Below are 121,896 nucleotides of genomic sequence, written 5' to 3'. Positions count from 1 at the left end.
TCTCAAGACCATTCGACATCAACAACGGTCTAAGACAAGGGGATGCCCTATCATGCGTCCTCTTTAACCTGGCCCTGATGCTAAGGTAAATGCAAGAGGTACGATCCTCTTTAAGTCCCCCCAATTACTGGCCTATGCTGACGATATCGATATCATGGGAAGAACCACCCGAGACGTACAAACTGCCTTCATCCAGATCGAGCAGGCGGCGCGAGATCTTGGGCTGCACATCAATGAAGGCAAGACAAAGTATATGGTGGCAACGTCAGCACCGAAAACCAACCAACCAATAACATCAAACCGCACTGGTTAAACAGGAAGAATAAAGATAGGAGAACACAACTTTGAGACCGTTGATAATTTCTCCTATCTAGGGTCGAAAATCACAACTGATAACAACTACGATGCGTGCACGGTTGTTGTTAGCCAACAGAGCCTATTTCAGCTTACAAAAACTGTTCCGCTCAAAACGTCTCACCATAAGGTCAAAGCTCTTACTGTACAAGACAATGATCTTGCCAGTCCTCATTTATTCCTCGGAAACTTGGGTTCTTAGCAAAAAAAATTGCGAACTCTTGGCCGCGTTCGAGAGAAGAATCTACCGAAGTAGCCTACACAATGACGAAATTTTTGAGCGATACCATGACCGTTCGGTTGTAGATAGAATCCTGCTCAATAGGTTACGGTGGGCGGGTCACTTAATCCGTTTGGATGAGGATGATCCAGCCCGGAAAGTATATAAGGGCAATATCTATGGTAGAAAAAGAAGACGAGGCAGACCCTGCCTGAGATGGAGCGATGGCGTAGGTCAGGACGCCAGACAGCTTTTAGGGATATCGAATTGGTGGACCTCGGTGTAAAACCGGGATGTCTGGAGTTGCTTATTAAGGCAGGTCTAGACCGGATACCGGTTGTTGCGCCTTTGATGATGATGATGTTTCAAGACCCTTCGATTAACTTGCGTATATTTACTTTTCCTATATTTCTCCAAGTTTATATCCTCTGCTAAGCTACCCTATTTATATTTTCAGTTTATTTATTTAAGGACAATGGTCAGAGATACTCCAATATATTGTCCTCAGCAGGAGGAGAAAGAAAGAAGCTTAACATGCACTTAAAACTAGAGAACGCATAGGAGTCTAGCGAACCAAGCTGTAAAGGATTAGAGCATCGATATAGCTTCGGAATAGGACATAAATAAAGCTCCTGCTTTGCGAACTTCGAATGGTTTTGCGTTGCGCGTCCAATATGAGATGGTACGGTGTGTGCTACCAGTAGAAGTGGAGCAGTCCTTAAGCCAAAGCGAAAGTGCAAAGAGGGAACATACAATGGGGAAGGTTCTACGTAGTTTTAAGTAAGGGAGACTAAGAGAGTGGAGTCGGGTGGGATAATCCACACCAGGCAGGTTTTTCTAAAAAACAAAGATCAAGTGAAATTGAGTTAGACTTTTTCTATAGCAAAACAGTCAAGGATGGTGCGTAACAGTTGAAAAGTGCTAAGGAAAATTGGACCGAATTAAAGTACCTCACACAATATGAACTCTGACTTTCCAGAACTGTGATTGCAGAGATCCACGCAATGTCTTCGGAAGAGGACTTGCCGTCGAAAGCAATATCGATGTTTTGGATAAAGTTCCGATATGGTAAAGGTTGGCCTCTAAGAAAATAAGAAAGCGGAGTGGGATTTAAGAGAGCAGCACATTGAATGAGTGCTGTGTGTCTAAAAGAGTCAAGAGCTTTAACAAAACCTATGTAGATGACGTTCACTTCCAGTGAGATTTTAGATATTTGACTACGAAGTTGTTAAGTCTAGTTAGGAGCGATGGGCGAATGGTCCACAAAGCCGTTTTGCTCTTTTGCTATGATTTGGCGAACGTGTGCCGTCAACCTGTCGTTAACATAGCATTCAAGGATTTTGAAATAGGAGTAGAGAAGGAAAATAGACAGTAATTCTCAGTGAGTAGTCTAGGCCGCAGATGCGCCAAAGAAAGGAACAACGCAATGAAAACTCAGCGCCACGCTTTGAAATTGGAGTCAACTGGAGGCTGGAATCCAATCTAATCCAAAGAGGCTCTGAAAGTTCAGAAAAGGAGCACTATTTAAATGGTAATCATGAAGACGATTTTGAGAAGAGGCCAGCTAGTTTGAAATAAGAGCAAGCTTACTTTACCCATTTTCGAGGGAGTATGTAAAACCAAAATCCTTGGCAGTATTCATCCACAGGTCTCAACTCAAATACTAGTCTTTGGCCTACCGAATTTGGGTATTTATTTAAGTTGCCCAGATGATATCATTCTTACCCTAGTGATACCATAGAGAATGAACATTCTTCCAGAGAATTTACTGCTCATGCTTGGCATATACTTATATTCCAATAACATGACAGGACATGAGGTTATATTCACTCCTAAATTTGTAAAGTCCACATGCACGGGAAAAACTTCTCATCAGTCGGCTTGTCTCATTTTCTCCGGCAATATTAGCAAACTGGTTTATGAAGGATGCGTTTATTCCCACGTGCTCCTTTTACTGCAAATGGGGTAGATGATGTTCAGATAGTATAGAGGGTATCCATAAATGTTAAGATGGTTGACCGCCAGCCTCTCGATCTCGTTACTTTGAGTTCGAATCCCGATCGTCATAGATGTTTGTGTTTCTCTATGTGTCATCCCACTGCTGCAGGCTTATCACATGAACAGTATTAATAGTGATGGTAGTAAAGCTGACGCTAAGTCTCGTTGAAAATTAAGACTGTGTGGATGCCCTATACTCCTCAGAGGAGGGAATAGGCAACATCATACAAGTAGAAGTAATTCCAACTAAGCATCGTTTGAACATATGTATTTGCGACGGGGCAAGATGACATGGAAATGATTCGATTTCGGTAATCCGAGAAAGAATTTCACTCGGCCAAAATGTCTTCAGACGTTTCCATAGCAACGAATTTCCCCTCCTATTCGCTATGGCTCCTAGTAATGGATACCTTGTTATGTCTTTTGGAGGATGCTCTAACATCGGCAGGTTTGCAGATATACTATGTGACGGCTTATGTGCAATTTTACGGGAGGTCGACAGTCGGTGCCTCTGAAAGAAATTCACTGTGTACGATAGGAAAAAACACCATCTCTGTGATTTGCTTTTAAAAAGGCACCATCAAGAGAGAAGGATAATTGTTAGTGGTCAAAAGTCCTTTGTGATTATGGATATATAATCTTCACTGACTGATTAGTTATGAAAGGGAGATTGGACTCAGCGGCGATTTCAGATTACTTGATTATGGGATCAGGCCAGGCTCTCTGGAAAATGACAACCGTATTCTAATGGGAGATGTATACCGTATTAACTAACATCTGTTCCGAATTTTATATTGAATAGCAACGCTATATCCAGTCAGTTGGTTGAGCTGCTACCAGTTGCTGGTTCCACTAGCTCGGTTGACAGATTCATCCCCGGGCAGTCGAGCTTGTTGAAGGAAAACGCTCACAGATTAGTGGGCCAAGGGTTTGTCTCGACAGCGGCGCGACCAGAGCCGGCTTTTGGCTTTAGCGCATCCTATCGTATCAACAAAGCCTCATGTATGAAACCTGGGTGCTTAAAGCTACGGTTTCCGTTATTTAGTCAACTTAAGACCTTTATGATATGGTAGTAAAAAAGGCGGAAGTTTTTAGGAGGTGATCAATTTATTAAAGGAAAGCGGCTTGTAGAAATTACGGAAATTCCAATAGCGACATTTTCAGAAGTCAGTTTTCTAAGGAGAAATCGATGAGGTGATCAGGTGCGTTATTAATAAATTCTGTTTGTATCTTCAAAAAAATAAAAATTAAATTTTAATAAGCTAGTTTGTGTTATAGAATCTTGCTAGATATATAGAATTCCGTAAATATATAATATAATCGTCAAAGATCAGATCAGAAAAGGAAGATAAAATGTGATGTGAAAAACTTTTACTTTTATGTTCTTCATCCACTCATGAATATAAACATTTCAGGGGAGAAAACGTGATTAAAGCCCCGATTCTGTTGGTTTTCAAACTTAATCCATTCCTCCTCTTATAGTAATGTGCGAACGCATATGTTGTCCACTGTTACGCTATTCGCTATCAAGTCTGCAAAACCTTCAAAATTGTATCTCAAGCTCCAGTTTGAAACTCAACCAGCTGCTCAACACCGAATATACCGAGCTAATATTGCTCTCCAACTTAACGTTCGTATGTAACCATTCTTCGCCTTAAGATCTTCGAAGGTGTCGTCTATAAAGGTATGCAACATTGATTTGAGCAAAACAGTTGGTACGTGAGTTTGGAGTTGTGAGTAAGAGTTACGTATCTTGGTCGGATTATCGCGTGTGAGGCGGATTAACTCTAGATATATTTCGCGCACTGCAATTCGCAACTGAAAGATATCATTGACCATATATATTCTCAGTGTTTAATTTATTTCCACTAAGGAACTCAAGTGCGTTGAGCTCGAAAGTGCAGTTAATGAAATAGTGCATTCAAAAAGGATAAATATCATTCGGAAAGGAATAGTGGTGCCTAAAAGGTATAGTGCAAAACATAATGCTAATATTATTTACAATACTGGATATATCACAGTCAGTAATGACATCAACAAAACCAAAAGGTCTAGTGAAAGTAATAAAGGAACATAGATAAGATTGCACCGAATTTACATGAAATTGCATTTTAGTCGGCTTACGGCTGTGCCTGTCTGCTCATGGGTACGAATTCGATTACTCACTTGATTACGACTCAATAAATGCCAAAACATTTTCCCCATAACTTCCACCGTGGATATGTTTCGCAAGTAGATACATTGTTTCCATGGCTTTCTACACACTACCGTTCTAATAAGTTATCGCAAAATCATAATTCCTCAATTTAAGTAACCTTGCACCTCAGCGTATTATGTATCAACGAGAATAGCAATTGTAATTTAGTGTTTGAATTTTTTGTACGTTGTCTTTTGAATCTAAAATTTGGCTACCTTTAGAATAATGACTGTTTTACAATCTTTTGCACACTCTTTGTTAAATTACGGTTGACTTTTCTCACCAGATCAAGGCCATGTATATCTTTTGAAGTCATATTAAAAGTGGTATTGCAACTAACATAACAAAGTGTCGTAGGATACGAGCAGACACAATGAGCAAAGGTGAAAGCTGTTTGATCGTGTGACTTTATCCAACTGGAAACTAAGTATTTAAAGCGTATTATAATGATATCAGTTATTTGGTGTGCAAATATTGGAAGGCGACCTTGAGTTTGACTGAACTTTTTTGTTTTGAAAGTGGTATTGTATGTTATTAAATTATGCATTCTAATTTCTGGGCGTTGCAAACATATACGGTCAGCATTTTTCAATCGAATTCAAATTAAGTGCATAGGTCATTCGATGTCAGATATCTAGAGATAACGTACTTATTTTGAATGCTATTTCAAGGAAAAGTTACAACTACTGTACAAAAACTTACAAAAGAATTTGAACAATGAACTGTTATAATGAAAAGGTGTTCACCTAGTTCGGAAGTATCAGTTCTGATGTATGTATGTATGTATGTATGCATAAAACGAAGTCCATATTTGCACTCAATGCCATGAATATGCATATACATACCTCCTCCAGCCTAACCGGAGCGTGGGACGATCAATCTTAGGATTTGCCAAAGATAATATGATGCTCTTACTTCCTTACTTACTTGTTCTTATCTTCTTAACGCAGACGATTTTAAACTATTTTCTATTGTTGACGGGCCTGCAGAACTCAATCACCTGCAATCAAATCTCGATACTCTCTTAATGCTAATAAATGTTTCACGTTAGTTTTTTCCCTGTGGCTTCCAGTTACTACGCCTGTTTATTACTTGGATGACCAGCTTCTTGCGGTTATTTCCTTTTATAAGGATCTTGGTGTAACATTCGACAGCAAGCTTCTTTTGAATTGTCAATATGCTGACATCCTCAACTGAGTTTCCAGAATGTCTGCTTTCGCTCTTCGCTTCTCTTACCAGTTCAAAGGTGTCCATTCTTCAGTCATTCTGTATAACTCTTTCGCCCGCAATATTCTAGAGTACGCTTCGCCATTATTTCGCTATGCGTGATGTGCCCTTATCATTACTGCTTATGTTATAGAACCAGTTCGGGGGAAATTATTCGCGTTTTGTGTTTTTAAAATCGGTTCAATGTGTGTATGTCCGTCTGTCTGTCTGTTACATCCGATTTATCCGGAAATTTTTTTTTAAAGAGTCTGGGCATGTGGGGTATCAAATAAAAGGGCCCGATTAATACTTTCTGAAACTGATCTTATTTCTGATATAACTGAAATATAGGGGGGTAAGGGTTCAAAATTTGAGCCCGAAAAACTGAAACACGTCTCGTTCTCACAGCCTACCCAACCAAAAATGTTCAACCAAAAAATCGGAAAAAAGCGAAAACGAGGTACAAAATTGGCTACAGTGGCAACAAATTGTATCACAGCAATGTTACATTAAAGCGTGTCTAACGTGCAACCAAAAATACAGCGATACTACTCTGCTCAACCAATTTGTTTTTAAATAGTGTTCCTGGCCGACGGGGTGGGTACATCGATTAAGAAACATACTTGTTTTTCCTTATTAGGAGCGAAGCATCCCGAATTTAAATAAGGAATAGTGAATTTTTGTAAAGTAGTACACCGTTGGTGGACTATTTTTGATGTGCTCTTCTTCCCATAATGTCGAACTGTTGGACTAAAGTTGCATTCGATATGGGATTCTCTGCTCTTCAAATTCAATGGAGGCAACTTTTTATTTACTATGGCGTTAGCCAGATGTACATATTTAGAGAATGAATGCACTTGACTATGGTACAATGTTTTCATGTCAAGCACAACCTTTTCTTCTTGGTGACATGGAATAGTGATTTATAACTTTTGAGTAGTTCTATCGTGGATGTTGTTGCTTTCAAGAAACATCATTACCAATTGGTTGGCACTGTATCACACCACAAGTGCATCGGAAGATAGAAATGATAAAATGCTGATTATCAAGATTGTCAAGTCAGACTGTTTTGTGATGTTCGCAAAGAGAAGTGTTTAAGAACGTTTCATGCTGTGGAAAGGCAAGTAATATTGAAGAGCAAGAAGCATCTTCTTCCTTGCGAGGATGAGGTACATAGATATCTTATCTTCTTGATAAAAATTGAGGGAACTAAGTCAGAATCAGCAATCATTAAATTGATAATTTGTCTATAGGCTTGAACCATTTTGGACAACAATTGAATACTGTAGGCCTTTTCAGAGGTTACTTCACTGTAATTTTCAGAAATATCACTCCGCACCTCGGATGAAAGCCCAAATAGCAAAGTTACGCGACATTCGTTCGCTGATATTTGTAAGTAGAGTTGTAATAATTGATAGCTTTGGAGCTGCCCAAAAAATTATTTCAATTTTCACCATTTTGTTTTCCTAATTATGTAGAAAATTATGGCATAATTCCATATGCTTGATAATCCCGTAATGATCAGTTGATTACTTTTTGAGTTATATTACTTCGAGTCTGAGCCTGAACCCGATATTTGCTCGCTTCTTGCCTAAATCGACCAGCTCATACGCGGTTGGGTGCTTTAGCTTATCGCGGGACGCGGTTAAAATGGCTGACGTTTGTGCAACCTCGTAATAGGGTGGTTAGATCGCTTCACAAATCCCAATCGATTCACAGATCATATATGCATCGTTGCCATATGAGAAATGCTTACTGTTAAAGAACAGGTAAAAGACCTGTGCTATATTGTTTAGTGATATACAAGGATATTAAGCTCCCTCTTCCCATTTTAAACGTCATCTCTTTTTAAGGGGCTGATCACCAAGATTTACCAACGGAGCCTGAAAGGGTCAATTTGCCGCTTCTTCTAAACCCAACCGTTTTGACATGAAAATACTCCAGTGTCAGTCCAGTGTGATGATTTTTTGAGGGGGAGGGAGACCACTGCCTGACCACTCTTCAAAAGTATGAGAAATGGAGGATCTTCTTCTTTCTTCTTCATACCGTCCTCATTCTCTCTTCTTTCCGGGGTAGAGTTGAAAATTCACACTTCATTATGACGATTTCAAAAAAATCCCACCTTGAAAAGCCATTAATTTTTAAGGGTTGGGTGCCGTGGGAAGTCGCAAGTCTAAATGACTGGCGGTTGTTCAATAGCGCAAATAAAGTGTAGGTTGTCCAACAGTGCAAATCAAGGTATAGTGCGTACGTTTGAAGCGCCTTCTGGGATAGATTAGATAACGATCTATCCAATAAAAAATAATTCGATTCTAAAAACTTCCTTATGTGGTCCCCTCCCCCCTTTTAATGACAATGTTAGCCCCTTTTGTTGAACTGGTGGGTATAGAATTGGAAAGCGTTACTACATATACTCTCTGTCGCTCGATGTTGATTGTGGAGATGAATAACTACCACAGTCACAACGTAAGGCAGGTTGTGAACGTCTAAAACAGTAACCCGATGAGCATCTTAGCATACTCATTGAATGACACTTGGAATGCGGACATTCGGGGCATTCCCCGTAAAGCTTCCTCTAATTGCTGAATTAATAAAGTATTTGAGTGGTTCTTTTGATTGGTTCGACTCAATACCTACACCTGGACAAGCTAAACATCTTGGTAAATTCGCTCCCGTTTTGCACGTTTTTCATTCGGGATTAGTTCATAGTATTCTATGCGGGAACATGACTTAATTTCGGAAAACGGGTTATGAACGTGTCATGGATTTCATGCTTGTACTGTGTGAGATTGCGTTTTACATCAGAGACATGACAATTGAAGCCGATGACAAATTCGTTGAACTGGTTTGTCTAAACCATATAGCGGTGACGCCATTTCTATCAGAACGTCCCCGTTTGCCAGTTGGACCAATATCGGTTCTCCGTCCTCTAATTCGCTTGCTAATTCTAGGTGTACTTCATGCGCTATTGGTGTTCTTGCCCTGAGCCTTGAGTGTAGTATAGTATAGCATCGAGAGGAAAATGGAAGGACATATGGTCAAACCTCTAGGTTACGCTATGTGAATGACATTCTGGCTATTGCGAAAGAAGGAAGATTCAGAAGCTGTCAAGTTGATTTCTTGAGTTTTCCAAACTCTCGGTTCCACCCGGAGATCGGTTTACCGCGTTTCCCTCGACTAATTCGACACTCCGCTTTAATGAATTCTAAAAGTGTATAATCAGACCTGGTACCCGAAAGGTAGAACGTAACGCAAATTCAAGCTGGATAGCTCCCCTTATTTCATATATTTTTTTACATAGGTTTTTTAGCTATATCAGTACATCAGTTGCTAGTTATACATAGCTTTGCCACTTTTGACAAATCGAGATCTATACATTTTAAAGGGAATAAACAATCCAAAAGATGATAAAAGTAAGCTAAATAATCCTAAAGGAGGCAATCTTTTTGAAGATGCTTAATGTAAAAACAGTGAGATTCTGCTGTTGCCATCCAAAGGTTTCAAAGATATGATTCTGATGTTATCCATCTTAACTTTGCCATTAGTATATTTCCAAAATGTTAAAAAGATACAGAGATATTTAATAGGGAAAAACGATAATAGTAACAGTTTTCCTTAAAACTAAAAAAACCAAAAATATTTGAAAACCAAAAACAGAAAATATTTAGATATCAATAAAAATAGTTTAGCGACAATTAACCTTCAAGTGGGTTGAGAGATTCCAAAGAACAGAGTTCTCAGGTCGAAGAAAGGTAGGTATACCGAGGATCTAAGAATGTCTACTACTGCATGTGTGCCTAAATCCATTGCAATATGAAATTACCAATATCCTTTAAAGTCCATCGTGGCTAAATTTTCCAAATGAAATGTTCGACGCTGTCATTCAATAACATTATCTTCTCCGATTCAAGTTCATTTTCCTGTTGAAGGTTTTGTGTATTAGACTGCAAACAATGTATGTAAACAGCAAAACCCACTTTCACTCACCAACGGTTACGGTTTGGGCTGAAATCGAAAGCTAGAGTTTCGTTGAGCCGTTTTTCTTTGAAATGCAGCCAAACAGTAACTGTCAAACTGCAAGAGTCTGCAACAGCAGCACTTAAGCTTAGTAATATAGAACCACGTGTCATACCTCGAATGAGAGCAAGGGCGCCATAATGGATATGTTTAGTCTGGAAATGATTTCATGGACACGTAATATGTCTTGGTCTCTGAGGAGCCCCGATTTAGGTCCAGCAGTCTTTTAGGGACCTCTTAAAAGCAAGGTAGCCTGAAATAACCCAATAAAGTTGTACAGTTGCAGCTGAATTTTCAGTAAGAAATGGAATCCATTTCAAGAGAAACTTCTTCGAAAGTTTTACACAATTTTTCTGCCTGATTAGAAGATCGTTGTAATCGAGAAGGACGTTATCTCGTTAATCTGATTTTGAAAGCAAACAATTACATTTAATCAACTTTACATTTTGCAAAATTAAATATCTTTAAATCTTATAATGTTTTCACTTTCAATTCAAAAGTGTATTTCTTTCTGGGCCACTCCATACTTTGGTTTCAAGAAATATTCCATTTTCTTTGAGGGTAGTGTGGGTTAAGTCCTAATATAACTTAAAAAAACTCGTTAACGGGAGTAGTAGTATACATATACTACACGACTTTCTTTTGGACATACTGCTATGCACTTTGAACCTTATGACTAGTTACATATGTTAATAAAAATACCTTGTAAATTATTGTACATTTTCGTATCTATTTTTACTTTGCATCTTCAGTCTACATTAATGAGATTACATTTTGTCATTATCTGTACGAGAACGGTCTTTCGTTTTACGGAGGTCAGTATCAAGAGCACTAACGTAACCACTTGTTTTCATGTTATTGAATTTACTTTCTTTCCTCCCCAATAACGTAATGAAATATCAGAAAGATTGAAACGGTTCGATTTAGTATATTTTTGCAACAAAAAAGCAATGTGAAGGTTGCTTTTCTTCTAAAAGTGCGACTCTGTTCTTTGCCAATTAAGTTAGGCAGATTAGCTTGATCAGCGCAATTTCGTCCTATCTCATCTGTTTTGTCAAAAGTTTGCGATACAACTATTATATATAAGCATGAATATCAAGTTGAGGCATCGTTTCATCAAGCAGCGTTTCATCAATCCGTATATATTATACAACGTGTCATCGGGACACTCTGACGTTGGCATAGGGGCCAGGCATTCACTGATGTGTTTATTAGAAGGAAGTGGTCGAGAGCAGCTCATACTTTGAGAAAGAGCGACAATTTCACTTCAGCTCCATAATTGACTACTTCAAGACGATAATTTATTTTATGTAATGGGATCCATTATCCTAAGGGGAGATGGGTGATTACCTCAGCAATATGCGCTACAGAATAGTTAAGGAGGATCGTCAATTTCTCAAAAAACATACGCCTACGTTTCAGGCGCGGTTGATGCACTATGTAGGAGAGTGTTTGACGTGGCGGCACAACATCATCGACAAGTCGACTCGCTGCGCGCTTATTTTTACAGCAAAGAGCAGCCGAGTCCCTTGCATGCGGCTGTTTGTAAAGCAGACTGTGGGCTGACTCCACTTAACTTGAAGGATCGATCTTTCAATCCTCTGAGTGGGGTGAAGTCGAACCATGAGCGGATCGATGAATAGAAGTCGAAGGCAATGCACGGTAACACGTGAATTGTCTTTGTCAGCCATTTGTCGAACAAATGGCTGTGTGCTGGGGAGCTCTTTGCTGGGACGGGGGGGTTGGACCATCTTATTTCTGGCTGCACTGTTATGGCACCGGTGCAATATATCAGGCATATTGATGTATGTAAGTTGATCTATCAAAATCTTGCATACAAGCATGGGCTGATCACGGGAACATGCCCGGTTTACTGATATTAGCCGCAAGCAGTACTTAGTAGTTCTGCTTACAACATATATTGGGATCGGCGAGTTCTGACTGATCGCCATATTCCACATAACAAGACTGACGTACTGTTAGTTGACAAGACGGGCTGTTCAGCGTATATTATTGATTTTGTTATCCCCCATAATAGCAACATTGAACTTAAATACGCGGAGAAAAAGGTGAGCTATGGGCCACTGACTCGGGAAAACAATCAAATCAGTCAAAGAAATTTGGCGTCTCGAGCGGGTGGTTGTAGTTCCCTTAATATTGTCAGCTGCAGGCATTGTACCTGAATCCTCACGGCTTCCCTTGATGTGCTGGGACTTTCGCACAGTCTGGTTTAAACCATGCAGAAGTACACCATTCTGCATACGTGCTCGATGTTGTGGCGGGTTCTTGACGGATTCTCCCATTGACCTAGCACCGGCCACTACCACCAGCGCCCCTTATTTTTTAAGTAGGTAGGATCGTCCGAGCCTAAATGCTTGGTACTTAGGAAATAATAATCTAACAAGATTTAAAGAAAATTTGTTGAATATTCTTCTCATTTTATTCCTGAACAGTATTGGTTTTCATTGGAATTTGCAAATCAGTGAGTGCTGCTGGTGATGGAGGACCTGTATATTTTTGGGGAAATGGGTCTGTATTTGTCGTTTCCTATCGGATTAGACTTAAAGATCGTTAGATTTGGTATTTTGTATTGACTTTGCTGATTCAAATACTATAGGGATGTTGTGTTTGCTGGAGGAGTTATAATCTAATTTCAACTTAAACTATTTTTACCAAAAGGCTGTTTATGCAGCTCTTCGTAAAGGATTTGATCCACGCCTAGACCACGCAAAAATCACAATTTCAAATTTCAGTTGGTCAAAATCTATCTTCATTGCTCTTAGTTAGTTAGTTTCATTAGTTGTGTAATAAAACTTTTATTTATAATATTGCACAAAAATTATATCACAAATGAGAACGGATTATTACAAAAAACTGTATCAAAATTTAGAAAAAATATCACTTGCATAAAACATGTCCTGTTGGGTCAGAAGTGATATTGGAATTTGAAATGAAAAAAAAAACGCAAAATGGTGCTCAGTTGTGCGCAGTAGTCATGGGTCAATGGAGCTCAGAATACATATTTATGAGGCCAAAAATTGAAGATTTGAAGAATTGTGCCGCAGATATCGCTGCTTTATTGGGGCTATCGCAGTTGATGGTGATCATCTAGTCCAAATGTTTTTTTCTTCAGACGATTGAAATGCATTTTTATAAAATGTTAATGATATGCAAACTTTCTTAGAAGAGAGGAGCAGATGTGTTGCAGTTAATTATTGGAAGATGGTCTTCCTGAATTTCCGTGGACTATAGCGCACCTAAGCACTATCTCGAAGGCATGCATATATTACTCCACAATTTTTTGTCCGCTAGCTTGAAGAAATGCGAAGATTATTTGTGTATATCCTGTTTAGTGCTCTCTCTCTTTGATTCATAATGAGACTGTGTTTTAGTTTTATTATTATCATATTTAATGTCGTGCAAGCGATAAGCCAATATCAGCGAGGTAGCACAAAGGGGATCAAAACATACATGGCTAACAGGGATTCTAATGCTGCAAACAACCAGCTTAGATGAGCTGGAATTTTAGAGATGTGGCTCCACCGAGATGTGTTGGCAATAAGAATTCTTGCCAGCTTAGAGAATTATAGGTAACAGAAGTTGAAATACCCCCACTCCTCCCCACTTGATCTGCCTATTTTTTTAAGATGCATGAGTTTGAAATATAGTCTTTGATTTCATTTGATTATATTGACTTGGTCTTTATTCAAAATTAAAAAGAAAATGGTTGGAATTAATAAGAAATATATTTAAATTTTGTTATTTCTACGCCTGAGAAAACTGAAAGTTATTAATAATTCTATCATATATGAATATGACCTTATCGGCAACGGCGAAAAATTAAATAAGGCCATATTTTCAAGATTCAAATATCTCTATTGAATTTCACGCCAATAGACCGAAAGATTTGGGAAAAAATATATATGATGGAAAGACAGAAACACAATTTTAATGCGGGTATTAAATAGCGCACTTAAATGAAGAGCCCCTTCCTTGAAATTATCCAACCAAAATATCTGAAAAGAAAATCAAGATAATCTTGGCCCTAAAATGTACCCCCGAATGTTTGCTTAGATAAAGCTGATAATAGTATCTTACTAAATTTTGGAACTTTACTGACAACTTCCCTTAAATTCATCAGCAGCCAATTCTTGGTTAGACCATACATATATTTACAAATCTCAATAAACTGCCGCTCCTGTTTAAAAATTGGGAAACTAACTGAAATATAACCGATCATAGAACGATTTCTTTTGCCATACTGTGTACTAAAATAAGTCATTATACCAATGGGGCAGGAAGTAAAGCTAGAAAAGTTAATAGTAAACATTTTTTTTAGTAAAACATGTTGGCTAGACATTACCTTGTAGTAATAATGTAATGTAAAGTAATAATGACCCCAATCATTCCACCAATAAATCTATCAACGTTTTCTGCGATAATACTGACCTTGCAATATTCTCAAATGTTGGCAAAATTAATTAGGGAATTATGTAATTTAAAATTATTAAAAATACTGCATTGCTCATAGTAGTAACTGTAGGCAACTAATCTGGACAGTTGTAAATACTTAGTTCAGTTCCAAAATATAAATAAAATATATAAAAGTAATTTTGCGGATAATAAATAATGTTTTGGGTGGAAAAGATAAAAAATTTAGCACAGAAAAAGATGACCCTGATGATTTATTTGAGAAGATACTGATCTGGGGAATTATATGGACGCTTTTAATTAACGTTTCGTAAGTGTGTGGCCTGCTGATATATTTCTATAAATTCAGCAGGATTTATGTCTTATTGTACCTGAGTGCAACTTTAATTTTGGGAATATGAGTAAGGGGCAAGTCTTCGAGACGATAACTAAGTTGATTAGCAGAGCGTCAGTGTAAGGGCTACAATTCAAATTATGAGCGTAATACAATCCTATACTTTGTTATCATTGACCTACTTAATCTCATTTTTGAAAATAATAAATGTTAAATGTAGTGTAAATTACAGAGTGTAGGCGTGCCTACAGTGTATAGTGTAGATAATACGGATGAATACATTCAGGGACTTACGGCTGGACTCACGCAACTGGGCTATAGTGAACTAGCCTGGAACCATTTGATCTCTTACTGAAGATGGAACCCTCGATATTGACAATCACAGGTTGTTTTGATTTGTTCGAAAAGACTTAGCTTCGAGTAGAGCTTGAATACAATATATTTTACCTTTGCGTTTGACTTTATAGCTCCACCGCCACGAGACGCAGGGCGTCTACATATATGCATCAATCCATCCACCAATTCATCGCATAAATATATCAAGTTTGTTTCGTACTCTTTTAACAGTCCAGCAGCCAGTATCGCGCTGATTTACATATCTTACCAGTCGTGACGTTACTGGCATATTGAGTTCAACCATAGGACCAACTCTTGCGCTATCCCAGCATGATCTGTCTCAATATGGATAAGAGGTAGCCATTGCAAACGCGACACATTTTTGCGGTGTCAAGCATATCTGTCATTTAACAGAATTGAAAATATCGAACGTTAAAAGTATTGCCCTTCGAAGGGGCCTATACGCTTCAGCTTGTTAAAATGCATTCACGACCTCCAGGATAATGTCTGCTCTGAATCACTGTGCTTTCAAACCGTATTGCCTTGGAAGTAACTCCCCGGCAGCAGGTACCACCTCTACTAATCTGCTCCTTATGAGCTTTTCGAACACCTTCCCAGCTGTGTCAAAAGTACAGAGCGGTCAGTAAATAGATGACAGTTCAGTGTCTCTTCTGGCTTTTGTGATCAATACGGGTGCTGCTACTTTCCAGCGATAAGGAATAATACTCTTCCAGCAGTATGTATGCTGATAATAAATCACCAGTTTGTGTTCTTCTGGCGGGTCCTGGCGCTTTCTTATTTCTGATCGAGAGGGTGGTTTTATAGGTCGAAAGTGGGCACTCCTCGGGAACCTTTGTTAAAATTAATTTGAACAGGATGCGCAGGAAATAATACCTTGAAGATACGTTTCATCTGTTCGGCAATAATTGAATAGGATTTCCGTAGAAAGAAGTTTTTTGGGCAGACAGTTTTCAACTCAGCGCCATCAATCTATTCAATTATCCGCTGCTAGCTGTGAAATTTATTCTTATTTCCGCTGCAGGTCGCCTTTTAACTGGTTTGTACTTTGCCTGTTTGGTGTGTACCATTTCTCAGCCTATGACACGCCTTTTACAGTTCGCAAATTTCCGCCTTCCACCAATAAATAGAAAGTTTGTCACGGCTGGCTACCGTCTAGGCTATGGAAGCCCATAGGTTGACGTTATCAGGTTCATAAATGAACTTACGACAGTAAAATCAGCAGCTCTTCCAATCCCGATGGTGCCTCTGGCACGGCTTCTCCAATATTCCAATCAAAATTTCGGATTACCAGTGAACACATATAGTTTAGACTAGAAAGCAGAGCCTCCTCTTCCATAACGCCTTGACTATCACACGTAAACGTCAGTTGTCTTCGGACCTTATTTAGCTTGGACTCGACCACCCGTATTTTTCGGGATCCAAGACGTTTCTGTCTTGCCTTCGAGACTGTTCTTATAGCAAATTTTTTCCGTCGATTTATTGCTTAGGGCCTTGGCTTTGGGTAGGTTGTTTTTTACGTGTCCTTTCTTACCGTATTTTTTGTACCTTTGTTTTTCTCAAGTTGAATGTACAATGAACTACTTGGGGCTCATTTGAAACTTACAGTGTTCTCAGCAGGAATTGCTTTGGCTTTTCGTATAACTTCTGCTTTTGTCTATGTTGGCCTACTAAGGAAAATTCGGTCCAGCAGCTATTTCAGCTCCAACAGTCCATAGAGCACGCTTTGCTGATATTTTTCTAAGTAAGGTTGCCGACTGCCGGCATTGCACAGATTCCTAAACAACGCTTTCTTTCAGTTGTTGTGAGGGCAATCGCCTATGAATTCATTCGACTTAATTCCAAAGCTATCTAGTCAGTTTCAACGATATTTTTCTGGTTTTTTTCCGAACAGGAGAACTGCAGACTACTTTAGTTTTAATCTTCGCGTAGGCATCCTGGAGACTTGTTGGATGTTTCAGTCATTGACAACTCATTCGCTGGTCAGTTTGATAACACCGTCTATATGTCACCGATTTTTCACCGAGAAATATTATACTACTGGACCTACCTACCGGTCCGGGGACCTTGGTGACGCCTAAGTTCGCATCGTGAACGGCGACTTATGAGAGTATTGACATTGTATAGTGCTAAATAACTAGAAGTACATAAAATAATACCATCTTGTCAGTATGGTTTCTGTTCTGGATTCCAAAGATGCAGTTTCCGTTAGTACTGCATGTTGTTCTGAACTTTCGACTGACTTTCTAGATCTGGGTGGCATTGCCTGTTCGTGGAGAAATTAGTCACTTGTCCGTGGCGGTAAGGAAAGGTGGTAAAGAAATGAATCGTATGGTCAACTGAGATAGCAGTGATCTTAATCAGCTGGTTATCAAGGCTTTGACTTCCTCTCTGGTGACACGGAATATCTTAGTGACAGCATTGCCGAAACCTTATTGAGTATTTTGGGCTACCAAATTACAGAAGTTTCTCACTATTTTTACCGCGGTTATGTTTTTAATCACAATACTTGAGCGCAGATATCAATTCCCCTCTTCTAAAGATTTCCTATCAACAGCGAGGGTACCAATATTTAGGGTTCCCTCGGACCAACTTGTTTACGTTCTGACGCATCCATGCGTGAAATACCCTCATTTATTGCTCGATTGAACCCTAGCTTGCCCTGCCACATCTACTAAGATGGATGCTTTAGTAGCCATTTCAAACAACTTGCTACTTGGTATGATCTTTTTTGTAACGACATCCGACGTTTTCTTGGTTGGAATGTTGCGTGGCTTGTTGCCAAGAGAGGTCAACTAGGATTTGGCATAGTGGAATAATTCCAACTATACTTTATTTATGTCTTTCGCCGATGTCAGCGTTTTATTTTTATTTTACTGTAAGAGTGCCAAGTATATTGACTCAAAAACCATTCATCCATCTTTGCTTTCGACCATCGAAATAAGAGGACAGAGTTTATATTATATTTAAAACTGCCCCCCAAAATTAAAATTTGCATTACGTTTGGTTCAACAATTGTTGCACTTCTCAGTATCACCTCTCCATCCCATTTGCAGAGTTCAAATTCAAAAACTCATTAACTATGACCACTTTTCAACCTCTTTCAAGCAGATGATGCATGCCAAAAGCGGCCGCGAGGAAGTTCAAACTTTCTATAATAACATTTATGATTTCCAACCTCTTTTTTGTTGTTTCGTCGTGTCTTTGAACTTGGTTTTGCGTTATACGGCGTAGTGAATAAACAATTGTTTCTTAGACCACATCAATCCATAAGACTGCATTCGTATCTTTCCTGAAAATGAGCAAAATCATTGTAGATGCAAAATTGCGTTCGGTGCTGAAAAATAATAATCTTGGTCATCTTTATATTTTTTTGTTCGTGGCTGCTTATGACCTTCAGATTGGCCAACTGTTGTTTGTTGTTTCAGCCTGTATATTATACAATTTTATTTTATTGGCTCGGAATATGGTGTGGAGTAGGATGTTTGCACATCTTGTTTTTATTTAGAAGCTTAAATGGTTGAAATGTCTCCCAGCAAATACCCGGTTGTATGAATTTCACCGCGTCTGTTTCAGGAAAAATGCCCATTATATTTATTTTTTATGAATTTTTAAGCTTTACTTCATGGGGTTTCAAGCAGACTGCGGGTTGGCCATATTGTAATTTAACATGCAACCATTACGCCTAAAAACGTTGAAATTTGAATGCAGAACGCAATATCGTTTCAACGGATTTTGAAAGTATTTCATCCAAATAATGAGGTTGAAAAAAAACGAATCACTTGAGATAATGAAAATGAGGGAAATTAAAGCAAATCTTATTGATATTTTTTTTTATTTAGCCCAATCAGATGATGAGCGAATTTCAGAAAACATTGTCTTACTTTGAATATAACATATTTTGAACGTTGGATTCAGATTAGAATTTCAAATCAAACATTTCGAATAGTAAACTTATCGGATTGTATGTTATTTCCTGTAGCTAGCTTATTTGGAAATAACATACCAGATGTTTTCAAGGAGCAATTTTAAACATAGCATCAATTCAGTGTTAAACAATTTGTAGCATAGAACGAACATGACTCCTGCATACGTTCTTTTAACAAATGAAAACCCTGAGTGATATTTAGGGTTCAAAGTTAATGTTCACTTCTCTACACAAAACGTTGCCATTGCGCAATAAATAATTAAAATCAAATTAACATTGTTCAGAATAATAAATGTATTTACTTCTATTCAACCACTTGAAGGAGTTTGGGACACCTTACGAGTCATAAGTGTGGTATATGAACATAAAAGTAATTAATATAAATACATGACAACTTTCTCAATGTTGAAAACTAGTGTCAAAAGCTTTTAAGTTCCCAGATATACCACTTAATGCGTGTGTTACAACACTACATACTTCAGGCTGCAAATTCATTCCAGTTTTATTTTAATGCGAAATCTGCGAATCCTCGTTTTCCGAAAAGTCAATTATGCAACATCTGCGCTATACTCTTTCAAAATATCACACTTCATTAGGCTCTTACCTCGGAATTTCGACCATGGACAGTTCATCCCATCTTAATATTTTATTTATTTAGATTGAACTGTGAAAGTTAGCCGTTCTCTCACTTAATTTGTCCAAATTTACGGATGTAAGTTAGTCTAAGTTCAAAGCTGGAAAAACATGAACACTTTTTTTTGCCTAACGAATAGTAACTTATGATTTCGTTTATAATTGCTTCCGCAACATGCGAACCACAATGATACTTGTTCCACGTGAACCAAGTGATACTTTTTGCTTGGTTTTGCAAGGTCGAATTGAATATTGTGAATAAATTTGTTGGAAATTATTCAAATTTCTTGAAAGATAAATAATTTTACATAATGAAAACAACTAAGATGCTCTTCTACTTAGGATTTTTTACTTCTGGTTCGTTTCATTTCCTACTCAAAGCTACTTCTTTTTGCCATTTTAATGTCATTCTCACTCCTCCAAGCCAAAACACATTTAAAATTTCGATAATTTTTTTCAATGACTGACTAGCCGATTACTATCAAATGCAGAAACGCAATCGTCTTTTCCGAATTCATTAAAGATTTGGGAAAGATGATGATTATACATGGTTTTGATTGACTGGTACAGATATTGTGATGCAAATAAAAACCTTGGCAGTCTATGTCTAAATGTTGCTTTAATTTGCTTCGGTTGGTTAATTGAAAAGATGATCTAATACGTAACCACGCGTTTTGGATAACTTACTTTATTCTAAGTTTATATTTCAACTTTGAAAGCTTTACGGGATGTATTTTCTGAGTCAAATCAGGGTAATAATCTCGGGCGAGCGCAATGCTGACCACATTGCCTCCCACAGTGTACTGTGGTGTACCGTTACGGTCTTGAATGAAGTGCTCTAACACACTTCAAGGCCCTGATCCAATATGGATTGTTGCGCCAACGATTATTATTATTATTTTCTGCAAACAAATAATCTATGTTATGTTGTAGTGAATCAATCACTTAAAGAGTAACTCTTTGTTTTGGCATTGCACATATTGAGGTTAATTACCTTAAATAATTTAATGCGTGTTAGGCGCCTATTAAGTTTATGGTTTGAATTCATTTCATTGTATGGTTAAAATTATGAAGCCATTAAAGCGAACCATTCGTTATTGATGGGGGGTTGAAATATATGGTTGCCATTTACCCCTTAGTGGCATACAGCTTATCATTGTTCGCGGTTAGCTGAAATGCTCTTCAGCCTCCCCCCCTCGGCTTCTCGAGACGCTCGCACTCTTCCGCTACTGTTCTGCGCCAGGTGCCCTTGGGGTGACCCAATTGTCGCCCACGTTGGAAGAGCGAATCCCACTGCATGGATGGATTTACCGCTGTTAATTCGTAGGGCAACATCCAGTTCGGAATCACGCCTTCTAGATTTAAAAGTTGATTAAGGCCTTTGATGTTCTGCTTATCAGTGCAGATAGGAGGAGTGCGATGATCCGTCAGACAGAGAACCTTGGTTTTCTTGCTGTTTATCTTCAGTCCAACTCTACGTGCTTCTCTTTCCAAATCCAGAGGCATTTGGCTAAGGTCCATTACCCGGTGAGAGAGCAAACAGATTCTCCAAACTACGAGAAGTGGCGGACGCAATACAGAAGTAAACGTAAGCGACCATCAGATTGTGATCTCTTTCGAGGCCGATGTTAGCCCCTCTCTTGTTACGCACATCCAGGAGACAACTTTTAAATCTGCTGCTGATCGCAAAGTGGTCGATCTGATTGCCCGTGCCACATCGTTTAGTTGAAACCTAACTGGCTTTATGGCAGGCTCTCTGCTCGGACAATGTGCCAGCAGCCGTGGAGACTCTATGTTTCTCATCAAATTTCCGAGCAGAGCGTCGCCTGAGCCCACCTTGCTATTCTGATCATCCATCACGATCACAATATTACCTTAAGTAGCATCCTTCTCCACTATATTGGAACTCCCCGTTCGTACATAGCATTATCCAATTGTGATGCTCCTTAACCAGGAACGCAATTTTGTAGTTAGAAATCTGTCAGAAACTGGCTCCCAGGTCAAGAGAGCGCGCCTTGCGGTAGCCGTCAGGGGTAATTCGACACCAGATTCGCGTCTGCTACCACTTGGCTTTCCAGAGTACAAAAGCACATTGCCGCAAGAGGAGGAGGAGTAATTTCTATAGTTCCACTATTTTACTTCGTTTAGGCCCGGAATGTCCGGGTTATATTGTTGGAATAGCTGCTTAAGTTGGAGAAGGCGAGCATTTTGAGGATCCTTGCTTCCGATTTCAGAAACCAAAACCATTCATAGTCCGTTTTCGATAGCCAAATGTCGTAGCCGTGAGGTCAGTCCCCATCCGAGGCGTTGTCGATGTTTCGGTAGATTGCTTACCCACGAATTTCCATTCCTTTTAGTCGCCTCTTATGACAAGCAGGGAAGACTTGAGGGTATTCCTAGGTTCACATTTACTTGATTTTGGACCGGACCAAATGTAGCACAGTTTACTTTCGCTCATAACATCTGATACCAAAAAAAAAAAATCACTGCTTCTCCTCTGATTGGTTTTTTCTTGGTTCCCTCAATTTTTAATCCAATCGAACAAGCAGTCCAGATAAGAAGAAAATATTTGCTGCTTATAAAATAAAATATAAAAAAAATATAAATTAATGAATTGAGGCAGAAGTTTCACTTTTTTGTAAAATCAGTTGGAAAATCAGAATAAAAAGTCTTGAAAGAAATTGTACCCTTTTTGAAACCTGACGAATTGAGGAGGAGACCAGCTCCAATCCTTATAATATGTATATGTGTGTTACAACAAACTTCTATTTTATTGTTTTAATTGTTATGATTGTTAACCTCCATAAACTTTTATTAAATTGTCACAAATGTTAGATTTGACCTCCCGACTGACTTTGACTGCGAAAATTGTTTTTCGAAGTCGTCTCGAATACATTCGTGTGCGTTCGTCAGGCAAGTTGCACGCTCCTTCACAAGGCTACGTCCCCTAGCTGAGTCCATCGCGTGCGTCTTTTCCTGACTGCGCTTTATTCCGGCAAGAAAGGCTTCAGCCGGGCAAGGGCACCTCTGAATTGTGCCTCCGATGTTGACGCTAAAATGGTTTGGGCCTCGCTCAAGAACTCTCGTAAGGTGGCTACAGCGGCTCTCCGGAGGCGCCCGCCCTAATTGGGATATGCGTGCAGGTGTCGAGATCCCTAGACACATCGGCCAGATTTTCGCATGGTTAATGGATAGAGGCGATTTCAGCTTTCGCAATGTGTGTTTGAACAGAAGTAGCAATTCAGTGGTGTTAGGGGTGTTGATTACAGGGTCGTTGGGATGCCTCAGGTTCTCCTCGTATACAAGTTTTGAAGGGATTCAAGTAAATTCTTTGCGTTTTGCTGTTCGGATGCCAAGCAAAATGAGCTTCAGGATTAGTGACCAAGAAGGGTTGCTATGGGCCATGATCGCGACCTTTAACATCCTGTGCCATTTTTCAAGCATCCTATTGTAACGCATTTGAAGCTGAGGGGTTTGCCCAGCCTCGTTGATAGGGTATGCAGAAATTAGACATCTGCACAGTTCATTGAGTGAGCCGTGATTATATGGAGATGTTTGGTGGAACGAGGGAAAGCGCTTACCTCTTTTCTCATATAGTTCGTAGTATTGCATTTCTTGCATGTGATGCACTGTCTGGCCCAGGAATTAATGTCCTTGTTCATAGACGGCCAGAAATAATTTGCGGTCACTAACGGATTTGTTGTCCCGATGTTCGAAATATACGGCTTTGTTCCCTTGTTTGAGGTCTCACGGTATTTACCATTGAGCCGAAAATAGGATACCCCCTAAATATGTATTTGAAACTGGTCTTGAGTTTCTGAAAAACTGTAGGCGACTTTGGGTAGGAAACGTTGGTAGAAGTTTAACATACCCAAGAACTTTCTCAGATCCTTAACTCTCTTCGAAAGAGTGTTGGACATGCATGGTGATATATTCCCTGACGATTTAAAGGAAGTTGAAGAGAAAGTGCAGCGGCTGGCATACTTTGTGATCTTTTCGACGAATCTGCGGTGGAACTATTATAGCATGCCCATGCCCTTGTCACCCTGTCACCACTCAACTTCCACATTTCACGCAGTAGTTGGCTTGGCGCATGGCCACCAATTATAAGCTCCGTCAGTAAGTGATAGTAACGAAGGAAAGAATGATGGAAACGAGTTCTGAACTGTCTGCTATTTGGGTGGTGAACTGGGGAAAAATTCGTGAAATGAAGCAGTTACAGAAATTTACCTTACTCTTATTTATCATACTTCGGGGCACGATGGGAGAATTCTGAGAGAGAATTTTTTTTTTGATAAAAAATGACCGTTTCATAGCCCAAAAACGACTGTTTTTTAGTGAAAATCAACCCATTAACTTTGATTGTTCGCGATTTTGTGAAAACTGCATATTTAAGGCTTTGTTTTACATCTTAATAAAATCGGTTTACTGCCTGTCTGTCTCTTTGCCTGTCTGTTTCTCACACGCATTTTGCTCGGAGACAGTTGCAGCGATTGAAACTAAATTCGGAGAAAGGTAGAAATTGTGAACACTCACGTATACAGTGAGTTACATCCTTCTACGTCGAATTTAAGGAGGGGGGAGTCATACAACGGGGGGTGTAAATTTTTTTATCATAAAATACAGTCGTGTGTATCAAATGGAAGTAATTTCCGAAGTCGTTCTTAGTTTTGAGATTTGAAAGGTGAGTGCGGGAGGTCGAAAGTGATGATTTCTTTAATGGAGCCATTCTCAGAAAGTACCCAACCAGAAAATCTGAAGAAAACCAAGAGTATATATAGTGCCTAGGCTCCGAAATACTCGCCATATCGACATCTGTTCAAATAAAGTTCATAATAGTCTACTACTATAATTTTTAGTAATTGGCTGCAAGACCCCCCTAAAGTTCATCTTAGAACCACGAAGTGTAGGCTATAATATAGAGCAAGGAGTTTGGGGGAAATCACACCATTACTGACAAAGTTATAGTAGGAAAAATTTGTCAAGGCTTTGAATGTCAATATCATGCGAAAGTGGATATTCTCACATAATATATGCATGTCATGCCATTTGTAACACAATTACATAATATTTTCCTATGAAAGTTGTTGTAAGTTACTCAAGATTTGTACTTTAAGATGATGTAATGGTGGCAGTGGCATTAGTATTATGTTTTGACGTCGGATACCAGCCGACTCAGCTGTGAATAAGTGCCTGAGTCAAATCAGGGTAATAATCTCGGGTGAGTGCAATGCTGCCCACATTACCTCCTATAGGTCTTGAATGAAGTGCTCTAACACTTCAAGACCCTGATTCAATATAGACTGTTCCGCCAACGATTATTATTATTAATGGAAGGTTCAAAAAAGTTTCGTAGTTTTATTTTTCGTTAAAATAACCTATTTTTCGCTACCAGTGGTCTCATTGCATCCTTAATATGAATAGCAATCCTTGTTGAAGGGACCAATGTAGATATGTGAAACTGGGTAATGTGGTAAATATCGTTTTTATGACCCCCCTATATAAATACCTAGATGTTAACTAAATGGCATGCTGTGAAGTTCCGCTTCTTGTGAATGAAATGATTAGTCACCGAAAAATCCAGATCATTTTGAAACAACGGAGTTTAGATTTCCGCTTCAACTGGTCTTCATGGATTTCGAGAAGGCTTTCGTCAGCGTGAAGTAGAAGTAAATCTGGCATGCCCTACGCGGAAGGGACATTCCGGCAAAACTTATAGTCATTTTTGAAGCGACTTATGATGCGGCAAATTTCTTATTCCTCTTGTTCTCAGAGGAAGGAGGGGTCCACGGCGGAGTTCATCATGATTGCCACCGACATTTTTTTTAATATCTATGTTAGCCTGCAGGCAACAGCTTTGCCCAGAGGATGTGAAGGGATTCAACTGATCATGATACTTTGAACACCTCCACTGTGCTGATGACATCTCTTTGTTCTCATACCGGATCGTGGACTTTGGTCAAATAGTCCAGGGGGGAGAAAAATATCATAAGTAGAGTCGGACTGAAGATAAAGACAAACAAAACAAAGGTTCTTAGTCTGAGCGGTCACCGCAGTCTCCCTACCTGTATTAACGGGGAGAGCATCGAATTCTTTAATAAATTTTTATATTTAGGAAGTGTAGTTTCTGTAGACGGTGGCACCGAACTGGATGTTACTCGATGTATTGACAGCGCTGCTTCGTCTAACATTTGGAAATACAGTTATTTAAATACCAACACCAAATTGAAACTATTTTCGACTAATATTCTTTCAAGGTTATTATATTGCAGTAACATATGGAAAGTTACCACCACTGTTATTCAACAGAACCAAACCTTCATCAACATTTGTCTGTGACGTGCCATCGGGGTACACAGGCTTGATAAAATTTTGACGCACAGGTCAGTTACCCGTGGACGAGTTGAAGAGAAGGCGGAAGTACCAGTAGATATATCATACACTAATAAATGTTCTAAAACCCCATTGCTGGTTACACCATGCAGTGGAATTTGCTTTCCCGACTAGTTGCCCTTGGAACACTTGGCATAAAATAATGGACGAGGAGTCCTAGCGTCTGAGGGGAATGGAAGCGCATTTTGGGAAACCGTGCACGATTGTGTGTAGGCGTAGGAAAGCTACTTAGATTCAGAAGTTGTTGACCTTTGTCTCATTTCTGAATTAAATTTAATCTTCACATTATATTTATAAAAATAAGATAAATGAATGGATCTTGATCACGAATTCAATCTATACTCCTAAGTAGATTTTGTAGGAAACAGAGTATATGTTAATTCAATTATGTAAATTTGAACATTGTTTATTAAATTAAACCCAACCTTCTTTAAAGTTTGCTACTTTTACTTTTTCTGCAAATTTTCAAGTAAATATTTATTTCATCACATCGTCCAATTAGTTTAAAAAGTTGTTGATAATTATAAACAATTAGTTTAAGAAAGTGCCTATAATTAACATGTATGGAAAGCATATGCACAATTTTCCTAGCATTTCCTTTCATTCAATAGCCTTCTACAAAGTAACGAAGTTACTTACGGCCATGCATTTATACGTGTGCATAATTGTACGCCTTTCTTTTGTAAGCGCCAAGTATCGAAGCTCATTAATTTGAATAATTATAGTATTCACAAGCAATCTATTCTTGCTATATACATATGTGTGGTTTCCGGGCATACAACTTTTCATTCTTGGTTGTTATTTCATAAAGTATCATTACTTGATTAAAGGGGCGATAGTCCATTAACAGTTTTTCTAAAATCCCGCTGGTGAGAAGAAATTCTCGCAAATTCTTCTCACATTATGCAAAGCAATTATGTGAACTGTTATTAACAATGCATTTACCTGGTTGTCATCATGGCATCAGTGCAGTTTTTGTTTTACCCGGTTTTGTGGATCTATGATGAAATTATGTATGAATGGTGTTACCATAGAAATACAGGTACGGGGAAAACTCTATGGTTTTCAGAAAGATTGAAATGCTTTACGATTAACAATCTAATTTCGTAATTTAAATTGTGGTGAAAATGGATGGTTGTATAGACTCAGCGTCTCTGCTAGTTGTCTGATATTAGTTACTAATTACAATATTAATCAACCTTCAGTAAAACACTACTTTATTATTTAATTTTGTCGTACCCAATAATAGCTAGGATTCAGTACGAATTATAGTCTCTCAGAGGCGTTTTATTCATCACAGAAGTGATAGGTAACCCCATTTTCTCTTCCGAATTAGAAAACGCTATATTGCTGGAGCTACATATGGTACATAGATTTCCATGCGGTTCAAAAACTGCACTATTGTCCTCACAATATAAAATGAAAATAACAGTTTTCGCGGATGTTGCTAAATATGACTGGGAAGGCTTTGTTGAATTCCGAACTCAATGACACATGGAAAATAGATTATCTCTTGCATGATTTCAAACAAAACCGCTTATATAGTCGCATTCATTACTACAACTAGTGTGACAATAAGCTACAGTTTGGATACGGCTAACCTTTAGAAGAGTCTTCAACTCATCAAATTTTCTTTGAACTGCGGTTTTACGAATTTACCAGAAAGATTTGTTACTTATCTTGTACGGTGGTGAGTAATCATCTTTGACTTAAAGATTTCTATCATAACTCATAAAGTGTGGTAAAATCGAAAAATCTTTGGCTCAAATAGTAGAGTTTAATTTTGCGGTTTTCTTTTATGACATTGCAACTTGATTAGTTCATTGTATAATGGATAGTCAGCAGCACTATCATTTACATAAATATGTAGGGGATATGTACGAGTATGTATATGTATAGTTTGCCGCATGGTCATTGGTTGGTTAACTTATATTTTACTTCGATGGCGAACCTTGTGGGGATAAAGGTCAATTAAGGTTAAAACCTCACCTATCTAACTCGTATAGTCGTATTTTAATTGGCGGTTAATGTTCACTAGAAAGGAATAATGTTGATACAAATAGAATATATAAAGCTAAAGGTTGAATTTTGAACCCTAGTTCCGAGAGGGTATAGGGGGAACAAGTAGGGGTAGAAAGGGAAGTCTCCCTCTTTAACCCTGAAAAGGTTGTGGCATCTGAAGGAGCGGTTTTTTGGATTTCATCATGGTATAATTTGAATTTTTAACCCTACCTCCGGAGGGGTTGGGATTTGTGTTGGAGGAAGAAGAAGTCCCTCCATCTCTAGCCTCGTTAGAAAATTTTAGCTGCCATCCTTTTCTCCATTCTCGTAATGATGTTTAATTTTCAATTCTACCTTCCGGAGGAAGCGAAGAGGGCACTGTGAACCCGGTGAAAAATCGCGATATTACTCCTTTAAATAAAAGTTATGATGCCTTCCGGAAGAGGAAGAAGAGAGACTATGCCGTAGCAAGAGGAAGTTCTCCCTTTTCTAACCCTAAACTGCGGTCACTCACCCGCATCCGCGAGGGTTATGGAGTGGAATAACTGTCCCATTCTCCAATGCGTCGGTAATTGTCTAACTATTAACCTGAATATAGTTGCAACGCCTTAAGTTTTTACGTGGGAGTTACCACCTAAAATGTGTAGGGGGTTAAAAAGGGGAACCTTCCTTTCCTCTTGCACATTCATCATCACAGCTAAATCCAACTTTACCATGACAATATCTAAATACTACTTCAGATGTGTCATAGCAGTTTAAGAAAGGGAATGAAGAGACCTCACACTTCTCTCTCCACACCTTCTCTGCCCCTAAAGGTGTGGAGTTAAAAACTAAACCATACCGTTATGGTACCAAGCCGAATTCAGAGGTAAAACAATTTTTGAAAGGGGTAGAGGTGACCACCGCAATTCTTCAATGAGATTAGGGATGAAGGACCTCCCTATTCTTCCTATATAGATGTCCATCCTTTTCGTCTCCACCGACATTAATCGACAAGGGCAAAATATGGTATTTTTTCCTGTGTACTTCCCTGATATGAACAAATAATATACATCAATATTTGTTGCCTACATCAGGGTGAATATAAATATTACAACATAACCTATTGCTACAACACCTGCCATCGCTTTCGTTGTTTCATAAATAGTCTACGACTTTGGTGGCCATTCAGCGCGTAGTTGAGGCTTTTTTACTGGTATCGCAGCAGATTGAGATACCCCTGCCGGTGGCATGGACTGTTTCTATTGCCACTACTGCTTGGTATTCAAAGTTGGCGAGCTGTCAGACGGGGCAGCAACCCTATCTGCTGAGTTAACACAAAAATAGCCATGGGAAACCTTTGCTGCATTAATTCAGACTTGCTGGCCGTGGTAGGTGGATCTCCTGACACCTAATACAGCCCGACACAAGGTTGTTGGAACTGTGGTGGTGTTAAATAAGAAAATTGTTAGGCGCCTAGCTGAGTCGTTAGAGAACAATGCTGTCATACGGAAGATCGCGGTTCAAATCTCACTGGTGGCAGTGGGATTTGTATCGTGATTTGACGTCGGATACCAGGAGTCGAGTGACGGTGGGGTTAAATAAGTCAATCTGCTAGAGTTTAACCCTAGGTGATGGTCTCGTAAGAGCGCACTCTTCGAAAAATCTCTCAGCTGGTCCGCTAGGAAAACGTCGTTTCTTCGGGGAAAGTTTGGTCGAAAGGCTTGTACATTCTTAAAGCACGTATATTAGACACAAGGAACCTGCTACTGCTGCTTCTGTTAATGACTTAGAAAACGTGAATTGCAACACTGGTGCAGTGTCTAAAATGCCACGATCAACTAAGCCGTCGGTAGCTTTGTGTTCCCTGCCGCACAGGGATTCATGCGCCTCCTGCTGTGCTTCAAAATATTGCCTCAACGTTTTCTAAGGAGTCTATACAATAGACTTTCATGCCTGTCATGCCGGAGCTATCATCAGGAATGCCTTCCTATATCAGCGATGCTTCAATTGGCTCTTTGTGCCTGAGGGCCTAACCACAATTACGATGTGTGCAGAATGCGGTTGAGAGAAGCTGCAGACCGCACGTAGCTTCAAGGTACAATGAAGATTTCAGGCCGGCAAAGTTCACTCCACGTCGGTAAGATTCGTTCCTATATGACAGCGCTTTTCGTTCGTGGCTATTACTTTTTAATGTGAATAATTTGATTGATTTTGGGAACTGTGGAAGGCATATTTGTGTTGCAAATGCTAATTATTAATGTCACTTGCATTAGTCCCGTAACTTCCATTCATAAAAATTGAATTCAAGCCGGAGGTATGCACTCTTAGAGGCATTAATTTTGTGATTTACATAACATAAAAAATGCTCGCAATTCGATTGTTCGTGTACAAAATCACGGCATTGCACATAATCTTCAAGTTTATGCAATTAGTTGATGCACCTTCTTGTATTTTATGTTATGAAATTTATTATATAATATAATTAATACCTCTAAGAGTGCACATACTTCCGGCTTAAATTTAATTTTTATGAATGGAAGCGACGGGACTAATGCAAGACATTAGTAAATAGTACTTGCATCGCAAATAGTGCCTTTCACAGTTCTCAAAACGAGTTCAAGAAAATTAATTACATTCAAAAGTAACAGCCCAAAATGAAAAGGGTCGCCATATTGCAAATGAGGCAGCAAACTATTATCTGTTACTGTCACTGTTCCAATGTTTTTCCTTCTACCTTCCCATTTTATGAATGTTCTGCCCTGCTATTCAACACCACCAAAAATTCTTTGGGCCGCATTTCTTTTCAATGTCTCAGAGCGGCTCTCTCCTTACTACCTTGCGCATTGTAATATGTCAAAATTGACCTTGCTCCAAAAACGCCGAAAGGTATATCAACGACTGCACACTTCGGTCAGATCATAGTGGGAGGGATAATTTCGTGAAACATCGATCTACTTTGTGAAACCTCCATGTATCATACCGTTCCTGAAGAGTTCCTTCCCTTCGTCATCTGGTGTTCCCCAAGGCTCTGAACTTAGCAGCTGCTACTCCTATTTTTTATTAATGGACTCATCTCCATTCTCATCTGCCCATGTTTGCTTTTCACAAATGATCTTAAATTACTTCTCCACTAGACTGTGCTCTCTTGCAGTTCAGTCTGGATACTCTGTCCGTTGGTGCTCGGTTATCAAGCTGATACTAAATGTTAGCAAATGCCACTAGGTGTACTATTCGCTTAAACCCCACCAAAATCCCTTTACTTTCTTTCTGAGTAGACAGTCACTATCACTACTGTTCTCCGCGAGCTCGACATCTACTTTCACTCCTTGATCTTAGGTCCTTTGGCTCTGTCTACTAATTTAGTTTTAAGCGTAAAATAAACCAATTACTTGCTCTTCCTTCTAAGGAGATTATGTAATTAGAAATTTACTTTTTTCTGGGTTATTCATAAAAATAAATAAATAAATAAATTAGGGTTTCATTCTGATTATTTTTAAGATATCACAGAATAGATGGGAAAATATGAATTAAAAATTGAAACGGTATTTTTTTACTCGTTTTTGCTATCACCATTTCGTTTTTTATCCATATATCAGCACAGTATATCTATATGGTATTTTGTAAATAACCAGATTGCCTTCTCTGTGGGTTTTCGACTTTGTACTGGAGATTGGTTACTGAAATTATTGAGGTTCATTGCCGAGCAAGGCACTCAAATGGGTCTACCTGATCGAAATTGTCTTCGCCCGTTGGGATGCGTCTTATGTTAGTTTTTCATGTTTGGGTTATTAAGGAGTATTTGATTGTCGTTCATGGGTTCTACTTCACCTACCACTAATTTTGAGGTTTAAATTTTACCTTAATGGTCTGCTTGATCAAGAATACCTCATAAACTAGAGTTTAACAAAGTTCATGTTAATACGAATGGAGCAGATTCATGTGTTGATTGAGACGTCACCATGTTTTCTGCTTCCTCAATCTTTGGAAGTTGCAGTTATAAATTTTGCTTCCAGGATTGGATATTACATCCTGGAATAGGTGCGGCAGCACACGTCTGCTAAAGGAACCGGACATTCTAAAAGCCAAGAAAATGGTTGCCGGAGAAGTTGTAGTCTGATTGGTTTGTTATATGTTTTGAACCTACTGCAGGAGTGGAGGTGGAGGCAGGTAGTAAAGCCAAACGAAATCTATGTACAAAGATCCAATTGCTTTCTTTGGTTCATCGTACTGTTCAGGCTTTGTGCGAAACAAAACTTTCTTTCAATGAGTTATTGTCCCTCTGGTCTGTTGTTGTGCCACCTTGACCTATTTAAATGCAATTTAAGAGGGGACATCCCATAAACGTAAAGTGAAGGGGGCGGGGTATCGAATGAATGGTATTGATTAAGTATTAGGTATTTGTTCGTTGTAAAGAAGTGTAATGCAGGAATAAAATGTGCACTTTTTCATAAGGGGTCCATTCGCAAAAACTTTTCAATCAAAAACTTTCAATCAAATCGTAAAAATACGCCTCTATGACGTCTGGTATCCCAATTAATCTATTGATACACGTTAATAATAGTAAATTACAATATTTTGTAGATTTGCTGGAAAGTCTCCTGAAACCACACTAAAAGTAAGTCAAGATAGGCTACATGAAAGAGCACAATATTAGAAATTTTGGCGGAAATCTGACAATTTTTAACAAAGCTACTATAATCTAAAATTGTCTCTCACGTATAATTTTAGAACAACTAAAGAAATCACAGATGGCTTTACTCAAGCAAATAGTTTTATATTTACGAACTACATGGTGTGTGCATATATTAAAGAAGTTATCCACAAAACATTCCATATCCGATACACAGAGCTTTCGTTGTTGTAGACTAAATTGGATTGCAAATGGGAATTGAAATAAACTAATCAAACCGTTCCATTATTATATTTAGTACTTCACTCCACTGAGTCTGAATAAAAGGATCTACCTCCCTTTCTTATGAACCCTTTTTCGAATAGTTCGCTTAATGCTATACGTCCTTGAACCAAATTTCGTGGTTAGCCTCAAGCCTTACATTACATACCATTTCAGTTTTAAAGTAGGTTATTTTCAAATCGTTTGCATAGCTAATTATTGTTTTTATATTATTCCTCATTACAGACCTACTTTGGAAATACAAAAGTGGAGTAACTCTTCATATTGAACGTAAGTTTTATACCAACTGTGCAGCTGTTTTCAATACTACTATTTAACTAATACAACGTGTTACCTTGTAAAGACAAGCCAGTATGAAAACAATTCAAATTTGCAGTAAGAATTTAAAATAGTGCGAATACATAGTTAGACCAGAACAAATATCGACAAATAATCAGCATACTTAATAAATTTATTAAAATCCCATTCATTGCGAGTACAAACTGACCTCCATAACAAATTATTGCAGAGGAAACTGATTCCTGTTTTAAATTAAATAAGTTCTTCGAGTAATTTAGCAAACAAAATATTTATATTATAAAAAATATCTATAACATCATAGAGTCCTTTCACTACGAAAGTGAATTCAAAAAGTTCAATTATACTTCGATAATATCGAAGTAGGAATCTAATCGTGTTTAATTTTTATTTACATATTTTGTAAATCGATTCAGGGATACTAATGACCGGTATCCAGTCTAGGATTGCCTTAAAAAGAAAATACCCTCACTTATGCATTTTTCTCGCCCATACGGATTAAGTAATCCGCCATTGCAACCTATTGAACCGTATTTTATTCACTACAGTCGCGGTAACGCTCATACATTTCGTCCTTATATAAGCTCCGGAATCGTCCATCCTTTCCGGAGGATTCTTCTCTCAAACTCCGAGAGTTCGCAATTTGTCTTCCTTAGAACCCAAGTCTCCGGCTCAATTTTACACTGTTTTGTTGCATCACAAATCAACGGGAAAGAGGCATAATTGTAGGTACCCTCGATAGCCATAGACGTGGGATTATGGCTATGGCGATCGACACCAAATTTGTTGAAAAGGTGGGAACTGGGAATGTTCAATAATCTAGAGAGGCACATCATTTTACGTCGAATTTAAAAGAAAGGGGGGGGGGGGTGTTGGGATCCCCATACATGCAAAAGGATAGTGTAAATTTTTTTTCAGAAAATATAGTCCTGTGGGTTATCAAATGAAAGGTTTTGATTAGTACTAGCCATTTTTAGTTATGACTTTTGTTGGAAAGGTTTGGAATGCCAGATACTAAAATAAATACAAATGTTCACGCAAATGTTTTTTTTAAAAGAAATTTACAAAAACTTCCATGGGTGAAGCATCCGGAAGGTTTAAATTGCTTCCATAAAAGTCATTGGTATCTCAACAGGAAAAATCCGCCTTAAGGAAAGATTAACGAATCTGACATGTTCTAATGCTTACCTGAATAAAATTCCACCATTTGGCTTTTAAAAGGTTACTGTCAACTTATTCACTCCCTGTATTACGACTAGTTGGCATGGGTGACCAAATTTTTGAAAAGACATAGAGCACTCAAAGCGGGGTGGGGGGGGGGGAGACCTTCGCATATATTGTAAATTATAGTTTTTTTTCCCTCCAAATGTAACCAGCAAAATACTCCCGATAGATCAAGGAGCAAAACAAACAACAAACTGTAGCCTTTCCTTATTTGAAAATATCTTGGAACATGTAGAAAATATGCGCTTGAAAAAATTCAATTTAGACATATAAATGAAAATGAAGTTCTCATTATCCGTGTTTTCGATTATTTGAGTTAGGTATTTTCGAAGTTATCTCGAATAGTCAGGTTTCTACGGTATATTACTATATTTTGAGAACTAATTGGTAACCCTCCTTAAGTTCATTCTGCACTAAACGATTACGTGAAACATGATACTGGAAAGTTTGGTGGAAATTCTATTTTTTTTAACAAAATCTGCCTTTTCTCTGTAAATTTACTGCACTTAAGACATCATATGTAGAATGTGAGAGTCACATTGAAGCAAATAGTGGAACATTTATCATGCACAATCACTAAACACAAATAAAATACTTTAAATATTCTAAAAATAAGAAATCGTCAAAACCCTGCAAAAACCTGAAGAACCGATCTTCTAGTTTTTTACTTGTTTATAGGTTTTTTTTTCTGCCTTTAGTGACTAATTTTTTCATAACGAATCATTCCGAAAATTTAACGCCTGGTTCGCCTGATGATCGCTACATGCCTATGTCTGTCATCACTCTTCAATTAATTATCAAACTCAAATTACATGGTTCTCAAATAACATCTTAAGATTCTACTTAAATCTTACAATATTTTTATTGTGTAATTCTGAATTTTAAGATACTGTTTTTAATTTGCAATAAAATTTATGGAGGGTATTCAGTAGCAGTATCGTTTTTTATAAGGGTGTAGTTTTTGCGTATTTTTCAGTGAAAGGTAATAAATGTGAAACAAACTGTAACGGATCCAATGAAATTTTCGCAATGCCAATTTTGAAAACAGTTGCATTGCGTATCTGTATTTTTTTAAGGTTTTAGTGCTTGCAATTTTCTGGTTATTTTCCAATGCTCTGAAACGTAAATTAACGATGCCAGTAATGCCCCATTAAATCAATGCCATTATATCAAATCAACTTTAAGCACTACAACTATAAACGTATACTTATTTTTGAAGTTATCTTATTAAGTCAAAGTTACCTTGATAACGATTTAGAGACAAATGTCGCCATTAGTTCTCTTTTTTGAATTGAGCTTAAATTATGAGAGGTAACCATCTATGGTAAATTACTTCATCATCTTGTTACTGCTGCTATTATTACTTGTCTTAAACAAAATTTTGATTATAATCAAAATGCAAAGAATTGAAAACAGTGTAATAAGTCATTTTATTTTCATTATATTATATTTATAATAAATTAAAGAGGGTCAGCAATGTAGATATGCTCACTATTGTTGATTTTTTATTGAATACGACAAAAGAAAAGTAAACAATTGGACAGTTTAATCACATGAATTTTAGTTTGCGCAAACCAGATTGTATAATAATAATTTTCTCTTCTATTAACTGTTGGCAAACATTTCAAATTCGTTCATGTGTTCTGCTTAGTAAATGGGTTTATTTATTATTTCTTTAAGAATTCCTTCATTATTATGTAAAATCACTCTACCAGTTAGGAATTATGTCAGAAGAAACTACAGATGGCGTGCGAATGTACAACAGAATGTAGAGCGTTTTATCGGCATATTTATTTGTAACAACTATGTTGCCATACAAAATTATTGATTAGATATATCTAAAATGCTTTCTTTAAAGTGCATGATTGATTTCATGCGAACCATGCAGGCGATATCTACGTAATTGAAAATTGCTTAATTGGAGTGGATTTGATTTAGTGACTCAATGAAGAAACTGTTAATTAATTGTAATTTAATTAGGAATCAACTCAATTAATATGTGAGCGTATTTTCATCATAGTTATGTTATTTTTAAAGCTTTCACCTGGGATGCGCCACCAAATAACGAAGCCTCTAACCATAAAACGGTTATTGCGATCGAAATACAGATATAATTCGTAATCAGTGACGAAAAAGAATTTTTACCGTAAGCATTTTACTTGTTGGATTCTATAACAAAATAATACCTTTTCCAATATTGCCGGTCATTGGTTATTTCACATTAACTGTTTTAAAGTTATATATAGTATAAATACGTATCTGACAGGTCATTCCTACGTAATGTTATAGCTAAATCTTGCTTGGGCATATAATTCGAAGTAAGGCTTCATAAAGGGGGAATCAACTTCTATATTTATCAGGCTACATATATTATAGCATACTACTCTTGACCATATATATTCCGATTACCTCTTTTTTCAATCGCATTCAACGCGTGAACAAGTAGGAATAACTATATTACTTTCCTTCCAAACCACCTTCTGCATAAAGTTTTGTGTTAATCCATCAGCCTTTGCCAGTTTTTCTTCAAAATTTGTTTGTGCATTTTTGCATTTTTTCGGTAAGCATAAAATTTTATCCAAATCTTTAGTTTACGACATCGTAGCTATTAAGATTGTATCTTTTGATTGAGAACTTCTGGTTTTAGGGTTGTTTAATTGTAAGAATTTGAAATAGTATACTTTGCTCTCGGATTTCTTTCTACCAGGGTATTGTCAGGTGTTAGGTTTATTTTATAACAGCGTTCTCGTGTATTGTTTTGAGTTTGTTTTAGATTGAATTAGTTTTTATTACATTTTTTTGTTTCGTTTTTTCAAATCCCAAAATTTGTCTTTTATATAGTATTAAACATAAATTGAAATTAGTTATTCCATTTCAATTGTTGTAATAGCTAACAAAGTTAATGTTTTATTTGATCCTTACTCTAAACCTGCGATAATTTTACAATATCAGGGAGCATCATAGTTGCTTCTGTGTCCCTAGCCTATGATTTTCTGTATCCTTCACCGACGAGAGAGCTACGGGAACTAATAGCACATGCGGGGTTAATAAATGTTCAACTCTTGATAGGTTGTGATGTGAAAAGTGGTCAAGTAACAAATGCAATCCTAGGGAAGAAGGTGGTTGATTTCATCACCTCAGCTGGTCTCATGATTGCAAGCGGGCGTTTGTTGGGCCAAGACGAAGTGAAGTAATTGACAAAACAAGTAGACCCCGGCCTTGCAGGTATTATATGAAGTCTCACTGTTAGGCTATCGTTATTTAGAATTTAGTCTGATTATTGCAGGTCTAGATAGCCCAAGTGGTTAGAGCGCTGAACTTTCGCAGCGGAAGGCCGCGGTTCAAATTTCAAAATTCAACTGTGAATGAGCACCTGAGTCAAATCAGAGTAATAATCTCGGGCGAGCATAAGGCTGGACACATTGCCTCTTACAGGCGAACAGACTGTAGGTCAAACACGGGATCCTATGAAAACGGATAGGATAAAGTTCGTTGAACTTTTTGGCAATAAACTGCATGTTTTTAGGTGACTAGCGACTATTTCGGTGACAGAGGCTTAATTCTTTGAAGTTATTTGAAAGGACTTGTCCGATTACCAAAGGTAACAGCGGTAAAAAATTTTGTGGTGGAATCGAGAACTCAGAAAGTTAACCATACAAATTCTGAATCGTTCTTTGCAGAAGCAATAAAAATCAAGACTGGTTAAATTACAGCAACTTGCAGCGTGAATATTAGAGGCTCATATGAAGCTCGTAGAACATACTGTGAGTAACTGGAAGATGAGTGAAAGACTTCAAGGCTTTGTAGAGTTCGTAAACGGGATAAGTCGGTCGAGTTAACTCTCTTTGAAAATGGGATGGAGCCTTCATGGACCCCAGTGAGTCAGTGCAAGTACTCCATCTTGGAGAACAACAAAAGCGGAAGAGAAAGAACTAACGATACTAGTCAGAAAGCAAATGTTGTTATGCTGTGTTTTTGAGCACTTCAAAGCACCTGGCATGGAGTACATCAATCCAGACTTACAAAAGTAGGGTATAGGATACCAAGAGTGGTCTCTAAAAAATGTTTTTCTAGCATGTCAAAACAAGCTAGGGTCCCCTTTGCGGAGAGTTAAGTTAGTCTTTATACCGAAGTCTGAGAAAGAAGACTACTCAAACCAAAAGAATTCAAGACAGATCAGTTTAATAAAACACCACCTGGTATGTATGAAGAAATTGCTTGAGTGTTCGCTGTAAATATAAAGGATGCAATACTGAAAGTTGACTACGCAATGGGGATGCTCTTTAACATTGAAGGGGCCTTTGTGTGCATATCATCTTTGTGATACTGGCAGAGATCGTGGCTTGGAGGATATTTTAATTAAGTAGATTTATGCTATACTAATGCATAGATTGCTGTCGATGTTGATCGCTACCTCGCAACAAAAGTAGCGAAGTGCTGCCTGATCCTCCTATGGAACTCTTATTGCACATTATCCAATGGCGCATTCATCATCATCATGCTTGCTCTTCACTGTATCTCAAAAATCTAAGTTTATAGAAATAGATTCCTTCTGGATTCTCTAATATAAAACTGTCGTCACATCAGTGTCACATTGTAAAATATTGCGGTAAATTATATTTTAATATAAAGCATCATACTGGATGTTCAAGTTTAGTGATAATACTACTATTATTAACCATGTTATAGTAAGTTAAAGTTGCATCTATCACGTCAAATTACTATTCCATAAGAGATAAAATATCAGTACCCCGAAATGGTCTGTAGTGCATGTACACTCACGACATTACGAATTACTGGAGTATGGCTGTACAGAATCTTGCACAAAAGATAACTTAGTCTTTCATTGAAGCGTTGAGCTTTCGGTTTCCGACTTAATGCCCTTAAACCCCTGTATAAGCTGCTCCATTGGTTGCTTCTGAGGGGAATTTGCCAAGAGCCTGAATCATAATTTCAATGTTCTTTTCAAGATTATATGTCTATTAGGATTGTAGGTTCGGATAGTTGAGGACATCTTTCATCAAGGTTTTAATATTTTATTGTGTGTTTCTAGTCTGTCATGTCACGCACTTTGTGGACTGACATTTTCTTTGTCCATTGAATGCGATTACAACGTATTGTAAATATTCGGGCTTCTACTTTAATTAGTTTAGCGGTCTTCATCTTCCTCATGCAGAGCTCAAGTAGTATTTCATGGAAAATGGAAATGGACGATGGATTTCGTTGGGTGACTGTTAATCATGCTGGCTTCGCTGGCTTATTGACTTTTTAATTTGAAGTAATAAAAACTTGCTTTTTATATTTGCAAGTGTATTTGCAAGACTAGTAAATTGTCTTGCAAATAGCGCTATTTCGGGAACCCTTCCCTTCATCAGTGCTAACAAGTCTTGGAGTCTTGGATGGAGACCTGTTAGTATTGATGAAAGGAACAAGTGGTTTCTGAAATATCGATATTTGCAAGATCCATAAGATTAAATGATGGCGAATAGAAAAAGCAAATTTTTATTATTTCAAATAATTTAATCGCTTGAAATGCCGCGTAATTACACTCAGATGACTTTTCAAGTCAGAGTCCATTGAAATTGAAATTGTTTCAAACTGCTATAAAAAGAAAAACTTCAGGTATAACCTGAATGTAAGTGCTTGGTAATAGGGTGCAAGTGTTATTCACTTTAGAACTTTTGGCACAAAGAATATTATTATTTTTTTGGTTTTTAATTTCATGGGGAAGGGTTTCAATATTTTTGTGCAATTTATAAAATAAAATTAAATCGATTCATACTTAATATCTTCAATATATTACAAATAAGTTAATAAACTCAATAACCTTCAAAGGTTAAGTTCTTGTCGAGGTTAATGATTTCTCTTGCATCATTAATTTGCCCAATAAAAGGGGATATTAATTTTGTTTCATGAAAAAATAATAATTTAGTTGAATAAACTTTAAAATTCGCACATTCATACTCGTATGGGTTTAAGTATGGATATCTTTCTTAAACATCCCACAGAGATGGAAATATCAATACCAATTGCAAAACGACATTGGAACATATTCGTGAATCAGATAAGTCTTTATTTTATTAAAAATATGCATCTGATGAGTATGGCTTAATTTTTTGCATAAAAAAGTTATACTATGGACAATGAGTCCAAAAACCTTGGGAATTCCATTGAAGATTCATCGCGTGCTTGTGTAAAGATAAAGGCATATATGTATCATGATCACACCCACTGTGAGGCTCGTTGTCTGTGGTAATCAATGATGTATAAAAACGAATGGAAATTAATGGATTTCAGCTGAATAACTTTCATTCTACAATCAATTTTAAGACGAGTTAAAGCTTTTTCTCTTGGAAATTGCTTCTTTCTTCTGATACTATTGTTTTTCATCGATTTGCTTCAAGTTAATGGAGGCTCGGTGTAAATACAAAACCGGTAACAGGGAATAAAATAACCAAGTATGATAACGAACAATAAAAAATCTTGTTTTGACTTTAATGCGATGAATATAAAATAAACATATATTGTAAAAGTGTCTGTATCTTTTACTATTCTTTAGTGCTTATAAATATGAATATTTTTAGTGGACCTCGTATTAATTTAAGTATGCATATTGATAAATTTCCAGTTTACACCGTCAGACTGGATATAGTGTTGCAGCTTTGTTTATAATTTTTGCGAATGAGATAAGATTTATTTATACTTCCAATATACATATTTACTCATATTTTTACTTCCAATATACATATTTACTCATATTTTTACAAACAACGGATAATTTTGTATTTAAAGGATGTTCTACCGGGGGTAATAGGCCTTCAAAGTTACATGCTACCTTTTTAACCTGAAAAATAAGGTATCATGAAATAATAATCACGATCTTGTGTAGAGGAATTTTCGGATAGTAAATTTTTATCTACTCCAATGCCTAGTAACTTCAATAAATACTAAAATTATATACTGCTCACTTCAAAATAAGGAATTCCAAAAATAAAAGATTACAATTTTGGTTGCTGCCTGAAAGTGAATTTTTGTGAAATCATATTAACTTGCTGAATTTCTCGGTTTCGCTGAGCAAGACCGCATTACCATTTTCAGATTTTGCCATGGTTTTGTGTCAATAAATTGAAAATTAAATACTTATATTTTGCAAAACTAAATATTTACAATCTGATCAAATAGGAGGGGGACTGGTTCATGTAAATCGCGCTCGTAAATCGAATGGGCAATTTTTTTTTCTCATAGGTTCAAACAACCTTCTTCGAAGTTTGTGTGAAGCTTCTGCGGGATTAGTCCATTAGTGGGGTTTGGCAGTCGTTTCTTTATAACACAAAAAGTTTGTCCTGCGAATTTCACTACGGAAAGAAAAATTGAACAACCAGTTTGCTCGAAATTTTGTGTTTCCAATGAAATTATGACTATAGAATCATTGAAAATTATGTAGAAAGACTTGGGGAGTCTACGGATAAGGCAAATATTTGAGTGACATGGAGCATTCAATGAAATTCGTGAGGTCATAGAAAACTTGCCTCATCCGAGCCGTCTATCCACCACTAAGGGGCAAGGGGCATCCCATGTATTTTTATAGGCACAAAAAGCTTATTTTGAAGAAGATAATAAATATTTGTGTTAGAATACGTAAAAATGATATTTTTTGTTAGTTAGTCCCAAAACAATCATTGAAGAGTATATTGGCCGAGGCCAAGTCCCCAGCCTACTTCGGCATTCTCTGGCCATTACAATTGAATAATAATAATAATCGTTGGCGCAACAATCCATGTTGGATCAGGGCCTTGAAGTGTGTTAGAGCACTTCATTCAAGACCGTAACGGTACACTACAGTAGACTGTAGGAGACAATGTGGTCAGCATTGCGCTCGCCCGAGATTATTACCCTGATTTGACTCAGGTACTCATTCACAGCTGAGTCGACTGGTATCCGACGTCAAATCATGATACAAATTCCACTGCCATCAGTGAGATTTGAACCGCGACCTTCCGTACGACAGCCTTGCGCTCTAACCACTCAGCTATCCGGACACAATTGAAGATGTCCCTTAATTCATTGTGTGATAACTCTCCGTAGATGAGTTGAAAGGCATACGCAAATTAAAGAAAATTAGAAATAGCCTTGAATGTGGGACTCCAAGGAAAAATCCGCAATGATTCCTTGAATTTACAGATGGCCAGAATGAGCACCCGCGGTGACCGTCGTTACTACCAGGGCAGAGATTTTCTGGAACAAAGAAAATTTGCGGAACTTGACCGTGCAAGTTCACCAGCATCCCAGTGCCTCTCGACTGAAATAAGAAGACTTTAGCGGGTTTTCCAATTTTTTTTGTAATAAAAAAAATGTGAACTTATCTATCTTTTTCTATGTTATTATTGGGCTTCTGAATAATTTATTGAATTTAGCAATCGTTTGTATTTGTTTTTGTGGTCGAAATGGGCTCCTTTAGAAAAACTTGTGTAGCTGTTGGGCAGTTTCCATTTGCAGTAATCTGGATCAAAAAATTCAAACGTTTTCTTATTCTGTATACTTGCCTCTATCGTCCAAACTACGATTATAATTTTACCTTGCTGAACATTAACATGGTTGTACAAAAATTCCTCAATAATCGCGTCTATTTCTTATTGAAAATCCGGAATAAAAATAAGAAATTATTAAGGAAAATATATAGGTGGAAAAATTTCAATCCGATCAGTCCAATAGAATTTTAATTGTGCTTCCCGCCAATTGGAAAAGTGCGCTTTTGAAAAAATGCGGCTAACATTTTTGTTTTGTAGGTATACCAATGTGGCACGTGCTTTTCTATTTGCTGTAACTTGACAAATTCTGTCAATTTCCGTCTTAAGTTTGTGCAATATACTCCCAAGATATTACATTTTCTAAAAATATAAAGAAAAATCGATTTTTGGAAGGTTAACCTCCTTAATGATAGTGACCAAATGGAGGTCCGTGAAGAAGAACGCTTCTGTCAGAAGTTTCATGACAATAAAATGCTGACTTATGGGCTAATTTACAAGAAATCCAGCTGGGAAGCAAAGAAGGCGATTACTGTCACCCGAGCGGTATATTACAAAAATCTGTACGAGAGAGAACTGTATAGACTTGTCCAAAGCCGGCACCAACTCACGTAGGATATCGAACACTTCTATTGCGTTAATGACTAGAACAGTGCTTTGCTTACCGATCGTCAAGCCGGGACGGATAGATGGCGAGAGCATTTCGAGGAGATTTCAACGGAAGAATTTGTTCATCCTCCACTTTCACAAGAATTGCCAAAATTTGGAACAATTTCACTTATCAACGCCACTGAAGTCGAGGAAGCAATAAAACGAATGAAATCGGGTAAAGTAATGGGAGCTGACGATATGGAAAACGTAAAGCTGGGATCCAACACTGTGGTTCAGTGAATTCTTCAATCGGGCTATTCATGAAGGTAGTGCACCAACTGCTCCAATATGGAAAAAGAAAGGCAGTCCAGCAGAATGTTCAAATTATCGTCCGATCCGGTTATTTTCTCATACTATGAAGACTTCTGCGCGCATTCTTGATAACCATATTTGCGAAGTCTTTCAAATAACCGTGAATAAAGCCGGGTTTGTCAAGAACTGCGGAACTACTGGCTTAATATATGCTGCGTGAGAAGCATCGCCCTCTTTACACCGCATGTCTGGATATGGAGAAGGCGTTTGACCCTGTGAGATACCATCCCATCTGGTATGCTCTACGACAACCCCTAGCACCAAAGGATTTCGTGTGCTGGGTAAAATTGCTTTATCACGATCAGAAAAGCAAACTTCGAAATGTGGCAGGTATATCAAAACCGCTTCGTGTCTTTGTTGGTGTTCATAAAGGAAGCGCCCTCTCACCACTCCTCTTTGTTCTTGTTATGGACATTGTTACACGGAACTTCCAACGTCCAGCGCACTACACACTGCTTTATGCAGATGATGTTTTCCTAGCATCTGATAGCAAAAATGATCTCGAGCAACTTGTTCAAAAATGAAATGATCGCCTCACAACACAGTCTCAGATTGAATCTAAATAAAACTGAGTTTTTGACGACTGGTTCTTATGAAACAGACCATATCACTGTTAATGGTAATGACCTGCCCAGAACTGAGCGATTTCAATATTTTTGGCCAATGCTACCAGCCAATGGAGAACTCCGTTATGAAATTGTTTCACGCATTAGCGCGACCTGTATGAAGTGGGGGTCCACAACCAGCGTTCTTTGTGATCGTATCAATGAACATCTGAAATCTAAAATTTATCGTAATGTCATCCGTCCTGTCGCCCTCTATGGTTCCGAGTGTTGGCCGACCATAAAAGACAAAGAAGGACGTCTTGCAGTAATGGAGATGAAGATATTGCATTGGACTAGTGGAGAGACACGCTTTGATCGCACCGATCGTAGAAAAATTGCGAGAGAGGCATCTTCTAATTGCGTCTAATTTGCGCTAACGAGAATTCATTCGCCAAGATTGGTCTGAATACCGAAGTCGATGGTAAACAACCAAAAGGCCGGCCGAAATAACTGTGACGATTACATCCAGATTAGGTCTTTGATAAAGTAAAATGGCGCGATTGATCATGACGAGCCGACCCCGCTTGTGAACGGGCCTCTCAACTAGATAGTGGTCGCAGTGGCAGTTGGTTTCTCGGTATGAACCATCATCAAGAGTTGTCTTTTATGGATAAGAGTATGATTTCCTTGGCATGTCATTAGGGGATGCCGAGGCCGTCTTATAAATTTGCTAGTGTGGGCAGTAAACCGATTTTATATTAAAATGAAACTATCCGCGATCTAAATGGGGTTGCATCGATCGTGCAAAAATTGGGAGAAAAGCATCTCCGTTGGTATGGTCACATAATTCGCGTTAAAGGGAATTAATTTGCCAAGATTGGTCTGAACATCGAAGTTGATGTTAAACGATAAAAAGGCCAGTCGAAACAACAGTGGCATGATGCGTTGGATAGTGATTTGAAGGCCTCGCGGCTTTTTGATAAAATAAAATTGCGCAACCGGCGCAAAGTCTAAAGAAAAAGAGGAAGAGGTTTACCCCCCTTAACTAGGTTGTGGTCGGAGTCACAGTTTCTCAATATGAACCATCATGAAGGATGGTCTTTCGTGGATATGAGTGTGACCTTCGTGGTTAACTGTAATGTCATCTGGGGATGCCGAGGCCGTCTTATGGATCCGTTTATGTGGGAAGTAAGTAAATTCTTGCTATATGCAAAATTAATGAGCAGTTAGGCATTATTAATCGCTCTATTGGGGAGATTTGGACGCATTATGAACGGTTTTGTGCCTGCTTATTCCTAACTTTTGAGTTAAAGTTATCAAGTATTATTTTCTCTTCATTAAGTGGCAGTGGATAGAAAAGACTTCCCGGACTGTCGTACAAATTTCCTTTAGCTTCGTCATCTTTGGCTTTAGTTGAGGCATGGATATTTATTAGCCAAACTTTAAAAAATTGGTTTTAATGTGAATGAGGTAAAAAAAAAACAACTAATCCTGTTTCATGGCGTGAATTCATCATGTGCATATTTGGTTACATTTTTTATGTACTTAACATGGTCCATCTTCAAAGCGATTTATTATCCATCCATATGTTGTCACTTTTTCATTGATTTTGGTAGAAATAAGGTATCCTTCAGTAGAGATTCAACCAAAATGTAAATTATGAATTTCAAATATCTTTAATCAGGGAGGACTAATTTTTAAATAAATTTGTTTTTTGAAACTTATAGAGATCATCTGCCTACACCATTTCGCTAATATATTAAAATATCGAATAAGAGAAACAATATAAATGATATGTATGGGCGTCTAGGCTTCTGGTCGCAATTGAATATAGATAAGTTGACATTCAATTTGATTGTTGCATGTATTATATGGTGTAACAATTTATCATAGTCAAGTATTATCATACTATGAATATCATATTAAGGAATGGTAAATTAATTTTACTATTGAAAAAATTTAACCAATTTTCATGTTCGTTTTATTAATCGAAACTAATGAACCAGTTTTGGCTAGCGAAACTACTTTTTCGGTAGTCACTGATGGGGTGCACATAAATCTTGATCACTGACATGGTTTCAAATCCAGTTCTAAATGCAAACAGGTATACTTTAGCAGCCACTATAATTTGACCTAGTTTTATTAAATTATCAGTGGTACCGAGTCCTAATATTTATTTCTAAAACATGCGGAAATTGCTGATGAAGAAGAAAAACATTTCCATTGTTGAAGCGAATTTACCTTTATTTAAAAATATAATCCGATTAAACTGTTTATTTTCTTTGCATTTTTGTTGAATAATTCACTGGAATCCTCAAGCGTTGAATTGGCAATGGAGTAAGATTACTTGTACGCATTAGCAAAAAGTTTGGCATTAAAACCAAAGTACCGAATCTGCCATTAATTTGAAATTACGGGCATGGGTGTTTCCCTGCTTTATTTGTTAATAGTTTTGTTTTTAGTGACAATTAAGAAAGAGCCTTAACAACGAATAACGTACACGGCCGTAAGTAATTTTCGAAGTCCCCCTGGTTAACTTGCGAGCTTCTTAGAAATTTAATTTAATTAATTTAAAGAAAAAAATCATAATCATGTTGGCTTCAGGAAAATTATTGTCACTGCAAATTGCGAACGGAGACTGATGTAATCAAATATAAAATAACTTATCCTTCATTGATTCATATAATCAAATTATACTTCAAGTAATTAGCAATGATTAATTTCTTCATGTTGACGTGACGCCTTCCGAAGAAATTTCCAAAGCCATATTAATTTCACAATGGTACGCCGATCTAGTTACGTAAAAAGCAACAACTGAAATATGGATCAAAACTGATAGTGCTGCAAGCTAATTGAACCAAATGCAAAAAGCACCTTGCGAAAATTGCCAAGGTCGTGGTAATTTCTACCGTCTTTGCCGCGCACGGGTCTAACTCTTACCTTTTCGAGCAATGGTCGGAAAAATCCGTATGTTGTTCCGTATGAAGTAGCATAATAAAATGTATGAAGTCGTCAAATTTCAAGAGGCAGCATCTTATACACATGTTCATTATGACTAATACTTATCATACATTACCTCGTTAGAGGTGTAATTGAAATAAAATACTTTTCCACGTAAAAACAAGACGTGAAATGGTTGTCTTTTTTGCCTTGTTGTAGGTAATAGTGTTGTTTAAAAACTTTCCAACATAATTTTGCGGGGCTTCCGATTTTTTATTACCTTCAGATATCCAATAAGCTTTAAACGCGGAGCCGGTGTAAGCAAGGCTATATCGAATTCGAAGCAAAAAGTTTTGAAGAGGAAGAAAGTAACAACTTGAGAAGTGGATTAATTGAATGTATAATAAATATTGATGCATTTGTAACCATAAATAGTGATATTAATCGTCAATTTTTATTTTGTTGTTTGTCATTACTTTTTATCTTGGTGCATATCGTCACTTGTTATCTTTGAATTGCTTTTAAAAGTAGCAAACAAATATAACCTAAATAATGATTGCACTGAACATGGAAAAGGAGGAAAACGGTCATTTCAATTGAATGTCTATGAGATCTCATACCGTAAAACCAGATAGTACAAATGAATGAAAAGCATACATTTTTAGTTGTTTAATCGGAGAATTGCTTGAAATAAGGAAGAAAAATCGTTTTTAATTTGTTTCGAAAAATACTGAAGGCTTCCTCGTTTAAATGATAAAACATGAACTCTAAAAATATGGAAAATATCAAAGCTTGTACGCGACTCATACTCGGTCAATATGCGTATACTATTTTGCTTCTACTTTCCTCGGGATCAAGTTATATTACACAGAAACTCCCACCATATGGCATCAAGATCACAAAACACTCTCTAACATGAACCCCTTTAGGTTCATCCTAGAACAATATTTATATACGCCTTAATATGGAGCACCATACTGGAAAGTTTAGTAGAAATCCTACAAATATTAACAATTTATAATAGGTCAAGGTTGCCTGAACTGGGTCTATTCAATGCAATCAATGAATATCGAGCTATGTGCAAACGGAATCATGATGTACCTAAATATTTTTACATAAAAATTAACAAAATCTTTTACGTAAAGCGAAAAGCTTCTGCTTTTCCATTTGGTTTCGAATTTTAGTGATCGAAGTGACGTACAAGATGTAGGACACCTAAACTTAGCACTGGGCCAATAGAGATCAGGACCCTCTGCATGGAAACATCACTTTTTCATATTTGATTGTACCTCTGCATTGATGAAAAGTATTTATGGCCCAAGATTAAATGGAACTAGAATCAAAATCAGTATTTTGAAAAATTCAACAAAAAAAAAATTCAAAACATTTAAGGTTTCAGGCAGAATTGGTATTTGGTCAAACACGTCGTTAATCAGTCGAAATAATCGTGCATTGTTTGCAATTAGAAAACTCAATCGCGAAAATGTTTGCCAATAGGAGTTGTTGAAAAAGATACAAAACGCATAAATATGTACCATCTATGGCTAATTCATTAGCCAATTGCAACAACAATGTTTGGTTTTGGGGTCATGGAATCGTTTGTTTTTTACATTATGCAAAATTTCGATTGATTTGGCAAAATAAACGATTTTTTTCTCACCTTCCAGAGTATATTTTATTTTTTTATTGAAATTTTATTTTCGCTTTTTGGATGAATGTTGAAAAACACATGCGTTCTACAATAAATAATTAGGCGCGAGTGGCATTATTTTATTACTTCTGTTGTCAAAAGTCCTGAAATAAAGTCAAAGTAATTGCTTTTGCTTTTGTTTTTAATGTACTAAAATTTATAAAAGTAGTTCCTTTGTGTCCGATAGTTCTTTTTAAGTAAACCTATTAAACATGATGATAATTATAACACTAGCACTGAAGAAGGACACATGTTGTGGACCGAAATACGTGTCTGCAATCCTTAAATAAAATCTATAGTTAAATTATCTCCGTTTTTCTAGTAAATGTATTGAATTTTGCTTCTTTTCTTAGCGACAGTAAGACGTAACCCTGAGAAGAAAAGAATTTCTTCCTGCCCTTAAGTAAAGGAAAACACGTTCAAGGTGTACAACTATGTAATGCAGGATTTTAAAAAAAAATCACAGGTTCAGTTCGAACTAGTGAATTTTATTGAAACTACCTATGTGTCAACGCTGGCAGCACTGCTGCCCTCGGAGCAACATGGCCGAAGTGATTACAAGGTGGTATTTGCTGCTTTACATAAAATCTACATTTACCCATGTCGTGTTTTTGAATTTATACAAGGGAACAAGTGCCACCTTCTAGCCACTTTGGGTATGCTATTACCAGGGCAGAAGTGAAACAGCATCTGGTGAGTTACCTCGACCGTGGGCGAAATCGTAAGTCCGAGAATATGCTACATTTCACAAAAGTGAAAAGTTTGGTGTAAATCTTACTGATGCTACAAACAAGATTACCTACTTTTTGTTTAGAATCAGTTCACTATTTGTCCGCCTGTCTAAGGAGGTGAAACCCTTCAACAGACTCTGGCCTGGACACGTCGGAGTGTGGGACTTTTCCACTAAACCTATGACTATGGACAGCCTGCAAGTATGCCGCAGCCCCACTGAATTCGGCATCATTCTTGCTAGAGTCATACTCGTGGTGGACGCCGTTTAGCCTATATACCCTGCGTTCTCTAACCAAGCCTAGACAGCATCGAATGCTTCGCTTGAGTACAACTTAACATCTTCGAGACGCGTTGCGACCACAACCCGTGCTATATCGCCGGCTTAACATATCAACGTGGCTTGATCCGGAGAGCTTCGAACATATCCGGTGTACATTTTACGGCAAGCTTGAGGGCCGTATTCGGTATGCCGTCCAGACCTGGAGGTTCACTGCAGCCTAGTCGACTGCAGATCTCCAGTAACACGTCTCCGGTGACTGCTGGAATTTTCGTCACATGCTGAGTTTTTCAGATCAAACGTGAGATCCCCTTTCTGCGTTCTCCAGATTTTGATGACATTTCCGGCTAGATCATCTCCGTATTTACGGCCTTAGTCTATCCACCGTTTTTATTTTGCTCGGGTTTTGCTTCGCTAGCCGACATTCCCATTTTAGGCATATGTTTTTCTCCTTCTGAACTTCTAGTTCTGTGTGTTAAACTACTCGGAATGCCTTGCTTTTTGGAGTTACTTGAGGCATCTGCTCTTCTTCAGGTCTTCATTATTCCTTCTTCATTGTTTTTAACTAAAATTTTTCAACACGAATGAGAAGTCGAACTCCAGGCCCATAGAATATCTCTGCTTTTATCTTCTTGAAATTTAAGGTTGGGGAAGGAGGAATGATTTGTTGAAACCACTCGTTTCTCTTTTTTAAGCTTTGACACCTTGTTCAGGCAGGCTTCTGAAGAACTTAGTGGCCATTGGGACCCACTGCATAAACATTCCCAGTGTAAAATAGCCATAACAAATTCTGTTCAATTAGCGAAATATTTGTCTTTGAAAAATAACCCCATGAACGTTTATTCGCGATTCCTAAATTAAGATAATCTGGATGACAGGTGAAGTTCATTTTCTCCCAAAATCTAAAACCTGATAATTCCTCTGTTTTCCTTCATTGATCGAAACCCATGGCGTTAATTCCTGTCAATCACTTTCATTTTATCATCTGAACTGCAAGGCGAATAAAATAGAGTACGCAGTAGGTTATTGGAATATCAGGATATGTGATCATTTTTAAGATAACCTGCGTTTCCCCTCAAAAGCTGTGTTAGGTCGAAAGCTACTTCGCCGTGTAGTCGCTCGATCCATTTCCGAATATCCCATTTGATTCTGTGGGTCCAGTGGCCTTTTCTGACTCGTCCCACCTCTCCTGCCATTCATAGGCAGTTTCAGTTCATACCAGATGTACTCGACGAGCAGGAGTTTCTTCGGTGAAATACGCACATCGTAAAGACGTTATCCTTCTCTCGCCAGAATATCAATCGGAATCAGTGCTGCCATCACGCAGGCTGCTTCATCGAAAATTGTTCTGTAAGCGCATCATGTTCGGAGTGCACTTATGCAATACACAGGTCATACCAGTAGGAACGTTAAGCGTCAATACTCTCTTATACATAATAATCTATAAGAGTTATCCGAGAGCGGACCCTTGTGGGACTCTGACGTTCGATATGATTTCCTTCCGTCATCTAATTTGCAGCACAAAGACCTATGCCTAGAAATTAAGAAGGCGGCAACGGCGTGCTTGTCTAAGTAGATTAAATACTCAAATATTTTGTCCTATCTCCCGGAATTGAAGGCGTTCTTCACATCGAGTGTGATCATTGCATAGCATTTATTATCGTCAAGTGCAGCCTGTCAGGTTCAAGGTTAATTGCATCAGTCGTAGACCTCCCCTTTCGAAAACCATACTGATTCTCAGAGAGACCACCTTCCTTTTCGGTAATTGGAAGTAATTTGTTATAGATTACTCATTCGAATAGTTTGGCAGTAGTCTTTAGAATGCATATTGGCCTTTAGGATGAAGTTTCACTCAAAGATTTTTTTGCCCTGGAATTAGTATTAGTTTCTTCTTCTTCCATTGTTAAGCAAACGCTCCTTCTTTAAGACATGTGGTAAATGCTTTTTTGGGAATGCTATCTAAGTGTCCGGATAGCTGAGTGGTTAGAGCACAAGGCTGTTGTACGGAAGGTCTCGGTTCAAATCTCGCTGGCGGCAGTGGGATTTGTATCGTGATTTGACGTCGGATACCAGTCGACTCAGCTATACTCATTCATAGCTGAGTCAAATCAGGGTAATAATCTCGGGCGAGCGTGATGCTCACCACATTGCCTCTTACAGTGTTCTGTAGTGTACCGTGTGTGCTCTAACACACTTCAATTATTATTATTATTGTTATCTAAGTCAGGCGGTTTATTTCCAACTATTTTTTTTTGCAGCTTTTGCAGCTCCTCACTTACTAAGGGAACTTCGTTGGTGGCTATCTCGTCATTCTGCCTGTCACATGAATCTTTTATAGAAACGGTTGTACCGATTGACAACAAATTTGGTGGGAAGGTGGGAAATATGAGCGCTGGTGCATACAGTGTTACACGTGGTGTTGTGTGTGTTCTACATGGAATTTAAGGGGGTGTTTCCAAACATGTAAAAGCGGAGTGTACATTTTTTTTCAACGAATATAGTCATTTGGGGTTTCAAATGAAAGGTCTCGATTAGAACTTTTTAAAGCTGATCTCAGTTCTGACATTTAATGCACAAGCAGGGATGGCGGGGGCTAAAAAGTGGTTATTTTGTTCATGGACCCATTCTTAGAACCTACCCAGTAGACAAACCTGAAGAAAAACACGTAATTGTCACTACCCGGTGACTAGACTCCAAAATACCATCCATCTGTTGAAATAAAGTTAATAATAGTATGTTACTTTCGAGTTCGGAAACTACGTTATTCACCAAAATATCACGAAATAATATATTTCATCCTTTGAATGGCTAGCTTTGAAACTAATTAATTGTTGACTGCTTTCATGTTCATTTAATACTGAAGAAGAAGTTGGCACTTGCTGTTGATTCTTTGCCTTTATTGAATTGAATATTGGAGGGACATATCGTTCATCATCGCGAAATTTAGGCACATTGACATAAGCAAGGTTCATTCTTAAAAAGTTATCCCGTAAATCGAATGGGTGGATAAGGCAAGAGTCTAGTTCGATAGCATTGAATCATAAGCACCCTACAATTTGTTTCCAAGTTTTGAAAGGATTATTACCTGTTGTGTTGATATTGTTTTAATATAATAGATTTCAATAATGCATTCATGTTAAATTATTCAACTAGTTTGAAAACAATAAACCCCAATAATTGGTACTGATTTTTTATAATAGGTTTGTGTAGCACTGCGCGTTTGAAGTGAGCTGAAATATGATAATTTCAAAATTAGAATTGCTTGTAGCATATACATACAATATATGTATATATAATATTTACAATTCAATTGAGTTTCTACTTTTGTGCACAATCGTAGATATAAATTCTATATGAACATATATTCCATTGAACTATAAATCGAATCTCATTTGTGAGGTGGTTATTTACTCTACATTTTGCTACGAGTTAAACATTCTATAATACTTCAAGTGGCAGTACAGTACCTGTACCGTACTCACTTCTTGGTTATATATATGTATGTATATCCGCATGGATATCTACAAAAAAGTGTAATTCTGTACTGATATCATGACCACTTAAAGCAGTATTGTCTTTTTGCTCTAATTGGGACTAACCATACTTCAGTATGCTTAATCTTGGAGAAAAAGTACAATTCAAACTCGATTGAAAGATTGGCAGTTGCTTAAGTGGAGTTAAGTCCGGTTTTGGTTTCTTTAATGCAGCTTGGGTTCTTGGGTATTCGCATTATTTGCTATGCCGTTTGGATTATGTTAACCAGACTAGAAAACAAACATTTTATTTCCACCAAAAATACATACATATATGGAATTTGACGTGGAGTATGCTATTTTTCTAAAAAGCTGGTATTTCCTACAGTATCAATTTAATTAGCTGGGTATAATTGTATGAGAATGAAGAGGTTTTTTTAAATATTTGAACCATTTTCTTTGTTTTTCTGCTGGCAACAAGAATGCTTTAGTAATTATAATTATTTTGTTAGAATCAAATAGCATATATCTGCGTACATATTTTTTTTGCTGAATTTTTGTCCGCTTTGGAGTGTCTGCGTGAAGCAAATTATTTGAAAATAACAACTTCAATCTGTTGTAACTTTGCTAATAAAAGCAGGATTTCCATAAAATTTTCCAGTACCATGCAATTATGGGTTATGTCGGTGCAAAATTTTGTTTCTTTGGATGGGGTCTCCTGTAAATTTCTGAAATTTAGTAGTATACTATTATTAACTTTGTTGAAGAAAATATCGAGATGGTAGGTATTTTGAGTCCCAGATGTTATGCATAAGCCACATTTTTAGATTTTTGGGTTTAACAGCTTCTGAGGATAGGTCCTTCATTTATGGATGTGTATATTGGCAGATAAATAATTCACACCCATCCTTTGCAATTATTTGAGGACCTCTTAATCTGTCCGTGGAAGTTTCAATATTACCACCGAGCAAAATATGTCCCCTCCGTTGTCGAGATAGAAATTAGCTGGTCTGGAGGAGGAGTGTAGGCTTCTTGGGAAAACCAGTAGAAAAGTGAAGTGCATTTCGTCCAATCGGCAACAATGGCGCGTAGGCGTGGCGGACACGCTGCACCCCATTTAGAGGATATTGGCCACCGTATAACTTGAAAGAAATTTTAACAGTAAGTTTAACCTAAGGTTATACGTCTACAACTTCAATTAATAATATTTGATACATTTTGTCTGTAGAGAACCACTCTACCTTCTGAACCAAAAAACAATTACCACTACCATAGGGAATGAGAATTTGGTGGAATTCGGAAATTTTTCTTGCTGGTTTGACATTCCCGAAAAAGTTTTCTCCCAGATACTCGGATACTAACGGAGAGAGTTTAGTTGAGCTTGCGCAGCCATGGTTGTTTTTGATTACCCCGGTCCAGTAGTGATTGTTCTGCTTTTCGATGAGGCGCAGTTTCTTCATTTGACAGGGAGAGATGTGGGTCCAGGAGATGAAACCGAATGTGACTAGAGTGATAAATAAACAAACTATTTAAAAGATGTTAACCGTTGATGGAATGGGACGGTTGAAGCTGAGAATGGAATCTTAAGAACCGTTTATTCGGTTTGTTGTTGATATAAGTGATGTTGGATAGGTTTGAGTTTATATTGGCACCAAAATAGATAACCTGGTTCATTGTGGGGATGAGAAAAGATTGAATTTTTAAGGATACTTTTTTGATATCACTAACCGTTTTTGGTGTCATTTTTCCTCTAAGGGCGATTGTTTGGGATTTTTACGAGAAGGGATCAGTTAGTGAGATATCAGTGGGATCGCCTAAATATGAAGTCAGACGATGTGTAAAGCATACCATACCCGTTGTTGTAGTGTAAACAATGAGGCCGTCGGAATATTACTACTGAAAATTAAGAACAGGGTTGCAAAGACGACGGAGACTTCTAGGATTTTGGAGGGGGAAGGCCTTCTAGAATATTAAGAATTAGTTGCTAAGATGTAGATGAAGCTGAAGATTTTTGTTTAGCTTGTAGACCACTCCATATTGCTATAAGAAGCTGAGTACTTTTCTTATGTTAGGAAGACAGACTATTAATTGATCCAATCAAGATATCGGTTTTCAGGAGTAAGAGAGCATACTCAATTAAGTGACCTATACGGTTGGCGAAATGGAAGTTGGGATAATATTCCTGCTGTTGTCGTGCTAACATATCATTGATATGATAGCTGCGCTATAATTTTTTTTTCGTAGATTGGGAAAATGGCTAGAATCTGGCTACTCAAAAGGAAAGGATTTTCCTTCCTGTTGGAAATTAGTGTAAACTGAATACATTTCCAGCTCTAGGGAAAGAAGGCATTCAGCAATTAATCAAGAATTATCGACGGAATTTTTTCAAACGAAGTCAACTTTTTGTATTTGCTCATTTTAAGGAACATCAAAACAGTTTTGGGCTTGATGAAATCAGTTTGCGGGATTTGTCCCATGAGTTTGTTCGAAAGGCAGTGATGCTGGAACAATCCAGTCTGGTTGGCTGCTGGGATATAGAGGAGTGCGTTTTGAAGGGTGCTAACAGATGCATTGTTCTCAGCTTCAAAGTAATGGTCACGCAAGTGCAATTTACTTCTTCAACAAGGAATGTGTTTTGTGAAAGCTTCAAGGAGTCATGGGAATATTTGTTTTAGCTCCAAGAATATGCTTGAGTTAAGTAAATGCCATGTTTCCTTTCCAATCGAGTCATTAACAAAATTTCGCAACAAAACCACAAATTCAAAACATCCACAAAAAAATGTTTTTCTTTCCCCAGATCTTAAGGAGGCTTGGCTCTTAAAATTGTAAAGTGAGTTAGAAGGAGGGGGAAAGGATCTTCATATTAAGGAGTGTTTTTCTCTTCATTAAAAAAAGTGATTGAAATAAGTGAACAAAAGAAAAAACTTAGGGACTATTAAAGGAGGAAAATGGAAAAAAAGGGTATTTAAAAAAAATTTCTTTTTTAAATAGTGTATATTACTAAGCATCATTTTCGGAATACTATTTAAAATTTTCGTAAGAAATTAATTCTCAATATTTTATGATATGTGGTAAGGGTTAGGCCGGGTCACCTCAAAAGTTCCCATCCGGTAGTCAGGATAACGCATGATTGCTCCATTCGCTGAAAAGATTTCTTTAATACATAAGTTTGTTTTGGATTTGAACAAAGGTAGGTAGGTAGGTATCAGTGGTCGCCCCGAGGAGCCCAATTAACGCTGTGGTGCGCTGTTTTAATGCCATAAACTCCTAAGATGGTGATTGCTGTTATGAGAGCAGGGAGGCAAAGTCCAGTCAGCTCGGGTCTTCAGAGCCAGCCCGTAACATTCAGGAAGGAAAGCAGCTCTCCCACTCTGCGGCTAGAGATCTCTAGCTTGACTCTGGCTAGAGCTAGGCAATCGCAGAGGAAGTGTATGAGGGGTCCTCTCCTTCTCTGCAGCTTCGACAATGCAAATTGTAGAGTATGCCGAGTCTGGCGGCATGGTGCATACGGCCGTAATCTTGAGTGCATTTGCACGCGTCTGGCACAGGAGCTCTCGTGATCGGGCTATGCTATAAGCGGGCCAAATCCTTCTTGACTTGGTACAGCTGGTAAACCTTCATCATCTTAGGCCCGCGGCTGATAAATAGTGCGAGTAGGCTCTTTGACAGTCGCCAGCGAGCACCGATTGTACCTGCCGAAAGGGTGCCAAGTTCAGAGCCGTGCGTGGACCACTCATTCCCCTCTATGTTCCAATGCCCCAGAACCCAAAGAAGGGTGACTTTCAGTGTGTGCCCAGACTGTTCAGCGCGTCTATGCTCGCTGAGAACAAGGCCTTGATGGCCGCTTAGCTATCGGTCAGAATTGCTATGCCACACTTCGGGCTCGGATCACGCTCCAGCCATCGACAGACTTCCGCGTATGCCTTGCATTGGGGTTGCAGCCTATCAACAGGTTGGCTTTCTTGTTGCTATGGTGTTCGCCAGATGTTGTAGTTCTTCTAGCGGAGTTGATTGGTCGTGAGCCATGTAAGCCAAGGAAATATACACATTCTCTGTCCCCCCTTGTTCTAGCTTGACCACGACTAGGTCGCTGGAACTCAGACCTGGGGACTGCAAAGCGTACAAACTCTTCCTCGCGAGGATACATGCTTAAGGTCTGTCCTGGTCAGCGTCTCCTCTGCTCTGGAATAAATTAAAATATTTGCTTTGGAGCCCTTTGCTCGACCCAGGAGTCCTGTATTACTGCAATGTCGATGTCTTCCTCTAGGAGGAAGACAAGTAGATTAGCCGAGGCGCACTTCGAGTGGTGCAGATTTATCAGCGTTGCCCTCAGCATAATCTGCTTACGTGGGGTGTTCGTCAGTCCCCGTCCCCTCCAACAGCTCGTTGGCGGCGCTGATTGGATTCAGGTCATCGATCTTAGCGACGCACGAACCGGGAAAATCCCTGGAGAATTGGTCCTCCCAAGCTATAGCGTGGAATCCACGGACTACCTGAGAGGAATCAAAGCAGGGGATGAATCTGTGTGTGTTTGCCTTCGGTGTCCAGGAGATGCTCAATAACCATCTCCGACAGCCTGGCCTCAACACTGGTCCACACCTCCGGCGCTAGTTTGCCGCTCGCGGAATTACCATCCGCCAGCGCGACACGTAAGTGGCTTCTGGCGACGTCGCTGTAGGGTTTCGCATTTTGTGGCTCGTCGGCTGTTGCTGCGTACTTTTCTTCAGATATTGCTTAGAGTCTGAGAACTTGCCCAATCTTCTTCGCTTGTGATCTTGCTCGACCTCGTCTTGAGATTGATTGCGTTTCGGAGCGATGGACTGCACCTTCTGCTCGTCTGTCAGGCGTTTGCTGTTGTATTCCTCAACAATCGCCTGGTATTTAGCGAGGTCTTTTGCATCCCGTTCGTCGGCAGTACCGGCCTTCTTATTCTTAGCAATCTTGCTGAGAATATGCATGGTACTGGCTCTTGAGCGGGATACCAGTGGCTATTCGCTTCTTAGTTGGTTTTCGGTGACCGACGTTCTTGCCGGTCTTTACTTTTGAGGGATTCCCCGACGTCGAGGGTTTCGGGTTAGGAGTGATATGTCTGATACTCGGTACACCCGGTTTGACGGCAGTGAATTCCAGGTTGGGAACCACAAGTCTGTCTGCCGCCTCACTCCAAGAGGTCCCTATGGTTAATTTCAGCACAGCGGTGCTTCAGCTGGCATCGAGTGTACTCCTCTCGGCGGCTACTGTCTCCTGGCTGGATGCCAGCAGCTCGTCTTCCGATCATGTGTCTTTCATTACCACTTCTTCTTCTTTTGTCGGTTTATTTATTTTTAAAATTGAGTCTTGGCCCCACCAGTTGTCCCGGAAGAATATCCACCCTGGCTAGCCCGGCGACCAGAGTAAGTGTCTTATTTGAAACCGAAGGTGCCCAAAGTATTCAGAGTTCGTATACTAAAAACCAAGCGCCTCATTGGCCACGCAGCCCTCGGCGTATGCCTTTCCACCATGGCTTGGCGTCCTATTAGCACCTTCTCCAATGCAAGGAGGACGATTCCCGGGCTGTTGCTTCAGCTCATCCCCCACCAGATCTACTTGCCTCTAACATATGACCAGCAGACAAGCAAATACTCGTCAATTGGATGAGCCTGCCCCCAGCCCGGCCTTACGCACTCTTGGCCCGTCCGAAGACGGTTGCAGCGGTTAAGACGAGAAGGTTTAACCTGAAGCATAACCAGACTAGGCCGCCTTGAACAAAGGAATTAATAAAATATTCATTTTTGAATTTTTGGTAAAGTTGGGGACAAAAACTTTTTCCAAAAAATGCTCTTTTTAGTTAAAAAAAAAAGAAATTGTAGTTGGAAAAAATAAGTCCTTCTTGTAGAATCGAATATTCTGTATGTAAGATAAGTGTGCAAAGTTTAAGCGAAATCGGTCAATGGGTATTCGAGAAATGTTGACAATGATCCATAAATAAACTGCTGAAACCATTTATTGTTTAAAAATTACATAAAATAGTCGATTCTGACTCAATGAAACAACTCGCCTGCAGTCGCTGCATGCTCCAAAGCATCCTTTTACTTCATCCAATGACAAATTCTCTAATGCTTGAGTAGCGCTTCAGGTTTTGCATCCTGTTTTTCGTATGCGATTTTCATCTTCTTAATAACGGTCAAGGAAAATCAATTCTTTGTAACTGGAAAGGTTTTACCCCTAACGACGTCAAATTTTCTGACAATATTCCATACAACAAAAAATTTTTTAAATCGATTTTCCTACCCTTTTCCCTTAAAATGCATATTGCAAATAAGAAAAGAGAACACAATAAAATATAGTAATAGAGAAAGAAGGAAATATGAAATAAATACTTAAAATAGGAAAAAATAAAGAATAAACGAAAATGAAATTATAAATATTCAAAATTCAAAAATAAATAGAAATGATATAATAAAAGGAAGCGAAATAATGAGTTGACAAAAGTTTGGATCTGTGGAATCTCCCACCCCTTAGAGCTCTAAAAGAAATCACATATGATTTGCAAAAGTGTTTCCACATTTTCAAGAGCACACAGAAATAAAGTAAATAAAAGACTTATTTGTAGCGTGACACAGAGCATCAAATACTAAAGGGGAGGTGAGTTTCCCAGATCCGTTCGAGTGTATGATCAACACCGAACGGGCTATTATAGTTTCTCTGAAAAATCCACTAATGCGGTTGGCGTGCCCAATTCTTCTAGATTAATAAGATTTTGGTCTAACAAACGAATCGGCTCATAATCTAAATCGTTGATAATCGAGTCGACCTTCCTATCTCGTGAATTATGTCTTACATAGCCACACAACGTTTCGGTGAACAATCTATAATAATTTTTTAACTGTTTTGTTGACCTTAGGCCTCCGGGATTCAGTTTAAAGCTTATCATAAATTAAAATGTCTCGACGAATAAGAAATGATAGTTTTGAAATGTCCTTGTTTATAAAAATTGTTAAGGTATTCGCAGTTGCAAAAGTTTACGATGTGACCATCCGTTGAATAGCATTCAACGGTCTTATCTGAAAATCTTTGTGGCTCAGACAAAAGAAGTCTCTCAAAGACAATATATTTTCCGTTCCATTGACTTCGCATTTTTTTCTTGTGTAAACATTTATAAAAACAGTATCAAATTTAAGAAAGAAGTTTATGTTTATATGAATGTCGATATTATTGTTCATTCACCCATGGGATCTTCTCTTATTATTGGCACCTCTTGAGAAGCATGCGAATGATAAATACCTATCAGCTTAGTTATCTATTAATGAATTATAAATCTTCTTTGAAAACATATTTTCTTTTAAATAAAATTAACAAATATCTTTTGAAATTTTCAGATTTAAAATGATATGGTTCATTCTTTTCTACGGCCTGATACTTATCAGCACCTCATTTCAAGCGGGCGGTGATGGACCACAATTAGGATTAATCAAACAATGGAACTTAATTAACTATAACTTTGAATGGGATGCGCCAGTCAACGATAAAAACTTTTTTAATGATGAAAATATTGTTGCAACTGGCTTAGCTCTGTCCCCTGATCGCATTTTTGTAGCAACACCACGTCTTTTCTCTGGTGTTCCGGCCACTGTCAGTACAGTACAACGCGACCAGTTCGGTGACTCACCTGTGTTGCAGGTAAGATAGATGTATGATATTATTACACAAAGTACATGAATTGTAATTTGGCACTGCATATGGGGGACTCAATACAGTTTGTATAAAAAAATACTAAAATAAATTTTGTAGAATTCTGACTCTTAAATTAGAAAAAAACCTTTCCATGATATTGAAACTGAAAATCATTACTTTTTTACTTCATTAACGATACCTTATTATGTCGCGTCTGAATGCAGAATTGGCTGGCGCAATGGTGAAGGAAATATAAAATAAATATCAAAAGTTGAGACGTACCAATTATTCCTCTAATTAAATTGCTGTGCGACCATATTTACATTCGAAAGTACAAATTAAATGGAAATAATGTGAAATATATTCAATATATTTCTCTCATACATTTATGTTTTACCCACTGTGAACAATGGTTGACAGTGTAGTGAGTATAATTATTTTGTGAAATTTAGATCCCATATATTAGTGCTGAATTAACTTTAAAATATGTTAATCCTTTGACCTACACTGTATTTCCTGTGCAATTTTCGTCGTTCTGATAAAATCAAATGGAGCAATTGTGCAAACCATGAGAATTAATTTTCCTGGAATACAATTGTAAGCAGATTTCACGATTTTCGGTGTGTGATGTGTGATTTATTCATATTATCATAATAATATGAAATTGCTTTGCGCATTTTCTCACCACAAATTATTGATACATATGTTTTCATATGTTGCTCTCATATTAACTCAAAATTAATTGGCTAACTAATTATGAACTCAACCTGTTCGTAGGCTTACCCGGATTGGTCTTTCCACACCACAAGCTTGGGAAACTATAATTGCAGCGAACTTGGGTTAGTGTCCGTCTATCGCCTTCGCATTGACTCTTGTAATCGGCTTTGGGCTCTGGATGCTGGCGTTTCACGGTCATTGGAAGATTATGAAATTACATGCCCACCGAAAATCTTAATTTTTGATCTTGCAACAAATCAAGTTGTCAGACGGTAAGTTGCTAAATTGTTTGAATTTTTCAGATGCATTTCGTGCATTTTGGGAAAGGAAGTGGTTTCATTTTACTTTTTCTGTTTTCAGTATTGATTTCCCACGTGAAGTCCGACGAGGGGAAACTCTTTTTACCAATTTAATCGTTGATGAAACCACATCAAAACCAGAAAACAACTGCGATGATGTTTTTGTTTATATAAGCGACACTGTGGAACCAGGTATGTTTTGCGCTCGTTTAAATTATTTTCCATTTCTGTGACGGTTTGTGTGGTTTTGATTTAATTACAATGAGACCTCTCGATGTCTCTTGAAATAAAATGTCTTTAAATTGGTATTAAAAAATAGCTTTAATCTGAAATTACCATTGTTCGAAATGATTGACGTAGAAAATTGTTAAATGAATCTAAACTACTTGAAATTTTTGTTACCAATTGTTTTTGTTTATAAACACATAAACCTTGTCTACCGGAGAATTCGAACGAAAACTCCAGAAATGAATGGAGAAAGCATGGAGAAGATAAGCACTTTGATCAAATTAGTTGGAACCGAGAACCCTGTTTAGTTCAAATTATACCACACGCTTGCACTTGCATGTTGGTGTAATTTTCCATAAAATCATATCAATGCTCAATCAAGAAAAGCAGTTAAAAGAACGATTTATTAAATGCACCAAGGAAAGTGCAAGGCATTAATATCTAGTGAAAGAATGCATCACTTGAAACGTTCGATGCACCTCAGCCAAACTATCAATCAAGCTAGTGTTATTTTGCACGCAGATGCAGGTTAATGGCTCATTCGTCACAAATGCACTTACACGTTTATTTTTTTTATTTTTAAATACCTGCAAGCTTAGTTAGTTTTATCTGCTATTGTCATCTACCGCTTAAAGGTTTAGCCAACAGTTGGTTCAGCTGCCTTGATGGAAGGAAACTTGCACGTAACTATTCATTACAGGGAAAATATACTCGTACATGAATATACAAATATATAACGTATATTCAATCTTCGGTGACTTAACGGCATAGATACATACGTGTCATACGAATAAATGGGTAAACATTTTTTCATTAGCCTTTCGATTTTACTATGTAGTTGAAAGGTTTGGGGAATAGCGCCAAATAAACACCTAATGTAGATTGCTGCACGACTTGTTTCCGGATTACACAATTCCAGAATTTAAATAATGTAACGGTCTAATTTTATTGTTGAAGGGTTTTTGAATAGTCCGGGAGTTATATCTGTTTTTTTTTTCACTCCTGCTAAAAATGTTTGAAGAACAAAGCCTTGTTAAATTAGATTACTATCTATCTGCTGTGACACGCGTCTTACTCGAAAATACGCAACCACGAACATGTACGAATGTTGCTACAAAACAAGTCGGGAAACTGGAAGCTGGACGCTTCAGGTATGAAAGGTTTTGTTTGCTTCTTCTGTAAGTATATTTCAGTGTAGAACTATCCTATTTTTGTACGTAGCCTGTTATGTATTAGCATGTTAGAATTAGTACTTCTTGTTGTAAATTTGTATTTATATATTATATTATATTTTATACTAGTACTAGTAGTACTAGTACTAGTAGTACTAGTACTAGTAGTACTAGTACTAGTAGTACTAGTACTAGTACTAGTACTAGTTCTATAACTCTGGGATAAGCGTAAGGGGGGTTTTACTCAATTTTCCCAAAAATATTGTAGTAGACTATTATTAACTCAATTTGAACAAATATCGATATGGAGAGTATTTTGAGGCCTGGGCACCATATAGAGGCAGCATCATGATTTTTTTCAGATTTTTTGGTTTAGTAGTTTCTGAGAATAGGTCCGCTAAAGAAATCATTCCTTTCCGCCCCCCTCCTCCCGGCTTCGAAAAGTACTAATCGATACCTTTCATTTGATAAAATAAAAATAAAAATGTTTGCACCCCCCCTTTTACATGTATGGGGACCCCCCCTAAATTCAACCTAGAAGGATATCACTCACTACATGTCTGGGGGTCCGCAGTTCCCACCTTCCCACCAAATTTCGTGTCAATCAGTATAGCCGTTTCTGAGAAAAGTGCTTGTGGCAGACAGACAGACATTGAACCGATTTTAATAAGGTTTTGTTTGCAAAGATCGTTCGAATGATTCAAATACTATGACGTGTATCTCAGTGCATGCATGCGTTTTTTCAAGAAGTGGGCAAGGCTTCTTGGTGCATGGTGCAAGCAAATTAGTGGGGGCCACAGAAATTCGCGTCTACATGTTAAATATTGATTCTCTTATTCAGAAGAGCCGCACGCACTTCATAGTGCGTAGGTTGCTCAATATGCTGTAACAATTGCCATCTCCGAGTGTTTCCGCGACGCCATTAAAGAAGTCCGGCGATTTGGTAACTTGTTCACTTTATCTCATTTGGAAGTTTGCGTTTGTGGGACAGCCTAGTGCTCTGACCACTATGCGATCCGGATACATTTTCCTATATAGCTTGTTGTTTTCCTGCTCCACGATGTCTTCTCTAGAATCTATGAGGAATCCCGTCTCACTGTTTCATGTCATATTTTCATTCATCGTGATAGTGGCAAACTACCATTATTTGTATATGCAAGCGTTTACTTAATTGTTTGCTCACAGCTCCACGAGCATATTATCTTCGATGTAGGTAGGTAGGAAGGCATAGTGGCGGTACCAATGAGCGTTGTGGTGTGCGGTTTTGATGCCATAAACCCCTATGACTGCTGTAGTAAGAATAAGGTGGGTAGAGTTGAGCCGGCTCAAGTTTTCGAAGCCAGCCCGTAGCACTCACAAAGGAAAGCAGTTCTTCTATCCTGTCATTAAACATCTGTCTGAGGTCCTTAAATAATGGTTTACTTAGTTTCCGGGTCTAACTGGAGCTGTGCAATCTCAAATAAGTACTTGAGAGTATCTCCCACTTCTTTGCAGGTTCAGAAATGCAAATTCTAAGGTACGCCAAGCCTGGTGGCATGGTTACCTATAGGCCATTGCTCCGTGGAAATTGTGGTGATCCTGTATGCATTTATACGCATATAGCACAAGCTCTCTTGTAATCGGATCTTATTATAAGCTTGCCAAATCTTCGTTGACTTGACACAGGTGGTGAGCCTTCGCCATATGAAATCAGTAGTGCGAGTAGATTTCCCTTCTGACAGTCGTCAACGGGACACAGACTGTGCCTGCCGGAAGATTGCCAAGGGCAAGGTCCCGTTTAGTCAGTCCGTCAGCTCGTTCATTCCCTTCTATGTTCCTATGGCTGGGAACATAGAGGAGGGCGACCTTGATCGTGCCACCTAGACTGGTACTCTCATTTGCCTAGAGGATTTCGACACTGAGTTGGTGAGCTTGGTTTTCGGTCAGAATCGCTCTATGTGTCTCTGCGCTGGTTGGGAAGTCCACTGCATAGTTCGTTGTGAAGCTTGATTTGCCTGTGATATAGCCCGTAGGGATGCCCAGAGTTCTCGGGCTACTTGGTCTAGGATGGCTTCGTTGTCCAATATCCGCACTCAGATAGTCTGGCAATCATGTACAGCGTATTTAATGTGGAGATCAAGGAGAAGGGAATATAGGAGCACATTGAAAGCAACAGCCGGGCGAGATTATAGGACCCTGGTGGCACTTGAACATGCTGTCGTTAGAATTCTATTAAATTTAATTCTATTGTACTTTTTGGTCAACGTGTGCCACAACATAATAGAATGGTACGTTAGAATAGGACGAAGCACGGTTGTGTACAGTTTTAGAACCGTCCTCAGCCCGATGACTCCATTTCCTTACAAAAAGGTCCTCTTGGAGGTGTTGAAGGCAATGCAGGCCTTCTTAACCCGCAGTCCAGAGTCCGCATCTTGCAAACTTTTCAAAATGTTCCTCACAAGGAATCACCCCTGACACTAATATTACTAAGTCATCAACATAACCCACCACGGTCACGCTTTTGTGCAATATGCTTAAAATTTCGTCCATCATTATCAATCCCAACCTCCATGTTAGTCTGAATTATCCTAGTTCTTAGCATGGATATTATATCATCGTTAAGACTTTCTTGATAGCGTTCATACTAACATTATTGAATGCTCCCTCTATATCCAGGAAGGTAGCTTGGATAAAATGTTAGTACTGTAGCGATCACTCAATGGCGCTAATTACCTCGCGAAGAGCGGTTTTCTCAAATTATCCTTAAATAGATGTCTAGAACATGTTTCAGGGTTTTCATTGCGAAAGAGGTGAGTCTGGTTGATGGAAACTCGTTCGCAGACTCATGGCCGCATCTGCCTCCTTTTCCTTTTTACTTAGTATCGCAAATTCGCTGTTCTTTTCAATGTTTTGACAATAGTCCAACCAGAACCGTTTCTTGGAAGTCATAATGTCTCCTTGTACCTTTTCAGGCAGTCCTCATATGGCTGCCAATATTTATGCCTTTAATACATGTTGAAGACTTCCCTGTCAGGTTCCTGATGGTGGACAGATCTTCAATGTGTTCTTACTGTATTTGGCAGGAAATGGTTTCGAATCCCTTTTTCGGTTTTTCAGTCGTGCCAATGTTACTAACTTGCGCACCGGAAAGTTTGCTGGTCTATGGAAGAGTTGGGTACCTCTACAGCCAGATTTAGACTGAAAAGTATCCAACTATCAATTGAAAACGATCTCTGGTCAGACATTCCCCTGTTCCTCACCCTGAAAGTCCAATTGTCGGTTAGTAGGAACCTCCTCCCAATCGTAATAGTTCACGAGCTAGGAAAATGGAAGGTTTGTGTACTGCCTTTGCTGCATCGCGATATATTTGTGTTAATAAAAAAATCAAAGACAGACCCACATCTTTGATTTCCGAGTTGCCCCAAAGCGCATGCCTTACATTGCCGTTCTTCCGGTGGAGCTGATCTGTTATGCCATGCTTAACCAGGGCTAGGTCACTGGAACTCAGGTCCGGACACATAAAAGCGTGCAGGAGAAAGATCTGCAGATTAGCTGAGGCGGACACGCATGCTCTGTTTGCATAAGGAGTTCGTCTGTCCCCGTTGGGCCATCGATCTTTATCTCTTCCAACAGTTCTTTGGCGGCGTTATTCGTTTTCCTCTTTGAGTTCTTGATTCCGAAATACACTTTATAATCCGCGTTTTCCAGTGTCTAAAGGTACACTCCATTTATGCGGAGCAAAAAAGGTAGGCTGTTCACCTGGTGCCCCTCCTTCTTGATAACCATCTAGTTGTCGACGGGAATCCTCAAGTTTTGAAAACACAAGGACTGGACGAGCTTGCCTTATCTACTATGATCTTCCATAACTGCACCTTCGACGTAGCGTAGAATATAGGCAAATCTTTTATCTTTTACCATCTTTCTCTGAGAATAGCTACTGCCTTAAAGTTCCAGCCCCTCCGTATAGGCTCTTGCGTAAACTATTGTACTAGTACGAAAAAGCTTTCAGGCTGCTTTATGACGATCTCTACATCCAGTTCTCCGTTTGGGTATGAACTGTTCACATTTATGTGCCGGACATGAAGCTTCTACCGTGCACTGGCAGCACAGGAGTAGGACTCGCACCGTCTCATGTTTACCACTGGAGTCAACGCCTTATCATAGGCTTTACCGCTGCGGGAACGGCCTTTTGACCAAATGAGTCTGGTGTGTGTAGATCTTCCTATCACCACAGGCTTTTCTCTTGAAAACTCATTTTCACGAGCTTGTCTTTCTGCCTGGAATTTTTCATTTTACAGACGCGATGTTTGTCTAGTGATTTTATCTCTGTTTTTGCTGTTGTCTTTTTCTCTTGGGGCCATTTGTAACAGAACTTTTCAATCTTTGACTGTTGATTCTTTTCTGCACGATCTATGGGTTGATAGGTTTGGCTTTTCACTTATGAACAAATTGAACGGGTGTTTCCTCGACGCTTCGGCTTGCTATCCTATTTTACGCAGCTGCCACACTGTTTCTCCCTAGAACCTCTTGGTGAATGTATTATCAATTTTATCGATATTCACGACTTAAGATTTGTCAATACTTGGTTTATTAAATGGTTGTCCCATCTTTCTAGCTTTCTATATTTGATAGTAGAGTCATTAAAATGGGGATGGACCATATTCGCACAAAACGCTTTTATCTGTTTACCGCCACTGACACAAAGCTGTGCCCTCAATTCGATCATGGATGGCTACCTTTTAAGATGAAACGAAATGAAAAATGCGCTAAGCCGCTACAAATTAAATGGTGGGCGATTATTTTAAGCGCCAAAGAAACGTGAAATTGGAGTGACCAAGGTTGGTGAGTGAGAGATACCCGGCTACTCTGAGGGCAGAGAGTGAACGGTCTTCGGTACATTTAATCTTCCTTCCTTTTACCCGTTTATTATTAGTCTCAAATTTAAGTATGCTCCTACAACGTTTTGCGTCGAAGTCCGGCAATTTGATATCCCTAAAAGCTTTCTGGGGTATTCTTCTATCTTTATTGTTCTTAGTTGACGAATTATTTTTGATGGCGTTGTAGTTTATAGCGAAGAGTTGTTCTCGCTAATATGTTAATATCGTCGTCATAGGAAGCTGAGTGAACTTGAAGGTCATTTACATCAGTATCGAATATCACTTTTTCCAAGGCTACTTTAGAAAGGCTGTATGATAGGGCATCCCCTGTCTTAGATCGTTGTCGCTGGTGGAGGGTTTCGAGAAAGATCCTGCCGCTTTTACCTGACCTTACGGTGTACAGTTCTTTGGTGTATGGAATGATACGCTATCCCAAACCTTGAGAATAAGTTAATGAACCGCTTTGTATAGTTGGTCGCCTGTAATTCCATTGGCTTCTGACGATTTATGAGTCTTAAACCGTGAGTCGTAGACTTTTGTACTTGGTAGTAACAGTATTTGTTCGTTGTCTTCCTTTGGCGGGACCTCCAAGTCGCCTATATTCTGATTGCTGAGCAGAATACCAAATTATTCAACCCATGGTTCCAACATTCCAATGCGGCCGGTAATCAGATTTTCCTCTTCATTTCAACAAAATGGGCATCCAGGTGTATAAGGCTTAATTTTAGTGATTTATTTTTGAAACTTGCGTCTCTGATGAGTTGCTTCCCGTATTTGACAGATCTGTTGGTTCGCCTAGAATTCCTTTTTCTGTCACTCAAGTCACATTTCCATGCGACTGAGTAGAACTTTTGCTGTTGATTCATAAGGCGTTTCCAATCCGCGCTTTCGCCCTAGAACCTATACTACCCTTTGACCGGCAGAAAAGATAATAACCATAGTCCCGCATATGAGGCAAAGCGCATTCTCGGCTAGTGGCAATTTGTTTTCCATCACATGATATTCGTGTTAGCAACGAAATTGTCATCCTCCCTGAATGTGTTATCCATCCAATGCTACTTCCGCTTTGTCGATGGGAATCCATTTAGTACGCGAACGTGTTTCTTCCACTAACTACCTCATTGCGACATTGTCTGTGCTGAAAATGGTGGTCACTTTCCATGTCCTGTTCCCGAATAGCGGGCATAGTGAGCATTGGTGCAGAACAACCTCAATTTAATATTGTTATTGAAATAACTTCGGCATATATCGGACTGTCGATATATCGGATGAATTCAAATCCGTTGTTAAAGTTGGTACAAATAACTACACTACACTACTAAAATGCCCGATTTTTTCACGAAATATATGAACACCAGAAAGTGGGTGGGGGGGGGGGGATTATGACTAATAGCATCGTTCAATGATGATCTGAAACCTTACAGTTAGCCTTATGTAACTTATCAAATGGTTTATTAATATATATATTGTTTCCAATTTAGGGATGGTTATTAGTTTGAAGTGCGCGCTATGCCTCATTCTTGTTAGAGCTACAGGTTTGGGAGGTTTTCCGTGATAACTATTTAAAAAAATGCAGTGCAGAATTGCTCGACATTGATTATTAATAAATAAAACTCTGTCACTGTCCATATCAGATCTTTGGATCGTGAAACTCACCCCACAGTACACTTAAGCGGAGTGGTTGGTTAACTAGTACTATTTTCAACGAGATTGTTGTTCACATTCATTATAATCACATTTAATCCTGATTAACTGATAAGGTCACAGTAGCCAGCTAACAGATCATGATGAAACCGAGATTCGAACCTGGCTACTGTATTGTCAGAATAGTCCCACCCCATTTAATTGAATCAGCAAAAATATTTGATTTAAAAAAATATTTCAAATTTAATAGAATAATCAACATAAACTAATTAACTTCTTCTGCTCCATGCTTTCTACCGTTTATCGACTCATCTGTTCAAACGATTTTAAATGAAGTTTGATGCTGATATTCTGTTCTCTAGAATTCAATAATAATCCCTAATATCTCTCACTTTGCAGCAATCGTAGTCTACGATAGTGCCCGTGACTTAACATGGAGATTGTCTCATCCGTCTATGTTCCCAGATCCAGATTTTGCCGAATCTACAATCGGAAATGATAAGTTCACTCTTATGGATGGAATAGTAGGATTAGGATTTGATGCTAAAGCAGGACTTGTATATTTCCAACCATTGGCTACTGACCGGTAAGTTTTAAAAAAAATACTGATGAGCTTCTAAAGTAAGTGTAACTAAGACATAGGATTAGGACTCCTGGTTCTACGAGTTGATAAAAAATTTTCTTATGCCGTTACTAATATGATCTCCCGATTTCAGTCTCTTCTCAATTTCCACTGAAGCTCTACGCGCAGGACCCTTCCCAAGAAATCAAGCTATTCCAGTAAAACTAGTTGGTAGAAAAGCATCTCAAGGTATCGGATTGACAGTATCCCCTATCGACGGAAGCGTCTACTTCAGCCCATTGACTGAAACAGCTGTTGCATCATGGAACCCAGTTACCAGCGAGCAAAAGTAAGGAACTGAAAATTCTTCAAACATCAAAATCACTTTATTATTTTCACTTTACTTTTAGGATTTTGGCATACGATCCCGAAGCTCTCCAATTTGTTGCCGATATGTCCCTCGCTGCCGATGACCCAACTGGTATTTATGTGATTTCATCGAAATTCCACCGATATTTCTTGAAGAACGTGAATCGTGGCGAAATCAACGTTCGAATCTTGAGACTCTCAGCTGGCGGTTTAGGGCAGCCAGTGTTGTCAAGCTCAAATCCAATTTTCGGAGTCTCACAGGGACAATACAATCAGGCCGTCCGCCCGCCAGCACCATATTCGTTTGTTCCATCAAATGTTCAGAACCTGGGTGCTCCCGTTCGGTTTGCAGGAGCTGGATACAGCAGCAAGGGTATAACGAACCCCTTCCTTGCAATCAACACTGGCAAACGAATTATTCAAACCACTGCAGTACCTAGTACATCATACGCCACTTTCAGCCGTCCAGCTTTTGGAACAGCCTACAAACATGTTCATCTTACAACACGTTCATAATTTCATTTCAGATTAATTCATTTTCATTCAGTTTTACTTTTTCCAGATTCTCCTTTACAATTTGTGTTCTAATAGAAATATGTATATTTTTAAATGGATTACATGTAAAAAATGAGAGAATATTTGTTCTAAAGAGAACATTGCTCCCAGTATGTTTGTTAAATGCTACAAACCTAACTTTACAAACTCGATACATGTACATATATATTTCAAGAAATATTTTTTTGCACGAGAATTTATCGTTAGAAAAGTCCTAACACTTTTTTCTTCTAGACTTATCACTGAGGTTTCCATTAACAGAACAATTTAGTGGTAGATGTTAAAATAGATTGATACTTCACAGTTAATTTAACAACAAATCATCAAACTAGAATACTCAAAACATTGAATCTGCCATACATGTGTAATACGTATGTTGTGCTTACTTATTGAAGGTGCTTTACCACGAAACATTCTTTACGTAAGTTTCAAACCCTGAAATTATTTAAAATTGTAAATGTATATATTTTTGTAATATTATATTTTATTTATACACTTTTCTCCATTTGTACATTTTAGAATAAATCCTGAAAATAAAAACATATGTTTTCCTATATTGTCATGTTTTCTATAAATGAGAATTGCAATAATAATAGACATCGTTTAGAATTTTGTAATATACAAAGAGCGACTTCTATTTCACTTTCAATGGCTCTACAGTCTAGCGTCGGTCCTTACCTTGCTTTGAGTAGGCGCGTGGCAATTCTTTTGATAAACATCAGCTCTATATAACACAGTTTTCTAATCTTAATATGGATCTTCTGGTTTGTCGTATAATAGATATAACACTGTTGTATCTCATTCGCTCTTCGGTGTCCATCCTCACTGCCTAAGATTGTCCTGATTACTAGACGGCAGTACGAGTTAAAATATTTTGTTGGCAAGCATGATCCATCGGTTGATTTCGGCTATTTGTTGTCCTTGGTGAAAGTTGTGTCAAAATAAACAAAACGATCAACTTGATTGGTTCTCGTTCTGGTTTGTATCAAGAATTTTGACCTTCTTTTTGTTTACCCCGCTCTCGGAGTGCCACGATATTTATATAACCAGCATGTACTACGCTGATTTGTTGAGTTATATACTATTTACATAAATCGGCTAGCGTCTCTCAGATTTATATATGTAGGTATACTCCCGAACGATGTTAAATAACGTTTGGGCCAGCCTGGTATCCGCCAATAATATTTTTCGTAAAAGGTTCGAGCCTCCTTCCGATTATAACAACAACAGTAGCAATAACCCTCCGTAGTTCCCGCAGCAGGCTTATTTACTTTTTTATAAATAAGGCAAATGACACTTTTCCATCAATCTTCCATCACAGTGTCGTCAGAACAAATGAGCTCAAAAAGTTTGGTCACCATCGTCACTCTTCTTTTCTTTAGTAGCTCAGCAGGTATCATCACACTCGGGGCTTTTCTGTTTCTCAGCATTTTTAATGCAGTCTTGATTTCTTGCAGTATAGATAATGTGACAGTATTCATTCGAAATAGTGAGTCCATTGATTTTGTCCGCTCCATGAAACCGATAACGATCCTTCGAGCGTCCCTGCAAAATACAGGTTTGGGCAAGAATTTATCTGTTGCTCCCTTCATCAACTTGTACACAGATTTTAAATAATGCCAATTAAAATTATCATTCAATTTAGAGGTCTCGTCATTTATGAGACGTGTCCATATAGTTAGTGAACTCAATTTGGCTAGACTGCCAAAAAAATATATTCAAAGAATAAATTACATTACATTTGTATATGTGTTACTTGAAATGCGCTTCAGATCCCCCCACTTAGTTGCTCCAAGTGCTTCTGTGGCGACCCAGCCGTCGGCCATCTTGGGAAAATGGATTCCACTGCAATGCAATTGTCGCCCCTCATATGTGACCTATCCATATCCTCATATATTCCGCCTGCTGATCACAATGCGTACTTGTGCAGGCCTGTCCGCCGACTAAGTTCTTCGTTTGTAATAGTAGCAAGCTAGTGTACCCCGATGATATGACGCAGACAAGTGTTGACAACCGCTAGGAGCTTTTGAGCAACAGTCGGGGCCACTTTCCATGTGCTACTCCCATATAGCAGCACAGAAAGAACACTAGTCCAAAAGAGTCTGAAGTTGATCTTGGTGTTGGGATAACTGCATTTCCAAATTCCAAGACAGCGAAAGCGGATTTAGCGTTGTTAATACATAGGACAACATCCAGTCCGGGCCATCGTTAGCAGAAACCGTGCATTTCAGATATATAAATTGATCGACGCCTTCAATGCCCATTAATGCAGATAGGTAGAGTATGATGGTACGTCAGACTAAGAACGTTAGTTTTTTTGGTATTCAGTCCAATTCTACTTGCTGCTCTTTCCAAATCCAGAGCCATTTCGACAAGCTCGATGACCCGGTGAGACATATGTTAACAACGCAGTCGAGGCGTTCCGGGAAAAATGGCATCATCCTTGAATTCCTCCTTGTCCTACGGAGAAAGCAGCATGAAGAACGTCACCGATAAATCAAAGAAATAAAATCGGTTGCAGGATGTAACCTTGGCGCACTCCGTTTTGGACCTCAAAAGTTTACCACGGTGTAGTATGTGATTTTTACTACCATCCTTTATAGCTCTGATAATATCTATTGGTTTCTTCGGAATGCCCCTCCTGTGTGCAGCATACCAGATACACTTCTTGTTCACACAATATAAAGCTTTCCCGAAATCGATAAAGAGCAGGTGAAGCAAAAATCTAAACTTGTCGATGTTAATGTGGTGAATGCAGGAGGGTCCGGAGTAGAAACCAGCCTGGTATATATCCAGCATTCGAGATGCGTTCCAAGATGTTTTTAGCTATTATCTTTGCCACGGCAGGGATCATGCAGATACCAATCCAATTATCACATTCAGAATTTTATTCCGTTTGAGTGCATTGATAGCCGAAATTATTTCTCTTCAGCTTGGAGGAACAGTTCGTATTCGAAAAATTACGGTGACTTTCCATTTCATTTACATGAGGAGGAAATTCACCGAATGTGATACGGTTAAGAACGAAGGTGAAAAGGTGAAATGTTCTTACCACCCACTCAGCTGCTCGCCCTCGTGCATTTAAAAGTCAACCGTTAACGTCCTTCACAAACCCACCATTGAATGATCTGCAACCACAAACAAGCTCTTTCGTGATGCGGTATACACTTCTGAAATCATCTTCTGCTTCCCTAATCAGCGCAATAGCAATTTCTCTCCTGTCATGGCGTACGTTATGCTGAGTTTCTCGGGATTTCGCTCGATATGGGAGTTCTAGCGCGACACACCCGCCATCATTCGCAGTGTCCAATGCCTTCCCTTCATCGATCTGCTTCCATGATTCCGCAGTTAGCCAGATCTTAAGGCGTCCCTTCGTAACGTGGCTTACGACCTGCGTATAACTATAGAAAAGGGCGTTTCTCATGGCGGCCCAATGCTCATCGATATTCTCAGACGGGTTACTCAGTGTATCTACCGTCCGATCAGGAAGATAGCTGGGTCATACAAGCGATCAATGTTAAGAACCATCCATTAAAAATCCTAAATGTGGTTTTTCCTTTAATGGGGTAACGGCTGACTGCGTGCATACCGGACTTAGTAGGAACTTGGATCAACATTTTTCAAAATGGATGATACTGCTTCTACAGTTTTCAACATAATGGCACCGATTTTGTTTTATTTGGAAGAGGGCGTCAGATTGCACGGTGTGAGCCTCAGTACATTTCCTTTCTGGACTCGCTTCGTGCTTTCACCAAACTAGAGGGTTTTCCAAAGAGGACCTGATTAATCTTGTTGAACGTCGCTCCATTTGATGAGGTCCATGTTCTCTTGTGGATCCTGCTTCCTCGCAACGTATCTTGCGTAGACTATAGGTCCCAGTACTTCCACGGTTGTCTTGCTCTTTCCAATCTTTGCGTTGAAATTAATAAAAATTATCACAAGGGCCAAACGAGACTATAGAACGTTCAAAAATTTTATTTTCAGTCTTTCATTGGTCTGAATACTTTGATGTCGCGAGTGAAACTCTTGTGGACGACAAAAGTTGTGCCGGATTCGCACTTTCCAGAATTTTTTCCGCTTTTGAAAATAGTGAACGTGGAAGAGTCCAATACCTCACTGCTTAATAATTTCGTTTTCTGGACCGTCATATAGGTCATATTAGAAGACCTGACTAATACTTGCGACTTTAATACCATCGGACCTGCTGCCCACTACATCATAAAAATCTTATTTGTCGGGTACCCTCGGACGCAGGACCAATCAATTTTTAGCATTGCAAAGGAGAAATCGCACTCAAGGCAATTTAGGCTATTAAAAGCTTATTTATTATTTTTTATTCTATTCTGTGCAATTTAATATATTCTTGAATAAATAAATTTATTTCACAATCAACAAAATGGAATGAAATATTCACGTCCAGCGACGCTTCCAGCTCCGATAGAGTTTTTCAGTATTAAGTTTACTAAAGTTTTTAGGTATTATACTCTCTTAATATTTTACAACTAGAAACTTTTTTCGGTTGGACCGTATTTGAGGATGTCTTCTCTTTTTAAACTTAACTCTTTGGAATCAATAATAAAACCGTTTCCCAATTCCCTATCAACTGACCTTTCTCATACGATACAACGCATTTTAACCATCTTACAGCTACTTAATTCGATTAAGCGGGGGGAGCCGTAGACACAGAACTTTTGTTAAGCCCATTCTATTCTTCTCTAAAATCGCCGCGGCCGCATTTTCCAGAATGAGAGAGTGTGCAAATTCTTCATTGAAGAAAACTTTACTGAGGTATTTTCGTCTAAGGTCTGTGGAGGCCGGGCAGCTGCATATGAAGTGGTTGGCCACCTCTTTCCCTTCTTTACATTGATTACGTAGGTATTGCCAAGACCACTATCTTTATGGCTAAAAGAATAGAAGGCTTACTTATCTAACTTATTTACGTCGACTTCGGCACAATTAATCACAAGATACTTTTGTTGAAGCTCAATTTTTTTTGGCATCGCTTTTTAAAGTTTTGTTAAAAACTGTCCACCTGTCCTATCCTAGGGCTCAAAATACTCCCCGTTACGATATCTGCTCAAATCAAGTTAATAATCGGATATTTTTATATTTTGAAAATTTACTGCGAAGTTCATCCTAGATCCGTAAAATCGTAGTAGGATAGGTTTTGATAGGAAGCATCATACTGGAAAGTTTGATGGAAATCATACTATTATTAATAAAGTTAAAGTAGGTAAAAGTTGTTCCATTTGGGTCAAATAACTACTTTCTAATAGATAAAAAGTCAGTACCACGCCGAATTGAATATAGGTATATTCAGTATCTTTACACTGCGAGCTATATATAAGTGGAACCATCGTGCAGCCAAATATTTTTACATAAAGAATCAACAGAACATTTCATACGTGAAGGGCTGAGCTTCTGGTTTCCGACTTGTTGTATGTTGTTGATCTTGAATTATTTTCCTCTCTCTTATCTCCAATAAACTGTCATTCCTATCATTTAAACTAGGCACTTTAGGGTATTGTTGCTCCGTAAGTGAGTTAGCTCTAAATGAGAGCAAATCTCACTCGCAGTAATTTTTTGTAGATGTTTTACTTTCAAAACTAATGTGAGTTTTCTAAAACCGGAGTTCACCATGGCAGGCTAACACCCATAATTTTCTTACCATTGTAATATAATTAAGTTTCTGCGGTGTTTTTTCGAACCCAGATTACTCAAAATCTCAAATCACGATTAGATAAACGATCTCCCGGTTGAATAACGTAGCAATAGGAATTTCCCTGTTTGAATGCCTAATATCACTCCTGCAAGTCCAACTTCAATAACTAGCCCTATGGGGATCATAGGGGTTACATACGGGGGCTTCTCCAAACGGGACCACTTTCAACCAAATTGACCACGTACTGATCGAATGCCGCCACCTATCAACCGTAATGAACGAAAGAACAAAGGGGAATCATATAGACCAATATAGACTCGGACCACAATCTCGTTTGCATAGTACTCCGAGCTCGAATTACAACACCGCCTATAATCCCCTCTAACAATCAGGTGAGAGTGAATACTGAAGCCATTCACAACACAGTCCTCTGTAACACCTATAAGGGGGAAATTGATGCCGGAACAACCGCAGCTAACAGATCTCCTAGAGATAAAGCATCAACAAATGATCTTCACAACGACATGAAGAGCGTTATCACTGATACGGCCACAAAGATACTTGACTCCAGCCAAAAGAAAAGTCGGAACGCCTGGTTTGACGATGAATGTTAGCTAGCTACGGAACGGAAGAATGCTGCATACCGAGTAATGTTGCATTCTCAAAGAACGGGGGCACGCACAGAGACTTATCACGAACTCCGGCGAGCGGAGAAGCGTCTTCACAGACGGAAAAAGGAAGCCTAGGAGAATCAACAAGTCTGTGAACTAGAAAAGTACAGGAAACAACCGCACCAGGCGCGGAAGTTTTACACCTCGATACTCATCCTGCCGACACAAAGAGGGAAATCTGATGTCCGACTGAGTGGGCGTATTGATGGGGTGAATATTTTGATGAGGTGCTCAACAACCAAAATATCGGCGAGTTGGAGGTCCCGCCAACTGAAGACGACGGACAAATGCTGGCATCACCAAGCATAGAAGAAAGAGTCCGTGCAATTCATCGGCTAAAAAACCATAAGTCGCCAGGAACCGATGGAGTTATATCCGAATTGGTTAAATATGGAGGCGACCAATTACAGCAAGCGGTTCATCAACTGATGCTCAAAGTATGGGACAGCGAATCAATACCTGACGACTATCTCATACATGAAAGGGAGATATCACGCAGTGCAGCAATTATAGAGGTATCACATTGCTGAGTACCATCTATAAGATAGTCTCCACTATCTAGCTAGGCTACATAGCCCCATACACCCAGAACATCATTGGCCCATACTAAAGAGGCTTCATTCCAGGCAAATCAGCAACAGATCAGATTTTCTCCGTGCGGCAAGCAATGGAAAACTGTTGGAATGAGGCCATCAAATGCACAATTTTTTCATCGGCCTTAAAACCGCCTATGATAGCATAGCCAGGGTAAAACTGTACACGGCCATGAGAGAATTCGGCATCCCAACGAAATTGATAAGACTAACTAGGCTGACCCTGACTAATGTCCGATGACAGATAGAAGCATCGGGATCACTCTCAAGACCATTCAACATCGACAATGGTCTAAGACAAGGGGATGTCTAACCATGCGTCCTCTTCAACCTGGCCCTGGAGAAATGCCGATGTGATTGCGAGAGGCCCCATCCACTTCAAGCCCACCCAACTACTGGCCTACACTGACGATATTGACATCGTATGAAAAACAGCCCGAGATGTACAGTCTACCTTCATCCAGATCGAGCAGGCGGCGCGAGATCTTTGGGCACATTAGAAGGCAAGACGAAGTACATGGTGACAACATCAGTGCCATTACCAAAACTGAAAGAACGAACAACCGTTGAACATTTCTCCTATCTAGGGTCGAAAATCACAACCGATAACAGTTATAATGAGGAAATCCGCGCACGGTTGTTGTCAGGCAACAGAGCCTATTTCAGCTTACGAAAACTGTTCCACTCGAAACGTGTCATCATAGGGTCAAAGCTCTTACTGACAAGACAAGGATCTTGTCAGTCCTCATGTATTCCTCGGAGACCACGGTTCTTAGCAAGAAAAATTGCGAACTCTTGGCCGCGTTCGAGAGAAGAATCCTCCGAAGAATTGTTGACCCCTACATGAGGATGGACGATTCCGTAGCCTACATAACGACTAAATCTATGAGCGATACCATGACCGTCCGGTTGTGGATAAAATCCGGCTCAATAGGTTACGGTGGGCGGGTCACTTAATCCGTATGGATGGCCTTGTCTATCGATCATATTTACGAATTGCCTATTCGCCCCCTTTCCTACTCCGTTTCCTCACGTTTTCACCTATTTTATGTTGAACAATATCAACCCGGGGACTATCCGTATTACTTTCTAAATCCCGCAATGGATCTTGACTGCCGAATAACATTGCTCTCAGTGGTGACCTCCCGAGCTTGAAGCTCCTACGAAAAGGGTTCGATGTGGATTTCATTTCCAATCTACTATTATATCTTGTAGCAATAGATGGCACGGGGCTAAGTTTCCCGCTACTGACCCGCTGCGGTCGCTGGATATCGACAGCCGGAGCCCGCACCCACACCCAAAAACCTCGGGTATTGGTTTTCCGGAGCTGTGCACCGTAAGAAACCTGCTCTTCTCGTGTATTTGGTTGAATTTCTGGGTATCCCTCTTTGAGTGTTCCTTTATACGCAGGAAAGGACGCGCCTGAGAGGAGATTTTGTAACTGCACTGTTGAGGTTTATTTTGGACTAATTATCTCTTGAATGAAAATAAATATTGTTTGATTCGAAGGTTGTTTAAGTCCGCATTGTCTTTAATTTTACATTTGACTATAATGTGTATATAACACATACTTACTAAAGTAAAGGAGGCCAGGCCAATCTATTCTATGGAATAAATAATCTCCAACAATTAAGTTTATTAGTGGGTTCTCTACAAAACGTTTTTCGTTCAGCTTTCGGGGAACTGCTAAAACATTCGTTAAAAGCTTATTCATATGCGCAGACGTTGGTGCTTATATGCACTAAAGAATTTTATAGGAAAGTTTAGTTAACGCACATTAGGGGTTGTAGTAGAAATAAGTTTCCTTTTTGACCATATTCTACGAAAAGATGTCAGCTTATTCCGAGCAATATGAAATTGTAATCATTATGTTGATGGAACAGAGTTGGAAGTACATATGTATTGTATTGTTGTATTCCATATCAGTAATGTTTGAAATATAAGGAGACCAAATATAGGTCAAATTTTAGAAAGTAATAATGATTTTATCTGAATGTTTTTTTGACAGCATTATCGATATATTTATCTAAATTTGAATTTTAGTTTAAATCAGTTAAGCTTTTACTTGAAAATGTAAAGAAAGATGGGGAAAATAGCTCCAAAATTGACACAATGACTAGACATCCTGAAATTTTTGTTTCAGGTGCAAAACTCAATGCTAACATTGCGTAAGGTTCTACCTTTAAGACGAACATCCAACCATGGATCTGGATAAACGGTATCTTATTAACAATGATGAAATAATCTTACGGATGGTGATTTTGGAATTTCCAGTTTTAAAAAGTAAAAAATTTATTTTGCAAAGTAAAACCTTAAAAAAAACTGATGCAGAAAAAATTCTCAGAAAAGTCTAAAACGAAGATGGTAAACGAGTTATATGCCAAATATATTATAAATATGTAGATACATTTCCTTTAAAAGTGTTTTCCCACCTAGGTACACTAAACCAACCAGCCTCCTTTAACATTTTTGGAATGATTGCAATCGTAACTGTAATTTCCACAAAATTACTTGATATTTTAATATTTATTCTCCGCCATTATCAGAGAAACCAAAAGAGGACACATTTAGGCCTAAAGTAATTAAGTATGGTAATGAAATGTTCTAGAATGCTGCAATAGATATTTGTTGATAACCTTCATATTTGTTTTCAAGGTTTTGTGTAAACTGTCTTAGTTTTGACATTTGTTTAAAAGGTGGGGAGTGCGAGGGATTGAAAGTCCTCATTTTTTTAACGAACCCATTCGCAGAAACTACCCAACCGGAAAACCTAAAAAAAATCAGGAGGCTGCCACTATATGGTGCCTAGGCTCCGAAATACCCTCCATATCGATACCTGTTCAAATAAAGTTAATAATAGTACATTATTATCATTTCTAGTAATTGATAGGAAAACCCTCTTAAGTTCACCCTAGAATCATGAAGCAATATAGGCTACAGTATAGAGCATTACTAACAAAGTTATACTAGGTCAAAGCTGTCGCTTCTCAAGACTATGAATGTGGGCTAAATATGCCCAATATCCAATTCTACGTGGGCCTGACATTCAGCTCGTGGCGAGCAGTAATTTGACGTGAAAGGGGTAACTTGAACGATAGCTTTGTTAATAAAAGTAATATACGTAAGCCTATAATACTGCAATTTTACGGATCTAGGATGAACTTAAGAGGGTTCGAAGGAATATTCAAAATATAATAATCTACCATTATTAACATTATTTGAGCAGATAACATAATGGGGAGTATCTTGAGGCCTAGACACCACCATGAATTTTTCAGATGTTTCGGTTGGATAGTTTCTGAGAAATGATTGACCTCTTTCGGACCCCCACACTCCTCCCTTTTAATCTAATGTTAAAACTAATACCGCGAAAAGCACTAACTGTGTCCCTTCATTTCATACTCCACATGGCTATATTCGGTGAGAAAAGATGCACCCCTCCCCCTTTTTTCAGCAACATCCTAGATGAAATACGAGAAATCTGGGCATCCCCCCACGGACTATGTCACACATAAGCTGAACTTCACGAGAAACTTTGCTGTGGGCCTTCCAACCAGGGCAAAGTGGAAGACCGGCGGCGTGTTGCAAGACTATGACACAGTATTCTTTACGGACTGATCAAAGATGGCCTATGGAGTCGGCGCGGAGGTTTTCTCGAATACACACGGTGTATTCAAGTCGTATGGTCTCCCAGGTTTCGCCAGTGTATTCCAGGCGGAAGTACTGGCGATATTGGAAGTCTGTCGATGGCTGGAGCGTGATTCGAGCCCCAAGCGTAACATAGCCATTCTGACCGACAGCCAATCGGCCATCAAGGCCTTGTACTCCACGACGACATCTTCCCGGCTGGTGGCGGCACACTCAAGGTCACTCTCCTCTGGGTTTCCGGGCATAGGAACATAGAGGGGAATGAGCGGGCTGACGGATTGGCCAGGCAAGGCTCTGCTCTTGGCAGTCCCTCGGCGAATACAGTCGGTGTTCCGCTGGCGGCTGTCGGGGGCGGAGTCTACTCTCATTACCTAACCGCCGCGGGCCTGAGATGGCGAAGGCTTACAAGCTGTGCCAAGTCAAGGAGAATTTGGCCCGCTTATAACATAGCTCGATCACGAGAGCTCCTGTGCCAGACGCGTGCAAATGCATTCAAGATTACGGCGGTCTGCGCGGAGCACTGGTCCATAGGGGACCATGCCGCTAGGCTCGGCATACCCTACAACTCGCATTGCCGAAGCTGCGGAGAAGGAAGGGAAACCCTCATGCACTTTCTCTGCGATTGCCCAGCTCTGGCTAGAGTCAGGCTGCGGACACTGAGTAAACCATTCGTTGGGGACCTCAGAAAGGTTTCTAGCTGCAGGGTCGGAGAGCTGCTTTCCTTCGTGAATGCTACGGGCTGGCTCTGAAGATCCGAGCCGGCTGGAATCTGCCTCCCTGCTCCCATAACAAAAGTCACGGTCTTAGGAGTTTGTGGCATCAAAACGGCGCACCAAAGCGCTAATTGGGCTCCTCGGAGCAGCCACTGATACCTACCTACCTACCCCCTTTTTGCATACGTTTTGATTTCATCAGCGTAATGAAAAAAAAGTAAGTACCAGGCCCAGGTTATAACTTTTCAGAAAATTTATCATTAAATTTTTCAAAATACTGGAAAAGATGAATTTCACCACGAATGTCTTGTCAGATATGAATCACAGTATATAGATTTTGATGTTCTAACGACTCCAAGCAAAAAACTTTCAAATCTATCGCTCATTTTAATTTTTTGCTGAAAGGGAGATGGTTTTCCGTCAGGGAAACATTAAAATAGACTACTTGCAAGTGTTTGGAAATTGTTTTGCTTTGAAACGTTAGTTCATTGAAATCTACATATTTTGATTCGTATCTAATAAAAAATATGTGGTCAAATGTATCTTTTATAGCGTACTGGAAAATTTAGTGATCATTTTTCTTAAAGGCTATAAACCGGGCCTAAGTGTAATCAGTACTCAAAATTATAAACGAGTGAATGTAATTAGATGTGCTTTTCTCATCGTCAGAATGTTGACTTAAATCTCTCTCTCTCCTTTTTACTAAACCACAGCACAAATACTAAAATACTTAACACATGACATGATGGGTATGTACTTAATCTAAGTAAAAAGATACTTTTGCAGAAACTTTTTTTATACATATGAACAAACTAAACATAATGATTAATCATTTGAATTATTTTTTTAAATAAATGGATAGAACATTGGTCTAATGTGATGCTCATCAGAATATATGGCCGGACGCTCTTCCAGACAACATAAAAATCGAGCCGAAGTAATTACGGACGATGAAAGATCAAAAAAGAAACATTTACTGTGGGGAAAATGAATATTTTTTATCTCGAAATGATATCTGTGCTCCAATCTAGATCAGCTATAACTTTGTTTGTGCAATACAAAAAGTTACCCCTTTCCAAGGAGTGTGTGAAGAATGGAGAATTCAGGTTTCTTGTAATCACGCAACTATCAATTGCATCCCTGTGGTTGAAATTTAACATTCAAGGGGTTTATTTTGGTCATATTCAAGCACTTCGAACTGCAAAGCAGTGTTTTACTGAATTTTTGGTGGTAATTCCAATGGAGTTGCTGCCCTTCCTTAATATGGGGTGGTGTTTTTGCCGATCTAAAAATGCCTGTTTGACGCATCAGGTGTTAACGAAAGGTTGGAGTTAATGGCTACTTTGCTTTTGTTGGTCCTTTGTAACGGCGGGAGAAGATGTTAATGCGAAACGACCCCGCATTGATGGTAGGTAGATTCAGTGCTATGAATACTTCGAGTAACATTGAGCTCAGCGTCATCATCAGCAGAAGCAACATAGACAAATTGATTGACGCCTTCAATGGTTTGTGTTTTAATGCAGATAGAAAGATTGCCATGATTCAAACCCAGAGTCATTCGGCCAAGATCCATGACTCGCTGAAATGGCAAACAGATATCATCAAAATAGTCGCAATTTTTGATTATTATTGCTATTATCTTTGTAACAGTAGCAACAGGTGCTTAAGTTGCTCATCAATTTGAATGGGGAGTCGAACTTTAACGCCCTTGACTGGACCATAGAGAGATTTGCTACCACTTACAGTTGAATTGAAGTTCGAGTGCACCATGTTTGCCACCACTCACACCAATCAAAAGAGCTCGCAAATATATTGTGCCGATTCGCTGTCAACTCGATTTGCGTCAGAGGAAAGAGTTAGAGAGGTATATTTCCGACTGCCGAACGGCAGCTGGATCACGAAAGCGGGCTGCATAGTGTTTGGAAGTTTGAAACTCTCTGCGATTGTGAGCAGATCAAAAACGATCCGCAAGCACAAGCGACTGACCATCAGGTGGCGATCTAGCTCGAGGCCCATTTCAGCGAGTTTCCTGTTGCGCGCATCCACAAAATAGTAAACTCTAAGCTCGAACAATGTCCCACCAATGACGATGGCGGAAGTTAAAGAACATCACAGATCTCTCATTGACATAAAAGTAACCAAGGCCAAAGGTCTCAACCACCTCACTTTGGCATTTGGATCACTAGGATCATAATCGAAAGGTCACTTTTTGGACCGCATTCTGTTGCTCATACAAGCCACTTTTCTTGAATATAGGGAGTCTCCTTTGTTGTATAGCAGTCTACTATTAAGATATTTCTTATTCTGGACCGGACTCTCGCAGACAGACAGGGAAAACACTGCTCCACAAACTTACCTCTCGTAACAATAGAACCTCTGGCTTGTAGCTTTGGAATTCTTCCTGAAGTTGAAGAAACCAACCTTGTGTTGAGCCTCAATCTGTCAACATTACACCGTACCTTCCAGAATTCAATCATAAATCGTTGTAGAAAACAAAACGTTTTACTAAGAATTCCACACAGTACGATAGCCGTTTTTGAAGCTTAAAGTAACTTCGAGATTCTCAGGTTGTTAGGATACAAATCTTCATCCCTTTAAGTTGCCTTTTGCGACAACATTAACAACTCGGGGCGTCAACTTCATAGCTTAATAGTAAATACTCTTAACCCGTGTAAAGATGTCCCACTTACACTTGCGACGTCTGTGTATTCCAGAGCCGTCAATGGTTAAACCTATTATTTCATGCTCTACTATGCCCTGCGAAACCTCGGAAAAAGTAGAATAAGCCTGTTAAAAACGTAGTTATTCTTTCATATGTTATTTTAGAAATTATGTAAAGGCAGATACAACTATTTGGTGTAAATTTCGAGTACATAGTCCAAAAATATCAACGGAAAAGATTGATTTGATTTGTTATATCAGAGAAAGGGCGATAGTTGATACTACCGGCCGTATTTGTTACTATGGAGCAATAGTATCACAAAGTCAATTCTGCCTCCCAAAATTTCGCGGTTCTTTTAGTGATCGTTTCTCTTCCACCTTGCCTTAAGGTAGCTGGGAATTCTTCTATCGTCCCTGGACTCTACCGTAACACAGGATAGGCCGAATAAAAGTTTTGAATATTGCATATATTTTCCGGTGTATATTTTTATTTTTCATAATTGGCAGGCAAACATGATACGTCTGCTGATTTCGTCTAATTCGTTGCTGTCCTTTGTGAGAGTTGTGCATAAATCCAAACATTATCGAATTATTCAAAATTGTAATCATTTAGTGCCATGTTTTGTATGGTTGTTGTCTTTCTTCTGCTTTTTGTCATGATTTTGGTGTCTTCTTTGTTTGTATTTAGGCCAACTTCCTTTGCTACTTCGTCAAGCCTCACCAGTGTCTTCTTCGCGCTCTCTTCCGTTCGTACCAGCAGCCACATAGGCCACCATCTAGGATGACTTAGACAGTAGCGTACTATTTAAATTCACAGCCACCATTCGGATTATAAAGTCCAGAATGATGTTAAATAATGTTTTGAACAGTCGGAGTCTGTGCCGAAATATGTTTTTAATTGGTTTCTTATCTTTACTTGCAGATGAAAATTTTATAATTATTGTATTTGTCTCGTTTGGCTTTCGTGGATCGTTCCTGATATTGTTTATGTATATACAGTGTTTTGCTCGTGGATCGCTTGCTGGTATTCTTCGTTAACTCATTCATTCTTTCTGGTGCTGCTGTTTTCTCTGCAGCCGTCTTGAGTGTGTCTGTTATTGATACCACTTCATATCAATGCTATCGACTTCCTGGTGTCCATTCCGCTTTGGAATCCTAAGCTCCGACATATTTTAATGTTATTTCTTAATAGCGGAGGTAAACCTGCTACTCTCGTTATTTGCTGTCCGGCATCGATATCGTGCTCTAACGAGATAGTGGTCGCAATCGTAATTTTTCGCGCGGTACATGCGCACATCTGTGAACTCTAGAAATGCAGGGAGCTACTGTACCAGGTTTACCAACCAGTCAGCAGGATGACGCCTTATACACCTCGATACCCATCCTGTCGAGACAGAGTGGAAAATCTAACTCCCAATCGTATGGAAATATTGGAGCGTTGGAGTGGGTATTTTGATCAACTGCTCAACAACCAAAATATATGCGAGTTGGAGGTGCCGTCAATTGGAGACGGGGGACAAATGATGCCACCACCAAGCATGGAAGAAACAGTACGTGCAATTAATCGGCTTCAAAATAATTAATTGCCAGGAGCCAATAAATTTACAACCGAACTGGTTAAATATGGAGGCTGCCAACTACACCAGGCGGTTTATCAACTGATGCTCAGGTCTGGGACAGCGAGTCAATACTAGCAAAGGGGCATTACTTGTACCATATATTAAAACGTTTAGATCACACAGTGCCGAAATTATAGAGATACCATTGCTATCTATAAGATATTTATCGCTATCGTCCTGGCAGGAAAGATCATACGCTCAGAACCTTATCAACAAATCAGCAACAGATCAGGCTTTCTCTTTGCGGCAACTGATGGAAAAACTGTTGGAATATGTATATCAGTTGCACCATTTTTTCATCGACTTCAAAGACGTCTATGATCACATAGTCAGGGTAAAACCGTACACGACCATGAGAGAATTCGATATTCCGACTTAAGACTTACTAGATTGATCCTGACCAGCGTCCGAGGCCAGATAAATACAGCGGGATCACTCTCGAGAGCATTTGACATTAACAACGGTCTAGGACAAGTGGATGCCCTATCATGCATTCTTTTTAAACTTGGCCTAGAAAAGGTGACCCGTGACAACGACATGAATTCAAAAGACACCATCATTTCCAAGTCCACCCAACTACTAGCCTATGTTGACGATATTGGCATTGTTGGAAGAAAAACCAGAGATTTACGAACAGGTGGCGCTGAACATTACTGAAGGCAAGATAGAGTCAATACCAAAAAATAAAACAGGCGATAAACCGGAACATTTGTCTTATTTGTAGCTCGTAATGATTCTAGGATAAATTTAAGTGTATTTTTAAAAATTTTGCTTATAATGAATGTTGCAATGCACTATTGTTAACTGCTTAAAAAGGTATCGATGTGGAGAGTATTTTGAGACCTAGATACCATATGCATGGATCAACATATTTTTTGAGATATTTGAGTTGTGTAGTTTCTGAGGACAGGTCCTTGAAGTAACTGACCCATTTCAAACTCCCTTGCCACCAGTATTAAAACTAATATCGACACGCGATTATTCTCGGTGAAAAAGCCTCCCTTAAACTGAACATGGACCTATGTTACTCACTGCAGGCAATGGGAGTCACAAGTTCCACCTTTCTCTCAAATTTCGTATCAATAGCAATAACCATTTCTAAAATAATATGTGTGATAGATAGACAGACAGTTGGACGGACGTATAGACGGTAAAACGATTTTAATAATAAAACCTTAAAACGTAATAACATCAAATGACACTGGCCAAGGAGAACAATAAAGATGAGAGACTAGAACTTTGAGACCGTTGATAATTTCTCCTATCTAGGGTCGAAAATCACAACCGATAACTGCTATGATGATGAAATCCACATACGGTTGCTGGCAGTCAACAGAGCTTATTTCAGCTTGCAGAACTATGATCAAAGCTCCTACTATACAAGACAATGATCTTGCAGTCTTGATGTAATCTTCGGGGACTTAGATTCTTAGTAAGAAAAATTGGGAACTCTTGGCCGCGTTCAAAAGGAGAATCCTCGGAAGAATTTTGGGTCCTCTATAAGAGGTTGGACGAATCCCTAGTCTACATAATGATGAAATCTATGCGCGATACCACGACGGCCTGGTTGTGGATGAAATCCGGCTCAGTATGTTGCGGTGGGCGGGCCACTTGATCCGTGTGGGTAATGATGATCCAGCACGAAAAGTCCATGAGGGCAATATCTAGGGTAGCCTGAGATGGAGCGATGGTATGTATGTATGCCAGATAGTTTTCTCAATATGGAATTCGTAGACCTCGGCACAAAAGATGTCTGGAGTTCCTTATTAAAGTATGTCTAGACTGGATACTGGTTCTTGCGCCTTTGATGATGATAATCATAAACACAATTATGTTATGAGTGAGGTATACATACATATGATTTGAGTATAATGATTTGATTACCTAATATATGGTTGTTCAAAGTAACTTGGCATTAACTTACCCTTTACGGTAGATACGATATTTCAACATAACATAACGTCAAGAAAGATTATACTTATTTGATTGTAGCTAAATGGCTTGCAGTTTGTAACTTTCGGCATCAGCTAAAGCCTAAATATTTCTTAGGCCTCTTTCAAGCAAGAAAATGCAAAACTTCAGGAGACGTAATTCGTAGCGAAAAATACTCTTGGTAAAAACTAGGCAGACGAAATATCTTTCTATCTATCTTTCTATCTATCAATCAATCTTTCCCCCTTATTTAGAAGTTTTTTTTTGTGACGTACAAGTCCACAGTTGTTAGTTGTGGAGAAAATAAATTAACATAAAACAGAGAATTATTATGAGAGCTGAAATCAATTTTCTGATCCATTTCCAAGGTGGGCATTTTTTCTTAAAATTTGTTCAATCTTCTATACCACTGACTAACCTTTGTTATATAACACCAGCACAGTTTATAAAGGTTTATCTTTCCATCAAATCAAATTGCATGTTTCATTGCAATCAACTTTACTAGGTCAAAGATAGATGGATAAGTTAAGGCCAAGTTCAATGTTCGTTGGACAATTGTTTGGTTCATTGACTTTCCAACTCCCTTATGAAACGACTACGTCATTGCACTTCGTAGTATTTAAAAAAAAAAGAGAAGCATGTTGAAAATACATATAGTATTATGGATATTGAGTATGAATATACAAATCCAACTGTTTGCAAACTTTGCGGTTGTAAGAGACGATATATGGTATGAATAGCTTTGGTTGGAAAACCCCAGCCGCAAAGAAATTATTTAAAGCTGTAGACTTTAGGCAATTCAAATAACTGGGTAGATGGGTCATAAACTAATCAACAAATAAATTGATGTGAAAACGTGAAGAATGTCATGTCTCCCCTTCTTATACTCAATAGACACTTCAGTTCGTATTGCTTCTTCCATTGAAATATTTGCTCTTGTAAGCTAGACTATCAATAAATAGAGTTCACGCTATGAGGAATATTTGGAGAACATTATAGTTTGTTTGAGCTTACATCTTTAAATTTTATAAGAATTATCATCCTAGAGATATATTGAAAGACTAAAAAATATGATAGCATATCATAGGTTTGTATATTCAGCATTATATCTAAGAGCCAAGGCTTTGCCACTATCTCATTTACTTAGTAATTGTCTGTTTGCTGTCTAATTTATTAGGTTCTTTAATTTAAAAAAATATTCCAGACAATTTCAGTAATTTATTGACATAACATATTTTTATTAATAAGTAGCAGTTTTTAATGCTGATTAAAAAACTTGCCATGGAAATACTTGTATTTAAATTGGCACGGTCATATAATTTCTAATGCCATTTTCCTTTGCATAATTTACAGTAGAATATTATCATGATTAGTAAAACCTTTTAACTTGAAAAACAATAACTAACGTAATAACTGTTTCAGTGTTTGAAGCCCTAATTACAAATTAAAGCTAAAATTTAATGTAGACTTTTCAAAATCTTGGTCGGAAATGAACAATATTCTCTGGATCACAATAGAGATTTGTTCAACTGAAATCGAACGACAGGTGCTATTATAATACATTTAAACTGATGTAACTTTTAATATGAATTATGAGAACCACCGTCAAGACATATCATATGTACATATGTAATATACACACGAGCATGTGTGACCTAAAATTTTTATAGTCCATCTTTTTAAAACTTGTTCAGCCTCAGTATAAAACCAGGTGCAAAAAAGAAAATTAAAACCTGTTCAAATTTACCTCATTATTAACGATTTTTGTAGCTGCCATTTTGAGTAGCAGAATGTGAATTTACTTCTCCAGCATAGGTAGTTTTCGGCACTTCTACCTCTAGCAACATCTATACCCACTCCATTCGCGATTCACAGGCAAGTGCTATGTTAGAGGAAGAAGTCGATACTTTGACACTGGAGAATAGATCCAGGGGCTAATAAAGCCAGTGACCAGCACTGAAGACGTATAGCAATACGATCAGAGAAGTAAAGAGAAATATCTCCAGGAGATTTTTTAAAGGAACTTAACAAACCACAGTTGCATCCAGGCTATGAAAGGTTGTAACTAACGGTCGATCAATTTCTCCTGTCAATCTAAAAAAGAAAATGTTTATCGAGAATGAGAAAGATAGGGTCCATCTACTTGGCAAAACTCATGTCCCTCAGTTCTATCCTACGGCGGAGTAGAGTAACATTTTCTTTATCCGGTGTGGACGATATTTTCACGCACTACTCCAAATGGAGCTAGGAGCCATTCTAGGCTTCCTCCTGAGGCTGGTAGGGGGGAAGTGTTCTTAATTGTGAAACTGAGTAAGAAGGATTATTTTCACCTAATACAACCGGAAGTTGTTCACCATTAATGTGGGGTATAGGAGCTGACGAACTATTGGAATAGCTTATAAATAATGGAATAAAAGTGCAGGAAGGCTGGGCTGAGAATCAATCCCACAAAGCCTATAGCACTATGCACTGGGAAGCGCAAGCTTGACCACATAAGAACGGTTAGATTGCACGGGATGGAAGTTAAACAGGAAACAGTGTTTAATTATTTTGGGATTAGACTAAAAGCTACTCGGGAAGACGCACGTCAGAAATATATGCTGAAAAACAACAAAGGTTCCGATTGTCTGCAGGTCCAAAGAAAAAAAAATACTACACTTGAAAAATATGACAATAGTAAGGCTAATAATTGCCCTGGCACCATAGCTAGGGCACTACACAAACTTCAAAAATTTGCTTGTATGTATAACTGGGCCGCCCAACGACATTCCTGCAGTTCCTTCTGGGATTGATTCCTCTTCATCTAATCATATAGATGCAGACGAGAATAACTGGAATCTTCAGATTGTGCAGTGCGAAGAGTTTTAAGCGACAGCTCGAATTACTGTAGGATAGTAAAGCTTTAGATTTCAAGCTTTATTTATAAATATATCCGGGGAATTAGGGGTCCTTTATTTATTGTGCAATACAGCGTCATTGCTGTTTCTAATTCACTATTTTCACATAACTTAATAAATGAGTTTTACTGGAGGGGTGCTAAACTGCTTGTAACTGACAGACAGCCAGATAGTATACAGGTTTTAAGAAAGTTTGGTTTTATATGAAACGTTAAAATGAAAATGAATTTGCATCAAAGAGTTTGTATCAGATTTTCGCAATCGACAGAATTCCCTTAGCTACAATAACCTAGGACTTCACGCGGCGATCGACTCCAGACCTCGGCAACGAGACTTTAGCTTCACGCGGTGGTCGACTTCAGACTACTCGAAAGAAACCTTCACTTGCGCCCCTTAAACATATTGCTTTTATTGCTTTCCTGAAACATATTTGAATATTATAAACTAAATAAAATACTAAATTTGATCTACACCTTAAACAAGTAAAAACCGGAAGTTCAATGGTTAAGGTATGAAATATAGTGGGATTTCCACTACACTTTCCCGTATGGCGTTCTAGATTATTGCACTTTTATTTTTAGCATGAACCGTAAGGGAGGTATCTTACAAGGGCCTGATCTCGATTTTATCAGATTCTTTTGCCCGGCGGCTTCCGAGAATGGCGCCTTCATTTGATAATTACTTCAGCTCTCTCCTGTTCGGAGCTGACGAGAATATTAAAACCTTTTATGGAAAGAACGGAACAGACATTTCATTTAATGCTATATTCTGTGAAAAAAAAAAACATTTCTATTTCCTTTTTGTGAAATGGGACGCGAAGCTTTTAAAGTAGTAGTTAAATAATAATAATAATAATCGTTGGCGCAATAATCCATATTGGATCAGGGCCTTGAAGTGTGTTAGAGCACTTCATTCAAGACCGTAACGGTACACTACAGTACACTGTAAGAGGCAATGTGGTCAGCATTGCGCTCGCCCGAGATTATTACCCTGATTTGACTCAGGTACTCATTCACAGCTGAGTCGACTGGTATCCGACGTCAAATCACGATACAATTCCCGCTGCCACCAGTGAGATTTGCACCGTGATATCCTTGCGTACGATAGCTTTGTGCTCTAACCACTCAGCAATCAGGACACAATTTGTCGGCCAAATCTGATTGCCGAGGTATCTACCGCATGTTTCAAAGGAGAAGGGTTCCCACTCAGTGGAGGAAACAGAAGCTAATTCTCTTTCCCAAGCCAACCTAAATTTTAGGTGTACCTCCATCCTATTGCGATCTTAATAATACTGGCAAATTATTACTTTGGATTGCAGAAAAGGATGGTGGTTTCGTTGGATCAGTTCGGATTTCGAAAAAGGAGGTCAAGTATCGATGCACTTAACCTAGTGGCTAGTGTAGCTATAGCCGCACTTGAAGAGGATAAATGTTGTGCAGTAACAGTCGATGTGAAGAATGCCCTCAATTTAGCAAAATATTAGAGTCCTTAATTAGATTAGGCGGGCTCAGGCACCTGGTGCGCATCACTGTATACTTTTTAATCGATAGGATTCTGTACTGCAATTAAGATCGAGAGTTGATATTATATCGAACACCATGCGGCATTTTACAAGAGTCACTCCACAGTCTTGTGGATAATTATGTTCTAGTTGGAGAACGCTGATCGTAGAAGATAAGGCGAAGGCATTACATTACATTACACTAAACAGATAAAGTGAACGTCCATAAAAACTAAAATTGAAACTCAAAACATACATTCTCAGTTTGCATTCATGTGCTCAAGGCATGTAATGCCGAAGTACTCTTCGCCAGAATGCCACCAAATATGATAGCCGAGTCGTCGCCATTTTACTTCAATTGTAGTAGATGCTATCATATGTGGCCCCAGTATGGCCAGACGTAATGACGAAAAAGTAAATTGAACTAAAGTGGGAATTGTACAATATATTTCCTAAGTGCATTCTGAACTTACTGAATGATATCTGACGAACCAGCCAATTGATACACTCAACGCCCTCAATGCAGCCCCGCTTGCCAATCACTCATTCTGCTGCCCGACAGACAGATGTATGGGGGCATGAGAATCGGAAGGCATTGTAAGAACTGGATTTAGTACTCCTAATGCTTTGTGCGCCCTACATCCGTTGTTTCCCCATAGATCTAATTGAATTAGTCTATGAGCTGCTCTCCTTGCAGTGTTTTGAATAAATATATCCAGGGGGTGCAAATTCAATAATGCATTTAGAGCTAGATGTCATGCTCATGGCACCCGTAATACCCAGACACACAGTTCTTTGCAGTGCTGCTAGTTTACGGTGAAAAAGTTTTTATCTCGAAACATATTTGTTCCAAAGAAGCTTTTTATTTAGAGTGTCTCGCAGATAATTCAACTTCTTCGGAGAGTTGAAGGGTTGTACCACTCATCACTGGGAGTCCAGTCTATCCAGTTTTCTCCATTTTGTGAATGATGTCATTGTGGTTTTATTTGCATATCGTTGCATATTTCTACACACCGTTTCAAGATCCCGATCGACAGCAAGCACAGCCACGTCATCAGCATACTCCACATAAGTGCCGACAGCGACCTCCTTCGGGCAGCCTTTCGTTGGTTCTGCTGTTAGGTAGCGGTCGACATCCACTTCACTAATTAAAGCATCATCAACACCATGCGCTCTGTTGGCATCACAAAGTTTTTGAAAAGGCGCACAGTGGAATTCCCTTTCAAAGTCCGAACACTCCCATCGCGTACTCATACTTCAGAGTTGCATCCTCTATTTTTGTAACCAAAGAATGAAGGGTAGACTCACAAAACATTCCACTTTGGTAAGCATTTTCATTTTCATTAAGTGGATGCGACCTAAGTGCTCAACCAGTCTCTCTAAACCTTTCAGCAAGAATGGAGTCAAGCTGATCTGTCTGAAGTGCTTTGGATTAGAATAGTCATCTTTCCCAGGTTTCGGTATGAAGACCTTAACCTTCTGCCAAGAGGTAGGTACATAGCCCAAAGCAAGACTTGCTTGAAAAATATTTTTTAGCAATCGCTCTAAGTGCTCCATACCCTCCTTTGGCATTTCTAGATAGATGCCATCCTTGCCAAGTGCTTTGAAATGTTCAAAGGACCGTATGGCAGCTCTCACCTTTTCATAGGTAATTCGAAGTGTTCCAGTTCCCCTTGCAGCATTTTCATGTTGAAGGGGTTGCAAGAACCGTCAACTCTCCTCTCACTACTTCTATCACCTATTCTCCCGGATGGTGTACTTCCAGGAGGGTCTGCACTGATTCCAGTCCATCTGGCCGATTCATCCCTTCTAAGAACTCTACAGAGCCTTGAAGCCTCTTTTTCACCTTCCTCACAGTATGCTCTAAAGGAGTCTCTTTTTGAACACCTTAACGAGCCTCTTATAAACACGCTGTGTGTTGCGGAAGTTTAACCAGTCTTCGTTCTTATAGCTTTTGCAAGCACGGTTCAGAAGTCGCCTGGTTGATTAAGTTTTTGCAGTTCCCGGTTCCACCAATGAATCGTTTTACCGCTTTGGCCTCGGGAAATAGGACAAACTTCTTCATAGCACTTTAAAAGTGTGCAGTTCAGAGTTCTTGCAGCGACAAAGGAGTCCTTAGTTGCCTAGGGAGCTGAACTTTATTGCCAAGGGAGAAGGACATTATGTAAAAGTGTATGTCATCAGGGAATCTTCTGCTTATCAGCAGCAGTACGGACGAAGGAGAGTCAAAAAAAGGGACTGGAACTACAGAATCATATGGGACATTTTGAGATAGATGGAGCTAGACCACCGCGAAGTAGGTTAACATCTAACGCAGATTCCGAGCGGAGAGGGAGTTTATCAAGCCTATCTCAATCGATCTGGGCGTGATGATATTCAACGTATTACCGGAACTGCTGCAGAAGAGGACGCAGAACACATTGCATTTGAATGACAGAAGTTCGTAGGTTTAAGGGCAAATGACAGCTGCAACCAGACAACACTTAACACCCGGAAACATCATGAATCATATTGAGGATTCGAAGGGGGCAACGGCGGAAGACGAAAAGAGGCTGTTCATAAAAAAGTTAGGCAGGAAGAAATCAATCGGAAGACGGAACGAGAGAAGAATGTGGATGTAAACACCAGTGTAGGACAAATTCAGATGCCTTCTCATATTTCCGGCTTTCGACACTAAAATTTGTAATATCTGCTGACATAAAATTTATTGGCTTTCGATATTGAAATTGGAAGCCCTCACCATGAAATAACAGGGGTAATTTGATGTGAGGGATATCAAATGGAAGGTGTTTACTAGCCACAGTTCATAACTTTGACAATGTTTGGTCTCTATATGGTATTTGCACTGTCTAACTAGCAGCTAATCCAGTTAGCACTCATTTCAATTATTCTTTGGTTTTTTTTATTCAATTATTTGTTTTACTTTTTCTCTCGTCGTTTATTTTTTTACTTTTTTTAAACATGATTTAATTCATGAGCCCTGAAAATGCCAAGAGAATCAGGAGAAATATTGAGATTTAAATTTAATAAATTTAGTAAAAATATTTTTTTAGTCTTTTGTTAGTACTAATGAACCAATCTTGTACTCAATTAAAGTAAATTTCTTCATACCTATTCCTAGCTTACCACGCATACGTCGTTTGTTAATTTGGCAGAATATTCGGGCAATAATTTCTTTATATCTACTGAGTTTTCTTTTTATCTTTATTTATCAACAAAAGCAAAACACATTAAAAAAACAAAAGAATATATATCGACTTCTCACTACAAAGTTGCATTTTCATTTTTATGTTGTATTCCCATTTTTTAGTAAATGAACATATGAGCGACTCTTTCATAGGTTTTTGTTAACGATGGATGCATGTGAATATATCAGTTTTGATAAGCTGATAAGTTATTTATTGAAACAATATCCTTTCTTGTTTATGGAAGCAATATTTCCTACTTATGTTAATAAAATCATTGCTCCCCATTAATAATCGTAATGGCTGCAAGCATATAACCTACAAATTATATTATATCTATGAATCATATGGTTCATTCATTCTACACACATCATTTAAAATACAACAACCATTTGAACATTGACACATATTTACAATACATATTCATAGAAGTGTAGATTGGCAATTCAGTAAATCGAAAATGGGGTTTTTTGCTATATGTTTACTATCTTAGGTCAATAAGACGGCAGATAAACAGATTATGATAGATTGTCTACGAAAAGCGCTTATCATCCCGACAATCAATCAGTCTCTACTTGATATGTTATGCACAAAAAAGCATCTCCTTTAGAAAGCTTCATATACTTCTTGTTTATGCTTATCACATACACTAATTTAAAGTTTAGTGTTTGATCACACCCCATCAATTACAAGCAAAACAAAAAATTTAAAGGAATTTTAACTACTACGTTCTCTACGACTAAATTTTATTGATTTTTTCTCGTTTATTACATAAGAGGTGGGAATGAGATTTTCTTTTCATTATATCAAATGTATATACTTACGTATACATTGAAGGGAACATTTAAATTATCAATTTCACATCAAGATAAAAAGCGGAAGCTCAGCGCTACAGATATGAAAGGTTTTGTGGATTTGATACGCGATGTTTACATTTATTTACACATACCTCGTAGTGTATACATGTTGAATGTACCCGATATTTAGTTCGATGTGGTACTGATATTTTATCCTTTAGGGAGTAGTAATTGGAAGCAAAAGAGGCAGCCTTAACGTCCTATAATTTGTAAATAATATTAGGATTTCTACCAAACTTTCCAGTATAATGCTTCATAGCAAAACCTATTTTATTGTCAGCGGAACCACGATGAACTTAGGTAGGGCTTCCAAAAGATTTTCAAAATATAATAATATAATATAAGATAATATCATTAACTTTCTTTGAGCATATATCGTGGCGCAGAATATTTTGAGGTCTAGACACCATATCCATGAATCGCAGTATTTTTTTTAGGATTTTCGGTTGGGTACAACGGCTGAAAACGGGTCCTTCAAGTAATTGACCCTTTTCGTTCCTCCACACGCCTCCCATTTGCAACTAATGTCGAAACTAATATCTGCTCGGGAAAGGCCGAGTGGTCTTTACTCGGACACTTTTCATTTGATACCTCACACTCATTCGGTGAAACCTTCAATAAATAAAGAAACGTTTATAAAGGAAGTTATGTTGATGAAATGTTATAACCATTTTAAATATTCTCGAAATGCCGAAGCCCCCAACTAACGTTAAATAAGCTTATGAAACGTATCTTTAAGTTCCGTAATGTTTCACATAAGTGTGATGTTTTCTTAACAATAATTTACTTTGATTCTACTTCGCGCTTACGACCATCTCTTACATATGTAATTTTTTGTTTTTTTTATTTAACATTTTCAACTAAGTTTTCCGACTTGGACGGAAGTAAAATATGGTAAAGTTTGAATGACCCTATCTAGCTCAAAAGAGCTTTTGGAATAGAGACACATTTAATTGGTTTCGCAGAATCTTCTCGGATTATTATCCACCTTTTCTTTCAAAATTGGCAAAATGAGTAGGGAATGTTTCAAACTGTATTTAATAGTATTCATAAAGACGTAAAATGGATATCACAAAGTCATTATATCCATACGCTTAAAAGTCACAATGTAAAAGGTCTACTGTTTTTCCACTTGTTTGCTGATAGACTTGTATTTTAATGTAACCTGCTGGTTTGGCTACATAGGTGTAATGCCAAATGTGCTTTCCTTGTTGCAGATGTTGCGTTGTACAAATCCACCTAGTGATAATCGCAGTCCAATTACTCGCTTCTTTATCAATCTTCCGGTAACGTATATAGTAAATCTTGAATGTGTGTGTTTAACAGTCATTACATTAGGAGTTGGAATCTGCTTAGTAATTGGCACACAATCGATATTTTCATTTTAAACAATGATTGCGATCAAAGATATCAACGAAATTGGTTCATACAAGCATCTTAGGATAAAAGTAAATTCAATAACAAAATACCATACATTTGAACATTTGTATCTCCAATCAATAGTTTGTCGAAAACAGGTATGTGTTTCACATGTTTTATATAGAGAATATAGAGACAACAGGTAAACTAAAACTGTGAAATGGATTGTTTGTTTGCATCTGGAATATTCAGTATTCTTTAGACGACTATTCCTTACTTTTACGTATAACACATATTTTTTTTTATTATTATGGATAAAATAACTATTTAATTACCTGCAGGTTTCATTTTCTTGAACTGTTACTATTAATTTAAATTAGAAAACAATGTACCGTGACAGCAAATATGCGCCTCATGAGATTTTGAGTGGTTCAGTTTTAAGTGTGTTAACACAAAATTCAACTATTCAATGAACTGCCACTTCTACTAGTGTAGTATTACAATTAGGAATACTATGTAACCACACCCTGTTGTGAATTTGTGGTGAATTGTTATTTCATTGGTTAAGGCAAAAGCGTTGTTTCCTGTTGAATATTAATAAAAAATATTAAATATATATAATTCCTATACCTGTACAACATTAAGTATTATATATTCAACAATAGTAATAGTTTTAACGATATCTTACGGACTTAGAAATATACCGGTTAGTTAGTTGCAGATGAAGTCTTTTTACGTTTGCAACATGTTTTTTTCAGACCATATTTTGTATGTTAATGCAAATATACATACCTATGAACATATTCGAAGTTCTATATGTAAAGAGTTCCAATAATGGAATCAAGATAACAATGAGGTTGTAAGGTCTGCCTCTTTATCAAATGAGTTTGAACAGTTTACATGTAAATTTCTGATGCTTTGTACAGAGGTTCTGGTGCAGGTTAACATATGGTCGTCATTTACCCCTTGGTGGAGTGTAGCACGTCAACCACACCAATACGCTATCGTTTGCGGTTATCTGAAAAACCCTCCGCATTTCGCGTTTCCCGAGGCGATCGCAATCCTACTTTATTGTTCAGCGCAAAGTACCAGTGGGGCGACCCAGTCGTCGACCATCTTGCGTGAGTGGATACCATTGCACGACGTAGCCCGCAATGAAATTATCACCCCTCTTCAATGTGTCACCTATCCACTGCCACTTCCGGTTGCTGACTACAGCGCGTACGAGTGCGTAGAGGGACCTGTACAGGGGAGTGTGGTACTCCCATATTGTAATATAGAAATAATACTAGCACAGAACAATCTCGACTTGATTTTGGTGATGAGATAATTGCATTTCCAGATCTTCAACAGGGCAGCGAAAGCGGATCTAGCGCTAGTAATGCGTTGGGCAACATCGAGTTCGAGTGCCATTGTCAGCGGAAACCACTCTTTCTAGATATAAAAATTGATCAACTCCTTCGATGCTCTGAGAGAGTGAGTGAGAGTGAGATGATCTGTCAGACGCAGAACCTTGGTTTTATTGGTATTTGTCTTCAATCCAACTCTACTTGCCTCAATTTTAAAATACAGAGCCTTTTAGTCAAGATCCATTACCCGGTGAGGGAGCAAATAGATATCATCACATTAGTTGACGTCTTGAAGGAGAGATGCCATCTTCCATTGAATTCCGTCACGTGCTCCGGACAAGGCAGCTTGACGAATGTCACCATTAACAAGAAGAAATAATATTGATGACAGGGAGCAAAGCGGAGCTCGTCTTTGGACCATAACATTTTGCAACATCATATAACGCTTTGGTAATAGCTATTGGTTTCTCCGGAATGCCTCTTTCGCGCAGAGCACTGCAACCTGCTCTTTGTCGATGTTCTTTGATCTATTCCTGGATTATTTTAGCTATCATCTTTGTAACGGCGGGGAGCATGCAGTTACCCCTCCAAATATCATATTCGAAACGGGTGCCCTTCTTTGGAATCTTAACGATTATCCCCTCCTGACGGCGTATACTTCACTGAACTTCTCGGAATTTAGCTCCATATCCGAGTTGGAGCGCATCACGCCCGTTATGACTGCAGCAGGCAATAGAGCCTTTAACCCCTTCCGTTCATCGATCCACTTCCCTGATCACCGCAATAGCAAATTCTCACTCGTCACGGCGTACACTATGTCATGCCCGTCATCCTGGCAGCAGCCAATAGCGCCTTCAACCCCTTCCATTCATTGATCCGCTTCCACGATTCCTCAGTTAGCCAAATCTTAAGACGCCCTTTCGGGACGCAGCCAACGACCTATCTAGCACCCGAGAAAAGTGCATTTTAAGTGGGGTCCAATGCTCATTGGAATTCTCAGGCGGGTTACTCAGTAGACCTGCCGTCCGGTCAGCAAGGTAGTTCACCCACTGTCGGGTGTCAGCTGGATCACACAGGCGGAAGATTTTACGCTTCGGGAGGAGCTCTCCAAGCCTACGAGGAATCGTGAACACAACATGCAAGGACGTAAGCGAGCATCAGAGGGGGATCCCTTTCGAATCCGATGCCAGCGCCTCTCGTCTTATAAACACCCAATATATAGCTCCTAAATCTACTGTTGAAGCGCAACTGACCTTATGGCGGGCTCTGTCTTCGAACAATATGCCACCAATGAAGAGGCGGTAGAAGTTACGAACCTATAGTCATTATCGTTACGGTCGCTAGCTCTCAAATTTCATTCCCCTCTAAGTATTACCTGCTTCACGTAGCGCAACAGGTTATACTTTGAGTGTATTCTTAAGCCCTATCTCACAGGGTCAGATTAAGAAGCATCATAATTGTGAAGTTCTTGGCACCAACGGAGATTTTCGATAGAGAGGAAAAGAATGCTTTAGTAGCGGTAGAAGAAATAGTTAAAGGTTTCAAATTCATTTAACTCTTGTAATCAATAGCACCCTATTTCGGCACACCATATTATGGTGAGCATTAGATTTAGAAGCTGCCTTCTAAACATAACATTAGCTTCGAAAGGTCGCCTTTCTCCACTTGCATATAGTATCGAAGTTATCTTTGCCATAAATCTGTTCAGGCGGGATAATTCCGCTAGCATTGACGTCTTCCTATGCTCTTGCGAAACTTTTCGGTGGAATCTCTGCACGGCCGCTACTTTCTCTCATTTGTAATTCCTGAAAATCCCAGAGTTCTTTTAGTGACGGGAGGAAAGGGATGATGGCCAAAATTCTGGAGATTATTACGACGACTGGAGAGTAATTTGCGGGTTTCTTTGCTACAAAGTTCCAGGATTCTTTAACCTTTTTTCGCCCTTAGCGCCCTTAGTTGGAGCGTATGTGGAGGGGCTCAAAAAACGATGCCATCTTTCCTCAAGAACGCTGACTACGCTAATGAGTTATGGGCAGGTGGCTCCGCACCTTTGCTATTTGCATTAATAGAAAGCACATCAAAAAATCGTCTTTGTAGATTCGTCCGAAAGCTGGAAATATTGCTTCCTCAAAACCAACATCAAATTGATTTTGCTCTGGGCCAATGTTCTTTCTGTGCTCCAATATGATGCTACTACCATAGAAAGTGTACTGTTACCCGGGAACTCCAAACTACCATTAATTCATGAATTAGGTTTATTCGGTGTTCTTGGCAAAGAAGAAAAGAGAGAAGTGCAAACGACATTAAGCCATTTAATGTACATTGACGACATCAAACTGTATGCCAAAGACGAGAACCAACTTCGCTCCTTGCTGGACATCATCATCCAGTTCAGCAGGGATATCGGCATGCAGTTGGGTTTGGAAAAATGTCGCATAAAAACGATTGTTCGGGGAAAACACACCGACAACGAAGGATACAGCCAAAATAATATCCGAATTGAGGGTATGGATTCGGACGACGTCTACAAATACCTCGGCATATTGCAAGCAACAACACCTGCTGTGGCAATAATTAAATCTAAGTTGCTGGGGGAATTTGAACGGCGTCTGGATCTTGTCCTTAAAACTGAGCTATACGGGAAAAATAAGATCATGGCAATGAATACCTTCGCCATTCCCGTCCTTCTATACACTTTCGGTGTGATACAGTGGAGTAATACCGATTTAGAATCTGTCAATAGACGGGTAAGGGTAGTTCTTGCAAACAACAACATGCACAATAGAGCTGCCGAAAAATTGAGGATCACTATCCCACGTCATCAGGGAGGAAGGGGGGTACTTGATTTAAAAACGTTGCACTATAATCAAGTGCACTCTCTTCGTGAGTTTTTCTATGAGAAACAATCCTCTAGCCAAATACATCAGGCTACCGTCATGGCAGATAATAAATTATCTCCTTTGAACTTGAGAAGCAGAGAATGGGATCCTATGTCGAATGTTACTTCAGTCCAACAGAAGATCGACATGTGGAAAGAGAAACCCATTCCCGGAGGTCATATAACAAATTTGTTGTTTCAGGCATTGACATCGAAGCCTCCAACAAATGTTTGACAAATGGTGTACTTTTCAATGAGACCGAAGCATTCCTAACTTCAATTCAGGATGCTTCGCTCCCAACAAAAAATTATAAACGGTACATTCTTCACGACTCCTCAATCACCAACTCCAGTTGAAGGTTATGCAACTGTGAAGAGGAGACCATCCAGCACATAACATCTGCGTGCAGGATGTTGAGCGGTACCGAGTACACCAATCGTCATAGCTCCGTCTGCAAGATTCTCCATCAAAACCTTGCGTTGAAGTATAACTTAGTAGCAACCTACCATCCTTACCATAAGTATACTCCGCAGAGAATCTTGGAAAATGATCGGGTCAAACTACTGTGGGATCACACTATTGCCACCGACCACAGTGTTAATCATAACAGACTCGATCTAGTTCTGCTTCTGAAGGAAGAAGGAGCGTGCTTTATAATCGATGTAGCCGTACCGTTGGACCGGAACACTGTTGAAAAACAGCACGAAAAAATCCGGAACTACGGGCCCTTGGCAGACGATATGAAGCAGACCTGGAGACTACAAAAGATCGAAGTAGTCCCAGTGGTAATTTCAGCGACGGGATTAGTCCCGCAGAACTTACATAAAGCGCTGAAAACGCTCGATCTTAGGGCTGGACTATACATGGAGATGCAAAAAGCGGTTATCCTTGCAACCTGTGCTATAGTCCGAAGAGTCCTGTTCGGTAACAATATGACCTAATGGGTTTCAGTCTTGATCCGCACTGTCTTCGATATAAGATCCATGTCTCTGTAGTGTAGAACCTCCGCGTCATTGGCTGAAGTGTTTGCGACAATCGGGATGTACACTTTGCGTTAAAACGCATCATCGCTGTGATGCGGGCCTTTAGATGTTGCCTTCAGCCCATCCTTAGGTTGGTCGCCCCTCGGTCCGGTTGGGCGGGAAGAGGGTCCGTGGGCTTTTTTAACTATATATGTGCAACGCCGCCATGATAAAAAGGAACAGTAAGAAATTGTCGCTAACATATATTCTTGTGATAGCAATCCCTATCCTCCACTCAGTTGATACGAAGGTGCTACATAATGGGAAACATTATCTAGCGAATATCCCATATGGTAACAACATGACATGCATTGATTTTGAAAGCTTGACTTTGAGAATTTGACAGGACTGACGATGTAAGGCGGAGTAAAGGGATCACCCAGTTGTGCTGCCTATTTAAATTTTTGTTTGTTCATTGCGCTTTCAGTAGCATTGATTCATTTTAACCGAATTCGTCCCAAAGCAACGAGGTAAAGATATCGTTGTAGTTGCAGTTGCCATATGATTCTGAAAGCGGTATTTAAAAGATAAAGTTTTTCCTGACATGTCCTGACAGTCTGGTATGATACTTGAAGTTATCTCGTATTACCCATTGCAAAGTCTGCATGTGGAGTTTCCAATACGCATACCTAAAGTGTGCACAATGCTTTCGTAAGGGATAGTGGCTATAAGAACCTGCAGCATGAGTTGCCTCTATCTGTAGTCTACCGCTCTTTCCCAACGATGGAGTATCCACATTACTTTCTTTTTAGCTACCAGCGGACCTGGTTCGAAGGGATGCATTACCATAGCTTTTAAGGTCTTTTTGCTGGCTGAGAGCTAGTGTTAATCGTATGTTTTTTCCTAAAATGAAGTGGGCTCTCGACCTGAACGGTACCTACATGTCATATTTCCAATCCATCCAATCCAATCTTCTGTTTTGCTTCTGCAAGTGTCACAACATCTGATTTCATAGATGTCTTCACAAGTTTTAAGTAAGTCTGGAATTAATTTGATGAAATGAAATCACTGCCCATTTGTGGAGTTGGTTTGTGGTTCCAAAGATACTGTGTTCATGCAGCCCGGGTGCCCACATGCCATTTAGTGCCATTTAGTATCGCTACCAGATGCATATCCTGATTTGATTGCTGAAGCCATTCTTCAGTTTTACCAGTTATGACCTCTAATATAACCTAAGGGGAATATCTCGAATTAGTACCAACCTACCCAGTATATATTATATTTTATATAAAGTTTCAAAATGAATCATTTTGCAACTTTTCTTAGCTGTAAAACTATGTACAGAAGACAACGAAAGGGAAAAATTCAAATTAGATAATCTGAAGAAATTAGAAGACCGAAAGACCTTGAAGTGTTTAAGCTGATATAGCTTTCCTTTGTGAAAGAGCCGACACTTTTAAATGCAAAAGAAATTGGAAAAGTTATTGCATACTACTTTATACCTATTAATAAAACATAGAACCTAACTAATTTACTATGCCTGGCATTAATAAATTTAAGTGATTAGAGCTATTCTGGCAAATGCCCTTTACTATCTAATGATAAAGTTCCTAGATTATTGCGTTTGGAAATAATGAAGTTATTAACTGGATTCTAAAAAGGGAGGAGAAGATTTTTGCCCTGGATAATATCATCAACCGTCTGCGAGCTTTATTTGATTTTCACTGCCATTCACGTGTCAATCCCACTATAAAGGGATGTTCGTTTCTGAGTTAACTTAGAGCAACTTGTTCAGAACATTTGATGCTTGTTAGTTTTCCATTTGCTGTTATAATGATTTAAGGTCATTCCGAATCGAAATGCAGATTAGTTGAGATTGTTCTTTCCGAGTCGCTAGTTTAGTTCGATTGAAGAAGATACTTCAAGCGCATACGTATGTAAATGTATGTTAAATTAACAATCACCTTGTAGGTGATTAAGTACGTTTCAAGTGAAAACAAGCATCCAATACGAATATTTACCGTGATCATAGCAAGAAGTAGTGACTGCCAGCGGAAAAATTGTTTAAATAGAAGGATATTTTGCGTAAGTTCATTTCGACTACCAAATTTTTGTGTATAACAACATACAATAAATTTTTGACATGTGACAAGTGGGTGGAACTTACAGAGCTATAGCATTTTTCGTGAGTAATGTCAAAGACCTTTCCAAAAAATCACAATTTCCCACTTCTTAAATGAGTTAATCCCAGATACTACCACTATAGAACTACATAAAATTTCTTATAAAGTGATATTTCTTCAATTGCAAAGGTCATCATCCCTTCGAAGATGTAACTGTTTAAATTTTAAAGAAATTTCAAAATCGATTTTTTATCTAAATCCATATAACCATACTTTAAACTCACAAACCTGCAAAGTTGATAAAAGTTACCTCATTATGTCAGCTTTGAAATGACATTTAAAAATGATGAGCTTAGTTAGGAATATTATGCATTAAATGCGAGGAAACGTGGTCATGATATGGATTAGACCTCTAATGCATCAGTTTCCAATTGTTCGCATTAAAACAACAATACATTCCCAACTTTGGCTCAAGTATTTAGGCGTAATGATCGACCAGAGGCAAAATTTTAAATTACATGTCAAGAGTGCAGCAACCAAGGCATTTAAAAGCACTGATCGCGAGAATGCTGTCAAACATAGGTAGCGCATGACAGAACCGTCGCCCCTTATTTCAGTGTGGACAGACACACTCGAAGAAAAATAGGAGCAGCATAACATTTCACTGCGCTCTGAACATATTGCTCTTACCGAACCATATCCAACAAAGCAGCCTGCGTAATAGCAGAGATGAATTGATATTCTATCGAAAGAAGGACAACGTCCTTGTGATTATGTTTCTCTCACCGGAGACTAACTAAGGCCGAGTAGCAGAAGAGGTGAAACGAAAAGCCGAGGAACCTACAGAATCATTTAGCGAACTCGCGGGGCAGTAGATTTCGACCTAACACAGCTTTTGAGTGTATGTAGAGGTTACCCACTATACCTCGATCTTCTTATTTCAAACCCAAATGTTTATAGTTTAAAGAGCCACATTAGAAGATACAATCGCGATGTAAAACTACAGTGGAAAAAGAAGGACGTGGTTCTAATGGGTAAGATACTTATATCTCTTTGTTCTCTCACCGAGCGATGGGTTTTGGCCAAATGGTTATGGATTTAGAGAGATTAGAGATAAACATGAACAAAACTAAGGTTCTCAATCTGAGTGGTCATCGGACTCAGTTAATAGAACCAGCCTCTTAAATCAGTCTAAAAGTGTGCTATTCATTGTTCCCATTTGTGCTTCTCTATTTCCAAGAAGCTCATTGGACTCCATCTTTTCTGTTTTCCTTTGATTATGACTTTGTATCACAGTTTCCTCGTCCATGAATATTGTAGCAGTCAAGCAGAATTCTTAGTAACATTGGTCTGTCAGCGAAATTTCGTGTAGCTCTACAAGGGCCCTAATCAATTCAAATTTCTCCTGGCCTAACCAACGGTGGGGCACACTCTACGTCTGCAGTTATAAGATCAGCTCAACTGATAAAATGAAATCCTTTCTACGATTTTATTTACTAGATCCTTGACAAATATATTGAACATTAGCGTCACATCCTATTAAGATCTCAAGATGGCTTAGTTATAGATAATTAGGTTTAACGTGCATTCTTTTGCTATTACCTGATAATAGCTTATTTTTTTTTTATAGGTAGCTTCTTGGCATCGATTTTGCTAGTATTTATTTAACCTTTTGCTCAGTTGTTATCACTGAAACGCAGGGGGGATATTTGGTTCACTCAACACCCTGAATTTGTACCTCCCGGAACTTCTGCATGGGTCGCTTTTACGTTTGGGGGATAGACCTCGGCAGATGGAGCAGGTTGCCAGTGCAAGCTGCTGTTATAATGAGGTCCTGGATGTGCCGTGCATCGATTCCAAAGCTTGGAACCTGTTGCTAATGAACATTAGCAATGCCCCTAGGCATTGTAGCGCCTTGTAATTAGTGAGTCCGTGGTCGTATAGGCTTCTATGTAGTTAGCGGTTCTATTAGCCCACTTCAAATAAACGCCGTCGAACTTCTGAACCACTATTTCGGACAGGTTTGGTGTCGTTTTGCAGATTGATTATTCTCCTGAGCAGGATGTGCTTGAATCGAATGGTGCGTGCTTGTAGCTGTTGTTAACGGAGTAAGAGACAAGCTGCTGGTCAGCGGCGGTGGTCCACACTTTTTGCTATAGTCCAAAAGTCTAAACTCCTAACGCTGGAGCACTGCCAAAAATTGGGCTTTGTAGTCTCCATAGATCGCCTTGATTTGGTCATAGTAGTTGGTCGCGATGTAGGCAATGTAGATGGGTAGATCAGCTAGAGGTCGAGCCGATGGATTTTTGCGTTGCCGGCATCGAACTGACGCCAAAACTTCTTCAATCACGATTGTTAAAAGTTGACTTGCATTTTTTCGATTTCCCTCCCTAGAGCTCTACAGTGTCGATAATGCTTTAGACTATCGTGAACGAAACCACATTCGGGTCTTCGATATTTTTTTTTTGCCGCCGGGGCAAGGCAAACTATTTTTTAGGCACAACGTTAAGAAATGTTGATCTAGAGGCTATGCTTCTTCGGCGCGACGCAAAAGAAATTGGGAATACTGGCGATGACGGTAGTAATAATTTACACTTTCGGGGCAACGCCACGAAATATATAGGTAACCGTTGTGTTTCTTTGGTGCAACACCAAGAAACCGAACGTGATGGCTCTGTTTTATATTTATAGAATCACAATTCTCATAAAATGAAAATGCAGAAATGCAGTTCTTACGATACAACTGGAAAATACCATGCTATGAAGGCAAATATCGCTAAGGCTAGAAACATGATCGCTCATATTAGTTCACATACCTGTGAACATTTGAAGAAAATGTGATGGCGAAAGTTGCCTACGTGCGGAATTCTGCTTTGTTTGTAAAAAATTAGAGTGCGATGAAACGTGAAAGAAAGGAAGAAATATGTATCTGTATTCTCATTTCAACTTAGCTAAGTCCTCGGTACAGTTTTGTTTCAGCACGGTCGTGACATTCTTAATATTTACATTATTGCACGGTACAGCAAAGAAGTCGATTACTTTATCTATCTTGGTATCCTTGCTTCTGCTACTTGGACTCGCTCCACGTTTTAACATCCCTAAACTATTTTGCCCTAAATTTCGAACTTTGTCAATACCATTATCCAGTTGAGGTTGTTCCATGACAATATTCTTTTGAAATAGAACAGCCCCTATTAGTTAAAAGGTATGCGCTGTCATCAACTCACATTTATGTTGTAACATCAGATTACTCTAACCTTAGATAATATTAAAGGAATGGTGGAGGGTTAATCAAAATGCGGAAATGGCAGTAGATAATAACACATTGATAAATGATGTTCTAGGATTGGGTGCAGAATGGAGGAGGAAGAATGCCAGTGCCTTAGATAGTCATGAAAGCGTAATGCTGGGACCGACGATGGCGCATAGTGGTAGTCGACCTGCTATGCCCCGCACGGGGGCTTTTAGCAACAATGAATGTCGAAAACGCTATCAATTCTGTAGAATATAAAACTTATATTGAAGATATGAAATAATATGTAGAGAAAGCTTGCCTTCTATTTTTTACATTTTTTACACTGCCGCAGAATGTCTTTTCATGCTTTTGCAATTTAGCAGTGGTATTGGGGATGGAAACTCCAGCACTCTGCACACTGACCTATGTAGGTGATGCATATTTGCCTAACATTTCCTAGCAAAGCTGATTTTGAGCAACTTATTCAAAAATGGAATGATCGCATCAAACAATGCGATCCTAGATTAAATTTGAACAGAATTTTTGACCATCAGTGGCAATGACTGAATGCTGGCCGACTAGAAACGACAGTGAATGGTCGTAATGGTGACCAACATATTACTTTGGATCAGTGAGGTAATATGCCATGAGCGCGTCCTAAATCGGCGATCGATATGGAGTTGCAACGATCGTGGAAAAATTGCAAGAGAGGTCTTTTCGATGTTACGGACATGTGATTTACGTTGATTTGTTAAGATCTGTCTGAGCCAAGATTTGCATCGAAATCGATCAGAAATGACTGTAATGCTGAATGGTGATTTGAAAGCATTGCGACTCCATTCAGATCAGGCCTTTGACAGAGCAAAATGGTGAAACTAACGAGCCGACCCTGGCTTTGGATGGGACAAAGGCTGAAGAAGACCATTACCTATTAATAGGAATACTATATTTTAAGAGTTTGCCTGCATAATCTTTTAATAAAATGGTGAAACTCATATTGCTTTAAATATTTATTGGCAAGTGCTTCTGGTTTTTTGGCACTTTGTTTCAAGGATTGTTCTACAAAATGCTGTTCATCAACTCTACCTGAAACATTTTTTTTAATTATGAGAACGAAAAAATGAAGAAATGTCTCTTCTATTTTCATAAACATTAGATGGAGTAAACCTTAAAACTAAATGTTCATAAATAGTATTTATAACACTCATTCGGATATAATATAATGAATTTGTGATAAAAATATATGTATATGAGAAAGTGAAAAGAAAAACTACTAAAAATTAAATTTTTCGAGAGGAATATTCCATGTAAACAAAAATATATTAAATAAGAACATTTCCATTTAATTATTATTGGCCAACCAATGTATTCATTTATATTGGCCTTTACCTTTGTTGTCAATAGTAATATAAATGCCATAGAAAGTTAAGAAAAGTAAGTAAAGATTAGGTACTTGCATACCCATGAACATTTTACAGGCATCGTTTTGCCGTAAAACATGTAATTTCCATTCCATCTGTAAAAATTTCTGCATATTAGATTTAGTATACGACAATCAGGTTATTGCCACTCTATAAATGTGAAGTAATGTAATATACAAGTTAAGATAATAAAATTTTATTAAGTTTTATTACACAACTAAAATGATAATTGTTTTAACATTGCCGGGTACGTGCCAATTTGATCACCCGCCACTCAATTTTTCAATGTATATTATGAATTATTAATATAAAAGTTAATTTTAGCACCCCAACTTAGCAATAACTCTTTGTCTTTACTATGAATCTAGAATTTTGGCAGGGAATCAGTTTTTCATGCTTGTTTACATATAATTTTTGAATATAATGCAAATATTGCAAAATTATAATAATAAAAAAACCTGTCATTTCCGTTTGGACTGAAGCTTCCGATTGGCTAATAATAAGTAAGAATCTTATTCTTACCCATGGGCGATATATTATCCACAAACTTGACTCCCTTATACAAACAAACGTGAAAAGAAAGTGTCAGGGATATCCGGTTATCAAGCTAATATATTCCAAACTAAAACCGTATAAAATACACTTTTTAAAATGTTTTAATGGCAATTACATAATAACGTGATTATAATTTGTTATTTAATATATGGAAAGTGCAATAAACATTCAGATATTACTATTCATCACTCCATAAGTTCTTGGTTTTTAAAATGTAGTTAGATAAATTTTTCTTTTTTTTTCACTCCATGAAACGTTGGCTATTTCACAAACATTATGCAACAATTATAATGTAATTATATGGTATTATTAATCTGTTGAAACTTTAGGTCGGAGGTTATAAATCATTTCAGGTGAAATTAATTTGAAAAACAATTTTGAATCACATTTAGCATTGCGGTCTGAATGTTTAGGGAAACATTAATTGAGATCAATCTCATTTATATTAAGAATTTACACAAAGTGCTTGTCGAAAAGAACACGAAGTGAAATATTTTAAAATTATCTAATATCAAAGACACCACACCTACATTGGTTGATGGGAACGAATCGTGCTTACACAATGCCCAGGCTAGGAGTAATGACAAATTAACGATAAATTGTAGACCTCAAATCAAGTTGTAGCAATTCCTTACAGCAAATCACGATTATTTTTTAATTTGCACTGTTGTTAGATATACGAATGTATATAGACAAATTTATATGAATAAATACTCGTAGGAAGGAAATAAACATTTTGTTATTTCTGCAATGGACGGATTTAATAGAAGCAAGCTGCTAATTTATAACATTAAAATAGGCCGTTACTAACAATAATTTTGAAATTCGCCCAGAAGGGAAACCAAAGATAAGGTTAGTTGACTGGCCATTACGACAGAGTATATCTTCTTAAGGATTACTTTGATCGGAGCATCAAAGAAACTCCTTATCTCTCTGTTGACTTTTTCTTTAGTTTAACCCTTACGCGTGGCCTAGTACTTCCATTGACATACATTAGTCAACAGATCGGAAATTTCAGCCACTGATTTCCACATCAACAACCCACTGTTCTTGTATGAGGTATAGAAATGTCTTGTAGTTATTGATCCAAAGGCTGATTAGTGCAGTATCCGCGTTATAAATACTGCAAATTTATTCACGAAATATGCACCTCATCTTGGCTTCGGATGACATTTACAATGTGTGGGTCCTAAGCCAGTAGTAGAGCCGGCAGCCCATTCGCTCCTGAACGTTCTTTATATCCGGTTCAAGAATGCCGAGAGTGAGGAAAGTACCTGGCCTATCGGCTATCTCTTTTGTTGCTTAGCGATATCTAGGAGGAGGTGTTGACCTTCTGGTCACTAAGTCTTTTCAGAACCTCATTTCGATCCTACTCTGGAAGCCAGAGGAAGGACTTTCTGAACGGTAGCATCCCAGAGACCCTATTCAGGTTTTGCCGCAAACCCTACAGCACATCGTTAAAGGAGGCGCAGTATTGTCTGAGTACATCGTTCGTTCTTTCGTCGGCAAAGTTTAGCCATGACATTTTACGGTATATACCAAGGGACAAATCGAAGTTTGATGTCTTGCACGGATGCAGTCCTGAAAAGAAATTCCTCCTAAGCTGTTCGCACTATTCTATATCGTAACGGATGAATTGATGTCTTTATGAAAGATCCATCTATCGACCTCGATAGTCTTGGTTGCAAATGAAGACGTTGCTAGCCAGAGGATCGCTGCCGCTTCGGTTTGGCATTGATTGCACTTTTCCTTTCTCAACGATCCTTTCCCGCCAACTTCGACATAACCCAGAGTTTGGAGTGCGAAACTCCTATTGGCTAAAACTTTCCCAATTCTTCACATTTTTCCCGCGGGATCACTGCTTTGTCATTATTTGACGGTGTTGGTCAAGTCTGATATTGTTTTTCCTTGATTCCTTTCAATACGGGGACTTCAAACATTACCATCTTGCAGGGAACCATTTGCCGCAAACAGTGTTATTTGCTGAATTATTGTTTGACGATGGTTTACTTGCTTTATTTCTGCTACCACTATGATCCAGTCAGTTCCTAATGCGAGCATATGACGCTGCCCACTGTTAAGTGGAATCCTAATTCCTTCTCAAGATATCTCTTTATGCATCAAAATCTGGTACAGTGTGGCGACTCATTCAAGTTAAATCGGTGGAGGTACTTTCTGTACACACGGTGGTGACTCTGGAATAACGTTAACGATTGTATAGCAATGTTTCCGCTTATTCCAATCGCTTATATTGGGGATAATCCTATACGTCCCTCGCGTGCTCATCCATTTGGTTAATTTTTCGCCTCTGCTGAATATTGAGATAAAAATATCTATCGGGATTATCCTTGTGGAAGTACATGTTTTCTGCTTGGATATCATTGGGTAGGTGAACCAGTTAATTGACTTTGAAATCGATCGATTAGTGCCCCAATTAAAAAAAAATGAACTAGAAACTCGTGATACAAGCAGCCACCGACTATCTATGGGGCTACTCGCATTTTGTAGAATCCTCGGAGGTATTGAGTGAATAGCATTTACCTTATGCTCTTTATGCTCAATTCTCGGTTTCGAATCGAACGCAAATTTAAGGTATTTTAGTGTTGGTTGTGAAAGGGTAAAGCATTCATCCACTTGGACGTGAATTGCCACTTTGTTTTAGTACCATTTCCTTTTTATACTCGGCGGACAATGCTATTTTAAGTTAATATTTAATCGCCCGGGTACATTTTGATTTGACCAGATTGGCTAATAGGTACTCACAATCGCATGAAATAGTGCCGTAATTGCATTGTTTGGGACCCTTTTACTGCATCCATTCATCATTAATTGAAGACTGTTTACTATACCTCAAAAGCCGTGTTGATATGTACTTACAGTCCTGATCCTTAATTTCTCTACAGAGATTTCCTCGCACCCTTGCTACGTTTCACCTATCCTGAGAGTGCGTGAAACATCAGATTAGTAGGCTATGCAGGAATTGCAACTCTTTTTGGGAACGTTGGTGTTACAAAATGCATCACATAACAAACATCACCTTTCATTGTCCTAACCGTTTATGAACAACATGTAGTATTAAAGATTTGCTGCTGATCAAGAGAACTGCATACACGAAATTCGACTCCCGAACCAAGAAATCATTACAATGGGGCGCCGTCCTGATATCATGATGTGCGCGTGTTGCGTTTCTGCAGTTCCGCGCACCTTCAACAAATATTGATATCGTTTGAGAGACCACGTTTGCGAGCATATGGTTGCATGCGTCACAGTAAGTTAAATAAGCCAAATTTCAAATCGAATGCTAACTTTAATTCGCTCCTCCTGTACGTCGTTTTCTCTCCATGGAGAAAGTTTACAGTTTATTTCATTTATTGGAACTCGAACTCATCTTCTAATCCCAGAGCCAGTCAAGAGAGCAAGAACTAACAGATTCGCCAACGATACTCGGTGTCAGCATTGTCCCGGCGTTCGACAACCGTGACTGCCATTTGTACTACGAAGAACAGTGAGTTTTTCTGTGGTATTACATTACTTACATTGCTTATCACAGGAGTAATATAATCATCACTTTGTTGATGGGGTGTTGTTAGGTAATACTGTCATATTGAGGAATGTTAAGGTTGGTACTGTTTGAATGATGATGATAATAGTAATGTGATATCCATTTGTGACATGACACACAACACCCACCCATCTCCATCTTTAAATTGATGCGATTCTTCATGATGTGTTTCAGGCGGAGATATGTGAAGAAAATTTTCACTGTACACTGCGTTGCTTATCGCAAACATAGTAACGATGGCTAACGGTGTTTTTGCTCCTCAAGTCCATCTTCCGCTTTTTCACAATAGCCCTAACTCTATCTTTTCCTCCTTAGTGGTGATCTCATCTAGGTACTTATGTGAACGGTAGCTTATTTAGTTATGCCACGATGTCTTTGTTAGGTTATAGCATTGCAATTTTTGCTTCAGTCTTTCTTTCTGTTTTCGCTTTGACTTTACATATGTTCTCAAATGGCTGATCTCTTCCCTTCTGGTTGAGCTTGTGCGAAGATGAGGAATATTATCACGCATGGGCTTTCTTCTAGAAATTTTCGAAATAGTATTGAACTTCAATGGAAAAGGTTTTCCGAGTTCAAGCCGCATTTCCTTTCTCCAGTGGTTACTTAGCTTATAGTGTTCTCTGCAATGGTCAAGCAGATCACCAGTCAAGCATTGCAGTCGCTGGATGTAAATGACTGGGATCGGAATCCCTGCACGGAAATTAATTTCCTTTCAACAACGAGTTGGTCTTCTGTCCTGCGTTGTTGTCCTGGAACGAAGCAATTTTCGTCTATATCACAAATATTTGGAAGTAGGGTTTGGTTGCAGAGTTTCTATTTTCATTGATGAGTTCTTTGTTTTAAAAGATTTAGCGTTTTCGATTGCTTAAGCCGCCAGAGACACATATTATGACTTAACGGACCCATTTGTCTGTTTGTCCACCTGTGTGTCCGCTCGTCAATTGCACTAAAAAACGGCTTCGTTAAAAGTATTGGAACTGTGAACCCACACTCATGTAGTGAATGGCATTATTCCTTTTCTAGTTTCAGGGGGTCGCCATACGAACTACGAATTAATCCAAAAAATAACGAAAACACAAAACCCTTTATACCCTAGGCAGTTAGCTTTCAGTTTTCATCTTGTTTGTTTCTATTTTAAGCAAACTTCTGGATATTATCATATAATAACTAGATAATCCTTAACTCTCACTATGAAGTGCGGTTCTAACGTATATAGGTGGACTATTATCAATGCAGTACTTTTCAGAATTTCTGTAAGAGAATCCTGAAAAATTGAAGAGAATTCTGAAAAGTTTAAGAAAACATTGAAAAGTTTATTGCTTTCACTTCCTTTGGCCTCATCCCTCAATGTGGTATTTCCACATCTGCCCTCACTCCACTTTGACATTTGTAATTGAATTCATCGATTTATATCATCCTTATTGGCTGACCAGCTGCTGACTTTGAACTTTCGCTCGTATATATATACAGTGTCCGGATAGCTGAGTGGTTAGAGCACAAGGCTGTCGTGCGGAAGGTCACGGTTCAAATCTCACTGGTGACAGTGGAATTTGTATCTTGATTTGACGTCGGATACCAGTCGACTCAGCTGTGAATGAGTACCTGAGTCAAATCAGGGTAATAATCTCGGGCGAGCGCAATGCTGACCACATTGCCTCCTACAGTCTACTGTAGTGTACCGTTACGGTCTTGAATGAAGTGCTCTAACACACTTCAAGGCCTAGATCCAATATGGATTGTTGCGCCAACGATTATTATTATTATTATTATATATACACTATACTTTCGCATTCGAAACAAATGCCACTTTCCTAAATTGGAGTTGCTGTTCTTTTGTTTCTCATACTCTACAGCTCCACAACTAACTAAACTAACCCCCTTTTTAATTTAATTTAATTAAATTGAATTATTTGCATGCTTATATCTTCCACAATATGTTCTTAATGTTTTATTATTTGTTATAAATAGTAATATTTAATCTCTGGATTTGCAGATTGTTAAAATGCGAAAAGCGGAGTTAACAGGATTATTTTCATTATTTTTAACTGTACTTAGTGTATGTGTAGCCAATAGAGATCTTCGTGTTGTTGTAGAATGGAAGGAGATGGAATTTAGCTTCCCAACAGAAGCTGATCGATCACAAGCTATCAAAGATGGTCGCTACGTGCGCGGAAATAGCGTTCCAATTGATGTGGATGTTCACTATTTCGGTAAGTTATTAAGTAATATTAAGACAAGATCCTTGCAGTTAAAAATAATATTTGTATAAAAAAAAGGCATCTAGATATATTATATGAACATATACTGTTTCCTTAGCTCTTATCATAACGAAAATTTGTCTGTTTTTCTTTATATTGATAGAGATTGGATAGTGCGCTAGATTTTCACAACGGAAAATTTCGGTTAAAATCTCGCTGGTGGCAGAGGACTATGTATATCGCCACAGCTTTACATTTTTCCAAAAATTAAGCTCTATTCATACAATCCTGCAGCTAGCGTGTCCAGCACTGAACGTGTCAGACACACAAAACAGCACCCATGGCAGAGGTCGTGAGGCAGCATCTTATGAGTTACCTCTGCCCTGGACGAAACCGCCAGTCAACTTCTTTTTAAAAAAAAACTTGGGTGTTTAGCCTTAAAAAAAGTGGTCCGGTCCGTTATGAAATGAACGCGGACTCAGGGTTCCCTGCATCCTCAACACAAAGAATTGTTCCATACATTTACTGGAGAGAGTATTCATACAATCCTGCAGCAGGCGTTCCTGATTCGCACAAACAGCAGAGCACAGGCCAGGATTTTTACAAAGAATATTTTTCCCCGTGCTGGAAAGTATCCTAGTAGGGAAATTAAAAAGTTATTCCATTTGAAGCGAAGAAGCACAGTATGCGTATGAGTTTCTTAGAAATTGCTCCGTCGGAAGTCGATGTATATCGAAATTGCGCCTTCCCACCAGCAACAGGCTCCTCAGTGCATGCCAAGTGCTTGGTCCTTTATTTATCACTTTAAGATCAAAACAATATGTTTAACCTTTTTGCTGAATAAGAAATCCGTTTCGAGATAATGAGATTAGTTACCCCACTCTAGTTGGGTTCGTTACCACTGTCCTTTGTGTGTGCGCACCAAGGCTACCATGGACTTGGCTTTGATGTAACGAATACGAAATCTTCATTAAAAAATAAAAATAGATCCCGGAGCGCACAAAATCCTTTACTGGAATCAGATGATTACCACTAACTATGAAATGAGCCTTCACTATCCCCACTTTGTTATGAACCTATACCGGACTTGCTTGGCGCACGGGCATTTTTCAACAACTAAGCGGGGTGTGAAGGTAATAATTATTGACAAACTTTGAAAATTCCCTACTACGAACTTGAATACACTCCGAGCGATTAGCTTAACTTCTTTCCCACTGATGTGATTTATTATAGCTTTAAAGTAACATGCTTACTCCATAAGCTGATAGCATAAATTAACAGGTCAAAGAAGTAATCAATTACGAATCGTTGCCATTGATTCGTGGCAGGGAAAACGACATAGAACCGCCCCTTATGCTAGATTGGAAAGGGGTGGTCAAAAGAAAATCTTTCTCTCCCTGCGTATAGCTCCTGATTGGGGAAAATAGAAGATTCCTTTCACAAACATTCGTGCTAAATACTGTTCACTACCCATTTATTTGTAGGCAAAAACTGTAGTCGACTGGGTATGGGTCTGAAATGTGGTTTAATACGAACGAAAGAATGTTTGTATAACCATAGCACCAGTGGCGGTAGCAAGGTATTAGACCAGTAGACATAGAGCTGTCATCAAAGGCTGCTTAAATTCGATGGACTGAGCGTAAAATGACGAAAAAGATAGCAAATAGACAATAATGAGCATGACGTCTTTAGTTCGCTCAGGAAGGTGAAGTCACAAGGATTTGTAATAGCAAGCAAACCCTTATAACTGATTTGAGGCTTTTAAAAGGGAAACATTCAAATACTAGTAGGGTTTCTTACGTGACTTTACCTCCAAAATCATCACCTGGAGAAAATCAGGGCAAAGATTTCTTTTGTCAATAGTCGGTGCAAGCAAGAAGGAAAGAAGGTGATAGATTCCTTCAGTGTCAGACAAGAATACCTTAGCCACTATTAGATGTCCTGAGATCAACATTAAGAGCTTAGGTAACATCGTGCCGCAATTCCCTTATATTTGACGACTATTGCAGGAAAAAGTCAACTAAATGTCGAAACAAGTGTAGTCAAGTTGATTAAGTGCCAGCCGGGCTTTAATCTCGGTTCATCATAGAATTTTTGAGTCCTGTCTTTGCGTGGTTACACAGTATACTACGACTTGGACGGTGGATCAGAACAGCCAGAATTCTGAAACTAAGTAAAGCGCAAATGAAGGCACTGGTAGATCTAATAACCAATTGAGAAGAGTTGGATGATACTGCTTGGAATTGATAACTAGGATGCATAGGCCGGTTAAGGAACTATTCTCGATCAGGAGTTCACAACCACAATATATATATGATAATTCAAGGTTCTCATGTACATGATTAGACCCGCCGTTCAATTTGGAGGTACGGTATGGAAGAAAATCTAGCTCCCTGCTACTCATAAGTGTCATAAGCACATACTTTCGAAGAGGCTACATATTTTAAAAATTGATACTCAGTACCTTGATAGAGATGTCAGTAAGACTCCATAATAAAATGAATGTAAAATTCTCAAACGAACACATTTAAATGGTTATAAGTGTAAACTATGTTATTATTTTTTACTCTTACTTATCATTGAAAATTATTTTCCAGGTAATAGTTTATCAACAAGAAGAAGAATTTTTGTTACGATACCAAGATTTAGTACAGGGATACCAATTTCCTTTGGCACTGTTACAAATCTTCCCGGTGAGGGTGGTCCGCAAATTAAAGCTTATCCAGCATATTCCTGGCATTCAAGCAATGGACAGGACTGTAATGGAATAACGTCAGCATTTCGTGTCGCAGTAAGTAACTTAATAATAACCTAAATTTAGTTAAATTTCGTTTATCTTTTGAATGTGAAGCGATTATTGTTAAACTTTTGTTTTTAAAGAGTTGGACATCTTCAGGGTTCAGACTACCTGAGAATGTGGGATTTTTATCAAATAAAACCACCTCTCGCCAAGCTATGATTGAGATTTTCCCATTCAGCTTTTTTCGAATATTTGAGCTTTTATTGGGAGAGGACTCTGTGGTCAACCCTTGCACTTTGGTTGGCTTCGCTGAGGAACTGGCTGTTCCTCAGTTGCTTATCTTACTAGGAAGGTTATCCTTCATGTTAGTAAGTCATTTGGCTTCACTCTTTTCAGTAGTCTCATCATATTAGAGATACCAGTTAATATTCGGACTTGGGATAAGTTTAATTGCTTGCTCTTTGATGAACTTACTAACCAACTATATTTTCTGGTCCCCAAGGGGATCCTCATTACGAATGAGCCAGTGAGCGTCTACTTCGAAGCATTTAATTTTGGAACGTTTGCATGATCTTAGGGTTTGATTCTTTGGCACAGCCCGAGAGTTGGATGCCGTACGTCCATATGGGCCTTAGAATATATCATACTTGTAAATTAGCAACTTGTTGTGGACGGTCAGTTGGGGATTCTCACGCAACAGGCAGTCCATCTGTTTGTATCTGGCATTTAACTCGCCTTTCTTTATTAGGATGTGTCTTTTTCAGCTGAGCTTAGCATGGAATGTCATACCTAAATTTTTAACCTCACCCGCCTGTGACATGCCTTGTCCATTTGTGATGATTTTAACTGGATTCTCTTTTTTGTTGGTGAAGTTTCTGCCTTTGCTAAGGATAGTTAATGTCGCTATTTTGGCTTCATCACAGAGAGGGTATATCATTAAAGTACGAATATTCGTTTTCGCTTTTTTTTAACAGCTTGATTATACCCTTTTCTGGCAATTCTTTCAATACTCCCTGTGGAGAAAACTTTCTAGATGCTTCAGGAAGATATCTACCTTTTCTTGTGCATGACGAACCCACTTCCCATTTTCCTGAGTCTTTTTAGATCTTTCACTGCCGTCTATAGTGAATAGCCGGTGTCTTTTTGTGCAGTCAGATTTAAGAATATCTTTTGAAGGAGTCTGTTTTATATGATATTTGTTAGTTAAGGCTTTTAACTTGTTTGTCAGAAAGTTTAGGGTTTTTTCCATTCCGTTGTGAAGTTTCTCTGCCTGAGCTTGCATGCTCTACGTTTCCCTGCAATTATTTCGTTAACCTCAGCAGGGCAGTCAGTATATTTTTTATTCAGACCATGATGAGGAGTAATGCTTTTCCAAGCCACTACTTGTATTTTCATCGTTAGAAGATCGATTTTCTTCTCGAACTGATAAGTACTGTTGATAACATGCGAGTGATGGGATATTAGATCATCATTGGCAACATGGATGCATTCGTCTGAGGTTCCCTTAGTTACGAAGAAATCAACGACATCGGACATTATTATTATGCCAGTCGGCTAGTATTTGGGCTTACCGTTGGCGTGGAAATTACACTTTTGTGCTCGTCCTGCTTTGAATACTACTCTGACTCTGAATGGTGTCAGCCTAGATCCCCAGAATCCATTCGCTGTGTCAAGGTCACCTCCCAAACCGAAAGAGCTTCCGATAAAATTGAAGAGTCGAGCAAAATCTTCTTTATATGTATATTGAGTCTATAGTCACAAGCTGCATTTTTGCGTCTTCAGTTTTCTCATTTTCATGGTAACTGATGTCTTCTTTAAGAAATGTTGTACTTCCCCCTCTGTCTTACTGACTGGGATGTGTTGCATGATATGAGGAGAAGACGAGGATTTTAT

The 121,896-nt window shown here is 38.6% G+C and overlaps 2 protein-coding genes across 4 annotated transcripts in view; both read left to right on the top strand.

The window, feature by feature from the left end:
* Positions 1-4,271: 4,271 nt before the first annotated feature.
* LOC119657494 (major royal jelly protein 1) lies at positions 4,272-72,176 on the top strand. 3 transcript variants are annotated; one of them, XM_038064422.1, is made up of 8 exons: positions 4,272-4,540; positions 33,186-33,230; positions 60,985-61,285; positions 62,057-62,268; positions 62,357-62,487; positions 70,595-70,781; positions 70,912-71,106; positions 71,168-72,176. In XM_038064422.1, the coding sequence occupies exons 3-8, from the start codon at positions 60,992-60,994 to the stop codon at positions 71,640-71,642; spliced, it is 1,494 nt and encodes a 497-aa protein (XP_037920350.1). In that variant the 5' UTR covers positions 4,272-4,540; positions 33,186-33,230; positions 60,985-60,991; the 3' UTR covers positions 71,643-72,176. The 3 variants fall into 3 exon arrangements, with proteins under 3 accessions (XP_037920350.1, XP_037920351.1, XP_037920352.1); XM_038064423.1 differs by lacking the exon at positions 33,186-33,230; XM_038064424.1 differs by lacking the exons at positions 4,272-4,540; positions 33,186-33,230 and adding an exon at positions 36,936-37,041.
* A 33,742-nt stretch (positions 72,177-105,918) lies between these two features.
* Positions 105,919-121,896, top strand: part of LOC119657495 (major royal jelly protein 1-like) — a 17,851-nt gene continuing 1,873 nt past the window's right edge. Inside the window, exons 1-3 of the mRNA XM_038064425.1 lie at positions 105,919-106,254; positions 117,059-117,275; positions 119,861-120,054. Coding sequence (XP_037920353.1) covers positions 117,068-117,275; positions 119,861-120,054 — 402 coding nt within the window. The 5' untranslated portion in view covers positions 105,919-106,254; positions 117,059-117,067. The remainder of the gene's footprint in view (positions 106,255-117,058; positions 117,276-119,860; positions 120,055-121,896) is intronic.

Source organism: Hermetia illucens, chromosome 5 (genome assembly GCF_905115235.1).
Source record: "Hermetia illucens chromosome 5, iHerIll2.2.curated.20191125, whole genome shotgun sequence".
NCBI classification, from domain to species: domain Eukaryota; kingdom Metazoa; phylum Arthropoda; class Insecta; order Diptera; family Stratiomyidae; genus Hermetia; species Hermetia illucens.
The sequence above is the reverse complement of the archived record's forward strand: the minus strand, read 5'-3'. Positions and strand labels throughout refer to the sequence as shown.

Bases quoted from the DNA above. Each gene is read 5' to 3' on its own strand.
- LOC119657494 (XM_038064423.1), top strand. From the start codon at position 60,992: ATGATATGGTTCATTCTTTTCTACGGCCTGATACTTATCAGCACCTCA. The intron at 62,488-70,594 runs GTATGTTTTGCG...CTCACTTTGCAG, and splicing joins AAGCGACACTGTGGAACCAG to CAATCGTAGTCTACGATAGT. The intron at 71,107-71,167 runs GTAAGGAACTGA...CTTTACTTTTAG, and splicing joins CCAGTTACCAGCGAGCAAAA to GATTTTGGCATACGATCCCG.